The 144,179-nt window shown below is 41.0% G+C and overlaps 2 protein-coding genes and 1 pseudogene across 2 annotated transcripts; 2 read left to right on the top strand and 1 right to left on the bottom strand.

Moving 5' to 3' along the window:
* Positions 1-27,385: 27,385 nt before the first annotated feature.
* LOC122730721 (APAF1 interacting protein) lies at positions 27,386-66,158 on the bottom strand. Its single transcript, XM_043970014.1, has 7 exons — positions 66,033-66,158; positions 44,612-44,712; positions 38,722-38,770; positions 36,170-36,287; positions 34,963-35,098; positions 29,429-29,596; positions 27,386-27,754 (listed from the first exon to the last, which is right to left on the bottom strand). The coding sequence occupies exons 1-7, from the start codon at positions 66,087-66,089 to the stop codon at positions 27,655-27,657; spliced, it is 729 nt and encodes a 242-aa protein (XP_043825949.1). The 5' UTR covers positions 66,090-66,158; the 3' UTR covers positions 27,386-27,654.
* Positions 66,159-66,282: 124 nt separating this feature from the next.
* PDHX (pyruvate dehydrogenase complex component X) lies at positions 66,283-141,679 on the top strand. The gene is made up of 11 exons (XM_043970013.1): positions 66,283-66,432; positions 79,853-79,933; positions 91,216-91,316; positions 110,089-110,288; positions 116,368-116,466; positions 123,673-123,850; positions 124,948-125,095; positions 134,436-134,494; positions 137,553-137,711; positions 139,344-139,408; positions 140,619-141,679. Exons 1-11 carry the CDS (start codon positions 66,285-66,287, stop codon positions 140,875-140,877), a joined length of 1,497 nt encoding a protein of 498 aa, XP_043825948.1. The 5' UTR covers positions 66,283-66,284; the 3' UTR covers positions 140,878-141,679.
* On the top strand, positions 128,058-129,777 carry LOC122730722 (annotated as a pseudogene).
* Positions 141,680-144,179: the final 2,500 nt, after the last annotated feature.

The following is a 144,179-nucleotide window of genomic DNA, read 5'->3' as shown; positions in this document are numbered from 1 at the left end:
GTATGTAGGTGTGTGTGTGTGCGTGTGTGTGTGTGTGTGTAACAAACAAGCAGTATGCTATAAGAGGTCCAAGAATGGCCTTGTACTCAGAAACATTTTTATTTCTAACCTGCCTCTGATACAAACTAGACCCTGAGAATTTCATTCAAACTCTCAATGTTATATTATATTATAGAGACTATAATATAAATGCAGGTTTCCAATTTGCATCTAAAAAATTTCTAATCTAAGAGTTCCCTACATTATGAAATCATAAATCCCAAACAAATACAAACACACACACTAGTTTTAAAGCAAATGCTATGTTAAAGCCACAAATCATGTGAAAATAAGAGGACATATCTACTCTGTTAACAGCATGGCTCTCTGTAACAGCATGAGAGATGAGCTATACTGGTTCCCCCAAAAGATTTCTTCTCCTTTTAAAACCTTCACCCTCAGTGATCTGTGCCATAGAAGTTCTGTATGATCTTTATCCTTTCTAGTTCCAAACCTTCCATCTTCTAGAACTAATACACAGGGGCAGCTAGGTGGCGCAGTGGATAGAGCACCGGCCCTGGAGTCAGGAGTACCTGAGTTCAAATCTGGCCTCAGACACTTAACACTTACTAGCTGTGTGACCCTGGGCAAGTCACTTAACCCCAATTGCCTCACTAAAAAAAAAAAAAAAAAAAAGAACTAATACACACAGAATAGTCCAGCATATTGAAAACATGTAAATGAAAAAAAAAACACAACAACACACATCTAGGCTTGTTAAACTGAAACAATTGCTACTGGATTATAAGGAATTTGGGCACACGCTCAGTTTTGTTTAGTAACATGAAGGTTGAACAAGGACAACTAGGATGGTGAAAGGCCTCAAGATTTTGCTGCATGAGGATCAGTGGGTGGAACTGGGGAGGGTTAGAGCTTAGAAGAGAATTTTTAATTATGTTAACACTGTTGTATGGAAGAAGTTGTGACTGGGTTCCGCTTGCAACCAAAGTTAATAAGAACATTGCACAGGGACACAATACATGCTACACAATAGGTAAGACTCAATTGGAAGTCTCCCAGTTAGGTTCCAAAACCCAAAACAGGATGGGAAATCACGTTAGGAATAGCGGAAGGGTTTTAAGATTATGGCAACTAAAGGAAGTAAGAAGATGTGCATTAACAAGTACATGGTACATGATTACATGGCACAAGATACATGGTACATGCTACACAATACATGGTACATTATACAAGGTATGTGGCACATGCTGCACAATACACATTACATGGTACATGATACAGGGGTACACAATACATGGTACATGGTGCACACTACACAATGCACATTACATGGTATATGAGACATGGGTACACAGTACATGCTGCATGCTACATGCTACATGGTACATGGTACACTGTACATAGTGCAGTGCTACAAGGGTACATGCTACTGTGATAAAAATAATGGGGATTTAGCAAGATACTCAAAGAGACCCACCGGAGATTGATCTAAACTGACTGGATCAAGTGAGAGTGATTGACTGCTGATCAGTCCTACTTCAAAGTTAACTAGATTGTAATCACACCTGGCTAGCCCTTAAGAAGGATGTTCTCAGAAGCTAGACTTTTGAACTTAACTTGATAACACCTTCAAGTTCAGTGATCAATGGATTTAGAGGACACCAACCATTCAGCTTGAAGCATTATGTAAGGACCCAGGACCGCCTTTGTTCCAGACCTGTAAAAAGCTTCCCACAATCAGTTTGCTAGAGAGTTGGTGATTGAAGCAGGCTGGTGACGGAGGACTTGGAGGAAGAACCTGACCAGGCTGGAACTCTAGGCTAGATAGGCCTTTTCTTAACTTTCTGAACTCCATGTGAATACATGTATCCTTTAATAAATGTTTAATGTCCAAAGACTGGTGCTGAAGCTTCTAAGTTAAGGTGACCACAATTTAGATTTTAAACATCACACTATACAATACACATTACATGGGACATGATGCATGGTACATGAGTACATCTACATGGTACATGCTACATGGTAAACGGTGCATGCTACATGATACATAGTACACAGTATTACAGTACATGATACACAGCACAGGGTACATGGGCTCCAGGGAATTGTCCTATGGCATTATTTGGAGGGTTTGTTTTTATTTTGTTGTTGTTGTTTTTTATTTGGTTTTTTTTTTTAGAGAGATCATGTCGAGTTCCGAGATCTTACTGCCTTTCCTTCACCATCTTGCCTCTGCCCCATAGTATGTGTTATTAATAAATATTTTTTGATGTGATATGGATATGATATGAGTAAAGTGAGTTTATGGGCACAAGTACTACAGGATTTCAGAGAAAGGAGACATCCTTGTCAGAATAATGGAAAAGGAGAGATTTGAATTAGAACTTGAATAGTGAGCAGCTTTAAAATATATAGAAAGAGGGGCAGCTAGGTGGCGCAGTGGATAGAGCACCGGCCCTAGAGTCAGGTGTACCTGAGTTCAAATCCGGCCTCAGACACTTAACAATTCTTAGCTGTGTGACCCTGGGCAAGTCACTTAACCCCAATGGCCTCACTAAAAAAAAAAAATATATAGATATATATATATATATATATGGCTTACTGGCTATTTGACCTTGGACAAGTCACTTAACTTTGCCTCAGTTTCCTCACCTGTAAAAGGGGACAATAAGAGCACCTACCTCCCAAGGTAGTGGTGAGGATCAAATGAAACTTATTGTAAAGGCACTTAGCACATAGTTGGCACTTAATAAATATATATAGGTACACAGTGGATAAAACACAAGTCCTGGATTCAGGGGGACCTGAGTTTCAAATCTGGCCTCAGACACTTTGACACTTACTAGCTGTGAGGCCATGGGCAAGTCACTTAACCTTCATTGCCCTGCAAAAAAAAAATAAATAATAACATAAATTTAAAAAAATAAAATATATAGAAAGTCACTCACTGCCTTCTGATAGAAGGGCTTGTTGAATGAAACTGAGCTATGCTATACATATATATGTATATACATATATATTTCCAGCTAGGTGGTACAGTGGATAGAGTGCTGGCTTGGAGTCAGGAAGTCCTGAGTTCAAATCCACCCTGAGACATGCTTACTGGCTATTGACCTGGACAAGTCACTTAACTTTTTGCCTCAGTTTCCTCACCTGTAAAAGGGGACAATAAGAGCACCTACCTCCAAGGTAGTGTGAAGATCGAATGAGAACTTATTTGTAAAGCACTTAGCACATAGTTGGCACTTAATAAATGCTTGGTTTCCTTTCCTTACTCACTGCCACTCCCTATTGTCATATTGACCTTCCCTTCCTTTGTGCTTAAGAATCTCAGATGAATCATAGCTAGCATGTAGGGAACACTAAGGTTTTTTAAATGCTTTACAAATATCATTCATTTGATCCTTACAACAACTCTGGAGGTGGGTGCTCTTATTGTCCCCTTTTACAGTTGAGGGAAACTGAGGCAGACAGAAATGAAATGCTTTGCCCAGGGTTGAGCACCGCTAGTAAATGTCTGAGGCTGGATTTGAACTCAGATCTTCCTGAATTCAGGTCCAGAGCTCTCTTACATCGAGCCACCTAACTTCCTACTAATATAATCTTTGCTAAATTCTCGGATGATCCAAACAAATGTGCAAAGTTGGTATCTCAGTCTCTCCATTTTGGGGTGGGAGTAAAGGGAAGGTATCCACCTTGATCTATTTGAAAATTCCCTTGACCAATGCAATTCATAGTTCTAGAGAATTGCCCAGAGCACTTAGCAGTTGTGACCTGCTCAGGAAAACAAAGCCTGTAAGTGTACATTCAGGGTCTCCTGACTCCAAGGCTGGCTCTCTAAACCCGATTACAACCCCTTGACTTCCCACCTGAAGACCTGGGAACCTGGATAGAGCAATATATAGTCCCAGGAGGGCCACCAGGAATGAAGGCATCGTTATGGGGAGGGCTCGGGACTCAGTCCCTCCTGGCCCCACCCGCACTTGTCCTGCATGAACAACAGGGATCCCACGGAGCCCTTGTGGTCCTCTCTGTTCTCTGTCCCACAGGACCTCCATGACCAAGGCCTCCACAAGTTCACTGGGGGGGGGGGGCTGCAGTGGGGTCCTCCCGGATTTCCCAGCCAGGGCACTTTCTCCAGAGCTCCATCCAAGCCCGGGTTACGCACTTACCACTCCTTTATTTACACATCAGCCTGCTGAAATACACCTCTCAGGGATTGAGAAATGCCATTGTTCTTGGCTAGCAGCTGCTGGGGCGGAGTCCCCAAATTCTTTGTATCAAAGGGTCTGAGAAGTTTCATAAGCAATTTCAAACCTAAGGTGATAGCCCCAAGCTGAAAAATAAATAAATAAAGCAAAATTCAACCCAAGGGGGAAAATCCCGACTAGTAAGGTAATTAATTAACCACCGGGACTGTATTTTATTGGGTACATTGGTTTGCATTTGCTGTAAAGCTGAGTTGTAAAAAAACCCTTCTCAAACCCCCATAAGGAGAGTACCCAGCAGCATTCTGCAGAGTCCCAAGCTCTAGATGAGTGCTCTTGGGAAAGAGAATCGGACTATTTATTTTTAAGTAGCTTTCCTAATCAGCGTTAACCAGAGAACTGAATTGTATTCAAAGGTGGAATCCTGGTTTTTCCCCTAACCCTCCCCAGTCTCAGGTTATGCAAATTACACGTGTGGCAATTCTTGGGCAGAGAATCAATGACATTTCTGACTGCCGGAATAGACCCAAGTGCCTTCCGTCTCGCTCCTCCACTGTCCCCGCCCCCCCCCTTCCCCTTTCTTCCTCTCCCTTCCTCTCCCCTCCCTTCACTTCCCTTCCTCAGAGCCTTGTCCTCTGAGCTCAGTCTTTTCTATATATACTTTCTTCCCTTGGTGGTCAATACTATTCCCCCGGGTTCTATCATTATCCCTACGCAAAAATTCTTTAACCCATTTGGATCTTAATTTGTTACCCTATAATAGCAGGTCACACCAGGCAACTTCTTAGGTCTCTTCCAGCTCTGTAGTGATGATCCTGTGCATAACCAGCTATAATCTTTCCCCTGAGCTCCGGGCCGTTTTGGCAATTGCTCCGTGAATGTCTCCACCCAGATGTCCCATTGACACCCAAAGTTCAAGCAATGGATTTGGAGACAGAAGGACCTGAGTTCAAATTCTGCCTCAGACACTTCCTGGCTGTGTGACCCTGGGCAAGTCACTTAACCTCTGTTTGCCTCAGTTTCCTCAACTATAAAATAGGCATAATAACAGCTCCCACTTCCCAGGATTCTTATAAAGATCAAAGGATAGAGTGTTTGTAACTGCTTAGCACAGTTTCTGGAACATAGTAAGTGCTTAATCAGAAATGCTTGTTTCCTTCCTGCCCTTTAAATCACTCCTACTCCAGACATCTCGATTTTTATTGGAGGCATTAAGCAGAGTCTTTGCAGAATCATCCCTAGCCCTCCCCGCCCCTCCATAACCAATCATTGTCCAGGTCTTGTTGCTTCTACCCCCATATCATCTCCATAGCCCTGAGCTTTCTCTTCTCACATAGGCACCACCCTAGTTCAGCCCCTCATTGCCTCTCCACCTTTTTTTTTTTGGCGGGGCAATGAGGGTTAAGTGACTTGCCCAGGGTCACACAGCTAGTAAATGTCAAGTGTCTGAGGTTAGATTTGAACTCAGGTCCTCCTCCTCCTCCTCTGAGGAGAAGGAGAAGGAGGAGGAGGAGGAGGAGGAGAAGAAGAAGAAGAAGAAGAAGAAGAAGAAGAAGAAGAAGAAGAAGAAGAAGAAGAAGAAGAAGAAGAATTATGCAAATAATCTGGAATTTACAGCCTTTCAAAATCCTGCTTCAGCCCTTCACATTCAACCATACTGTGCTCTGGGTCAGACAGGCTGATTGGCAGTTTCCTAAGGACTTATTAGCCAAGGACAATGTCTTTGGCTGAATGAACAATAAAACTTTCGACCAAGTAAACTTAGATTCATAAGATTTAGGTGTAAATGGGATCTCTGAGGTCATCTAGCCCAACATTTTATTAGTTGTGCCCTAAAGACCAAAGGGCTAGACCAGGCAACCCTTCCAGACCCCAGGGCATTGCCTTGTGCCTTGTAGCTAACCCGTGTCTCTCTGTGCTAAAACGGAAGTTCCTTGAGAGTAGGGACTGTCTTGGCTTATAGATTGGCTAATATTTCTATCCCCAGCACTTGGTACATATCAACTTTGACTTGCCACACCCAGTGGCACAACCATAGGCTTGCAGTTAGAAAGACCTGAGTTCAAATCCAACCTCAGGCACTTACTAGCTATGTGACCCTAGGCAAGTTATTTAACCTCCATTTGTCTCAGTTTTCTTTTCTGTAAAATGAAGATACTAACACTCATCTCCTCGGGTTGTTATAAAGATCAAATGAGATAATATTTGGACAGCACTCAGCATGGTTGTGAGGCAAAATCAATCCTCTTCGCAATAATTCTCAGGAACTCAGCAGCAATGTGACAAAGGCTCTTTATTTTCTTTTCGTGAGAAGGAGGTACCCTAGTGTGCTGCTAGTGGGTGCAAAGAAAGGGGACTCGCAGGCCCTGTTTTATACCCTAGTCCCTAGCTAATGGACTCTCCTTTTTCATCATTGGTCTGATTATTAAAGGGTTACAATCTATGCACAAAAACTAGCTAATCAGAACGTAGTATTCCCACCCCCTCTTCCTTGTATGGACATAACTCAGGTGGACCTTACAATTTCTTATATGGACACAACTCTGGAGCGGACCTTATTGAGACCAGGGCTCCTTGAACCATGTGATTTTGATAGCCTGAGGGGGAGGAGGGGATCTGAGACCTTTGTCCTACAAACAGGTCAGGAGGAGTATGATTGACTGTTATATCCACATTGAGAGGAGACAACTATCCATTTTCTCATAATGGTGCCTGGCACATTGTAGGTATCTAATTAATGCTTGTTCCCTTTTCTTTTCTTTTTCATCTAATTATTCCCTGAGTTTGCATTTCCTGTGCAATGTGCACCTTCCTCACTATCACCTCTTAGAACCCTCTATTCAAGGCTCAGGTGCTGCCCTTCTCGGTTACATAAGAGGCTCTGTCCCTTCCTCAAAGTTCCCAGAGGACTTTGTCCAGTTTTTGCTTTATCCCTATCATTCCCCACCATTTACTTGTACACAGGGTGCATCTTGCCCCTCAGTAGATTAGAAGTTATTTCAGAAGAGGCAGACAGAGAGGAAGAGGAAAAGAGAAAAGAGAAAGAGAAAGAAGAGAAGGTGGAAAAGGAAGAGGAGGAGGAGGAGAAGAAGGAGGGGAGGAAGAGGAGAAGGGAAAAGAAGAGAGGGAAGGGGAGGAGGGAGAAAGGGAGAGAAAGAGAAAGAAAGGGAGAGAGGAGTGGGGAGAGAGACAGGGAGAAGGAAGAGGAGAAAGGGAAGGAGAAGAAGGAGGGGGAGGAACAGGAGAAAGGGAGGCAGGAGGGGGAAAAGGAGAAGGAAGATAAAGGGGAGGAGGGAAAGAGGGAAAAAACAGGAGAAAGGAGTGGGGAAAAAGACAGGGAGGAGGAAGAGAAAGAAGGAAAAGAAGGAGGGAGAAGAACAGGAGAAAGGGGAGAAGGAGAGGGGGGAGGGGGAAAGAGAAGGAGGAGGGGGAGGAACAGGAGAAAGGGAAGGCAGGAGAGGGAGGCGGAAGGGGAGAGAAGAAGGAAGAGAAAGGGAGAGAGGAGTGGGGAATGAGAGACAGGGAGATAGAGACAAAGATAGGCTTCCTTTGGCTGGCAAGCTCCTCGAGGGCAGGCTTTTGTTGTTGTTGTTTCAAATCCCCAGCATTTAGCTCTGCCTCTTTATCAAGCCCACAGTAAGGGTCTAACATATCCAGCCCCGATTGGTTTGCTCACCCAGGTAGTGGAGGGGCGGGGCTGAGATCCAACCCCAGATCCTCTGCCCCCCAATTGGGTGCCCTTTCAGCTCCACCACGCAATCAGTCCTGGGCTCGGGTAAGACCTGCAAGGTTGGAGGAGACACCTAGAGATGGCTGGGCTGTCCAGCACCTGGCGTGGCACCAAACCAACAATTGTCTCCCAGCACGGAAGGCTGTAGAAGGGGAATTGCCAAAGGTGGAGAAACAATGCTGCCGCCAAGGGAGGGTGTGTAGCTGAGGCATGGGGCACCCTGGGTTAGACGGTTTTCCCAGTTGCTACCTTCTGATTATTTTAAGTGGGTGATAAAAGTGATGAAATTCTCATGTGGGTTCTGCTTTGGTCACAGCCCTGGGTGTACTTTAACTGCTACTCTCAGGCCAATAAATAACTAAAATGATATAATAAAACGAGATGATACTTGTAAAGTGCTTCACAAACCTTAAAGCACTCTATAAATGCTAGCTATTATTATTAAATGATCTTCCTGGACCATAACTGGTCCAAAGTTCTGAGTTCTACTGTTTATATTTAAGTCACATATTTGAAATTACCTTTATTTTTTTTGAATCATGAATTTAGAGCAGAAAAGAGACTGGAGTGGGGGATTATCTGGTCCAGACCTCCTCGATTTACAAATGAAACTGAGGCCAATAGGGGTCAAGTGATTTGCCCAAGGTCACACTGGTGGCAAATGTCAGAGGTGGGATTTGAACCCTACTCCTCTGACTCCAGATGGAATGCTCTTTTCGCTGTTCCAGTTTGCTGGTAAATGTAGGCAGACCAAAGAATTGATTTCCCCTGGAGGTAAAAATGAACAAGGAAGACTCACATAATCCCCTGCAAAGGGGCCGTGCTTCAGCCCTCCAAGTTGTAATTAATAAAGACAACCAAGCATCAAGCTACCCAGGTGACTTGCAAGGCTGTCCTTCTCAGAGACAACTCCTAGCCTGATGTTTAAGTGACTTCTGGTTAGGCTGGTTTCTGAGGATTAAGCTCAGGGTAATTTCATCTTCCCCAGGTGTGAGACACTTGCGTGTGCAGTAATGTGATATTGTACTGTTGGGGAGGGAATGAAAAAAAAAAAGTGTGTGTCTGTAAGTACTGCCTGAAAGATTGGAAACATGACTTCACTTCGAGGTGATTCCATCCTTCCATTGCCAATGGCTTTCAGTGGGATCATGGCCATCCGTGTCAGCCTTCCATTGGAAATCAGAATTGGCCATTCTGGAGTCTTATCTCTGCTGCTCACTAACAGGGAGGCCTTGGACAAGTTAACTAACTTTGAGTGCCTGAGCTCCCCCCATCTGTGAATTGACAGGGTTGGACCAAATGAGCACTAAGTTTCCTTCCAACCCTATATCCGTGATCCTAGGATTCTAGGGAGCTTCCATTCCCCTTGGGAATGGGTGGGATCTCCCTACACATCTATAAACACAAAGTTATTTCTGGGTGGATGGAGAAGGAAGACCAGAAAAGACCAAGAGGCAGAGGCAAGGAGGTATAGCTCTGATTCCCACATGTTTTGGCTATCTGAGCCTAGGCAGATGACATTAGCAATTTGAATCTCAGTCTCCTCTTCTATAAAATGGGGCTAATAATAGCATCTAGTGAGGATCAAATGAAATAATGTAATGAAAGGTGCTTAAATTAAGTTTTTACAAAAATGAACTGATATTATTACATGGTTCAGTCCCTTTCTTCTTCAGAATCCTCAAGTACTGCAAGTACATGGGAGGTCAGATCAACCTCCAGTCCCCATGCCCACTCCCACCTCCCTTTTTGTTGATGTTCTGAGAAAAAGTGATTTGTCCAAGGTCCCAGAGGTGAATTCCAAGATCACTTTGCACCTGAGCGGAAGATGAAATGAAGTGAGGAGAGAGAGACTTGAGGTAGGGAGAACAACCAGTAGACTTCATAAATGCTTGGTCAGGATGAGGTGATGAGGTGATGATGGCTGTGTGAATAGAGAGGAGGAGATGTAGATGAGAGATGTGAAGGAAAAGACTTGGTGGTAGGTTGTATGCGAGGGGTGAGTGTGGGTGAGGACTTGAAGCAGAAGTGGGGAGGGTTTTGGAGAAAAGATGAGTTCTGTCTTGAACACATTGGGTTTGAGACATCTACTGGACATTCAGTTTGAGTTGTCTAATGGTTGTTGATGCGAGACTGAAGGTCTTCTTTGCTGCTTCTTCATCTATGCATGCCCACTAACCATGGGCATCCCCCATGACTCTATCCTGGGTCTTTTCCTTGACTTTATGCTAGATAACTTGGTGAGCTCATCATTTCTTTTTTTTTTTTTTTTTAGTGAGGCAATGGGGGTTAAGTGACTTGCCCAGGGTCACACAGCTAAGTAAGTGTTAAGTGTTTGAGGCCAGATTTGAACTCAGGTACTCCTGACTCCAAGGCCAGTGCTCTATCCACTGCGCCATCTAGGTGCCCCCCAAGCTCATCATTTCTCATGGGTTTATCATCTTAACGCAGATGATGACTCCCAGATCTGAATATCCACCTTGAATCTCACTGCTGATTGGGAAAGACAACACAAGGGGAAACTAGAAAGTTGGTGCAAGGCTGCTGGTAAGGACATAGAAAAATCTCTTAGCAAGAGTGGAGCCAGACATGGAGTGAGCATGGTCTGGGTACCTCATGAATTGGAGACTCCCCAGTCAGAAAGGATGAGAAGGCTGCTGACAGGGAGGTAAAGAAATCCAGGGAGTGAGAAGTGGAGTCTAGACATGTTGAATGAAATGACTATGGAATATAAAAGAGGAAATGTACAGCAGAGAATTGGATATGTGAGATCATGACTCAGGAGAGAGATGAGGGCTGGATATGTAGATATGGGAGATGATGGTTGAATCCATGGCAGCTGATGAGATCACAAAGAGAAAGGGTAGAGAGTGATCAGGAGATTCTTTCTGAGACAGAGCCCTGGGTTACATCCTCTCATGATGGTTGGAGAATGGATGATGAATCAATAAAGGACAATGAGAAGTATTATTCTGATAGGTAGATAACCATTCCATACAGTGTCACGAAAACATAGCGGGGAGAGAGCCTCCAGAAACAGTGCATAGTTAATAGCATCAAATGCTTCAGAAAGTTCAAGGAAGATGATGATTGAGAAAAGGTCTTAGGGTTTTGCAATAAAGAGACCTTTGGTGACTTTTCATAGATCTGCTTTCATACAGTCATGGGGATGGAAGCTAGGTTGTAAGGGTTTGAGAAATGAGTTGGGAGGTGAAAAAGAAAAGACTTTAGCTGTGAAAAGTAGAGATATAGTATTACAGCTAGAGGGGCTAGTAGATTAATTGAAGGCTTCTTAAGGATGAAGGGAACTGGCATCTATGTATGTTTAAAGGCAGTACGAAAGGAGCTAGTGAATAAACAGAAGTAAAAAATGAGGAAGAGGGGCAGCTAGGTGGTGCAGTAGATAGAGCAGCGGCCCTGGATTCAGGAGTACCTGAGTTCAAATCCGGCCTCAGACCCTTGACACTTACTAGCTGTGTGATCCTGGGCAAGTCACTTAACCCCAACTGCCTCCCCGCCCCCCCGCAAAAAAAATAAAAATAAATGAGAGAGAGAAAGGGTATGACTAAAAGGATAAACTCTACTGAAAAACAAGAGTGTATGGGGTCAAGGGCACAAGCACTAAAGATGACATTGGCAAAAAGAGCAACTTTTTCCTCTGAGGAGAGGAATTGACAGTTCCCAATACAAGGAGGTCGATTTGACTTCATTGGTTGCACTGAGAGTGGACTGAAACCAATGACAGTCCTTTGGGTCTGAATGGGCAAATCTTAACGAGAAGAAAAAGGGCAGGTACAATGTAAGGTGGGATAGATTACATATGAAAAAGGTATGTGAGAAAATCCAGAAACCAAAAGGAGAAACATGATACTGAGTATTTGGGTGAAAGACAAAGGAGGGAGAAAAGAAGTGATTTTGTCATAGGAGTAAACTATAGACCACTTGTACAGAAAGAGGAAATAGATGAGGATTTCCAGAAACAAATCACAAGCCTGGAACAGAGGCATCATACAATAGTAAGCAGGGACTTGAATTATCAAGAAATTGGTTGATGTTCTCTCTTTGCCCAAAACAGAGCAGCCAGTAACTTCTTGACTTGCCTTAATAATAATTTCATGTTTTAAATGTTGAGTAACCAACAAGGGGAAATTTTATTCTGGATTGTATTCTTATTAACAAGAAGGAATTGGTTGTTGGAGACAAAATAATGGGAACCTTGGGAGGAAGTATGCACTTTATTCTAGGTTTTGTGATAGAGGAGAGAACATTTGAGTATAGACTGACATGCACTATAGATTTTTTTTTTGAGGGGCAATTGGGGTTAAGTGACTTGCCCAGGATCACACAGCTAGTAAGTGTTAAGTGTCTGAAGCCGGATTTGAACTCAGGTACTCCTGAATCCAGGGCTGGTGCTCTATCCACTGCGCCACCTAGCTGCCCCTCATAGAATTTTTTTTTTTTTTTTTTTTTAGTGAGGCAATTGGGGTTAAGTGACTTGCCCAGGGTCACACAGCTAGTAAGTGTCAAGTGCCTGAGGCCAGATTTGAACCCAGGTTCTCCTGACTCCAGGGCCGGTGCTCTATCCACTGCGCCACCTAGCTGCCCCTCCTCATAGATTTTTGAGAAAGCATATTTTGAAGGGTTCTGACAAAGGATATGGAGGATCCCATGGATAAAACTGCTTAATGTTCAAGAGTGAAATTCTGTACACAAAGGGAAACAATTCAAATGAGGAGGGAAAATAGGATTTATCTTAATAGATCATTATGAAAACACATGGAACTCATCAATCAACTTAGATTAAAAAAAAGAGAAATGTACAAAAAATGGAAGCTAATCCAGGTATGAATAAGAGAACATAGAATGTATAAAGATGGTACCAAGAATGTTAAAATTCAGAATGAGTTTTGTTTTTATGGGAAACTGAGAGGACAACAAAAAAGTTAGTGGGTTTTTTGTTTTAAAGCTATATTGGTAGAAAAAGGAGGATCAAAGAAAGGAAAGGACCTTTGCTTGGGCTGGTGGTAGATGGGATGATCACATCTGCCAACAGAGAGAAGATAAGTAGGGCTGTTCAACTCTTACTTTGTTTCAAGGTTCTCCCCCCTGCAAAAGAAGAATGGTTTTTAGCATGGAAAAAAAAGAATGAACATGACTAACAGAGAGATGATACTTAAGATAAGGTATTGAGGAATCAAAATTTACCAGCTATGGGGCAGCTAGGTGGTGCAGGGATAAAGAACTAGCCCTGGATTCAGGAGGACCTGAGTTCAAATGCGGCCTCAGACACTTGACACTTACTAGCTGTGTGACCCTGGGCAAATCACTTAATTCTCCTTGCCCTGCAAAAAAGCAAAACAAACAAACAAAAACAAAACAAAACAAAAAAAGGAGGGGGGGTGGAAGAAGGACAATCTATAAATAATAGGCTAGTGAGCTTGACTTCCATTCATGGGAAAATTTTAAAGTGGATCATTAAAGGAAAATTGCTAAACATCTAGAAAGAGAAGCAGTGATTACAAAGACCTTGAATGTCTTCCAAGAGTACAGGTCATATCAAACTAATCTCATTTATACCCCTCCTCCCCTCTTGCCACCCCCCCCCCACCTTTTCCTACAGGATTTCTAAACTAGTAGATGAAGGGAATGCTTTGGATATATATACCTAGATTCTAGCAAAGTTTTTTTTTTAATAAACATTTTTTATTTAAAGTTTTGAGTTCCAAATTCTATCCCACCTCCTCTCCCTCCCCAACCCCTTCCTTGAAGCAATAAGCAATGAGATATAGGTTATACATGTGCAATTATGTAAAAACTTACCATATTAGTCATTTTTTTATAAGTTATTAGTCATTCATATAAGAAGACTTGAATAAAAGAAAAAAGAAAGAAAGAAAGAAAAAGAAAGAAAGAAAGAAAAAAAGAAAAAAAGTGAAACTAGCATGCTTCAGTCTGTGTTCCATCAATATCAGTTCTTTCTTTGGAGGTAGATAGCTTCATCATTCGTCCTTTGGGATTTTCTTGGATCATTGTGTTGCTGAGAATAGCTAAGTCATTCACAGTTCTCCATCACACAATATTGCTGTCTCTGCTAGCACAGCTTTTGATAAAGGGTCTCAAAATATTGTTGTGGAGAGGATGGAGTGCTTCAGCTTAGAGTTGATGATAAAATCAGATGGATTCAGGACTGACTCTGTCCCATAAGAATGTAAGCTCCATGCGGGCAGCTGGCAGTGGATAAAGCACCGGCCCTGGATTCAGGAGGACCTGAGTTCAAATCCGACCTCAACACACTTGACACACTAGCTGTGTGACCCTGGGCAATTCACTTAACCTCAGTTGCTCTGCCCCCCCCCCCAAATGTAAGCTCCATGAGGGTAAGGACCCTCTTGATTTTGGTCTTTGGGTCCTCAGCACTTAGCACAGTGCCTAGCACATAGTAAGTGTGAACTTGTGTTAGGCCCAGTTAACATAGTTGTGGGACTTTTTCCAAAGGGGGGGAAAAAAAGAAGACCTCTAATATAAGATTTCAACTATTGTGACTTTTTGCCTGATGACTTTTTAAATGGTAATTAATGATTTAAAAATTATCAGCCAGGAGTGGTTAGGGCTTGGAACATGTCTGCTCTGAGTCAGATTCATGCTAAGAGTTAAATGATAATCCTTGCAAAATTCCCCGGGCAAAAGAAGTAAACCTTCAGAAAACCAATTCACACACATACTGCTGAACCACAAAAAAAGTATCAAGCCTGCTTGGGACATAGAAAAAGTAGTATTATCAAGTAACTGTGATGTAGGAAAAGACATTTACTTTTGGGGGAAAAATAAGAGAAAGTTAAAAAAAAATCAGTGATTATCAAAATTTGGGAAGTTGGAGAGAATAAGCACTGAATGCTAACACATTAAAAAGTAGGTAGAGGCGGGGCAGCTAGGCTGCGCAGTGGATAAAGCACCAGCCCTGGATTCAGGAGTACCTGAGTTCAAATCAGGCCTCAGATACTTGACACTTACTAGCTGTGTGACCCTGAGCAAGTCACTTAACCCTCATTGCCCCACAAAACAAAACAAAACAAAAAAAGTAGGTAGAGGGACAGCTAGGTAGTACAGTGGATAAAGCACTGACTCTGGACTCAGGAGGACCTGAGTTCAAATCCGGCCTCAGATACTTGACACTTACTAGCTGTGTGACCCTGGGCAAGTCACTTTACCCTCATTGCCCCACCAAAAAATTAAAAATTAAAAAAAGTAGATAGAAATGTAATATTGGATACTGTTGTGTGTCCAGACCATTAATTGTTGCTACTGTTTTATATTATTAGATTAATTATAAGTAAAAAAAATTCCAGAATTTCACAATGGTGGAATTATGCCTGATATTTGTATGTTAAAATGCCAATAAAAATGGAAAATGTAAGTTATAGAGATGTCAGAGTGAAGAATTCAAAATCGAACCATAAATCTTTTTTAAGGCTATAGGTTGTGTTGTTTAGATGACTTTTTTTGGGGGGGGGCAGGGCAATGGGGGTTAAGTGACTTGCCCAGGGTCACACAGCTAGTAAGTGTTAAGTGTCTGAGGCCAGATTTGAACTCAGGTACTCCTGACTCCAGGGCTGGCACTTTATCCACTGCGCCACCTAGCTGCCCCCTCAGAGTTCTTTTAATTTACATTCTTCTAATCAGTAGTGATTTAGAACTTTTTTCATATGACTAGAGATAGCTTTGATTTCTTCTGAAAACTGCTTGTTCATATCCCTTGGACATTTATCAATTGGGGAATGACTCATATTCTTATAAATTTGACTCTGTTCTTTCCATATATGAGAAATGAGGCCTTTATCAGAGAAATTTTCTGTAATTTATTTCTCAGTTTGTTGCTTTCCTTTTAATCTTGGCAACATTGATTTTGTTTGTGCAAGACCTTTTACATTTAATATAGTCAAAAGTATGCATTTTAGATACCATAATGATCGCTATCTCTTGTTTGGTCATAAGTTCTTCCCTTATCCACAGATCTAACAGGTAAAAATTTCCATGCTCCCCTAATTTGTTTATAACATCATCCTTGATGTCTAAATTGTATAGCTATTTTGACCTTATCTTGGCATATAGTGTGAAATGGTCTATGTTTAGCTTTCCAGTTTTCCCAGCAATTTTTGTCAAATAGTGAATTTTTGTCCCAAAAGCTTGCATCTCTAAGTTTATTAAACACCAAATTACTACAGTAATTTACTACTATGTAATATGTACCTAATCTATTCCACTGATCTACCACTCTACTTCTTGGCCGGTACCATATTGTTTTGATGACCACTGCTTTGTAATACAGTTTGAAATCTAGTACATGTTGGGTCACATTCCTTCACATTTTCCCCTTGAATCCCTTAATATAATTGATCCTTTTGTTCTTCCAGATGAATTTTACTATTATTTTTTTCTAGCTCTATGAAGTAATTTTTGGTAGTTTGGCATAGTACTGAATAAATAAATGAATTTAGGTAAATTGTCCTTTTTATTATAATCATTGGCTTACCCTGCCAATGAGCAATTAATATTTCTCCAATTGTTTAGATCTGACTTTATTTGTGTGAAAAGTGTTTTGTAATTGTGCTCATATAGTTCCTTAGTTTGTCTTGGCAGGTTGACTCCCAAATATTTTATATTGTCTCCAGTTATTTTAAATGGCATTTCTCTATCTCTTCTTGCAGGACTTTGTTGGTAACATATAGAAATGTTGATGATTTATGTGGGTTTATTTTATATCCTATGACTTTGTTAAAGTTATAAATTGTTTCAACTAGTTTTCTTTTTTTTTAATTAATAAAGTATTTTATTTTTTTCTGTTACATGTAAAGATAGTTCTCAACTTTTGTTTATACAAGCTTTACAATTTCAGATTTTTCTCCCTCCCTCCCCCCTCCCCTAGACAGCAGGTAATCTGATATAGGTTTTATATATATATATACATATATATACATATATATATACACATAATAACATTAATCCTATTTCTGCATTAGTCATGTTATAAGAGAAAAAATCAGAGCAATGATGAAAAACCTCGAAATAGAAAAAAACAACAGCATCAAAAACAAAAGTAATAGTATGGTTCATTCAGCATCTATACTCTGCAGTTCTTTTTTTTTTTCCTTGGATTTGGAGATCCTCTTCTATCATGAGTTCTCTGGAACTCTTCTGTACCATTGCATTGGTGAGAAGAATATAGTCCATCACAGCAGATCAACACTCAATGTTGATGATACTGTGTACAATGTTCTTCTGGTTCTGCTCATCTCACTCATCATCAGCCCATGCAAGACCCTCCAGGTTTCTCTGAACTCCTCCTGCTCATCATTTCTTATAGCACAATAGTATTCCATTGTATTCATATACCACAATGTGTCCAGCCATTCCCCAATTGATGGGCACCCCCTCAACTTCCAATTCCTTACCACCACGTAAAGAGCAGCTATAAATATTTTTGTACACGTGGGTCCCTTTCCCCTTTCCATGATTTCTTTGGGAAAAAGACCCAAAAGTGGTATTTCTGGGTCAAAGGGTATGCACAGCTTTATCTCCCTTTGGGCATAATTCCAAATTGCTCTCCAGAATGGTTGGATCAGTTCACAGCTTCACCAACAATGGATTAGTGTTCCAATTTTCCCACAGCTTCTCCAACATTTATTATCTTCCTTTTTTGTAATTTTAGCCAATCTGATAGGTGTCAGGTGGTACCTCAGAGTTGTTTTTATTTGCATCTCTCTAATCATTAGAGATTTAGAGCATTTTTTCATATGGGAATAGATAGCTTTGGTTTCTTCATCAGAAAACTGCCTTCAACTAGTTTTCTAAGTATATTATTATATTTGTCTACAAAGAGTGATGGTTTTGTTTCCTCATTGCCTATTCCATTTCCTTCAATATCTTTTTCTTTCTAATCGCTATAGCTAGTATTCCTAGCATAATATTACATAATATTGGTGATAATGGACATCCTTGCTCCAACCTGGGTCTTATTGAGAAGGTTTTTAGCTTATCCCCATGAAAGATATTTGCTAATGGTTTTAGCTAAATAGCATTTATTATCTTAAGGAAAGCTCCATTTATTTTTATACCTTCCAGGATTTTAAATAGGGATGAGTGTTCAATTTTGTTAAAAGCTCCCCCCCTAAATTGATTAAGATTGATAGAATAATATAATCAACAGGACCGCTAGATGGCACAGAGGATAGAGTGCTGGACCTGGAGTCAGGGAGATCTGAGTTCAAATCTGGCCCCAGATATTTCCTAACAGTGTGGGCTTGGGTGAGTCACTTAATCCTGTTTGCCTCAATTTCTTCATCTGTAAAATGAACTGGAGGAGGAAAAGGCAAGTCAGTCCAGTATTTCTTCCAAGAAAACCTCCAGTGGGGTAACAAAGAGTTGGCTACAACTAAAATGACTGAGATAATGATATTTTAAAAATTATTTTTGTTTTTGATACTTATGCAGATAGTTTTCCTAATATTGAACCAGTCCTGAATTCTTGGCATGGATCCCGCCTGATCATAGTGATGATCTTTGTGATATATTACTATAATCTCCTTGTCAGTATTTTATTTAAACTTTTTGAATATTGATTCATTAGGAAGATTGTCTATAGTTTTCTTTCTCTGTTTTTGATCTTCCTGGTTTGGGTATCAGCACCGTGCTTTTGCCATAAAATAAATTTGGTAGGACTTCTTTGCCTTTTTTCCCAAATAGTTTATATGGCACTTGAATTGTTTTTTAAATGTTTGGTAGAATCCACTTTTGAATCCATCTAGTCCTGGAGATTTTTTCTTAGGGAGTTCATTGATGGCTTGTTCAGTTTATTTTACTAAGATAGGGTGATCTAAATATTCTATTTCCTCTTCTGTTAATCTGGGCAATTTATATTTTTGTAAATATTTATCCATTTCACTTAGATTGTTAGATTAATTGGCATATAATTGGGCAAAATAGTTCCTAATAATTGCTTTAATTTCATCTTCATTGGTGGTGAATTTGCCCTTTTTATTTTTGATACCAGTAATTAGGTTTTCTTCTTTCTTTTTTCTAATCAAATTAATTGATGGTTTATCTATTTAATTTCCTGCTCCCCCCAATAAAACTAGGTATTTATTAGTTCAATGGTTTGTTACCCCCAATGTTTATTAATCTCTCCTTTGATTTTCAGGATTTCCAGTTGTGTGGTGATTTAAAATTTGTTCTTTTTGTAGTGTTTTTTGCTGCATTCCCAAATCATTGATATGCTTTTCCTCTAATTTATTGATGTAAACATTTAGAGATATAATTTTCCCCCTGAGTGCTTCTTTGGCCACATTCCATATATTTTGATATGTTGTCTCATTGTTGTTATTCTCTTTAATTAAATTATTATTTTTTATGATTTGTTCTTTGACCTTCTCATTCTTTAGGATTAGATTCTTTACTTTCCAATTATTTTAATCTATGGTTCCATGGCCCTTTATTAAACATAGTTTTTATTGCATTATAGTCTGAAAATTATGCATTTAATATTTCTGCTTTTCTGCATTTGGTTGTGAGGTTTTTATGCCCTAATATATGGTCAATTTTTGTGAAGGTGTCATATACAGCTAAGAAAAGGCATACTCCTTTCTATTCCCATTCAGTTTCCTGCAGAGGTCTATCATATGTAACTTTTATTATTTTTTTTTTGTTTGTTCCTTTTTGTTTTTGTGGGGGTTTTGTTGGTTTTTGTTTTTGTTTTGCAGGGCAATGAGGGTTAAGTGACTTGCCCAGGGTCACACAGCTAGTGTCAAGTGTCTGAGACTGGATTTGAACTCAGGTCCTCCTGAATCCAAGGAGTATCCAAGGAATCCGCTGTACCACCTAGCTGCCCCCCATATGTAACTTTTCTAAAAATCTATTCATCTCCTTATTTCTTGTTTATTTCATGGCTAGATTTATCTAGTTCTGAGAGGGGAAAGTTGAGGCCCCCCCACTATTCGAGTTTTAGCATCTTTTTCCTCCCATAACTCGTTTAAGTTTTCCTTTAAGAATTTGGATGCTATGCCATTTGGTGCATATATGTTTAGTATTCATATTATTTCATTGTCTATGGTACCTTTTAGCAAAATGTAGTTTCCATGTATGTCTCTTTGAATCAGGTCTCTTTTTACTGTTGTTTTGTCTGAGATCATGATTGCTACCTCTACTGTTTTTTTTTGTTTTTTGTTTTTGAACCCTAGTTAAAGCATAATAGATTTTGCTCCTGCCCTTTATTTTTTACTCTCTCTGTGTGTATCTGCTTAAGGTATGTTTCTTTTATTTTTTTGTGAGGCAATTGGGGTTAAGTGACTTGCCCAGGGTCACACAGCTAGTAAGTGTCAAGTGTCTGAGGTCAGATTTGAACTCAGGTCCTCCTGAATCCAAGGCTGATGCTTTATCCACTGTGCCACCTAGCTGCCCCTAAGGTGTGTTTCTTTTAAACAACATATTGTTGGATTCTGGTTTTTAATCTATTCTGTTATTCTCTTCCATTTTGAGCAAGTTCATTTCACTCATATTCACAGTTAAGATTGTTGTTCTTCAGTTCTTTTGGTTGTGTCTGACTCTTTGTGACCCCATTTGGGGTTTTCTTGGTAGAGATACTGGAGTGGTTGGCCGTTTCCTTCTATGGCTCATTTTACAGGTGAGGAAACTGAGGCAAACAGGGTTAAGTGACTCGCCCAGGATCACACAGATTTGAATTCAGGAAGATAAATCCTCCTGACTCCAGACTCAGTGCTCTATCTGCTACTTAGTGAGGTACAAGGTACTAAAAATTAAGACTGTAAGCCACTTCCCCTTTGAGACTGCAGATTTTCTTTGTTAAATAAGAAGTACCTGACCTAAATTATTTCAAGTCTCTCTTAGCTATGAAGTTTTGTTTCTCAAATAATAATGAGTAATCATAATAAAAGCTAGAATTTATGTAGCACATTAAGGTTTGCAAAGTACTTTACAAATATCATCTCATTTTATTCTCACTACAATCTTGTAAAGTAGGTGCTATTGTTATCCCTATTTTTTATAAAAGTACCTGAGGCAAACAGGGGTAAGTGACTTATTCAGGGTCACATAACTAGTAAGTATCTGAGGTTAGATTTGAACTCCTGCCTATTCTAGCTCTGCCCTCTTGCCTGGGCTATAACAATAGCTTCCTATTTGGCCTCCTTGCCTCAGATCTCTTGGTTCTGCAATCCATCCTCCACTCAGCAACCAAAGTCATTTTCCTGAAGCACAAGTCTGACTTGTAATCTGTCTGCTCTGTTAACTTCAGTGAGCTTCAAATGCAGTGATGCCTCTTTGGCATTTAAAGCCCTTCATAACATGGCCCCAACATACCTTCCTAGTATGCTTTATTACCCTTCCCATACTTACAGTTCATCTAAGCAGACCTTTCTGCTCCTCAGATGCAAAATTTGATCTCCAACTGCCTCCCACTAATGCCTTTGCAATGGCTACCTCCCATGCCTAGAATGTATTTTCTTGCCACATCTGTTTGCCTCTTTGAATCTCTTGATTCTTGCAAAACTCGGGTCAAGGGCCACCTTTTCCATGAAGTCTTTTGAGCTACTAGTGCCTTTGTCATGGCAAATTACCTTTACTTGTGTGTGTGTGTATACACACAAATACACATGCATATATACATATAATAAATATACACATACACAGATATATACATATTACACACACACACACACACACACACACACACACATATACACACATCGGGGTTTGTATGCAGTCACAAAGAGTCAGACACAACCAAAAGAACTGAAGAACAACAATACACACATAGTCTCCTCTGGTAGAACTTAAAAAGCTTCTTATAAGCAGAGACTATTTCATTTTTGTCTTATATCCTTGGTGTTTGGCACACAATAAGTACTTAATAAATGCTAATTGATGGGGGAGAATGGGATATGATAGTTGTACTTGAAAGGCAGTCAAATATATACATATACATATATGTATATTTAATAAGATAGATCTACCATATATAAATATATTATCAGATATATAATATAATTTTAATGTTTTGTTATCATTATTATCACATTACATTATATTATTAATATATTATGTGCAAATATAGAAAGCAAATATTATATATTGAATAGATAGGATAGATAGCTGATAGGTGAAAAAGTCTTCTAAAATATATATGTATAAATATAAATGTAAATGTATGTGTTATATGTGTGTGTATATGTGGAAGAGAGAGAATAAACTTGTTCTACTTGGCTCCAGACTTCAGGATTAAAACAATGGGTGGAAGTTATTGAAGCAGATTTCTGCTGTTAGGAAAAATTTCCTAATGATTAAAAGAATGAAATGAATTATTTTAGAAGAAGCTAAGGGGGCTGAGAGTGGGAATGGGAACTCAAAGGGAGGCTGGATAGTAACTTGTCCGGGATGTTTGGACTGCGACCTTTTATACTTCTCTGTTTTATTATCCCACTCATTCCAGAGGCTTTTTTTCTTCCTTTCCATCCCTCATCAAAATTCTCATCATTCACTTTGCCCTCACGCTCTCAGTTGAGGACTTTGCCTCATATTTTTCTGAAAAATTTGAGGCCATTCCTTGAGAGCTCTCCCCACCTCCTTATCTCACATCACCTACGTGTTGTCTACAAGTATCTTTGACTTCACCCCGTCTCACATGATTGAGGTGGTCCTTCTGGCCAGGGTAAATCCCCCCGCATGCACAAATTATATAATATCATCCCATCTTCTTGAGTCAATTGCTTCCACTATCATACTCACTCTCTCATTTATGTGTACTTTCTCTGCTCATTATCTGTTTCCCTACAGCCTAAAAACATACTCATGTCTCCTCCATCAAAAAAACCCCAAAACACCCCAAAAAACCAAAAAAACCCCACTCCTCATTTGATCCATCCTTTCTTAACCATTAATGGCCCTATACTCCTTCCTTTTGTTGTAAAAGTCTTTGAGAAATCTACTTATAAACAGGTGTCTGATACTTTCTTCTTAACTCTCTACAGTCTGGCTGTTGACCTCATCATGGAACTAAAATTGTTCTCTCCGAAGTTACCCATGATCTCTTAATTGCTAAATCTATGAATCTTTTCTCAGTCAGTCTTCACCCTTCTTGACCTCTCTGCAGCGTCTGACATTGTCACTCACCCTCTTCTTGATACTCTTCTCTCTCTAGCTTACACAACAGAACTGGTTGCCCCTTTGCCTATCTGATTTCTCCTCAGTCTCCTTTGCTGGATCTTTATCCGGGTCACTCCCAATTAGTGCTGAATGTCCCACAGGGCTCAGTTTTGGATCTTCTTTCCTCTATATACTGTTTCATTTAGTGAGCTCATCAGCTCCCATGGACTGATTTATCATCTCCATGCTTATGATTCTCAAAACTACTTATCCAGCCCTAACCTCTCTGCTGACCTCCAGCCTTGCATCTCTAACTGCCTTTTGGATGTATCAAACTGGATGTCCTCTAGACATCTTAAATTCAACATGTTCAAAACTGAACTCATTATTCCCCCATCTCTAACCCCAACACTACCACTAAATTTCCCTACGACTATTGATGGCAACACCATCTTCCCAGTAGGCTTGTGTCATCTTCAATTCCTCTTATTTCCTATATCCAGTATGTTGCTGAAGCCTGTTGATTTTATCTTTATAATATCTTTTGTCTATGCTATCTTCCCTCTTCTGAAACTGCCACCACCCTGGTATAGCCCTCATCACCTCGTGCCTGGTCTCAGCTGGCTGGCTAATCTCCTGCCACAAGTTTACCCCCACTCGAGTCCAATCTCTATTCAGCTTTCAAAGTGATTTTAAAGTATAGGTGTGACCATGTCACCCCCCCCCTTCAATAAACTCTAGTAGTCCCTCCCCCCAGAATTAGAAAAAACAAACCCCCAAACTCTGGTGTTCATAGTCCTTCATAATTTGCATCATCCCTATCTTTTTTATACCTCAATACATACTTTACATTCCAACGACACAAACTTCCTTACTGTTTCTTGAAGAGGATACTCCATTTCCTTGACTTGAGCATTTTCACTGGCTGCCCCCCATAGCTGAGAGCCTCTCCTTTCTGTTTCTTGGCTTCCATCATGTCCCTGCTAAAAATTTCACCTCTTGGGGCAGCTAGGTGGCGCAGTGGTTAGAGCACTGGCCCTGTAGTCAGGAGTACCTGAGTTCAAATCCAGCCTCAGACACTTAACACTTACTAGCTGTGTGACCCTGGGCAAGTCACTTAACTCCAATTGCCTCACTAAAAAAAAAAAAGAAAAAACAAAAATAAAAATTTCACCTCTTATAGGAAGCCTTTCCTAATTCCCCTTAATTCTACAGTCTCCCTTGGTTGGTGATTTCTCCTGTACATATGGCCTGTTTGTACATAGTTATCTGTATCCTGTCTCTTTGATTGGACTTGAGGGCAAGGACTATCTTTTGCCTTTCTCTGTATCTCTGTCACTTAGCACAGTGCTCAGCACATAGCAAGTGACTAATATTTACTAACTGACTAATGAGATCAAAGACTGGAACCTGGGCCTCCTGACTTCTAGGGTAATGGTCTTTGTGTTAGACTATATTATACTCAAAGGTTGTTGCTTTTGGAATACGAAATAAATTTTTATTTATTTTTTATATATTTTTTAGTGAGGCAATGGGGTTAAGTGACTTGTCCAGGGTCACACAGCTAGTAAGTGTAAGTGTCTGAGGTTGGATTTGAACTCAGGTACTCCTGACTCCAAGGGCCGGGTGCTCTATCCATTGTGCCACCTAGCTGCCCCTTATGAAATAAATTTTATGTTGGTTAGATTGATGTAAAGGAAAGACTCATATCAAGGAGGGGAAAACCTCTTTAGGACTAAAAGAACAAGTCTATTTCAATTCAAGAATTATTAGGCTCCTAAATGCTGGGGTTTAAAAAGACAAAAGCAGTCCCTGATCTCGTGGAGCATTCTGGTCTACTGTTCTATTTCCCAACGTAAAAAGTAAAAATAGACTCTTCAGCACCCCAAACATTAACAATAGAAAAAGATCCTTCTGGTGTAGGAATTAAAACTTGTTCCAAGATCAGGGACAGGTAGAGTTTAAATGAAAGAAATGAAATTGTGTTGCCTATGCTCTGGTTTCTGCAAGAGCACTAACCCAAGGAACTTGTAAGACTTCAATCCAGGTGCAATAAATTAATGAGACCTATATTCTTTGAGATCTTTCCTCATAAAAAGGAGGTGGGTAGGGCCCACAGGCTCTAGAATCAATTGCAGTTGAGAAACAATGCATTATCTCACCAAGAAATTGACACACCCTTCAACTAAAATGTTAATCCCTTATCCAATTTGGGGTGTGAATGGAATGTCAAGGGGGAAAAAACGTTTGTCTCTTATTGGACTCTTATCTGTTTAATCCTTCATATATAATCGACCTTCCCCCTACCTCCTCCCCCCTGCCCTCCTCTCCCTTCCTTCCTCCCTTGCTCCTCCCCCCAAAACTAGAGAAGGAAAAAAAAAAATCGCAAACCAAAACACATTTTAAGGATAGGTGAGGATGCTCTGGGTATCTTTCTGGTGTGTTAACACGGGTAAAGGAAGAAAGGACCTTTCCTTCTCATCCTTCTCTCCCACTTCCCCTCCCTCTCTATAGGTATGTATACACACATGTCAGCAAAGGTTCTGCATGATAATATGCACTTAAGGTTATAGAGTACAGTAAAGTTGGGGGTGACCGGCTGCTGATTCATAGCTACCTTGTTGCTGTGAGCCAGACCTGTCTCAGGCTGGTCCAGTGATTCAGGCTCAAGATAATAATGGAATGAGCCACTCGTAAACCATTCAACACTCAACAACAACAGCAAACGACAACAATTTGCTTAATTGGATGGAAAGGACACTTGGAAAGGATACAGCACTACTTCAGATAAGACATAGCATGTGCGTATGCGTGTGTGAGTGCACACACGCATGTGTGTCCAAACTGCCTGGTTAGAGGAGTTGTGTTGGGTCAGAAAAGTGCTTCACTGGGCAATGTCTCACCTCAGCAGCTGGACTGATGACAACCGATCTTTGCTCTCCACTGGATACTCTGCAGCTCTGGAGAAACGCATGCCTTCACCAGGCTTTACTTCATCACCTCTCTCACCGCCCCTCTACCATCTGCCTTGTTGCCATGCTGGGCACTGTCTCCCCACACCCCAGCCTCCCAACTCAAGTCCTGGCCTCCCAACCCAATCCACTTTGTCATTGTTTCCGGATGACGTGTGTCAGTCTGGTCCCACTTACCATGCCAGTATCCATCTGAAAATGCCCCTCCTAGGCTGCCTGCTGGGCACACAGTGTGCATTCAGTAAGTGCCTGCTCCTTTCCCTCCTACTCCACGTGTTGTCTGTGCCATTAGAGTCTCGGGGACTCAGAGGCTCCCGGCTACCCTACTTGCTCTTGCAGAGGCTGCCCTCCATCTGTGGAATGCACTCCAATGTCCGATCTGTGGGTGTGTCTCCCCTTTTTCAAGCTCCAATTCAGGGGGTACCTCCCTGAGCCCCCCCAAGAAGAGAAAGTGTTACCTTCCCCCCATAACATTTCTCACTGCAATTTATCAGTACCTCCCCCTTGCCCTTCCACTCTCCTTTGTGTCACAACTGTTGGGGTCTATTTTTAATTCTAGATTATAATACAACTCGTTAAGAGCAAAGACAATGTTTATTGAATGAATAACTATTCTTCTTAACTGTGGCAGTCTCCACTAGGGACAGGACATTGCTAATAACTCACCAGACTGAGGCTTCTCTGGGTTAGATTAACTAGCATTTATTAAATTCCTAGTGGACAGAAGGCAATATGCTAAAAGCAAAACCAGTGCTCCCTGCCAGCCCCTAGCGGAGCACCAGAAGGCACAAGGGGAGCAGGCAGTATCAGCTGGGAGGATTGGGGAAGACGAGGCAGTTGGGTTTTGCAGGAAACCAGGCGTCCCCAGAGGAGGAGAGCTGGACACATTTCTGGGATAGAGGAAAGGGCCTGGAAGCTGATGTGTGGTCAGCAAGGACCAGGAAGGTGGCTCATTTTACTGGACTCCAGAGTCTCTGGAGGGAAATGATGGTGAAAAGGTATGTTGGGAAGAGATTGGCTAAAAGAATTGGCATTTATACCTAGTCAATTCACTTCCATTTCCGAAAAACCAAGGGGACTTCTGGGCTCCCTATGGCAAAGCAACGATAAGACCAGCAACAGCATCATCATTTTACATTAAAAAAAAAATCCATCCACAATTAAGTGGTAAATAAATAGTAAAAACAAGAAAAAAAAGTACCAGCTTCTGTTGCTATTTTTATGAGAAAAAAAATCCCTATCAATCAATGTGATTAGCATATGCAGCTCTGGCCATGGAGTGTTTACTTGAAGGATGTGAGGGGGAAGAAGAGGCAAGCAAAGGGTACTTTATTTTTATTTTATTATCCTTGTTGGATAATATTTTTGCTCTCATTCTTGCATGTTATAGTAAAACATGACAAAGTCAACATTTGCTGAATTAAGTTAAGAACAAATTCATACTCTGTGAGTAGCATCTGCAGCATATTAATAACAAAATACATCTGCCATGAGCATGTGGTACATTTACAGAAAGGGCACAGGTAGCCTCCTCCTTTTCCAGAATTCATGATCTGGACTACAGCTCAGTCCCTGGATAAAATGAAGCCCTGGCTCAGAGAATTCCATTTTCTCCAGCTGGATGCTGGCTTGGGTCCAGCCCAACTTTCTTCATTGAGACTGCGATGTCAAACAAGTAGTCATAACACTCACACCTGTAAAAGAAGAAAATGGAAAGAGGAGCTTGAGAGCTTTGGAGGACCTGTGTGTGACCAGCCTGCGTGTGTCTCCTCTCCGCCCCATGCTCTGCCTTGGCTCATTTTTGGTGCGTCTTCTTTTCTGCTCATGGGCAGTACTTGTTGCCGACTTGTGAAACAGGAACAGAGGGGCCCATCCCCTTTGCTCAGCAAAGATCAAAAGTGACCTTAGGAGAAAGTGCCAGTGAAGTGTGAGATTTAAAATTGGATACAAAAGGGGCAGCTAGGTGGCGCAGTGGATGGAACACCGGCCCTGGAGTCAGGAGTACCTGAGTTCAAATTCGGCCTCAGACACTTAACACTTACTAGCTGTGTGACCCTGGGCAAGTCACTTAACCCCAACTGCCTCACTAAAAAAAATAAATAAATAAAATAAAAAAGAAATATGCTATTAAAAAAAAATTGGATACAAAAGACCCACCTGGAGATTAATCTATATTGAGTATCTGCTAAAGCCCATTATTTCATCACAGAAGCAATGATGATGACACTATCTTCACCACTGGTATCATCACCCACAGATCAGACTGAATTTTGAGAACATCCTCATGACGTTGGTCATGGGCCTAAGCAGATCTGGGGCCAGAACAACTGACAAAGATCATCCATGAAGATGAAGATGGATTATGGTGAATCAATGGAAGGAAGCCCTGTACACCAATGACATTACAGATCCTTGGAAATACTGAGTGAAATATGGGTTTGTTTGTTTTTATTGGAAAAAGGTGGGGCAGCTAGATAGCATAGTGGATAGATCACTGGCCCTGGATTCAGGAGGACCTGGGTTCAAATCCAGCCTCAGACACTTATACTAGCTGTGTGACCCTGGGCAAGTCACTTAACCCCAATTGCTTCAGCAAAAAAAAAAAAAAAAAAAAGAAAGAAAGGAAAAAGGCACACAAGCCTACATTAGGTGTTTTTCATAAGACAAGTGCTACCTTCAAAATATTTTGTTTTCTCTACTGTCTTCAGAATCAATGTAGCAAATCTGATAATTTGTGATTACCTAAAAAGCAAATTTCTAAGAAATAATGAATTACTTAAAATATGGAAAATTAAATTCATCCTCCATATATGTTGTGATATATTCATTGCTGTTTTAATGTAAGCTCTAATTAATCTTTTCTTGAAGCCTTTTAGGTTAATAAGTTGGAATATGCATATTAAGCCTAAAATCTGGAACTAATGAAAGACACTGCAAAGCTAAATCAGCTGATTAAAACCTAAACACTGGGCAAATGACTAGTGAGGAAAAGATTTATGCCAGAAATGGATGGCTAAGCATAGAGGAATGGCTGGTGTAACTACCCTGGCCTGGACTTAGGCAACCCGATTTAAATGCTTTATAGATGGACTGAGAATTTATCTTAAATGTGAATATCCAACATGTTTTAATTTTTTTTGGGGGGTGGGGTGGGGTGAGACAATTGGGATTAAGTGACTTTCCCAGGGTCACACACCTAGTAAGTGTTAAGTGTCTGAGGCCAGATTTGAACTCAGGTCCTCCTGACTCCAGTGCCAGTGCTCCATCCACTGTGCCACCTAGCGGCCCCCTATTTTCCCTTTTTAGAGTACCCACACACAAGTATTTTACCTGATGAGCTCCCCAAATTGTTTTTCTTTTGTACTCACATGGTTTTGGCTTTCTGCCATGTTTCTCCCCAGACGTATACTCCATGGCGCCGGACTAACACAGCACAGGAATCGGGGTATTCATTCATGGCTCGAGCCATTCGTTCTTTGAGGTCCTTTTCCTCTGGTGTATTCTCAATAATGGGGACCACCAGCATGTCATCGTATCTACAAGAAGAAATAGGTCGCATTTTTTCTCATTTCAAACAAGTTACATTCACCAAGAAAAATTCTACTATTACTTTCCAAGTTGTTTTAGTCAGAGAGACACTGAGTCTTCATCCTGGAAAGTCACTGCCAAGCTCTCTCTAAGCAAGATGTTGCATGTTATCCCACAGATCTTGCACAAGCATCTGTACCAAAATGGGCTTCAGATTTTGGCACCCATCTACTGTGAAGTGTCAGAAAGTTGTAGAGTATACCACCACCCAGCAAAGAAGTCATCAAGATCATACAGGTATTTTCCTTGAAGCACAGATGAGGACAGTATTCTAAAATGAAGAAATGAAGACAGGAAATACTAAATCTGAGGCTCAGAAGCACAGAAAGGATTAGTGATGGAACTACTTATTAAGTAGAAATTTTGAAACAATACACAATTTCCCCCCATCTTGAATGTTGGCAGGATCCAAGGAATCTTGGAGAGATGAATAAGAATGCTTCTACAATCAAGCTTGAACTTGGCAGATACTTAATATACTTTGAATGAAATTTTTAAAAAATGACTGCTTGCAGAAGTAAGTTTTTCCACTTTTGTTGAGTCGTTTTCATTCGTGACCCCATTTGGGGTTTTCTTGGCAAAGATACTGGAGTGGTTTGACATTTGCTTCTCCAGCTCATTTTACAGCTGAGGAAACTGAGGCAAAAGGGTACAGTGACATGCCCAGGGTCACACAGCTAGTAAGTGTCTGAGGTCACATTTGAACTCAGGAAGATGAGTCTTCCTGCCTCCAGGTTTGGCTGTGTCCCCTAGCTGCCCAAGTTTTTCCACAGAAGGGGAAAAATCATCTTCTAGAGGCAATTACAATATTGAGGCTTCCCCAAAGCTCCCCAACAGTTATTTAAGTCTTAATAACATTTTTGAATTATCAAATACCTGTAGAATGTCTCAACTCATTCTCCTTCTCTGAAAGGTGTGTGAAAAGATATCAAAGAAACATTTTCCTATGAAAAATCCAACCCAAAGACCTCTGCTGATTAAAATGCAGTTGGATTTCACAGAGTGAGAAAGAGACCCCAGAAGTCACCTAGTCTAATCTACCTAAAGCATAAATCTCTTCTAAAACTACCTACACGTGGCCATCTAATTTGAAGCCCTGGGTGCCAGGAAGTTCACTCCCTTATAAGACAACTATCTATTTCTGGACAGGTTTGACTGTTGGTAACTTTTATATGATATTGTGTTAAAATCTGCATTCTTGTAACTTCTACGTACTGCTCTGAATTCTGGAGTGCTTACGACTGCCAGAATACTCTCGGGACTCACTATATACCCCATATTAAAACTGTTCCCTCCCTGACGGGTTTCGCTAGTAGACATTAGACATCAATCAATTCCTCCCAACCCAGGATGTTTTCTCTTGTCTGGACTCCTGTGGTGACTTGCCTCAGGTCACAAGGGCACTTAGTTGTGGAGACTGAAGCCCAGCTTTCTACTTCCAAATCTGGTTCCTTTTGAAATCTCTAACCAGACCACATACTTCTTTTTTTGGGGGGGGGGTGGGGCAATGAGGGTTAAGTGACTTGCCCAGGGTCACACAGCTAGTAAGTGTCAAGTGTCTGAGGCCAGATTTGAACTCGGGTCCTCCTGAATCCAGGGCTGGTGCATTATCCACTGCGTCACCTAGCTGCCCCTCACCAGAGCATGTACTTTCTTAACTAAAGGAAGGGTTCAAATTGAGCAGCTGTCACATGACTAAATACAATGTAGGCAGCTTCCCTGCTGAAGGCTGCAGCTGCCCGTCACTTGGCTTGAGCAATGAGCAGCTGGTTACAAAGTGTCATGAAAGACATGGATGCCCAAAGCTTCTGCCTAATTTTGGTCCAAGCCACCCACAAGCTTACTTTAAGAATATACTGGGGGGGGGCAGCTAGATGGCGCAGTAGATAGAGCACTGGCCCTGGATTCAGGAGTACCTGAGTTCAAATCTGGCCTCAGACACTTAACACTTACTAGCTGTGTGACCCTGGGCAAGTCACTTAACCCCAATTGCCCCTCAAAAAACAAAAACAAAAACAAATAATATACTGAGGGGCAGCTAGGTGGCGCAGTGGATAGAGCACCAGCCCTGGACTCAGGAGGACCCGAGTTCAAATCCGGCCTCAGACACAACATTTACTAGCTGTGTGACCCTGGGCAAATCATTTAACCCCAACTGCCTCACTTAAAAAAAAAAAAAAAGAATATGCTGAATACTATTTGATTAACTCCATTCTGTCTTCCACAGAATTAAATCCCTCACCCAGGCACCAAAGTCAAAATCAATCTACTGACTGTGCCCTTTCCTCACTTATGTGTACCCTCTTCTTCCCTGGACTATCATTTTGATCCCCATTCTACATGTGCTGACACCCGTGTTCCCCTGGCCTATCACGAGATCTCTCCATTGCTTCTATGTTTTTCCTGAATTATATTTGCTTCCTTATCAACCATCCTTTTATGTGGAAGCACATGTATCATGGCCCTTTTGAGGTGCCTGAAGGCCAGGGAGGTACCTCACAACATGTGGAAGCAAGCAAGAGTAAAATGCTTAAGTATCTCGGCTAGTTCTAAATCTTATCCTGATGACACTGTAAATAATCATCTCCCATTCCTATAGGGCTTTTAAGGGTTAAAAGTCCTTTCTACATAACCACCCTGTGAAATAAAGACACCCTGAGTCACTCAATATTTATCTTATGAAGATTATACCATAAAGAGAATGTTATCTCTGCAATGTCAACAATGATATTAAAAAATGAAATTAAACTACCCTAAGAAAATAGCTTTGAGCACATCTATCCTATTGAATGAAAAAAATGAAGCTAGTTGTAGAGGGGCACTGTAGAGGCCTGTAGGCCATCCAGATCCTTCTCCAGTTTAACAACTAGATTTTTTTGCTGCTTCACCACACACACACACACACACACACACACACACACACACACACACACACACAGATATCAAAAAAGATCGGGGGCAGGATAGATAGAGCACCGGCCCTGGATTCAGGAGTACCTGAGTTCAAATCCGGCCTCAGACACTCAACACTTACTAGCTGTGTGACCCTGGGCAAGTCACTTAACCCCAATTGCCTCACTAAAAAAAAAAAAAAAAAAGAGGGAGGGAGAGAGATAGAGACAGAGAGAGACTGGAGAGGGGAAGAGAGCATAGTGGGAGAATGGCTGGCCTCATCCAATAACCCGTCTCTCTGTCTCTGCCATTCATAGGAAGGGTCCGACCCTCACCAGTGGCTTATCTGCAAAATGGGGTGTGACTAGAGCTCTGGCTCTGTCTTGCTGGCCTTCAGGAAAGGAGCCAAGATCCCTCACAGCTGTTCTCATGCCAATCTCAGGCATCTTTCACTACAACCAATGTCCTACTCAACTGCAAAGACACTAGAGCTCAACCAGCCAAGTCGGGTAGTTTTGAAGGATATTTGGTATAAAGAAAAGGCATTAGTAATAAAGAATGTCATCTCTTACCGTGCAATGCCCAGCTTTCACTTGAGCACTGGCACTGTGTATGTGTCCTGATGTGAATGATATTCAGTGTCATTAGATGCAACAAGTGTTAAGAATTTTCTGCTGATATCCTGTGCCTAGGTAGGGTTTTTGTTTTGTTTTGTTGTGGTAGTGGTGGTGGGGAATCTAGGGTGGTGGTGGTGGTAGTGTACGCTTCTCTGCAAGGACAACTTAATTGGTATCGTTCTTCTAACAGGTTATACCAAGTGTCAAGTACAAATGTCAAGAGTGTGGCTAAGAATTGGAAATCAAAAGATGCCCATCGATTTTGGAAAGGCTAAACAAGCTGTGATATATGCCTGTAATGGAATATTTTGTGCTATAAGAAATGACAAAACAGGATGATTTCAGAAAGGCCTGGAAAGACTTATATTAACTGATATATAGTGAAGTGAACAGAACCAGAAGAACATTGTACACAGTGACAGCAATACTGTTTGATGAAGAACGGTGAATGACTCAACTATTCTTAGCAAGACAATAATCCAAGACAATCTCAAAGGACTAATGATGAAGTGCACTATCTACCTCCAGAGAAAGAACTGGTATTGATTGAACACAGACTGAAGCACGCTACTTTTCATTTTTTTTTGAGTTTTCTTATACAAAATGACTAATTTTGTAATATTTTACATAATTGCACATGTATAACTTATATCTGATTGCTTCCCACCTCAGGGAGTGGGGAGGGAAGGAGGAACAGAATTTGGGACTCAAAACTTTAATAAAAATGTTTATTAAAATAAAAAAATAACAAAAGAAGATCTAGCAAACAACAAGGACAATAACAGAAAACCCCAAACAAGTGTCAGAGTACAGCAGATCACAACAAAGATGAAAGCTTCTGCTCTGGGTCAGTCACAGGCCATGTGTCTGCCACCCTCAGTCAGAAAGGTTAACCACTAGAAGGCTGGGCACTGAGGGATGATGAATTTTCTATTCACAGAAACCAAGTTATCTAAGGAGGTGTGGGAGCTGCTCTCAGTGTTCATGGAGGGCATTCCCACGCCCGGGATGTTACAGATCTTAGAAGCACTGCGATGGAAACACTGCAATATCCACCTAACTTAAGACAACCTCTCCCGGGGAGATGACTGCATCTGGAAGATGGGGATCTCAGCTGACAGATCTCAGCCTTAGTTTCCTTTCCTTTGAACTTAAAAATCCATGATTTTGTGAACGATTTCATAAATATGAGTCTGCTTATTATAGGGAAAGGAGTCCCCATTTGACTTAGCTCCATTGAGAATTTACCTTCAGGCATTTGATTAATGGCATCTATAACATACACACTAAAATATTTTATCAAATGAAATAGCTATAGTCTAAGTAAAAAATATGCTACACTGGATAACAGGATTTAGGGGTTTGAGATCCAGCTAATCTACAACTTAATGTGTGATGTGATGGAAGACACAGTTTTTCCTAATCTGTAAAAGGAGGGGTTTAGACGAATTCAGAAGTTTTTAACTGAGATTTGTGGTCTGCCCTCCACCCTATCTCACCTCCACCAAGGGGTCTGTGGACAGATTCCAGGGGGGGTCCGTGAACTTGGATGGGATAAAACCAAACATTTGTTTTCACTAACTTTGACCTTTGTGCATTTTCTTCAATTATAAATGCAGGCAACAAATGTTCGTCTGACTTCCCCTGCCTCGTCTTTTGACCAAAAAAAGGTTAACCCCTGAACTACTGGATGATTAAAGCCCCTTCGAGTCCAAAGATTCTATGTGAAACTTACAAATGACAAGTGTTCTGTTTACCAAAGTGAAGAAGAAATCCTCAATCTTCCCAACTGGAAGATGTGATACCTGTAACATCCTCCAGAGGTGCATTTCCTGATTCCTTTGATCATCTCCTGATGTGTGATTTTAAACTCCCGTCCTGGATAGAGAAGGGTGGCCATCACAGCAGCCTTAGAATGAGTGTGGATCACCGCTCCTGCTCCTTAAAGCAAAATAAAAGATTTTGGGTTAAAAATAATTTTTCAAAAGTTATCGTCTAAGTCAATCATCAGTATATATGTATGTCTCTCTCTCTCTCCACACACACACACACACACACACACACACACACACACACACACACACACACACATTCCTCCCTCCCTAGCATAATGTACTAGGCTAATAAATGCTGAGGGCTTGGGTTAGGGCAGAAAATTTTTTTAAAAAAATCAATTTTTATCAAACTGAAAGAAGAATGAAAAATTCTATCTTATTAAATAATTGCTCCAATAAAGTTGTTTGTTGGAAGTGTCACTATACTGAGGCAGAGAGGGGTTAGCTGACATTTCCTGAAGACCTACTGAATGTAGACCATAAATGGAGCTGAGGGAAGAGGTGAAATTTGTGCAGGCCTTAATCAGAAACAATTTACTTCCTTTAACACAATAGTTGTTAATTCAACAGCTGGTGACCACGTCAGTCATGTTGCTGGTGCTGGACTAATTCCTGTTCCTAAGCATAAAAATAATCAATAGGTAATAATGCTGCCTGAAAAGAGCTAACAGAAACATGTCCTTTACATCACACGACTCTTGTACTAATCCAGGTTAGGAACAACTATCATGAGGGTTAGAAAACTGCTCTAATCTGCATTTCTGAATTATCCTCCAGGCTGAGCCTTCTCGGGTCTGTTGTCTACAGAAATTTCTAATAACTAAAATCTGGCAGTTGATTTTAATTACCAAGTCTAAAACCTGCAGTTTCACTGTTCCCTAAGTTTTTAGGTCACAGTGGGCTTAGAGTCCAACTCTTTTTTATGAAGGCTTCCAGGCAGAGCTGGTTAAATGACCTCCTCAAAGGAGGAGCTGGGTCTCAATCATATTTCCAGGTGAAATTAAATTATTGCTCCCTGGAATAACCAGCTAAGAAGAGGATCATTTGGGTCTAAGTTTTTGCACATTAAAGGTAAGAAAATTAAATTCAAAAGACACCTTTTGAAAATGTATGCCATCACACCTAAAGCTCATATTATGGATCAATTAATCTTTGAGTCAAAGCATTTCCTGCATACCTCTCATAGTGTAAGCATTCATAAAGAGAGGCGTACACTGGCTTTTCCTTAGGTTCTTATACGGTGGAGGTCCACTGATATCTTGTTCATTTATGTCACAAACAAACATGTCTTCAGGCTGTTGGTAAGAAAAAAAATACTCAAATTTCTGTCGTTTTGGGGAAATATTTCTGTTGTATGTGGAAGTGGTGAAAATATATTTCAAAGGCATATATAATAAAAATAATCATCTTCTGTTTTCATTAAATTTAACTCCTGAATTTAGTCTACCAACCTCCCAACCACAGTCTATAGATTTAACCTCAAATCTAATCTTCCTGATCCATAAATCTCTATTTCAACTATGATGAACAAAAAAATCAGTATTTTCAAAATTGCAATCTACTCTATACCTCTTAAGTCCTGCTGATTATCTGAAAATAGACAGTGAAGTGACAAATTCTGAAATTTACCTTGGGATCCATCTTCCTAACTATGCAGAGACTTCACAAGGGGAGTCACTAATCTCTGGTGAATGTGCGATGAATTCATATTTTAGAAATCTAAAGCAAGCAAGAAACCATCCTAAAGCTTTGAGCTATGAGGACCATAGATCTTCGGAATATGGTAGGTTTTTCAGTAAGGACTCATCAGAACAATTACGAGTGTCTTCTTATTTTTGTTTTAGGACAGTCAAGAACTGAACCTATGTTGAGGCCGGGGGTGCATTAGTGAACACGTATAGGCATGTGGATTGGGCTATGATTATGTGACAAAGAAAACTTCTGCCTGTTAAATATTAATACTTGTTCTTCCATTTTGCAACCAGATCTCAGGTTTTATTTCTCAGTTCAGTAGGATGGAATAAGCTTTTTTAAAACACCTACAGCAATTCCTCCAATTACAGAAATGTCTTCTATGAAGAAAACAGAAGTAAAGCTTGCAGGATATTTTATTCATTGCTATCTCCAAGTACCAGCCAATTACTGATGGGCTGAATGATTAAGGAGGAGGTATAATGGACTTAAACACTGGGCTTAGATATTTTAGGCCATTTGAGAAGACAATTTAGCAAACTTCCTTGATTGCTAAAAATGGCACTAGCCAGTGCTACATAAATATATACTCACAGATCTATCATTATTCTGATTTCAAAATGAGACGTCCCTTTTTGTACATTAAGGAAGCAATTTCAAAATAGTAATTACATATAAAGCATACTCACCATATAGCACGAAACTAGGCATTGACAAAGTGCTCAATATAGCTACTTTTAAATTTTTACATAAGGACTCAAAGACCTGCAAGGAGTCTTAGAAATCAATTTAGAGCAATCCTCTCATTTTATTATTTTTAGTTTTTTCTCCATAGGTGATTCTCCCCCCCAATTAAAGTTTAATCAGTCATATTTTTTTTTTTTAGTGAGGCAATTGGGGTTAAGTGACTTGCCCAGGGTCACACAGCTAGTAAGTGTTAAGTGTCTGAGGTCAGATTTGAACTCAGGTACTCCTGAATCCAGGGCCAGTGCTCTATCCACTGTGCCACCTAGCTGCCCCCTCAGTTATATTTTTTTAAACATTTTGCAAAACAGAGATTCTGACTTGAGACTTCATATGCAAATAATGCAATTTAATAAATTAAAAGACCCTAGTGTTGTAGATCCTTCCTTCCCCCAATGATTAAGGCAATTACTGCTCTTTCGATTTTATTTTTATTAGTAACAATACCCTCTTCCTCTCCCCTTACCAAGTAAGCCATTCCTTATGACAAAAATTAAAAAGGGGAACAAAAGGCGTTCGCCCTCTCCCTTTCCTGCAAAGAAGGAAGGAAAGTAGATGCTCTCCATTCTTCTCCAAGGCCAAGTTTGGTGATTCTAAGTACACAATATTGAATTCTGTCTTTGTCTTGTTTTCTTTCCATTTACCCTGCGGTAGTCCCTGTGTATGTTTGTTTTCCTCTACTCTGCATCCATTCATGTAAACCTTTCTGTGCTTGTCTGATATATACTGTACTCCATAAACATACTATAATTTGTTTCGCCCCTCCCCAATCAACAACCCTCTACTTTGTGTCTAGCTTTTTCCTAACATAAAAGGGTTACAAGGAATACTTTGCTTTACAAATTCCTCATTCTCAAGAGGAAGAAATGGAAGTGCAGCGGCCAAGTCAGGACTCAGCACCGTGATGAGGCGATGAAGCTTCTTGAAACTAGTTATGTCTGAGAACACAACTGATTGCAGGCCCTGCCTCTAAGAGCCTTTGCCATACTGGTCTGGTGACACCAAGCGGTTTGAAGACCAGGCGAGATTTAGAGAGCCTCATCACCAGACTGGCCGCAGGGAGAAGAAGTTTTTGGCTACAGCAACTCTCAAAGATCATTTACCAAACTATACAGGGATGACTGCCTATGCTGGTTAAAGCGAGTACCCACATTGAGAAATCCACACATCTTTTATATTCCAAGATCGTTTCTTTATTTTAAAATGATACCTCCATTGATTATTTAAAAAAAAAATAACTGATCTTTAGCAAAAAGTAGAAAGACTTTCCTAAGAAATATCCCTTTATCTTACCTGAATCCGCTCTTTTTGCACTCCTGATGGAGCAATGTAGATTTCATTGCTGTAATAAGGAATCAGAAATTTACATGTAACCACAATTTTTTCTTTTGTGTATAGAAAGTTTCTTTTCATAATTTTGACCTTTAGTGTTCTTTGTAGCTCAAAACTCTTTAAACATAAAATACTTAGATATATAATTGCTTGCAATATTAAATAAACTATTTTGAAGAAAAACTGATGTCAATTCATTTTACAATCTCAATATTGTAGTTGAGGCAATCTTGAGTATTTGTGTTTAAACATGTACCAATTGTGAGAAAAGCCCTTTATACTTTCAAATGTTAAATGTGTTCTTATTTTGTGTGTGTGTGTGTGTGTGTGTGTGTGTGTGTGTGTATGACCCCATGTGTGCACATGTATTTTCACTTAGGTCTTTAAAAGATAATCCAAATACCACATTTTAGAAATCCAGTGATCAGTTGTCAAAGCGTGCTCAATAAAAGTGATTCAGATCTGAAACTTAAGCAATGAATGGATTTCACAAAATCTATTGTGCTTCCTTTAATTTTCAGAGGGAGAAGGCCTTACGTGTGAAAACATGAAGTACAGAGACCTCTAGTGAATGGCTTGCCAAACTACAGTGCTACTTCCTGCTTCTTCCAGATGGCAGGACATTTTCTAGGAAAAACATGGTAATGCTTTGAATATGGAAGAACACTTGTTCTCTGTGTCAGGAATACCTGGAAAAAGTTATCAGGGCTGCCTGTGCCAGCCACCTCAATTATTAAGGAAGCTACATCCAAACGTCCCTATGTAGAAATACAGTCGTTCCTAACATCTGGCTTCTTTCAGGACACCTCAAATTCCTCCTCCCAGAGGTTCTCCTGGTGCCACCCGTGTTTAGTGTCTTCCCTCTGAGATTACCACCAGCTGACACTGTAGCTGTCTTATATATACATGCAGTTGTTTGCCTGTTGTCTACTCATTAAAAAGGGAGCTCCTTGAGAATGGGGACTATCTTTCCTTTTTTTTTTTTTTTTTTTTTTTTTTTTTTTTGGCGAATCTCCAGAACTTAGCACTGTCCTGGCCACAAAGTAGATTCTTAAAAAATGCTTGTTGACCAGATGACTGTAGGACAAGGAACAAAGGAGGTTTTTTCCCCAGAAAAATGCAAATCCATAAGCAAACAAGCATACTTGCTATAGAGAAAGTTTCACAAATATGTGGTTTTCAATGAAGGTGCTGTTAAGTAATAAAAATATAAATTTGTTTAAAACATTTAATACTATATAACTACTGGGTTTTTTGGGGGGCGTATGTGTTTTATTTTTTTTAAAGCTAAGAAATCCCCACAATCTGGAACCACTGCCATAACAGAAGGATCACTCGATTTGGCATCGAAAGGCCTGCATTTGAATTTTGGTTTTGCTACTTAGCTGTCTGACTTTGGGCAAAGAACTTCCCTTCTCTGAACCTCCATTTTCTCAACTATAAAAAGAGGAGAGTGATCTCTACCTAGGGTTCCTACCAATACGGCGTCCTCTCTCTAATGCAAAGGGGTGATGCTTTTCTCTTTTGTCATCACTGTTGCCAGTCCCTTCATCCTCCCCCAACCCAAATACTGCCTCTCAATTTAAAAAAGAAGAAGAGAAAAAATAAGCAAAATCAAACAAAGTAAATCCACATAGGGGTCTTGGCTGAAAATCCATCTTTTTCTCTGCCTTGAGGCTATCGCCTCTGTGAGGAAGCAGGCCGCCCAGGAAATCACCAGGGCTCTACAGGTGTGGCTGCCCATGGCTTTCATCAGACGTCTTAGGTTTTTCTAGCTTTTTTTCTCGTTGGAATATTGATGTTTCTACATAATGGGTTCTCTGAGTTCTGACCTATTCATTCTTTATCGGTTCATACAAATCTTCCCCAGAATTCTCTAACATCATCTTTTTTTGCCAATTCCTCAATCTTAATAGCATCCTATTTTTTCCAATTACATGTAAAGATAGTTTTCAACATTTATTTTTATAAGATTTTGAGTTCCAAATTTTTCTCCCTCCCTTCCACCCCTCCCTCCCCAAGAAAGAAAACAATCTGATATAGGTTATATATGTACAATCACATTAAATATATTTCAGCCTAAGTCTTTTTTGGCCAATTCTGAAGGCATAATAATATTTCATTTACACATCATAATTTCTTTAGCCATTCCATAATTAGTGGGCACCCCCTTAGTTTCCTAGTCTATAAGTATTTTTGTACATGTGGATCCTTTTCCTTCAGTCTCTTTGGGGTATAAGCCTAGGAGTGGTTTCTCATACTAGGTCAATGCCTATCAGAAAGGCTTGAATGATGCACAGCTCCACCACGAGTGCATTAGCAGACCTGCCCTTCTACACACTCTTTAACGAAGGTCATTTTCCTTCCTGGTCATCTTTGTCAATCTGATGGAGGTGAGGTATGAGTGTCCTGGAGCCGGCTCATACCAGCTCAGGAGAGATGATTGTTAAATGGTCAGTTTGAGTGTTTACACCTTGAAAATCATCAAAGGCCACAAGTCAGAGTTTGATCTGTTGTTTTGTAGGTTGTTTATTCTCAAGAAAGTGACGAAGAAAAAGTTAATAAAGCAGATTAAACTTAAATGTGTATTGTGGGTACATCTTCTTTCTGGGATAGTCAGTTGTTACATTTACCAGCATATCCCTTGTGTGAGGTGAATCTGAGTTGTGTTTTTTATTTCTATTGTTATTAGTAATTTGGAGCATTTTCCCACATGGCTACAGAGAGTTTGGATTTCATCCTTTCAAAGTGAATTGTTCATACAGAATTCAAATCAATTCAGCTTATACCTTGGATATTTGACGTTTTTCTGAGAAATTTGCTGGAAAGATTCTTTTTTCCAAGTAAAGTATTTCCATTCTAATTTTACCTGCATTAATTTTGTTGGTACAGAAGCCTTTTAATTTTATGTAATCAAGTGTCCATTTTATATCTTGTGACCCTTTCTATCCCTTCTTTGATCAAGAACTCTTCCCCTATCTGTAGCTGTGAAAGTTAACTCCTTTGCTGTTCTTGTAACTTATTTATACTATTGCCTCTCTCCCCCTCATTTTGCCTTATGAGACATGTATGCAATTCTAACATAATATCTATAGCAAAGCTTTATCTCAACCCCATCTAGGCTTGCATAACTAAATGTGGGGGTCATGTAAAATTTGGCAACAGTGAAAGGTTATATATGACTATTTTATATACTTATATACCAAGGGTCACGTAAAAATTTCTTGGGTGAAAAGGAGTCGCGAGTGGAAAAAGTTTAAGAGGTCCTGGTCTATAGGACAATAACCTAATATGCACTAGAACTTTTCGTGCTAAGAGAGATACATGCTGTTCTGGGAATGGACCCAAATAAAGAATGAAGCTGCTTGTGAGTAAATCACTCATAAAGTAATGAAAATCTTTAGTGTTATTCTGTTTATTCAAGTTATACAGTAGATGGAATCTCACATTGCTACTGTTCTCTCTCATGTGGAAAGCTGTCTGTATATTTATAGACTTTATGATATTGAAAGATTAGCTAAATAGCTTTAGAAAAACTTAATTTCACACTGAGAGTACTTCATGTGAAAATACAAAGATGACAGACAGAACTTTAATTTTAGAAGGAACCACTGGCCACGTGTTGGGGTAAACACCAAAACTGAAGTGTAGTTTTCCTTCTGTAATAAGATACTAACAATAACAATAAAAAAGGTTTTGAATTCTTAATTCTCACTTTCTAGTTTATCTTTTAGGGCTAACTCCACAATATGTAACACAACAAGCAGGGTAACAGAAGTCTGAAGCCATAATCTGTTTATAATCAGAAGCTTCTCTTTTCATGTGTTTTCTGAATATTCAATAGCCATTTTTAACCCTTTTATTCCTAAATTAGTTCAGTCCCTGGTTTAGTGCCTGCTAGAATAGGGGCTTGAGAAAATAATTTCAATAAATGCATCTCCAGGCAGCTTTGCATGAATATCAAGAAGGTACAGTGAAAATGTAAAACACTATTTACTTGATGAGGTAAGGCGCTGTAATACAAAGATGATTAGACTTGGAGACAAAAGACCTGGTTCTGAATCCTGGCTCTACTTCTAGGCCGCCTTAGCCACTTTTCTCCCCTGGGCCTGGCTCCTTATTTGTAAAGAGGAGTAAAATGTAAGGGCTCTTCCCCCTCTCAAATTCTATGGTTAACCATGTGCCTAAAGGAGGCAGGCTGCCTGGCTTTTATGTGATCTCTCTCCTGGAACCTCATGTTCAACAGCACCTTTTCTGCTGCTTCTAAAAACAGCACGTGGGGTCATGCTCTTGGGACTTTTTGCTATGAGATGTTTATGAACTGCTTGTGCTCACCATAGGGTAGGCAAGGGCTTGAGCTTTTTCTTAGAAGACATGTATGGAAGGAGGTATCTTGGAAAAAGTATTTTTAAAAAACATTTAAAAAAATACAATGTTTAAAAAAAAAACAATAAATAATACCATAAGCTCAAAGGCTGGCTTAGTCTGTCAGCATGGTGCTACTGGGCTGTTAGGTTAGTTTTAATTTATTTCAAACACACAATTTTAGAAGACTGGCCTAAGAAAATCATACCGATTGGAAATACTGATGAATGTATCAGCAGCTGTGAGGTTCATGGTAAGTTTAATGTGAAACATTGGCAAACGTCTTCATTGTGCCTGCCCCACAAACCTGCATTCTTCTAGCAGGGATACCATGTAGGGAGGTGGCAAAATTAGAGATTCGTTTCCTACAGTGACCTCTAGGGGGAGCGGTACAACCATTAACCAGTGGATTAAGGAAAAGGCCCGGTCTCAAGCACTTGGGTTGACCAGTGATAAAAAGGGGCTCAGATTTCAGAACGTCCGGTAGCAGAAGTTTGTGAGAGCTCAGCAGAGGGCCAGCGACCTGGAAAACTAAGCGAAAGTGAGGCTTCTGTTAACAGAATGCAAATTCCTTTAGGACAGACCAAAAACCCTTTCCTCCTAAGAATTTCACCTGTGCCCCGGGTGTCCCTGGGTGGTTCTTCCAAAGGCAGTTTGAAGAGACAGGTTTCAATGAAGGCCAATGCAAAGCCGACCACACACACAGCAGCTTTCTAGAATTCTATGAAGGCTGTTGCTTAATAATATGACAGTATTGGAGACTCGGCACCTTCGTTACTGCGACATTGTCACAAGTGGCACTATGTGGACCACAGGATGTCGCCTGAGTCGAGTCACGGGGGTGCGTCAGATTCATGGTAAAACAACAGGCTTAATTAATCAGTCATTGAGCATTTAGTAGGCCCTTGTGAGGGAACAGGAAGTAAGGGTGTGGAGGCAAGGGCAGAGTAGACAGAGCGTGGCACCTTGAGGGAAAAACAAGGCCAAGAGAACTTGAGGTGAGGCCTAGTCCAAGTCGTAAACCTGACATATAAAACCCTTCTACAACCGTCTCCAGCCTGTGTTGGTCTCCCTAACATGGGAAACTCACTCCCTTAAATGGCCACCCAAACAACTCTTAAAATGTAAGAACCTCAAATTTTAACCAATGTTTCTTTTATACTGGATGGAAATCTCTCTTCATTTTGTATTCCCTACGGCACTTAGCAGTGACTGGACTACAAGAGGCGTTCTGTGAATATCTGTAGGATACATTAACCGCTTCAGCTCTGGTTCTCCAAGGATTAAAGATTGAGGTGTTCTTCTCAGTGTGAAACTAGAGGACAAAGAGCATCTTTTCTACAGAGCATTCTTCCTTTCTTTTGTGGAGTCACAGGTACATTAACATACAAATAACATGGATTCAGCCGGGTGTGGGGACGAGGTGCGTGCCTTGTGGAACATGCACATGGCTGGATCTCAAAAATGAAGCTGGTCAATAACTTACCCATGCTTCAAGCTAATCCCTCCTCCAGTGCCAGTGACCCAGCCCAAATGGTAAAACTGTTTGCAGAGCTCAGGAATCAGATTTCTTGGATGTTCCTTGTCCTTAAAGGAAGAAGGGAGAGGTGGAAATTATTTTCATCATCATTCCATCATGTTCTGTTATCTAGAAAATAGTAGAATCTTTTACAGTTCCCTTATTGACTCTTACTGATGCATTTTATCTTTTCTAAAATATTCTGCAAGAATCTACTTCCTATCAGTACATACAAAAATGGATTTATGGCTTTATAAAAGACAGGAGCCTACATATTAATGAAAGTAATCTTCAATTTTAGATAGTGAATGATCACCCTCTTTGGCCTTTCCTTGAAAGCCCTCTTTTTTTTTTTTTTTAAAGAATTTAGAATTTTATTTTTCCCTCAAACTACATGTAAGAACAATATTTAACATCGATTTTTAAAACTTTGTGTTCCAAATTCTCTTCCTCCCTCCCTCCCCACCCCCCCTTAAGAACTTAAGCAATTCAATATAACTTATACATGTGTAGTCATGCAAAACATTTCCACATTAGCCAGGTTGCGAAAGAAAAATGACCAAAAAAACCCCAAAACCCAAAACTTAGGGAAAAGGAACTAAAAGAAATTATGCTTCAATTTGTATTCAGACACCATCAATTCTTTCTCTGGAGATGGATAGCATTTTTCATCATAAGTCCTTCAGAGGTGTTTTGGATCCTTATATTGCTGAAAATAGCTAAGTCATGCACAGCTGATCATCTTACAATATTGCTTTACTTTGTACACAGTACATTTCACTTTGCATCAGCTCATGTCAGCCTTTCTAGGTTTTTCTGATAGCATCCTGATCATCATTTCTTATAGCACGAGTGTTCCATCATAATCTCATCCCACAATTTTTCAGCCATTCCCCAATGGATGGGAAAGCCCTCTTTCTCTGCAGCACGCTTGCAGGTCTCCACCCGTTAGGCTTTTTCCTCTTTCACCCCCTTACTGGAGGGCTGCAAGTACAGGCTAGAAGAGACTGTTGTTACACACATGCTGCAGAGACAAGTTTTGTTCAGAAAGGGGTAGAGCCAGATTGCGGCTTCTTAGCCTGGTATCCATTTCCTTTGTAATCTTATGTATTTTATTATGCATTTAAAAACATTCTTTTGAAAAAGGGGTCCGGAGGCCTAAGTAGAAAGACAGAGGGATCCATGGCACAAAACACACGAAGTATACCTGCGCTAGGTGGTTTCTTAGGTCTCTTCCAATGATGAAATGTGATTCTGTGGGACATCCTGTGTGGCAGAAAGCCTCAGTCATCAAGATCAATAGTCCCCAGAGTGGTAGCCTCAAAGGGTGGACAATCAAGGAGTAGGGGGTGCAAAGCTAGTCTGTATCCCACCTTCCCCAAAACAGCCAATGGTAAGGCTTGTTTCCAAAACAACCACACCTACCCTCATCCTCCAGTTCAGCACTGGCCCTTCCGAGCCATTATAACCTAGGAACCCATAGAAAGAGCTGCACTACTACTGGGAAAAAAAATCTCCCCATCTTAGCATGCCAATTATATCTGTGCCCCCCACCCCCTAAACCAAATCACCCCATAGCTCAGCAGACCCCCCCTTAGGAGGGGAGGGCCTTCACTGATGGGGCAGAGTGAGTAGCACATATGGACGGGTAGAGATTTGCTGCTGATCTTATTACAGTATCTATGCCCTTCCACCAAACTCACTCCTATGCCAAATTTTTCTAAAGCAGAGAGAGAGAGAGAGAAAGTGTGTGTGTGTGTGTGTGTGTGTAGGAGGGGAGGCCTGAAGGAGGAAGCGGCCTGAGGCAGTAGGAAAATGTGACTGGGAAATATTTAACAAAATAAATACAAATATCATGCAACAGAGGTAATGCTCATATGTTTTCTCAGTCGATGCGTGGCTGACAGGGATCCTTATGTAGAGTTCAGTGGTCCCTTTTGTAATAGGGTTTGACCCTACAGGTCTAAGGCCATCATCATTCTAGGACCCAGCACAGGTCTCATCTTTGTTTTTTATTTTGTTTTGTTTTTTGCAGGGCAATGAGGGTTAAGTGACTTGCCCAAGGTCACACAGCTAATAGGTGTCAAGTGTCTGAGGCCGAATTTGAACTCAGGTCCTCCTGAATCCAGGTAGCCACCTAGCTGCCCCTCTCATCTTTGTTTCTTCCTCCTTCTTCACCCTACACATTCAATAAAGCTAACTCCTACCTCTACAAGGTCTTTCCATCTGTCCTCTTCTTTTTGCTCCTGCACCATCACCTAGATCCAAGGCATTTCCTAATTAGTTTCCCTGTCCCAAATTTCTCCCTCTCTCTAATCCATCCTCCACACAGCTGTCAGAATGATTTGTATAGAGTACAAGTCTGACCATGCTGTGCCCCTACTCAAATCCTAGTGATTCACTACTAATGCAAAGATCACACATTTTTATCTTATTCTTTTAAAATTTCTACTTTTAAAAAGTTTTACAATATTCATAATTATCAGAATACTATTACTATCGGTATAGAATTTATAAATAGGTAGACACATAGTGGGGGTGAGTGCTAACAGTTTTTTTTACTGATAGGAGTGACTTCTCAAAAATGTCTAGAGACAACTGCTTGAGAATTTAGTTCTAATTCCAGAAATAAACCTCAAAGCCTGAGCAGCCACAGTCCATGGACTGTGGAACTCTTTAGAAGTCCTTACTCATTCTCCAATCAGAAATGTAATTTCCCACACAGTGGTAACAATTTTGGTGAGCAGATCTCCAAACTAAAATAGATATGGCAGATTAAAAGAGGAAGGTGTAGAAGAAGGACACGGAGGGGTCCTGTCTCAAAGTGAGAAATGAATGAAGAGTGAGAAAAATGATAAAAATAGCAGTCTAGAGCGAAACAACCTTATACACCTAAATAGCTCAAGACAGTAAGAGAAGTCTCATTTATACTGACCAAAGGTCATAAAAAAGATCAAATCGTGAGCTCTATAAGAAAAGAATGAAGTATTAATACATTTTAGGATTAAAATTAAATGGTTCAGTAGTGTGGAAAATTAGTTTATCTGCAACACTGAATTCTAGGATGAATAGGAATAAGGATCGGGATTAGACTACATTTCCATGGTCTAAACTCTTGACAGAAATGCCCTCTCTATCAGTATCCTTCTCATCTTCTTTCAGGGGCCAATCAGTCCAGGTGACAGCTTCTCTGTGAAGCCTTCCCAAGGCCTCTCCACACACTGGAACTTTCTCCATCCTAAATTTATCTTGTAATATACTTATTAGTGGACATGTTGTTTCACCTATAACAATAATAACAACAACACCAATAACTAGCATTTATATAGAGCTTTAAGGTTTGAAAAGAGTTTTAAAGGTGGTGGTGGGGGTTATTACACTTTGATTTCTTTATTAGCCAGTGATTTGCCCATAAGAAGCATTTAATATTTATTTGTATAGTTATATTAGAAACTGGAAAAGGAAACTTATTTTTAAGTAATCTAGACAGCTCATTGTCGTTTTAGAAACCGAAGTGCCAGTAATGTGTCAGTAAAAGTAACAACTGACCAAATTCGTATTAAATGTGCTATTTTAAAGTTATGAGTACAAGAATAACCTTTTACTTTTAAGCACGTCTCCCTTCAAAATAATGTCTAAATGTAAGAAATGCTTTAAAATAAGGACAAAAATAATTTATAACGAAAGATCATAATTCTTATGAACATTTTCTTCACACTGTTCTAATTAGATCTCAGACAAGATCTGTTCAGCATGAAAATCATGAGGGTGCCATGCATTCTATTTCAGATCTCCAACTTTTCAGCAAGGAAAACTGAGAGACAACTTGATTTACAATTTAAAACCCCTTTAAGCAAAAGTCACCAACAGTGCCCCCCTCCCCAACCCCATTTTTGGCATAATTGTGTTTATAATAGGCAGATTGCTATTTTAATAGAATAAATGGGTCTTGTTCCTATACTCGGTGATGTCATGTTTTAACTATTTGAAAGAAATCAGAACAAGTGGAAAATCAGAAAAACAGAGACAGAGGGCTCCTTTAATGTATTCTCTTTGAAGAACTTCACAGTCAGTGGCTCTCACTACTGGCACATCCCTTGGCTTCACCCCAATATTAAACGTTTATTTGTATGGGAGCAAATTAGGGTCTCTTGAAGTTTTCAGAACATTTCTGTAAACTAGCATTTTTGCACTCTAAGTATCTAAGTAAGCAAGGTAATCATTCATTAATTCAATAATAATGAGACTATGAACTCATTCAGGTGTTGTGAGGGATAGTTGAGACCATGAATTTAAAAGATTGTTGGGAAATAAAAAGTACACTGTCTTCATTCTAAAAAAAAAATTGTACCTCACATATATACACTGCTTGGAGGTTTGAAAAGTGTCAAGTAACTGTGATGTAACAACCATGTAAGCAGTGCAAATACTATCATTTCAGAGAGGGACAACAACGACTTGGGAGGTTAACACCGATCACATCGCTAGTAACTTTGGAAGGCATGATTTGAACCCTAATCTCCTAACTAAGCTCAGCATGCTACACATTGCTACAAAGTATATGGCACTGTGACTGGCATATTTTGACCAACACTGTGTTATGCCTAATATACCATGTACTGTTCTTAATGTGAATGTATGGATCACTGGATTTGATGGAGCTGCCTTATTATCCAAATGGATTTTATGAGACCCTGGATTAATAGGTGAAAAATGCCCTTTGACTAAAGCTCCAAGATGAACCCAGATAGCTAGCAGATAAGTCCCTATTTACTAACTTCTTTCCCCAAGATAATAAACAAATCAAAATGCCCCTTTAGACCAAACTTCAACTGATAAGTCCCCATTCACCATCTTCTTTCCCCAAGAGAGTAAATAGATTTAATCGGTCTCCTTAGCAAATACTTAGGCATCCTCAGTAAACTCTTCCAGTCTCCACATAATCTAGTCAATAGCATCATAGCTTTTTCCACATAGATTATGTGGAAATATCAATAGATTTAAGCTTGTTAAACTGATTTGGATTATTTAATTAATTTACATTTGCTTTTGGGCTGATTTGTATCATGCTAATGAAACTGCTAACACCCTGTAACCAGTGAACAACAACAAAAAAACCCCTTATATACCCTCCGAAAGAGGGTGTCTTTGAGCTCCCTTCTTAGGAAGGGGTGTCCACATGATTCATACTATTTCTTCTTGGGACAAATAAACTGGTACTATGTTTTTCCTGTTTGTCTCTGATCTGGGTTTTCTTGTAGGACATTATATTCTCTGATTTTTTTTTTTTTTTGGCAGGAGGACAGGTATGGAAACAAACTGGAGGAGACATTAAAAATTAATTTCTTGGGGCAGCCAGTTGGAGCAGTGGATAGAGTGCCGGCCCTGGATTCAGGAGGACCTGAGTTCAAAATCCAGCCTCAGACACTTGACACTTACTAGCTGTGTGACCCTGGACAAGTCACTTAACCCCAATTGCTTTACAAAAAAAAATTTAATTTCTCTGATCTGTTTATTATTTTTTTGGTAGGAGACAGGCAAATAAAAACTACATTTAATTTTCGACACTACATTACATTTAATGTCTAAACCCCAAAGCTCTAACATTACCATTAGCCAAATGAATCTGCTTACTAACTGGGTTTAAAAAGGTTTTATCTGTGTTTTTAATCTGATAATTCAGTGATACTAAACAAAAAAATCTGTGATACAAATCACTAAATTGACACCATTGGGAGTCAAGGGAATCCAACCCACAATAAGTCAGGTCTAGGGAATCAGCTGAGGAAGGCGTGTCTTTCTGGTCTGAACACTTTTTTGGTCTAAAAATATTCAGGACACTCACATCTCCTCCCACTTTTTTTTTTTTTTTTTTTTTGCAGGGCAATGAGGGTTAAGTGACTTGCCCAGGGTCACACAGCTAGTAAGTGTCAAGTGTCTGAGGCCAGATTTGATCTCAGGTCCTCCTGAATCCAGGACTGGTGCGCTATCCACTGTGCCACCTAACTGCCCCTGGGAACATATTTAAGAATACTGTTATAACCATATTTCTTGAATTTTTAAAAAAAATTTTTGTGGGGCAATGAGGGTTAAGTGACTTGCCCAAGGTCACACAGCTGGTACGTGTCAAGTGTCTGAGGCTGGATTTGAACTCAGGTCCTCCTGAATCCAAGGCCAGTGCTTTATTCAAAGTGCCACCTAGCTGCCCCTGTATAACCATATTTCAATGACAAATCTTACGAATTTTATGCATTAAACACAATATTCTGAGGAGACCATAGGGTTCATCAGATTGCCTAAAATGTTCTTGATACCAAAAAAGTTAAGGATCCTTATCACAGGGAAATGCATTTGGTGAAAAGTTATAGATGAAATGGTGGAGGTCCCTTCTGCCACTCCACTCTGTGAAGGTACTTCTCTAGGAGGCCGGTTGTGCCAGAAGAGCCAGTGGACGCTCTGGCTTGGCCATATTTTCACTTGCTATGTGACTTTGGGAAGGGAACCTCCACTCCATGGCCACCGTTTCCTTTATACAAAATACAGGTCCTGGAAGCTTCCTTAATGTTCTAAATCGATGATCCCCCAATCCTGCTGACCTTTAGTTTGATTCTATGGAAAACATGCCTAACACTGGCTTTCATTTTTTATCGTTACTTTTCTCATGAGATAAGTAACGTGAAAATACTTCACAGACGACACAGCCCTGTACAAACAGAGCACGGGATCCCGCCACGATCATCACCTGTTATGAATATTCTTATCTTCCAAGTTCCACTGGCTTGAAACCTTGGCGAATTTTGTCTTTTAAACTCCTTCCTCTCCCCCTTGATTCACGTGCCCAAACACCAAGTTCTGCCAAGGCTCCAGTCCAGCCACACTGGTTTATTTGTCTGTTGCCGGAACATCCCTTGTGTTATCTTTGCTATTGCCATGTCCCTGTCTGGAACACTCTCGTCAAAATCTAAGTCCTGCTCATTCGTCAAAGCGCAGCTCAAACCGTGTGTCCTCCCGTGACCCTTCACCATTGACACCAGCTAGAAATAAAGGTGGCACTTACTGTCCATACGGCTCTCATTGATCAAATATGACCTCATCATTGTGATAATCATCGATAGCACTGATTTAAAAGCTCCTGTAACTGATACTAGTGATGCAAAAAGTAAGACAAGGCCTTCACCCCATGGTTTATATCTTCCCCCCAAATAATACGGAAACTCCCAGAAGAGAAAGAATTATTTCTTATACTACATGGTACCTCTCAGTGGACCTAGCAATACTGTGGGCATGGTATGTACCCAGCAACTAGTAGGCACTCCAAGGCATATCCCTGGACTGTCTCTCTTAGGATAGCATGCTTAACTAGGAATATATACAACATCACAAAGACATCGAGACTGCTGCTTTAGACAATTATCATACTTGGCATGGTTAAGCGTATTGCCAAAGTTCAAGAATGTTCTTTGATAGGTCAACTAGTTCTGGGGCTATGTCGTCTAGAGTTGTCTGTCTGTACTCTCTCTTGAGTGAGGAACAGTTTACAGAAGACTGTCATCAGTAGAATCTAATCCAATGTGATACACATAAGTCCTATGTAGTCTGATGACTTAAGATATCAGGAGTAAAGACTGGGTATATCTTTTATTTATTTTGTTTTTTGTTTTTTGTTTATGGGGCAATGGGGTTAAGTGAGTTGCCCAGGGTCACACAGCTAGTAAGTGTCAAGTGTCTGAGGCTGGATTTGAACTCAGAAACTCCTGAATCCAGGGCCGGTGCTTTATCCACTGTGTCACCTAGCTGTCCCAAGACTAGGTATATTTTGAACTCCATTACCTGCCTCTCCAGTCTTACACCTTACTCTTCAACAAGTCCTCTTTGATCCAGGGACACTGGCCTCCGGGCTGTTCTACTCCTCAGCTCTGGGCATTCTTTCTAGCTGTCTCCCACCATACCTGGAACATTCTCCCTCCTCATCTCCATCTACCACCTTCCCTGGCTTCCTTTAAGTCCCAATACAATCCCACCTTCTATAGAAAGCCTTTCTAAATTTCTCCTAATTCTCTCTACTTCTCATCAGTGGCTTGCTTGGCTAGAATTCCCAAGCTAAGAAGGTCAGCTGAAATCTCATCATCAAGCTTTGGATACGCGTTCCCAACTCCCTCAGCCTCCTCTCCCATTTTGGAGGGCTGGAGGTTTAAGTACTCAACTCCTCCCAAAGATTTCCTGCACAGAGGTCAGGATCTGCTGGGCTTTCCAGCTCCTGCTCTACTCTGCCTCTGCAGTTCTTCATCGTACCTCAGGATCATCGCTCTCAGCTTCCTTGTGTGTTATCTTCCTTCACTTGAGGGCACACACTCACTTCTTCTTATTGCTATCCCCAGTGCTTAGCACAGTGCCTGTAGATGGTTAATAAATATTTACTGAACTGAATTAATTCTAGTGCTTTCCCTCTCCTCATTATTGCCTATTGCTCTATAGCCCATTCGTATACTTTTGTGTGCTTGTCTTCTCTATTACATTGTAATCTCCTTGAAGGTAGGGGCTATCTTTTGCTACTTTTTGTATCCCCAGTGCTTAGCACAGTGCCTGACACATAGTAGGTACTTTTTGTTATTTACTGACTGTCAAGTGTGGAGACATATTATACATATAGCATACCCCAGTAGAGAGACTTGGAGTTAGCAAGATGGAAGATCAGGTCCTATTTCTGGCACTTAACACTGCCGTGGGCAAGTCTCGTAAGGGAATACCATTTGTACCACCCACCTCATGGGGTTTTGTGAGGAATGACAGGATTGGTAGTCACAATGTTAGTCATGACTTTCAATATGCATGACTAATCATGATCTCATTCTTTAGTTTTTAAGAGGACAGATAAAAAAGGCACTGGGTTTAAGTACTTAGAATGGTAGCACAGGAGAGAAGGGCCCCGAAGCTGAAGCTGAGAGACACAGGCACAGCAACATAAATTAGTGGAAAAGGCACTGGATTTGAAATGAGCTCATGTCCTTGTGCTGCCATCTTCCCTTCAACCTGCATTTTCCTTGATGGGCCCAGAGGCTGGCTGGTTTACCCTGAGAAGTTGTGGCTTCTAACACAGCAGCTCCTGAGCCTCCACTCCGGTGTTCTTCCCCCCTCCGCCCCCAATCAGTATCAGTTGAACTCTTACTAGCTTTTAGAATAGCGGCTTACTAAGAAGGTATAGCAAGAACAGTTACAAAAACATCGCCAGCTTCAATGTTTTATAAGTACTTTCACTTCTCTGAATCTGTTTCCTCATCTGAAATGATGATTTTAGTAGTACTTCATTACATACCACACGACGTTGTTACAAAGAACACAATCTGTAAGCTTAAAAGTATATAAATGTGAAGCATTATTATTACTCTCGACTGCTACTAATTTGCTGAGTGGATTTTAGACAGGCAACGATCCTTTGTATCTCAGCTAACTTATCAAATAGGTATTAATATTTGTCCTGTCAAGCTCAAAGAGGTAATGTGAAAATCAAATGAGATTCTATACCATTAATTTTTAAATGTAAGGCATGATTTTTATTCTTAGCTGAAAATTCTTATTTTCTATATTAAAACCACTTTTGGGTAGTTAATGTATTAAATGTCATTTTTCTTTTACTGGCCATAACAGTACCAGGTCTCTACATATCATCAGACTACAGACTGGACAGAATGCATTTTAATGCACTTTTGATAAAAACAAACAAAAGGGAAAAGTAGACTTTTGTGGATGATTTTATATAGAAAAGATAACATCTCGATCACTCCCAAGTCTCTATCAGCCCTCTCCTGATCTCCAGCCCCAAATCTATAACTGCCTGCCGGACACTGCCTGAATCTTCCATGGACATTTCAAATCTGGCCCTCCCCACGTTCTCCCAAAGTGGCTCTTCCTATTTCTGTGGGAGGGATCACAATCCCAAGAGTCATCCAAGTTCTTTACCCCTGAGGTCATCCCTTCTTACTTACCCCTGACATTCCACCAGTTGTCAAGTAAAGCCCGTTCTCCTTGTACCGAGTATCTCTGACACAGGCAGGGGTCCCCAAGCCCCAGCAGCTGACTTTCTTGCATGTCTTCCATCACTCTGTGCTGCCCTGGAGCTGGTGATGGGGCATTAAGGTGGTCCCCAGGAGGAATGCCACAGTGAATTCCTCTCTCTATGTGGTCTTGTACCTTTATCATGGACTGGGCTTTAGGCCCAGCAGGCCAGCCCTACCTCTAGAGGGTGGAGGCCTTCCGGCTGAGCCAGTTAGTGCTGCCTCCTTCCCGCCCAGTTGTGACTATCCATACCCTGTGATGTTTCACCTCATCTGGATGCATGGCACCATCTTCTTTGTGCTCTGTTCCACTTCTGGTATCGCTCTCTCTCTTTTTTTTTTTAATTGTAGTGAAGCAACTGGGGTTAAGTGACTTGCCCAGGGTCACACAGCTAGTAAGTGTTAAGTGTCTGAGGCTGGATTTGAACTCAGGTACTCCTGACTCCAGGGCTGGTGCTCTATCCACTGCACCACCTAGCTGCCCCCCTTCTGGTATCACTCTTACATGAAGGGTAATCAGCGGCCAAAGGCTGGCTGCCCAGCAGAATAGGGTGTCCGAAGTCAAGGGGAACTGAGCTAGGAAGGCCTCGCCCTGGTCTTCACACACCACCTAAGTGCCTCAGGGATGAACTAAGGGCAGCCAAACCATTTGGGCAGGGGGTCTGTGGATCCCATCTTGGTCTCTATTGGTGGGTCACAGGACTTGGCGAGAGCAGAGGGACAGACCCTGACCACTCTCTCCTCCTTTCTTTCTACAAGCCAGCACACAGGGACTACAACCACGCCCCCTCCCTGTACCTTACTCCTAACCACAGGGGCTCCCTTGCCCTCTTCCACAGCACAGCTTTGGGGATGGAGGGGAGCAGCTGGAGCTAGAGATGACCTCCACTCACCACCCCTCGCACGAGGACAGCCTGTCTGGGGAAAAGGGACACTCGGGGCTGGCCCAACCACAGGCCCATGGCCTTTTGGCTTTGCAATAATCCTGTTCTCACCCCACATCTGCCCCAGTGCTGGAGGGACTCAGGGTGAGGAGAATGTGGCCCACAGGGGTTGTTCACTCACATGTCTTAATTAAGGCGACAGGAAACATCAAAAACATTATTTACATTTGTAACTCAAGTTTTATTGAATTTAAAATGTAAAAACCATTCTGAGTTCATAGGCCATACAATAATAAGCAGGTGACCAAAGGAGGCTTAGTTTGCAGATCTTTGCTCTAAGACATGGGGTTTTAATCTTGTGTCACAGCTGCTTTTAGCAGTCCTGGGAAGCCCTGATCCTTCTTCTGAATAATTTTTTAAAAATACATAAGATTAAAAAGAAAATAAATTCTATTGAAATAGTTATCAGAACATGTTAAAATAATTAGTTTATGGAACCTCAGGTTAAGAACCCAGACTCCAAGTCATCCCTTCTGTGCTCATGAAACACTGGCTTTCTATCACCTGGTCTCTGCTTCCAGCTTCTCTTCCTTTTCAATCTATCCTCCACACAGCTGCTAAAATAAGTCTTTCTTTTTTCCATCACAAAGCCTCTCAACGTTATTCCCAATTCTCCCTTCTTTTACTTCATTTTCGTTGTTTTTTTGGGGGGTGGGGTGGGGCAATGAGGGTTAAGTGACTTGCCCAGGGTCTGTAACGATTGGAATGACGCCACCTGCTGGAGACTTACTGTAGAAGAGTACCGCCCATGAAGTGAAGGTCTTTGAGGGCAAGACCAGGAGTCTTTTCTTTGGCGTCAGGAAGTGATGTCTGCTTTTGGGAGGAAGAAGGGAGGAACCTGGCGCTCTGACTGGGTCTCTTTTCCTTTGGACTCTGGTGGAGAGCGGAGCTAGAAATAGATAGGAATCTAAGGCCTTTTCTTCTCTCTTTACCAAATTCTTATTCTCCTTAATAAATGCTTAAAAGTCTAACTCTTGCTAAAGCTTATAATTTATTGGCAACCACTCATTAGATATTTTAGACAGAATAGCTAGAATTTTAGTTTTAACAGGTCACAAAGCTAGTAAGTGTCAAGTGTCTGAGGTTGGATTTGAACTCAGGTCCTCCTGAATCCAGGGTTAGTGCTTTATCCACTACGTCACCTAGCTGCCCCCCTTTCTTTACTTTAAGCTCTGATGAAGGGGGCCCACCCCAAGGGCTACCTGGCCAAAGCCAACTTCTTTACATGTCCCCGAGACCCTGTCTAAGCAACGCTCATCTTCTCCAGCAGACTGCCTTCACTATCCTCCCCCAACCAATCTTCAATCACTCCTTAACTGCTGCTTTACATGCATGTTCAAGTCTCCTTCATCTCTAAAAATAACAACAAAAACCTTCACTAGGGGGCAGCTAGGGGGTGCAGTGGAGGACCGGAATTCAAATGTGACCTCAGACACTTTGACATTTACTGGCTGTGTGACCCTGGACAAGTCACTTAACCCCAATTGCCTCACCAAAAAACCAAACCAAAACAAAAAAAACCAACCTTCACTAGGTCCTGCCATACATGATCTATCCTCCCTTTTCAAAGCTAAACTTCTAGAAAAAACCCCAAAGCAAACTGTATACATGCAGCTGATTTCTCCTCTTTTCTCACTCTTACATTTATGTTCACTACATAATCTGGCTTCCAACCTCATCATTCAAATAAAGCTGCTTTTGAGGCAGTTAGGTGGCACAGTGGATAAAGCACTGGCCCTGGATTCAAGAGGACCCGAGTTCAAATTTTGCCTCAAGATACTTGACACTAGCTGTGTGACCTTGGGTAAGTCACTTAACCCTCACTGCCCCGAAAAAAATCAAACAAATAAAGTGATAAGTGATCTACTACTCAGCAGGGCTGATGGCCTCATCATTCTTGACCTCTCTGAAGCATGTGACACTATTGATCGATTCGTTCCCCCCCCCCCCCATTCTTTCCTTTCTGCATTTTCCTGGTATTCTTTCTTCTGGTCTGTATCTCTCTCCTGCACTCCAGGCCCACATCAGAGACAGCCACGAGGACATTTTCCACTGGATGATCTATACACATCTCATATGGAACACATCTCCAGCTGAAAGCAATGTCTTTTCCCCCAAATCCGGTGTCCACAAGAAGCTCACTTATTTGTTCTTCCTCCTACGCACGCCTGTGTTTGGTTTTTTTTTTTCCTCCTACCCACTCTTATGAAATTCCCTATTTATGTTGAAGGGATCACCATCCTATCAATTTTTCAGGTAAAAAAAAACCCCACGACCTTGGTATTACTGATGAAGCCACACTAACCCTTGCATCCAATGTTAATATGAATATATGGATCACCTGGATTTGATGGAGGTACCTTACTATCCAAATGGATTTTATGAGATCCTGGATTAATAGGAGAAAAATGTCCTTTGCTCAAAGACTTCAAAGTGAACCAGACAGTCCCTATTTACTTTCCCCAACAGAATAAACAAACTCAAATGCCCCTTGGAAATTCCCATTCACTATCTTCTTTCCCCCGGAAGTAGAGACCTCCTTGTCTCTGATAATACAGCTACTGTTTCTACCTATCTAACCATAGCGTGGGCTTTAAATTGAGCGGTTAAACTGATTTCTATTGTTTTAACTGATTTACATTTGTAATGGGTTGATCCGTATCAAGCCAATGAAGTTATTCTGTAACCAGTGAGCCAAGAAACCTTAAAAACCCTTACAAAGAAGAGGAGCTTTGAGTTTCTCTCTTAGGAGGGAAGTCTCCATATCATCATGTGTTATATCTTCCCTCCTGGGACAAAATATTAAATTGATATTATGTTTTTCCTGTCTGTTCTCTGATCTGTTTATTAATTTTGTAGGAGAGATTAAAGATTATTTCTCTGATTTGTTTGTAGAGACAGGCAGATACAAAAGCTATATTTTAATATTCAACACCATCAAGCTACCAAATTTTGTTTGGACCTCTCCAATATTCTTCTAATTCCTCCCTTGTTTTCACTCATACAGTTGCTATCCATAATCAGGCCCTCATTACCTCTTGCCTGGATTACTGCAATAGCCTCTCACTTGGGCTCCCTGCCTCAAGTCTTTATTCTCTCCAATTCATTCTTCACACATACCCCCAAGGCCTTCCCAACCTGCCCCAAACCTACCTTTCCAGTAATCCTCATCACTCCCGTCAACACACAGAGGCTCAGTCAAAATGATCTTTCTGTTCCTTTGACTCCGATCTCAGACATTCTTGAACCAGCTGCCACCACGCCTAGAACACACTCCCTCCTCCACTTCACTTCTGGGAATCCCTTGAGAACCACCTTCCATGTGAGGAGGTTCCCGACCTCTCCCCCCCCCCCCCCCCCCCCCCCCCCCGACATACCGATACTTGGATGTGTTGTCTCCGCAGGCTACACTGTAAGCTCCCTGAGGGCAGGGTCTAGTTACGTTTCAGCTTTTGTCTTTGGATCCTCAGTGTCTACCCTGTGTTTGGCTCCAAAGCTTCAATCCCCTATGGCCTCTAGCACAAGACCCAAGCTCCTGGGGGATGTAAGCGCCTCTACCGTCTGGCTCCTGCCTCCCTTGTGGAGTCATGCTTCTTCAGAGTTTCCACCTCATCTCCTGCCTGGAAGGACAACAACCCCCTCCCTCCCTCTCGTGTCTCATAGTCCTCATCTTCCTTCATGACTCCCTCCAGGCGCCCTCCTTTAAACTAATCATGGTGGTTTCCCTTTTCCTTTTCTGATTGGGAAGATTCCTCTACCGGGCTGTCAGTAAGTCACCAACTATGGTTATTCGTGACTGCCAGCCATGTCACCCACCAATCATGGTCGCTTGTGACGTGTGTTTCCCGCCTGCCTTCATCAAAAAAGAAATGGCCTGTTTCTCTATCACCCCTTTACCTCCAGCAATGGAAGCTGGCAGCTCCCTAAGGGGGTGTCCCGATGTTACAGCACTTCCCTGAAGGGACATTGCCGGAAATAATGTGCGCCTCTTCTGGAAGGGAACCAGGAGCCCTTTAAGAAGAAAACAATTTCCCCAAGGGTCTTTTTTTTTTTAAGTGAGGCAATTGGGGTTAAGTGACTTGCCCAGGGTCACACAGCTAGTCCCCAAGGGTCTTAACCTCTAATTCTGATTTCCAGATTTACTATTTCCACTTATGGCCACAGTCACACTTAAACACAGACAGGAAGACAAACGCAGCTGCAGCTTCCCCAATACATGAGGACCTACCTGGCTTGGAAAGGATGAAACTGGGAGTGGAGTGGGGTGGGGTGGGATGGGGAGTGGGGGTGGTTTCAGGTCTCAGGTGTGATCTTCTTCAGGGCAATTCTGCTGGTGAAAATGTCACCTGAGCAAACCGGGAGGACAGGGGCTCACCCCACCCCCGCCAAGAGATTACTTTGGGGCCCAGCTTTCCCCTCCCAATCTCTTACTGTTTGCCATTCTATAACAGTTAAAATGAAGGCAGAATGTGAATTTACCAATAAACAGGATCTCAGCTTCCTCAGCAAAGCTAAGATGCTTCCCCCCACCCCAGTGAACAAGCATACTCTCTTTTACAGTTTTAGGGAGTAGAGAACAAAGAACAGGGCTCTGTAGGCAGAGAACACATTCTAATTGGTTAAAAGAGCTCATCATGAACGGTGAAATTGATAAAATGAGTTTTAAAGCTGAGGCGTGGGGGAATAATATGACTGATTGGAAATTGAGGAATGAGGGTTAGCAACAACCCCCTCCTTCCCTCATGTGGCTAAGAAATGTTCATTGTTTGAGTCCACCTGTCAGGTTAGAGACAGTGGACCAGACTTCTGTGGAGAGCAAACCAGGCATAATCGCCATTCCTGGTGATGGGAAGATACTAGATCAGAGTCCCTGGTGTCCATCTGCATCCCTCAAGAATGGTAGATTTCAGAGACATAGTTGTAAATGACTTTAGTAATGTACTGTTTGATAAACCCAAAGACTCCGGCTTCTGGGATAGGGATTCAGTATTTGACAAAAACTGCTGGGAAAACTGGCAGAGAGTATGTCAGAAACTAGGCACAGACCAACGTCTTACACCTTATACCAAAATAAGGTCAAAATGGGTACATGATTTAGACATAAGAGGTGATACCATGGGTAAATTAGGAGAAGAAGGAATAGTTTACCTCTCAGCTCTTTGGAAAGGAGAATAGTTTATGACCAAACAAGAGATAGAGAACATTATGAAATGCAAAATGGATGATTTTGATTACATTAAATTAAAAAGGTTTTGTACAAACAGAAGCAATGCATCCAAAATTAGAAGGGAGACAGAAAACTGGAAAACAATTTTTATAGCCAGTACTTCTGATAAAAGTCTCATCTCTAAAATATATTGAGAACTAAATCAAATTTATAAGAATCCAAGTCATTCCCCAATTGAAAAGTGGTCAAAGGATATGAACAGGCAGTTTTTTGATGAAGAAATCAAAGCTATTTATTGCCATATGAAAAAATGCTCTAAATCACTATTGATTAGAGAGATACAAATTAAAAGAACTCTGAGGTACCACCTGACACCTATCAGATTGGCTAATATGACAAAAAAGGAAAATAATAAATGTTGGAGAAACTGTGGAAAAATTGGAACACTAATGCATTGTTGGTGGAGCTGTGAACTGATCCAACCATTCTGGAGAGCAATTTGGAATTATGCCCAAAGGGCTATAAAGCTGTGCATACCTACCCTTTGACCCAGCAATACCACTTTTGGGTCTTTTTCCCAAAGAGATCATGGAAAAGGGAAAAGGACCCACATGTACAAAAATATTTATAGCTGCTCTTTACGTGGTGGCAAGGAATTGGAAGTTGAGGGGTTGCCCATCAATTGGGGAATGGATGAACAAGTTGTGGTATATGAATGTAATGGAATACTATTGTGCTGTAAGAAACGATGAGCAGAACCAGGAGAACATTGTACACAGTATCATGATGTGTGTTCATCAACTGTGACAGACTCGATTCTTCTCAGCAATACAATGGTCCAATATAGTTCCAAAGGACTCATGATGGAAAATGCTCTCCAAATTCAGAAAACAAAAGAACTGTTGAATCTGGATGCAGATCGAACCATACAATTTCTATTGTTTTTGTTGTTGTTTTTCTTTTTTGAAGTTTTTCCTTTTTGCTCTGATTGTTCTTTCACATCATGACTAATGCAGAAATGTTAATGTGATTGTACATATATAATCTATATCAGATTACCTGCTGTCTTGGGGAGGGGAGGGGGGAGAGATGGAGAAAAATTTGAAACTAGAAATCTTATAAAAACAAATGTTGAAAATTATCTCTAAATGTAACTGGAAAACAATACAATATTTATATGGAAAAAATAGCAGATTTCCTTGCTGCAAGACTCGAACCAAGACTAGCAGGAGAACTGATTTCTAAACTTAATTCATCACAGGCCAGCTAAGTAAGTTCAGAGACAAAGAGCCATGACACGGGCGGTTACAGCATAAAATTAACTGTAAAAAGGACCAATTAAAGATGATACAGAATCAGTCTGATTATTTCACCTCCTTCCTTCCTGTTTGCCCCTCCAAGTTATTGTTACTGTTCTCTCCTGTTTCAATTTACCTTACCTTGTATTATCCTCATTTGAGTACATGTTATTGCATGTACTCCCTGAAAGCAAGGGACATTTCATTTTTGGCCTTGGAAGCCTGACAGTTAGCACAGAGTAGTTGGAACTTAATAAATGGACGTTAAGTGCTTTGGTCACATAACTGACAGATGAAGAGAGAATGAGATTCCATTTTGCCCACTGTTCACTTTTTTTTTTGGAAAAAGCATTCAAACTCAGTAGAAGAAAGCACAGATTTAAGTGGTCTATCAACAGGGAATGTTTTCTCATTCTAATAACCAATCTTGCCAGGTGAATGGCAAATATTCTCCTAGAAACCTCTTTTCTCTATTGAATGATTCTCCCTTTTTCTTCCATTCTTTTGCCTAAGAATGTTCCTGTTTGGTTGTGTATTCAAAGTGGGCCTGGAAACTTATATTCCTATTTACAGGTCACAATATCCTAATTTCATTATCCTTGGATTCAATTTCACCACCATAATCCCCTCTACCCCCAGCTCATCATCATGAATACTGTTATCACTGTATCAGAATTGTGACATCAGGGATTGGAGGCTGGGGCAAAAGAACAAAACCTTCTTCCCCAAGCCTCCGTTTAATGAGGCCTCAGAAGCCCAGCCAACTTTCCTTTCCAAAAGCTGAAATCTTTGGATGAAAATCCACCATCATCATGCCCTTGCATGTGTGGTCTTCCCTCACTGGATTATAAACTCTTTAGGGGCAGGGACTGTCTTTATTTAGATCACCGCGGCTTACCACAGGGCCTAACACAGAGTAGGTACTTAAACATTCGTTGTTTTGTATCTTCTTGTCTAAAACAGTATCCCTCCAGCCTTGAAACTTGCCACAAAAAGGCATGTGAATAGAGGATAAAGAATGGTGCCTAGAGGTGCCACCTTTGAAAAGGTGAGCTTTTTAACTCTCTTTTTCCTTCCTTGCACCTGATAATGAAAAAGGGCCCCAGAAGACAAAGGGGCCAGAGCAGTGAAAAGGAAGAAATGTAAGCTGATGTTTCCCTGAAGCAGCTGCAGGCCAGCGAAGGCCTGTGCCCCGACTCTGGGCTCTACAAGGCAGAAGCACAGCTGCAACACACAAGGCATCTGTGGAGATCTTCCCAATCACACAGGGACTTTAGACCATGGCTGAGTGAGCCACCTGAGGCCCCTCCTTGCCACATCAGAATTCTTTGGAGGTCGCTGGAAAGGGGGGAAGGGGAGCAGTTGCAATGAGAACAGGCCAACAAAGGCTCCTCCCCTGGGAGTGACCGGGCTCTCCTCCCAGGGCCCCTACTAGACTGGAAAAAGGCTTGACAGGCCAAAGCTCCCGAGTTCCACTTAAATTCGGCTGTCATTCCTCCTCTTCTCAGTGAAACTTCCCTTTCAGGTCAAAGTCCTAAGGAAGTAAATGATCTACAATTGAGGTCTCCACTGCCTCTCCTCTCAAATTCTCCTCAAATCCTGATGGTCTGGCTTCCTCTTCATCTCTCACCTGAAACCGCCCTCCAAAGTTAGCAATGATCTCTCAAGTGCCCAATTCGATGGGGTTTTCTCATCCTTCTTGACCTCTCTGTAGTATGACCTTGTCCTCGAGTGTTCTGTGACCCAGACTCTGGTCTGCTTGCTGGATCTACAGCAATGGTGGTCTGGGTGTGAAGCTCTGTGCTGGGCCCTCTTCTCTGTCAATTGGTACGATCAGAGAAGCTCTATACAGATAACTCCCATACTTACCTAGGCTTAGTCTCTCTCCTGAGTTCCATTCCAGTGTTTACAGGACATTTCACAATCAACATGCCCATTATCTTTCCTCCTCAAACTCTTCCCCTCTTCCAAAACTTCTCTATTACTGACCCAGGCACCAACATCCTTCTAGTCTTCCAACCTTGGTGTCATCCTTGACTCCTCTCATGTTCACCCACACATCTAATCATTTGCCAAATCTTTTCTCTCTACTAAAAGTATAGACCTGACCATGTCACCCCTCACTCCAGAACCTATATGAAGTCCCTCACTTGGCGTTTAAAGTTCTTCACAGCCTGGCCCCTTCAAAAACTGTACAACCTTCTTCCATTCTACTCTCCAACACAACCAGCTGGTCATTCAAAAAACATTTATTAAGCACCTATTTTTCCCCCCATCTCTTCTTGTGCTTCACCCTCCTAAATCCCATTCTTACCCCAACCTGTAATGGGGGTATAACTCCTGCTGTGGCCTCTGAACCCTAGACTTCAATCAATTCAATTTCATAGTACTGAATGCTGCCTTGGTGTTTCTTGCCCTCTTGTCCACCAACACTCATCCCTTTCTCAAGGCCACCTGGATCACTTACATCATTCCCAGGTTTGCCTCTACATGTGCTGCTGAAACCACTGGAGAAGGCACTATTTCTCTTCCATGTATTCTTTGGCCTAGACAAACCGGCCTGCTAGCTGTTCCATCCCTTGTCTCTCTGGGTCCTGGCACAGTTTCCCCTGCCTGGAATATAGCTCCTCCTCATCCCTACCTTTTATGCTCCCTTGAGTCATTCAATCAAAACTTATTTTCAGTCCCACCTCTTACAGGAAGCCTATCTTGATTGCTAGAGTTGCTCATACTTTTTCTCCTTAAATCATTGTATGCATGTTGATCCTATTAAACAGAATATAAGCTCCCTGAAAGTAGGAACTCTTTCTTTTTTCCTCTTATGGTACCCAGTGCCCAGGTCAGTACGCCTAGCACATAATAAATGCTGTTTAATGCCGAATGGTCCAATGGATAGAGTGCCAGGTCTGGAGTCAGGAAGACCTGAGTTCAAATCCAGTCTCAGATACTTAGTAGCTGTGTGACCCCAAGCAAGTCACTTAACCCACCAAGAAAATTCCATGGATGGTACTGGCATGCTATGGACCACAGAGTCATGAAAAGCGGGACAAGACTAAACAATAACAAAACCTTCCTCTCCATTAAACTGTATCGTTTGTTCTTTCCTTCTCTCCCCCATGAGGAATACAGACCATCATCATTTCGTGGGATTAGGATTAATTCAGTGTCCACTCCCTATACCAGGCACTGGAGATACCAAAACCTAAAAAATCAACTCCCAAACCTCCACAATGATGCTATCTGCCTCCAGGAGCCTTATTTTATTAGTTCCTACAATTATGAGATTTAAAACGGTCAGGGAGGGGCCTTACATGTCATCGGGCCAATTTACCCGCATTTTACATAAGAGGAAACTGAGGCCCAGAAGTAGCTGGTCCCAATTAACACCGGTACTAAGTGGCATCGAGTGCCTCATAAACGCTCTTGCCTCCCTGCAGGATCGGTTAGTCAGTCAATACGCATTAAGCACTTAGACCTGGGCCATGGGACCGCGAACACACACAGAACTGGAAGGGAGCATCGGATGCGCCTAATCCACCCTCCTTTCCAAATCCCCACTTTTCCTTCTTTGGCTCCCCGCTTTCTGAGGTTCAGCCGGCACACCCCCAGACCGCTGCCCTGGGCTCCCACCCGCCCCGCCGTTTGTCCCAAGCCCTGGGAGCTGGGAGAAGGACGGAGGCCGTGCTGCCCATCAGGAGGTGCTGGGGGTGGGGGGCGGAACGGGGTGGCGGGGTCACGGGGTAACTCACAGGCAAACAGAAGGCACGTGGGAAGTGAGCACGCATGCGTAGAGCCTCCGCTTTCGGAGTTCGCTCCTGACGACCCCTCCCCCCACCAGTCACGCCTCGGGATCGTGCACCTCCGCCTCCTCATCCCCCCTGGCCCGTTATTAGAATGATGAGCACGCTCGTCCGCTTCCTCTCCTACCTGCGCTAGGCCGCTATGAGAGCAGCAGCGGTCCTCCGGAGCTCGGCAAGAGGCCATGACTGGGCTGAGCCGCACCACGCCACCTCTTTCAGGAACCTCTCCTGACAGCTCAGCCTTTTCACTCAGGCAGGGTGGAGGTCAGCCCCGGGGGCGGGGCGCCGCGGCGCGCTAGCCAATCCGGCGTGAGCACAGCCGGTAAGGCCGACGGCTCTGAGGACCCCGTAGGACTCGCGTTCCCCCCAGTCCGCAAAGATGGCGGCCTCCTTGCGGCTCGGCTGCGGCCGCCGGGCACTGCGTTCCCTCCTGGGCTTCGCGAGTGGCCGGAGGTCCGAGGCGGTCGTGACCTCGCTAGGCCGAGGCGTGGGCTGCCGGGGGCTGCATGGCACGGCGTGGCTGTGGGGTGAGTGCTGAGGAGGGACGGGGTGGGTCGGCCCGGTTCGGGGGCTGCGCCCCGGGGGAAACCAGAGGGGGACGAACCGGCCAGGCCGCGGCCGCCGGGGGCTGCTGGTGGGACCCAGGGCCGGCTTCCCCTCCCCGTTCTGCGGGCGAAGCAGAACCGAGAGCCGCTGCCCGGCCTCTCAGAGCCGGAGGCGACCGTAGAGGTCACGGAGGCCGGGCCCCGCCCCCTCTCGCTTCTCTTCCCCCTATTAATCTCCGTCCTCATCCCCTCCCCATGGGGCCCGGGGGTCTGGAAGCCGCGAGTTGAAATTCTGCCCCCTACGCTTAGTCTAGGCGTGTGACACCTGGCAAGTCACGCCGAGTCTGTGCCTGTTTCCTCTGTAAAACGGGGTCACTATCGGCACTTGTCAAACAGGGTGGTGGGAGCACGTTTGTCAAAGGCTTTGCAAACCTTCAAGCAGGATATAGATCCCAGCGCCTGCTGGGCGCCCGAGGCTAAGCGCTGGGGATCCTGGTTATAAGAAAGGCAGCCCGGCCCTCAAGCAGCTTACAGTCAGTCCGGAGGGGAGTGACCGCTACCTCCCAGGGCGAGAAGGTATCTGAGGCATGGAGAATGAAAGGAGGCGCCTGGGCACGTCCTCAAAATTGTGTGATGGGTTACCGAGAGTAAAGCTTCTTAAACTGAGGGTCATGACCCCCCATGGGGGTCCAGTAACTGAATTGGGGGGTCGTGAAAAATTTGGCAACGGTAAAAGGGTAAGAAGCTTTGTTACATTCTATATACCCGGGGTTGTATAAAAATTGCTCAATGAAAAGGGGTTGCAAGTGGAAAAAGTTAAAGAAGGCCTGACCAAGAGTCAAAGCTGGTTGCTAGAAGTCCTTTCATGGGATACTGAAGTTCTTATGGGTGGTGTAGCTATTTTTACAACCATTCTTCCATTATCCATCAATATGTTAACATCTTCCCTCCTTCCACCACCCAGTGGCAATGGGTACATCAGGAGCCAAGGGCAGATAGGATGGTTCCACAAGGTGCCTAGCAAAATAGTTACTCCTTTTCACTGAGCAATTTTTATACAAGATACATTGACTATGTAACCCCAAGTTACCTTCTCAGCTTCAGTTTACTCATCAGCGAAATGGAGATATTATACTACTTTCCCAGGGGTTATTCAATTCAACAAGCATTTATTAAATGCCTACAAGATGCCAAGCCCTGGGCTTTGTCCTCAGGTTACAAAGAGAGGCAATAAGAACCCCCTACTCCTAAGGAACTCACACATCCCATAGGAAAACAACAGACAAAAAGACGAGTAAAGACAAAATGTGGTTTAGACCTAGAATTTTTCTGGCATAGGGACTCCCTACAAGTGATCCTCCACTATCAGTGCACATCAGCACCTGTTAACTCTTAGAGCCTCAGGCTCTAAGAGTTTAAATGACCTGCCTGGGGCACCACAGTCACTGTGGGCCAAAAATAAGAATTGAGCTCAGATCTATTTGTCTCAAGGCCAGCTCTGTCCTTTGCCCTAGCTGCCTCCAAAGGACTGTTGAGATGACAGTGCTTTGTGAGACTTAAAATGCTAAAGAAATGAGAGTTATTATCAAAAACTGACTCTTCATTTCTTACAGCACAGTAGTGTTTCCTTATGTTCTAAGTTGACCATTCTCCAATTTATGAGTGCTCCCTTGCTCAGTAAACTCCATTGACTCCCCATTACTCATAGAATCAAATACAGACTCCTATTTTGGGCATTTTAAAGACCTTTACATCTGGTACCAACCTACTTTTTAGCCTTTGTTATAGATTACTCCTTTTGGTCCAGTCAGTTGACCTTGCCCCCCTCCATCAACCCCTCAACATACATACACCCCTCTTATACTCTAGTTACTTTGTATGCCTTTTTCGTGTAGCTCTCCCCCTGCTGGCTCCCCAGCCCCAATTTTTTGAACCATAGGACTTTATCACTTATGTCTTTCTGTCTCCAGCCCCAAGTGTAGCAGGGACTTAATGCTTTTTGATGATAACTCTCATTTCTTTAGCAGTAAAATCCTAGGTCTAGACCACATTTTGTCTTCACTTGTCTTTTTGTCTGTTGTTTTCCTATGGGATGTGTGAACTCCTTGGGAACAGGGGTTCTTATTGGCCCTTTTTGTAACCCGAGGACAAAGTCCAGGATTTGGCATCTTGTAGGTATTTAATAAATGCTTGTTGAATTGAATAACTCTGGGAAGGTAGTATAATATCTCCATTTTGCTGTTGAGTAAACTGAAGCTGAGAAGGGAACTTGGGGTTACATAGTTAATGTGTATCAGAGTCAAGAATCAAATGCTGGCCTCCTAAGTCCCAGGCCTGAAGTCTTAAATGGTAAAATGTAATGGAAAGCTAACTTTGGAGCTAATATTTTGTGAGTAGGTGATGTGTAATAGGAGAAAGGGAGCCTGAAGTTAATGGGTAATTATTAGTGTTTTAAATGTAACCTGCTCTTTTTACTTTGGTGTTTTGAAACAGGGTGATTAGGAAATTTAGGCTCTCGGTCAGATAAGGATAAACACGGGCCCTTTTCATGGAACTGCTGGTTACTCTAAGTTTCTCAGTCTCCATCTCCTTTCTTCACTGCTTCTGTAAAAAGGAGCCCAATTTATCTAACCTGCATCATTTAAAAAAAATAATAATAAACCCTGGTGTTGGGAGACAAGAGCTAATGGAGGTGGGGGTGGATTCTGGATGTTTCTCTCAAAGCATCCAGAGCAGCTGTCCTTGAACTTAGGATTCAGTCAAAGACACACATGCTTCAGGTGTGCTATTTGGTTGATAAATCGCGTGGCCTTATTCTCTTAAAATGTTCTCCAACGACCCTGGATTATTAGGGGCAAGGACCAGGTTTGTGATCTTACTGCCTCTTTCCCAGTGTTGGTCAGCATTTCAGCTACTTATGAATGCATTTTATATAGAGCACCCAGGGTTATCAACTTCCTGAAAGCACTTACCTTTTTTTTTTTAATTATAAAAGTATTTTATTATTTTCCAGGTACATGTAGAGATAGTTTTCAACATTTTTTTCTTAGTGAGGCAATTGGGGTTAAGTGACTTGCCCAGGGTCACACAGCTAGTAAGTGTTAAGTGTCTGAGGCAGGATTTGAACTCAGGTACTCCTGACTCCAGGGCCAGTGCTCTATCCACTGCGCCATCTAGCTGCCCCCTCAACATTTATTTTTATAAGATTTCTAGTTTCAAATTTTTCTCCTTCCCCCTCCCCAAGACAGCAAGTAATCTGATATAGGTTATATATGTACAATCACATTAAACATATTTCTGCATTAGTCATGTTGTGGTCTCTATTGTCTTTTTTTTTTTTTTTTTTTGGTGAGGCAATTGGGGTTAAGTGACTTGCCCAGGGTCACACAGCTAGTAAGTGTTAAGTGTTTGAGGCCAGATTTGAACTGAGGTACTCCTGAATCCAGGGCTGGTGCTCTATCCACTGCACCACCTAGCTGCCCCTATTAGTCATGTTGTGAAAGAACAATCAAAGCAAAAAGGAAAAGCCTCAAAAAAGAAAAACAACAGCACCAAAAACAAAAGAAATGGTATGGTTCAATCTGCATCCATATTCCACAGTTCTTTTTTTTTCTGGTTTTGGAGAGCCTTTTCCATCATGAGTCCTCTGGAACTATCTTGTCCTGTTGTATTGCTGAGAAGAATCAAGTCTATCACAGTTGATCAGCACATACTGTTGATGGTCCATAAGCATAAGTTTTAAGTGCTTGTTGTAGAAAAAGGAAAACACTTTGGATAGAGTTTAGAAAAAAAATCAACCTCAACTTATCTTTTCCTAATTTCCAATGTAGTCACTTCTAACATGAAGTGCTAGAGTTAAATAACCTTACATAGCTAGTATAGCAGTATATAAATTAAAGAATGTGATTCTTCCACTATTCTCTGAGAAGCCCCTGGCCTTCCATTTGTTGTTCCATGAAAATGATACATCCTTTTGCCACATGGAGTTTTAAAGTAGTCTGGCAATAAAATTACCTGCAGAATCTTCCCATGTATTTCCTCCAAGGAAAGAGAAAATCAATGATTGGTATGGATCCCATACCAAGCAGGGAAAACACCTTTTAACGTGCTTGTTTCCCTTTAAAATAGCTTGTAGTAGCCTATTGGGTTGTTTGCTTGCCTTATTTAAGAATTTGAAATTATGAATAATAACAGTAGGTAGCACTGTACAAATTTTATCTCACTTGATCCTCATAAGAACCCTGGAAGATGGGTGCTATTATTAACCCCATTTTAGAGAAGAAGAAACTGAGGTGAGCAGAGGTTTAGTGACTTACCCAGGGTCATACAGCTGGTACTCAACTGGGGCCAAATTTTGAGCTCAGGTCTTCCTGAGCCTTGGCCCGAACTTAGATTGTAAGGTCCCTGAGGTCAGGAACTCTTTGCCTCAGTTTGTATCCCCATCACTTAAGCATAGTGCTTGGCATATTGTAGGCTCTTAAATGTTTTTTTTTGACTGACCGACTGACTGAAGGGACACTTGTTTCATCTGCCTCTTTCAGAATGTAAGCGCTTGATCACCTTCCATTCCAAATATGTGGATTTTCCTCTAGTTTTCTTTTTGGACTTCCATGGTTTTGTTTCAGTACTTCTCCTCAGTTCTGAACTTTTTATGAAGATTGCTTAAACATCCTTATTAAAGCTGCATTTTTTGTGTGGTAGGTAATTCTGGTTTGTCTTTTGCCTTTTTAGAACATCTCCTCTCCTTTACAGTGTGAGTGAGTCCTTGGCAGTTGGACTTTTTAATCCGTAAACTCCAGACTTTAGCAGTGAAATTCTTGGGAGTTTTCATTGCAGGAGGAGACTGTTGGAGTCTTGCTGTTTTCACTTGGTCTTATGGTTCTAATTGATCTGGGTAGTTTTCATTTATGCTTTTTAAAAAATACTATACCTAGGCCTTTTCAGAGTGTCATGGTTTTAGGATACACATTATCTCTCTTCAGATTATTTCACAGTTCAGTTACTTTTAATAATATATGCTTTGTTTTCTTTCTTTTTTAAAAAAATAATTTGTGTTTTTTTTTAATTCTTGTCATCTCATGGAGTCACTACTTTCATTTGACTCATTTTAATGTTCATGAAGTCTATTTCTTGTGCAAAATTTACAACTGTTTGTTTTCAGCTGATAATTTTTCCATTCTCACCTCTAGTTCTTGTGTTATCCAAAATTACATTTTTTTTTTGCTTCATGTCTTGTGTGGGATTGAATTTATAGTATTTCTTCATTGTGTTTAGCATTTTCTTCTGTTTACTACTATCCCCAACCTCAGTTTCTGGATTGGGACTTTTTGTCCTTCTTGGATGGGCTGGCAGTGCCTCATTGGTCCCAGGTGTGGTGACCAAGACTAGGCCCTATTGTCTATAGGAATCGTTGGTTTTTGGCCTCAGTCCTGTCTCTCTTTCCTTGCATAATTCTGGACCCAGAGTGGGCTCCATTTTTTCTTTACCTGATGGAATGATGCCTAGCCTGCTGGTGGCAACCCCTCTGCACCTCCCTACATGCTTTGCTCCCTGGGACTGCTTCCCCCATCCTTGGCTCGCCTCCCCTCAGAGCTTCCCATGTGCTTCTGGCTGTGCTCTTGTCCAGGAGGAGGAGTCGGAGGAGTCTCTGACCTTCTTCGTCTTTGTTCCTGCTGGTGCATATCTAGAGCCTCACCAAAGGAGGAGCAGGGAGTTCAAAGCGCTCTGCCCCAGCTCACATCTGGTCTTGGCCACACCGTTCTGCCTCTGCCCTGGCCTGAGGTTTCATTTTCTCTTTTAGTTGTAGTTTACGTTGTGCTTTCTCTCTTTCGACAAAGCTTCCTCTCACTAAGCACCATTGCTCCTCACAAGGGATCAAAGGAGAGAAATACTTATAAGACACTTGGCCCAGGGCCTGGCACACAGGGGGTGCTTCAGAAGTGTCTGTTGCCTTCCCTCCCTGTCCCTGCCACCTGTCTGCCACCTTTCTCTCCTGCTCTTTCAGGAATGTTGCTCTTTCCATCTCATTTCTTGGTTCTTGGGGAGGGGGCATATTCATAAATATCTCATCCTCACAACAGCACTGGGAGGTGGATACTATTCTTTTTTCCATTTTATGAACAGGGAAACTGAAGCAGAGGTTCAGTGACTTGCTCAGGTACTTGCCCAGCTAGTATTTGTCTCCCTGACTCTAAGACTAACCTTCTAAGCACTGAACTATTTGTAGTATTGGATTATATAGCCTTCTCAGCCATCATTTCCTGTGCTTAATCATAAATGTCGAGTCCTTAGAGGTCCTGAGGGAAAACATCCGTCCCCTCCCTCCCTTCCTTCCACTTCTACAGGTGAGGCAGCTGAGACCTCCCGAGGCTCCCTGAACTGGGCAGCTTTGCCACTGTAGGAGGTTATCCGGACTCCATGGCCAGTGATCTCCCCACACGCACCACTGCAGACACCAAACAGAAGGGCTTTTCTTGTTGGTCCCAGCACCTGCATAATTGCTCAGAAGTGACTGCAGATCCAAGAGAAGGTGAGAAGATCCCCGTCTGTGGGTTAGGATCAGGAAGACCTCTGGGCCTCCCCCAAGTTGCTGCCGTGGTTATCTGCCCCACTCATTGACAGGATGCCAGTGGGTCCACAGGCCTGGCCTTTGAGTCCCAGCTCAGACCCTGGGCCAGCCATGAAAACTCTCTCAGCCTTAGTTTCCTCATCTGTAGAAGGGTCATTATAATAATACCTAATTCACAGGGTGGGGAGGATTAAATCAGATCATATATGTAAAGTGCCTTCCACACATTAAAGCACCATATAAATGCTAGCTTTATGCTGAGGAAATCCAGATCTTTCTCATTTTGATCATCAACCAATATTTATTGACATAATACTAAGCTTGTCAGCTTTTGGAAAACAAAATAGCAATGACTTCCCCCTGGTGTTTCAAGGAATCACCCACTTCTCTCCCCTGCCCCATCTCTTCTTTCCCCTTGTCTTTTCCCCTGCCTAATTACCACCTTCCCTTTCTTCAGTTCCCCTCTCCTCCAGTGGTGTAGAGTGGGAAGGGCCTGGGGGTGGGGGTGGGCATGTCAGAAATAGATGCTCCATTCCAGCTTTGGACACTTGTTGGCAGGATGGTTTTGGCCAGGCCACTTCTCTCTGCTTCAGTTTCCCATCTCTAAAATGGGTTGATTACACTGAGATTTCCAGGTTTTCTTTCAGTTCACAAATGCTATAGATCTATTCTGTAGGATAGATGGGGCATCAGCAACTTGTTAGTAATAACTGTTTCAGGGGCAGCTAGGTGTCGCAGTGGATAAAGCAATGGCCCTGTATTCAGGAGGACCTGAATTCAAATCTGGCCTCAGACACTTGACACTAGCTGTGTGACCCTGGGCAAGTCACTTAACCTTCATTGCCCTGCAAAAATAAATAAACAAACAAACAAATAAATAAATAAATGGCAACAGTTTCAGTTGAGATACATAGTTGATACCATCCTTTATTCAATATTTGAGGCCCTTGAACTTCAGAATAAATCTTTTGTAGTAATGATCTAAGCTAACTATCAGTGGAGTCTTACTTGGTACATGAAAACCCGCAGTGCTACTTGAAAACAATTCTTTGAACAGAGAAGACTTACTTTAAGCAAACAGTTTTCTTAAGAGGGGGTCCCCATTTGCCTTAGTTCCTTTCCTCAAGAGCTCCCTTTTTTCAGTATTAAGAAAGCATTTGATTTACAATTTTCCATTTACTTCTCCTTTGTTTCAGCTAGCCTGTAGATGGCAGGAGTGGTTTATTTTTGCAGTTGTTTGAACAATTCAGTTTCATTTAATGTGTTCTTTTGTTGAAGGCAGGTGACTGAAATGAGCTACACCCTTCCCATAATGATTACAGAAGATGCAAGTAATGGTAAGATAGGGAGCTAAGCTGAAAAGGCTTTGGTGATTTACTTCTGCATCGGTCTGTCTTCATTTCATGGTTCCCGTGTTCTTGGATTGTAGTCGAGAAACTCAAGACTTGAACATGAAACACAAGCAGTACCATATGTCAACGGCTGAACTTCCTTCATTACATTAGTCAGAGTAATGAAGCTTAGCTCTGCTTCCTATTAACTGCAAAGTAGTTTGTTTTGCATGGGTCCTTTAACAGGTTGCTGAGATAGGAACCTTTTTTGGTGTGGAGACTCTTTAGTGTCATTGTGACTGAGTACTAGCTTGGAGATTTGATATAACTGTTAGGCCTGGAGTGTTTTAATTGTCTTCGAGAAAGAAATCCATTCCAGGGAAGATGAAACTTGGATGTTTTATTTGAAACAGACTGGAAACTTTTATTGTAGAATTTCGCAAATAGCTTTTGGAAGGAATGCAGGAAGCATCCCAAAAAGCTGCTGTAAGACCACGGCCATTCAGCCTCTTGACTTAAAGCCTGCACTTTTGTATCCTTGTGGCAGATGAAACAATGGCACAGTCTCAGTAAAGAGACTTCATTTGTTACCTATTGTCCAGGGCCTTCAGTTGAATAGCACAAAGCTTGCTTCAGCATCTCCACTGGCTTTCATCTCTTCACTGTTAAATTAGTGACAATGATGGTTTTCTTTATGCATAAATTAGGTAGGTTACATACAACTTTAAAGGGTATTTTTGAGCATCTTCTTTTGATCGTCTTTAAAGCCATTTGACTCTCTCTTGCTATCTATGTGTAAAAGGAGCCAAACTCTTAATTTTTTATTTTCTTTCTTTCTTTCTTTCTTTTTTTTTTTAGTGAGGCAATTGGGGTTAAGTGACTTGCCCAGGGTCACACAGCTAGTAAGTGTTAAGTGTCTGAGGTCGGATTTGAACTCAGGTACTCCTGACTCCAGGGCCGGTGCTCTCTCCACTGCAGCACCTAGCGGCCCCGAGCCAAACTCTTAAAATGACATTCTGCTTTAGTTCCACCTTTGTATGGATTGCAATTGAAACAATACCCAGCACTACTGGGAAGGAGAAGCCACTTCTTCCCATATCCCCTAAGTTTGAAGAAGACCAGTTAGTAGAGGATTTAATTGGTGCCACAGTTAACAATCACAGGTAAGCAGGAGAGAGCTTAATGGAGCAGAGAAAAGAGACCAACATTTATTTTGAAGAATGAAACCAAATAATGTTGGGTATTATTTAAACTCTAGGGAGGCCTGAAAAGTTCATCTCCTCTGAATATGTTTTACTGTACCGCTAAGGGAGAGAAATTAATAGTGTATGTTGCACTTTGACTGAATGCTAGTACTATGATTACGTAATTTTCATATTAGAAAAAACACATTTTGGTAAAATAATTTTGTATAATGGACCAATTGGAAAAAAAAACTGAGTTCAGACGAGAGACCTACTGTAGTTAACAGATTATTTTTTTACCTGGCACTAGAATTCTGAGATGCAGTTCTCAAGAGGCATTTGTCAGATGTGTTTTCTCTAGGCAATTTTACTAACTATAAAAAAAACTCTTGTAATTTACCAGAAGGCAGCCTTTCCACTTCCTTGCTTTGAATCCTCTCACTCTTCAGTTTTAAAGAGAGAGAGGACAATGATAATCTATTATGGGATTTAAAATTTTCATTGCTGGTGAATTCAGAGAAGCAATTTCAATTCATCCATGAAGGATGGCCACATGAGGAATGGTTATATTCTTTTTTATTAAATAACAAGGAAAATTATTTGGGACTAATGGTTAAATTGAAAGCCATATACTCAACAGTAGTAAATTAAAGGTCTCAGTATAGTTCTCAATGTCAGCAGTAATAGAAATAGGAAAATCTTAGATGAGAAGGAGGGATTGTTGTCATAGCAGGTGAAACAATTATGAAAATATTTGAGAGACTTGGGTGTTGAGGGCATCAGCTCTGACCATATTTGGCATGAATGGGCATGCAGATGTCATAGCTACAGCTTTAGTTGAGAAAAATCTCTCAAATTTGGAATCTTATGACTTGGATTCTAATTCTGATTCTGCCCTTTCTCAAATAGTGTATGTATGTGGCTTGGACTAGGCTGAGGCCTCTCCTTTGTCTCCTTTCAACAGATCATCATCTTTGTCTCACTCCTTGTGCCTTTTTACTACAAGGTCCCAGCCTTTCTTTTCTCTTTGTATCTAACCCCAGTTGTCCTGAATTGTAGGTATCTCAAACTCACCATGTCCAAAACAGAATTGATTTTCTTTTCCCCCAAGCTCTCCTCTCCCTAATTTCCCTGTTTTTGGTAAAGATCCTGCCATGTTCCTCATCTCCTAAGTTTGAAACCTCAGGCTTTTCTTCATCTAGTCCCTCTCCCTCAATCCCCCCATCCAGTCCATTGTGAAACCTTGTCAGTTCTCTCTTCAGCATGTCTCTTGGATTTCTCCTGTCTCTCCATTGATGCCCTCATCATTCAGGCCCTCGGCATTTCTTGTTTGGACAATTATAGTAGCTTCCCGAATGTTCTCTCTGCCTCACACTGCTTTCTTCTTTAATAAACTTTTTTTTTTGGGGGGGGGGTGAGGTAATTGGGGTTAAGTGACTTGCCCAGGGTCACACAGCTACTAAGTGTCAAGTGTCTGAAGCTGGATTTGAACTCAGGTTCTCCTGAATCCAGGGGCGGTGCTTTATCCACTGTGCCACCTAGTTGCCCCTCTAATACACTTTTCTTAAAGCTTGGGGCTGACAATGTCACTGCTTGTTTAAGAAACTCAGCAGCTCCTTTTGACCCAAGGATAAAGTGTCTTTGAATTCCCTGGCTCCAGTTTTTTTTGTGTTTTTTTTTTTAAGGTGTTGAATATGACTTTCCTTTGTTCACTTATAAGTCTTAAGCAGCCTGCCATGCTTGCTGTCTCCCATATGTAGCCTATCATTCCCATCTCTGTGCCCTGGCAGAGGATCTCCTCCATGCCTGGAATGTATCCCTTCCACATCTCTGCCTTATGCCCTCCCCTTCAAAGGTTGGCTCAGATACTGCCTCCCACAGGAAGGGATGTTTCCCCACCCCATTCCCCCATCTGGGTGCTAGTCCTCCCCACCTCTCATATTGCTTTGTGTATATTTTGTGTTCAATTTTCTGTGTGAATGTTGATTTTTCACACACACACACACACACACACACACACACACACACACACACACACGCCCTCCTCCCCACACCTTATTCTACACATGTTCCCCCAATATAATGGAAACCCTTGGGGCAGTGAGGGCAGGCATTGTGGCACAGTGGGAAAGTCACTTGGTTTAGAGTAGAAGACCCAGTTTCTAATCCTTGTGTGACCTTAGACTAGACCCTTATGTTCCCTGATCTGGGGTTTCCTTATCTGTAACTATTATTTGGACCAAATGGAGGAATGACTAAAAATGCAGGTGCTGGGCCTTTTAACTGGGCTGCTAGCCCTTGCTCTCCAGCAGTTCACAGTTTAATAGAGGAAGGCTGCACATCTAAGGAAGGAAACAAGAGTTGGCAGGCAGGTGATAGGGCTGGGAAATATGTGGTGAGCCTGGGAATGCTTACAAGAGGAGATGGGATCTCAGAGTCCTTGAGGCCAGGCTCCTTCCACCTTAGAGCTGTTCCAGCTCTGTGTCAGCTGTATTCTTCATCCATTTTGTTTGGGTCTTTGTGTCCCCAGTGCCCTCATAGGCACCTCCTAAATGATGACTGAATACGTGTTGAGAAGTGACGCTTCTGTGAGAATTGATTCTTCAGAAATGGCCTCATGGTATCCTTAGATTGTTGGCCTGTCCTGCTGCTTGTGGCCTCCTTGTACCATCATTATCTGTGATATTAAAGACAGGAGTGGCTGTGAAGTAGATGCTCCCTCAGGCAGGAATGAAAGAGTTCTGAAATGGGGACAAAGAGATTGTGTCAGAAGGTGGTTAAGTGGGTAACCAGGAGTATTTGCATGCTGCAGAAAAGTGGGTGGACTTCAGGGTGATCCATGTGCAAGGAAACCTAACCAAAGCTTAGGATCATGGCATCACAGAAGGCATGGAGGTCAAGATCAACCCCCCTGGTTTTTTAGATGGGGAAACTGAGGCCCTGAGAAGTTTTAGTGACCTTTACCTTCTAACAGGTAATACCGTGTGGTATGGCCAGCATTTCACTGCAAAATGTTTACCTCATTAAAATCACAACTCACCCTTTTCTAGCACTTAAATGTTGCCAAATGTTTTCTTCATAGCAGCCTCATTACCTAAGCTTTGTGCCCATATTATCTCCATTTTACCGATGATGAAACTGAGCTAACAGAAATTAAGGGATTTACCTAAGGCTAGCCAGCTGGTCTGACTCAGGGCGAGGTCCTTTGAACTCATCACTGTACTGCTTTCTGGTTTTGTACACAGCTATACTGAACATATATATAAACACGGGATGTTGAACTCAGTTTCTAATTGTGTTTTTGTTGAAGACTTTGGTTTATCCAAGTGAGTAATAAAAGAAAACCTTTGTTGTCTGACTGGCTGTCTTTTTAAAAAGTATAGCATGATCAGTACTTCATCATTCTATGAGAAATTTTAAATTTCAGATTAAAATCGGTGAGGGGAAAATTTTCCTTCTCATATAATGATTCAGTCCATAGTTAGTCTATCATATCACTTTGTATGCCTGGGACAGACAGTAGAAACCCACAAGTCAGGCCCAGAATTAAACCAAAGAAGGAGAGCAGGGGATTCTAGGGAATTCAGAGTTCCTAATTCCCTCTTGTTGTTCTTGGGAACAGAAATATAGTTGGTCTGAGCAGAATACAGTGTATAAACACTGAGGAATTTTAAAGCATCATCAGGGAAATTTATGATAGGAAAAGAAGCCCGAGTTGGTCATGTGTCAAGTGTTGAGGGAAAAATATCAGCAGCCCCAGTACTCCTCAGATGTTCCTGTGATTTCAGGAGAAATTGAGAAAGTCAGGGGTCCCCCACCCCACCCCTCTCCCCATGGAGGTGGGTCCCTTTCATCGGTGTAGAGAGCAGCTCCTCCTCTCTGCCCATGCAGATCTTACCTGCTCTTCAGCTTGGAGGTCAGATACCTGGGCAGGTAAGGGTTAAGTGACTTCTCTGCTGTCATTCAGCTGCTCCGAGTCAGGCCGACTTGAGCCCAGACTTTTTTTCCTTTCCAAGCCTCACTCTGTCTGTATCTACTGGACTTCCTGTACACTATTCAGTTCAAAATTAAATGCCTGTTGTGACTATGACGCTGTACTAAAATGGTTTTTTGAAGAATTTTTAGGTATTTGTGCTATTTACTGGCTTCTTGATGTCACTGAGAGTTGTGTTCAAATCCCGTCCCGCCCCCCCCATCATGAGGTTCTCTTTTTCATCTTACCACTTAACTTGAGATGGGGGGGAATTGGATGTGAATTTGAATCTAAATCTTAGGACGTACATATTTAGTTACTAATCTTTCCCATTTTTTTATTTCAGTTGATCCTATTAAAATTTTGATGCCTTCCTTGTCTCCTACTATGGAAGAAGGAAACATTGTGAAATGGTTGAAAAAGGAAGGTAAGTATGTGTTTGTTTTGGATTTTCTTTTGGTTAATTAGTTTTAGTCATGGTTTTGGTGTAAATTAAACTGATGTAAATTGAGTTACTTGGTCAGCTTATAAAAAAAACAAGTGAAAATTAAGCTTTCCCATCTTGTTGGTCTGGTTTTTTTTCCTTGCATAGAAAAAATGGTATCATAAGGCCATGCTTCTATTTTTAGACTTTTGACTTTAAATATTAGTTTCATGATATAAAAGACAACTCCCCCAGTTTCATTTTCAGGTTTTCTTTTGACCATTTCGTTGACACTGTAACATTGATATTCAACAATTAGCATTTATTCTGTACAAGGCACTAGCTAGGTGTCCAAGATACAGACGGAAAGGAAAAACAATTGTTACTCAAGGAATTGACATTCTAAATGCATATTGACTGACTGACTACTGGGAAGGGTACAAAATGTACCCAGATGAGTAACTAGAATAATAAAAATAACTTCTGCATGGAGAGAGAATTAATAGACGAGGAAAAGCTCATCACTGAGGCTGCCTAGTGCTTGGTAGCATGGCAGGTAGAAGGGATGGGGCAGTGGTACCAAGGGCACCGAAGTGGGAGAAGGGAGTATTTTATGTGGGAAACCGATTGTCAGTCCATTTGGAACAGAACATCGGGGGAAGAGAATGGTATAGGAAACGAGACTGGAGAGGTAGGTGGCAGCCACCTTTCATTACTTTCAGCCAGCATTTGTTAAGCACTTTCTGTGTGTGAGGAACTGACAGTACAAAGATAAGTAAGGTCCCTGACCTCAAGGAGGACTTGCAGGGTACTGATGTTCTCAAAAGGGAAAACCAGAGAAATTTGGGAGGACTTTTGTGAATTGGTGGAGAGAGGTGAGCAGAAGCAGGATAATAGTCATATAGCCACCCATTTTTTCCTTTTTGTGAAAATTAAATTGTTAAAAAAAATTATTTTCAGTTGTAATTTCTTTTCCTCCTGCTTGCCTCTCCCCTGTCCATTGAGAAGATCAGGAATATGACACTCATTAAACATATAAAGTCTGTAAAACATTTCTACATTAGCTGTGTTTTGGAGGGAGCGCAAGAAAAATAGAGCAAGCGAAAGAAAATATGCTTTAGTTTGCACTCAGATCATCAGTTCTTTTTCTGGAGGTGGTGAGCAGTTTTCATCTTGACTCCTTCAAAATTGTCTTGGATTGTTGTATTGATCAAAGTAGCTAACTGTTACACAGTTGTTCATCCATACAATATTGCTGTTTCTGTGTACAGTGATCTTCTTGGTTCTGCTCACTTCAGTTCATATAAGTCTTTCCAGTTTTTTTTTCTGAAACCATCCTGCTCATCATTTCTTAGAGCACAATAGAATCTATCACAGTCATACACCACAACTTGATCAGCCATTATTCCCCCAGTTGATGGGCATCACCTCAATTTTCAATTCTTTGCCAGAACAAAAAGAGCTGCTATAAATATTTTCGTATCTATAGGTCCTTTTATTTTTTTCTTCAATCTCTTTGGGATACAGACCTCGTAGTGGTATTGCTGGGTGTTCTGTTTAAAATCTAAATGTGGGTTCTAATCTCTCCCCCCACCCCCAGTCTTGGGGGGAAGCTGGCTAAAAATCACTGATAAATTCAGCAAGAGTTTAGGCTTTTAAAGATTTATTAAAATATATATAAGTTAGTGAAGAGAGAGAGAGAGATTGAGAATAGATTCCTTATGGCATGGAAATCCTGGCTCATATCTAATTCGGTATAGCCAGAGAGAAAGAAAGCAATTTCCTTTCCTAACAGCCCACGTGAAATGTCTTACCACTAAGCCAGTGTCCGAGCCCCACCCACCCCCCCCTTTCTCCTTTTGCTGTCACCAAGCCAGTTCTGGACAAAAAGAGGCCAATCCTCAATGGCTTTTCCCAGAAGCCGTCTGTGAAACAGGAAACAGGGCTGTCCACACACACAGCTCCAAGCTTATTTGGTTGGTAGCTTTGATTGACATGACTACAGGTGATTCTACAGATGAAACTTCCAGATGCCAAGTCACATGCTTTCTCCTCAGCTCTGATTCTCACATGGGTGTTAAGGGCTAAAATTCTAGCTAAACTGTCTAAAATATCTAATGAGTGGTCGCCAATAAATTATAAGCTTTAGCAAGAGTTAGACTTTTAAGCATTTATTAAGGAGAATAAGAATTTGGTAAAGAGAGAGAAAGGCCTAGATTCCTATCTATTAAAGGGAGAGCACATTTCTAGCTCCGCTCTCCACCAGAGTCCAAAGGAAAGAGAGCCCGAGACCGAGCGCCAGTCTCTTCCTTCCTCCTCCCACTAGCCTGCGTCACTTCCTGACGCCAAAGAAAAGACTCCTGGTCTTGCCCTCAAAGACCTTCGCTTCATGGGAGGAACTCTTCTACAGTAAGTCTCCAGTAGGTGGCGTTATTCCAATCGTTACATGGGTCAAAGGGTGTGTACAGCTTTGTAGCCCTTTGTGAATAGTTCCAAATGGTTCTCTAGGATGGTTGGATCAATTCACAACTCCACCAATCATGCATTAGTGTACCTATTTTTTCAGCATTTGTCATCTTTCTTTTCTGCCGTGTTAGCGAGTCTGGTGGGTGTGAGGTTCAGACCTTCATCACCCCTGGCCTAGACTATTGCGATGACCTCATGTTTGGTCTCCTTGCCTCAGCCTCTCTCTGCTTCACTGCATCTTCCACTTGGCTGCCAACATAATTTCCCTTAAGCACAGGTGTGACTATTACTCCTTTTCTCCATAAACTAAGCAGTTACTAATTGACCAAAGGATCAAATATAAACTTCTCTATTTGCTTTTTTTTTTTGGTGAGGCAGTTGGGGTTAAGTGACTTGCTCAGGGTCACACAGCTAGTAAATGTCAAGTGTCTGAGGCCAGATTTGAATTCAGGTCCTCCTGAATCCAGGGCTGGTTTTCTATGTACTGCACCACCTAGCTGCCCCTCTATTTGCTTTTAAAGCCTTTTCTGTCCTCTGGTCTGGCTTTCTCTCTGCTCCATCTCCCTCCCCCCTCCACATCTTGATACATCAGCTGTCCCCTGGGGTCAGGAATGCATTCCCTTCTCACTACCTCACTACTATTGGCACCTAGGGGGCACCGCAGTACCTGGAGTCAGACACTAGCTGGGTGACCCTGGGCAAGTCACTTAACTTCTGTTTGCCTGTTTCCTCATCTGTGAAAAGGAAATGATAGTAGCACCCACCTACTAGGATTGTTGTGAAGAGCAAATAAGATAATAACTGTAAGGTGCTTAGCATAGTGTGGAGCACATAGTAAATGCTATGTAAATGTTAGTTACTATTACTATTATTATTAACTAGTGTTGTTATGACCACCTCACAGAATTGCTACTTAACTCCTTCATCTGCAGCTTAAGCCTCACCTTTGGCATGACGACTTTCCCCATTCTCCATTTTTTCCCAGCTACCAGTGCCTTCCCTCCATAACTAACTACTTTATATCTATTTTGTATTCTTATGCATTTATTTATGCTCTTCAAATACGCACACGGACACATTGCTTCTTTTTTTTCTTTTTTTCTTTTTTTTAGTGAGGCAATTGGGGTAAAGTGACTTGTCCAGGGTCACACAGCTAGTAAGTGTTAAGTGTCTGAGGCCAGATTTGAACTCGGGTATTCCTGACTCTAGGGCCGGTACTCTATCCACTGCGCCACCTAGCTGCCCCTCACATTGCTTCTTAATCGGGGTCTCAGAGTTTGCTTTTTCCTCTCCTGTGTGGATAGCTCTATTTTACAACAGTTGGTTTCCCTTATAATCCTGTGTATTTCATTTTATGCATTTTAAAACCTCATTCTGGGGAGTTGATTGACTCTAGCAGATTGCTTAAGGCTTTCATGACACAAACAAGGTTAAGAACCCTCATTTTAGAATGTAAGTTTCTTGAGGGCAGGGCTTGTTTTGTTTTCATCTTTTTTATCCCTTCACTTAGCAGTTTTCTGTCTTTAGTAGGTGCTTAATAAATCCTTGCTGATTGAATGTGCCCAGCGATCACTGTTGGCAGCTTCAGGAGGGCACTGACAGGTGAGGCAGATGACCTCCCATTCCCATGTCTACGAGACTGCTGCCTGTCATTGAATCTTCTGGAGAGCAGCGGTGCTAGCTAGCTCCCTCCTCGTGGGGCCTCCTGCTGATCTAAGCTGTGAACCTCAGGCAGCTGAGTGACTGGCTCTTGGGAGCAATTAAGTTGTTGCAAGTTTGTCTATGAAAGTTTCACCTTCATAAATAATATAATCTCTCAGAATCTATTTCTAGTTTCTCATTTCTGATGAATTAATGAGCTCTGGTTATTTCTGTATTATATGTGCTGGCCTAGTATTATTCTCAGTTCTCAAGTCATGGTTCAATCACAGAGCAGTCTGTTAGGGATAATTGTAAGAAGATTAATTTCACCAAATTTCCAGGCCTAATTAGACATTGCCAAAGAAGATTCGTGAACTCACATTTGTGTTCCATTCGCCCACTGTCACTTGAAAAGTTATTCATGTATATTAGAACATGGGGAATATTAAAAGGCATTCATAGATTCATCACCTTCTCAGGCAGTGTGGTATAACCAAAAGGCCTGTTGGCTGGATTTTTTGTAGAGATGAAATGGGGCCACCTCCTAACAGCTGCTCATTGCTATTTGTGTGCCCTCACCTGGGAAACGAGACCCAGCTAATCTCCAGGTCCTACAATAGTATAGGAATTCTGGTCCATTTTTACATAGGTGGTATACCGTTTCATCTTAATATCTTTGTAGCCGATACTTTCTTCTAAATGTTGCCCTTAAAAGGCCTCATCTCTTATGAGTCAGTGCCACACGGTAGCATTTTTGCTGATGCTCTTGAGCAATAGTGATCCCTTTTCCCTTCTGGAGGGATCTTTTTAGGCCCACGCCAGGGGTGCTGTTACTGTGCAGCTTTATAATTTGAACAGTATTGGGGGGGATGCTTACACAGATGGGGATTGTAGTCTTTCATATATAAAATATACGGGCATATTTTATAGCAACGCCTATAAATATATAAAATATGCACATATATTTGTGTTACATGCATGTTTATACACATGCATTCATTTTAGTTCAAACATTTATTAAGTAAATGGGCTATGTATTGGAAGTAAATGTTTGCTCATGTTCAGGGTTTTATAAATCTGTAGTAACTGGGAATGTAGAATGGTGGCATTGTTCACTTTCAGTTGTGTCTGACTCATTTGGGTTTTTTTCTTGGTGGATATACTGGAGGGGTGTGCCATTTCCTTCTCCAGCTCATTTTACAGATGAGGAAACTGGGGCAAAAAGGGTTAAGTGACTTGCCCAGGATCACATAGCTAGTCTGAGGCCAGATTTGAACTCAGGAACATGAGTCTTCCTGACTCCAGGCCTGGCACTCTACTGTGCCACCTAGCTGCCCTTAGTAGACTATAATGGACTAAAAGTTAAGATTGATTTCCATTCTGGGCTTGTGACTCATCAACCATATGACAAAAGGTGAGTCACTTCCCCTTTTAGATGACAGAATTTTCTCCTCTCCTTTTTTTTTCTTTTTTTTTTCCCTTTCTTAAAGGAGGCCCAGTTGAACTAAAGTATCTCTGGTCTCTTTTAGCTATGAAATTTTGCGTTTTTAAAATAATAATGAGCAATAATATTAAAAATACAATTTGTGTAGTACTTTAAGGTTTGCAAAGTACTTTACAAATATGACCTTATTTTATTCTCACAACAATCTTGTGTGGTAGGTGCTGTTATTACCTTATTTTACATAAAAGAAACCAAGGCAAATAGAGGCTAAGTGACTTGTCCAGGGTCACACAGCTAATTAAGTGTCTGAGGTAGGATTTGAATTTTCCTTTTCTGACTTCAGATCCAGTGCTTTGTACCCTGCACCACCTGGCTGCTTCTACATAGGGTGATAGCTCTATTTTTTTTTAAATACTAGGCAAATCCTTGAGCAGCAGGTATTATAGTTACTGGCTGATTTTGCTGTTTTTAGATAAACATCCAGAGTAATAATTTAACATGGCACATAAGAATGCTTATTTCATTATTCCACATTTAGCAGAACAAATCAGTGTTGGGCGGTGAGCAAAGAAATACTTTGGAGGTTGTAGATTGTATCTTTTGTCAAGAGAACCCCAAATGGGATTGCAGAATTGGACATACAAACGGCTGAACAACCAAGGATTGTGTCATGATTTTGAATTGTCCTAAGCGTTGATTCACATATTCCACATCTTTGAGATCACATCATTCCTTTATAAAAAGTTTGTTGAGTAGGGTTTCTTTAAGATAACTTTTTACTTTAAAGTGATCAGATTTGTCCCACAGTCTTATTTGACATAGGCCTTTACTACTGATTTATGTGAAGTGCTTTTAGTTTTACAGGAAAAAAAATACATCAAAATGTTAGTTCTTTTATGTGATTTTAACTTTATTTTTCCTCATTTCCAATGACAGACATTTCTTTAAGTTGAAGCATTTGAGACTATATTGTGTGACATATCCTGGGCATCCCTTTGAGAAATCCTTGCTACTGACAGAATCATGTGGACAGTTGTCATTGAAACTCCCCATTGACAATGTTTGTAGTAGTTTGCTAACTGCCTATTGCCTTTCTCTCCTCTATGATGTACTTCATGCTTTGGGGTTTTGTATTTTTAAGAAAGATGTGATCATGTTAGTGATGACAATATCCTCACAGTGGTTAGTATTACAGATATGGCTAATAATTGTGGAAGGCTATGATCTCCAAAGAATTAAGGTTGCAGATGATCCAAAGCAGAGGTTTTGGTTTCATTTTGTTTTTTTCCATAACAGTATTTTATTATTTTCCAGTTACATGTAGCAATAGTTTTCAATATTTGTTTTTATAAGATTTCTAGTATCAAATTTTTCTCCATCCCCCCCCCCCAAGACAGCAAGCAATCCGATATAGGTTATATATGTATAATCACATTAAACGTATTTCTGCATTAGTCATGCTGTGTAAGTGTAAGAAGAATCAGAGCAAAAAGGAAAAACCTCCAAAAAAGAAAAACAAACAAACAAAAGAAATACTCTGGTTCAATCTGCATCTAGATTCCATAGTTCTTTTTTTCTGGATTTGGAGAGCATTTTCCATCATGAGTCCTTTGGAACTATCTTGGACCATTGTATAACTGAGAAGAGTCAAGTGTATTACAGTTGATCAACACACAATATTGTTGATACTGTGTACAATGTTTTCCTGGTTCTGCTCATTTCACTCAGCATCAGTTCATTTAAGTCCTTCCAGGTTTTTCTGATATCTGCCTAAAGCAGAGGTTTTTAGCCTTATTTGTGTTCTGGATCTCTTGGTCAGTCTGGTGAACCCCTACTCAGAATCCTATTTAAAAGTGCATAAAGTGGAAGCGTTTTGTTCTGGCAAAACCTTCCTCCCGGCCGGTTTCTCTTGTACCCCAATAAACCTGTTCTCTTATTCCTGATTAAAAAAAAAAAAAAGTGCATAAAGTAAAATGGATTGTTTATGTATAGTTATCAAAACATTAGGGAACAAAAGCAAGTTCACAGACCTCTGGCTAAGAACCTGTGACCTAAAGGATAGTGAAAAGGTGCGTGGTAGGTTTGTGGGTAGGTAGACTGCACCACGGATAGTTTGACCAGAAGAGGAAGTGGGTCAGTCATGTGACAAGAGTACCAGATGGAGAGCCTGAGGATTGCATTTGTGTTTGTGAAATATTAAAGTAACTAGACAAGACATCACCTCTTTATTGGGGAGATCCTCTTAGGAGGCTGAAAGGGCATCTGTGATAATCAGACTGAGAAAGAAGGCATGAGCTGCTTACCATCTATTCTTGTAAAGAAAGTTCTCCTTTTGATGACACAGGGGATACATTGAAGTATTTATTAGAATGTGAATTAATTCTAATCTATATTAGAAGAGTTTGAGCTTTTTAAAAAGTGACACAAGAGGCAGCAATGTATAGTGAATAGAGAGCTGGACTCTGAGTTCAAGTTTTGCTTCTGATGCATAGTGGTCACAATCCCAAGCAAGTTAATCAACTTCCCAGGATGCCTAGCAACTCTCCTAGACTAGAAAGCCTAGAGTCCTTGTGAATCTGCTGGGTGTAGTGGGTGTTTCCTAACCTGCATTTTTCTAAAGCAGTGAAGTTACAGGTCCCATGGGGGGAAAACAAAGCTCAGTTTTCCTTTAAAACTGTGCTCTGCATTGAATTATTGAGATTTTTTTTATTTTAAAGAATAACCTTTTGGACTAACACTAAGAAATTAAGATTTCTTACATTAGTGTATTTTCTTAATGTGTTTCACTGGTCATTTGTAATAATTGTTTTTCAGAAATCTAGGCATGAAACTGACTAAGGCAGCCCATCAAAGCAGAAAGGCTTTTTATAGGTGAATCTGGAAGCACAAAGAATAGACCAGAAATGGGAAAAAAAAAAAGACGAAACGGGAGAGATTTTTTAGTGTTTCTGTGGTGGTCTATTCATTTCACTTTGATAGTATGGTGACTACAGTTGGGCTCTTTTCATAGCTCGGTTGTGGGTGATCATATGAGGATGCTGAAATGATCATTAGTAAAATGAAGAGTAGCAATTCCAGTCAAATGTACACAGAAGAAATACATGCAGGAAGCAACCTTTAAGGATTGGTTTGATGATTTCTCAAAGATCCAAGTCTTAAAAATGGTAAGTTGTTCTTGAATTTATCCAATAAAAAACCAAAAAAGAGGCCGGTTTTTTTTTTTGTTTGTTTTTGTTTTTGTTTTTTTCTGGGGGAAATATCCATGAAGGTCAGAGTTGAACCTTTTCCATAACAAAGATTTTTGTTGTTGTTGTTGTTTTGTTTTGTTTTGGTGGGGCAGTGAGAATTAAGTGACTTGCCCAGGGTCACATAGCTAGTTAAGTGTCAAGTGTTTGAGTCCTCCTGAATCCAGGGCTGGTGCTTTATCCACTGCGCCACCTAGCTGCCCACGTAACAAGTTTTTGATAAAGCCAACAGTGTTATTCTGATGACTGTAACTACTGTTCTGCAGAAGTATGCTTGCCATGACACTCGTACCTTTATTTTGATAGAATCAAAAGCTAATGGAGGGGCAGCTAGGTGGCACAGTGGGTAGAGCACTGGCCCTGGATCCAGGAGGACCTGAGTTCAAATCCAGCCTCAGACACTTAACACTAGCTGTGTGACCCTGGGCAAATCACTTAACCCCAATTGCCTCACCAAAAAAAAAAAAAGCTAATGAAAATTTAACAAATTCATTCACTGTCCATGAATCCCCAAACCTCTTTCCTTGTGGGAACATTACTTCCCATTTAAAAAAAAATGATAGCTTTGTAGTTTTAAAATTTGTGTATAGGGTTGTAGAATTTGAGATTTGGGGGACAACTTAGTGATCTTTTGGTTCAACACGTTCATTTCGCAGATGAAGAAATTGAGAGTCACCGATGGAAAGTGATGTATGTAATCAGTGTCACAAGATGGTAGAGAAGAGAAGTCTTTCAGGCGTTCTCATATTCTTGTTTGCTGGCCTTCTCCATTATCATATGGCTTTTCATATGAAAAGTTTCCACCCCACATCTCTGGGTAAAATGCTCACAGAAATATTTAAAGAGGGATAAAATCCTTCCTATTTGAAATTTGCATCTGTTACTAAAACAAATCAAGCAGAATAAATGAGATTATGTACTCTGAAACTGTAGTTACCTCAGCTGTTTTGTAGTTTTGAAGATAGTTTGAGGTTAAAACACAAATTTTATTAATTTTAAACATCGTTTGTAGAGAATAAAGCTATGTTTTATACACACACACACACACACACTATAAGTATACACACATGTACAAATTACTCTCCAGCTGCTGGTCATTTTTAGTTGCTTATCTCAGAATCTCTCACTCACTACACTAAAAGTCACTGTGCTTGTGAACTTGAATTCTTTCTGTTGAGGGCCTCCCTGTCATCAGGAACCACAGTTTTGGAGTCATTCTTGACATTGCATTTTCCCTCCTCAGCTTCCCATCCAGTTGTCAGGTCTTGTTGATTCTCCCTTGGTGACTGTACTTCACATCCATCCCCTTTTTCCTGTCCATTCAGCCAGTTGAGACCATCCTCACCTCTAGTCTTGACTGTTAGAATTGCCTGCTGACTGCTTTGCTTATTGCCAGTCTCTCTCCATTCTGGTCTGTCCTCCACACTATGACATGCCCCTACTCTGTTACTCCTAGAGCCTCCCTTGTACCTCCAGCTTTCCATTTTGGGCATTTTAAACCCTTTCGGGGGGATATCACTTCAGCCTCCTTTTCTAAGCCTGGTATGCATTACTCCTTTTCATTCACTTTACAATCCAGCCAAGTTGGCTTTCTTGCTGTTCCCTACATGTGGAATCCCATATCTTGACTCCGCACCATTTCACAGGATGTTCCAGGTGCTGGGAATCCACTCTTTTACCTCTTGAAATCGTTCTTTTCCTTCAAAAGGGAAGTAGCATTTACTCTTCCCCAACTCAATGGGCCCTTGAACAGCTTGGGGAGGCCTAGAAACCTTTTCTCTGAAAAATGTTTTAAAATGCATAAATGTATATTTTATTTATTTATATATATATATATATGATGGGGGGGGCGGGGCAGTAAAGGTTAAGTGACTTGCCCGGGTCGCACAGCTATTAAGTATCAAGTGTCTGAGGCCAGATTTGAACTCAGGTCGTCCTGAATCCAGAGCCAGTGCTTTATCCACTGTACCACCTAGCTGTCCCCACATTAATATATGATTACAGAGGAAACCAATTTTATTGAAATAGTTATCAAAGTATTTTAAAGAAAAAGAAGTTTATGGATGCCACATTAAGAAACTTGGTTGTGCCTGAGTTTTTCTTGCCTCTCCCTAGCTACCAGTATATACTTCTCCCTTGATAGATTGTCAGCTCCTTCCCAGCAGGTGCCCTTTTATTTTCTGTCTTTGTAGCCACAGTGCCAGACATCTTTTGTAAATGGTGGTTGATCAAGCCAGTGTCTTTAAAACTATCCTTATAAAATGCCTCTCTTCAATTGTTATTTTCTAAATTTCTCTTTCCACTGACACTTCCTGTGAATTTTGGGGCATTTCTGTTTGTGAATGAATTCTTACGGCTGGAAGAAAAATGGAGCCCAGGGTTTCTCTTGTTCTAAGGATATAGCCATTTGCCATTCATTCTCATATGCAAAAAGATACATCTTAAGACCTCAGAAAAAACCCTAAACAGATCCTGCACTTGTTTTCTAGGTGAAACAGTGAGTGCTGGAGATGCCTTATGTGAAATCGAAACAGACAAGGCTGTGGTCACATTGGATTCAGGGGACGATGGCATTTTGGCTAAAATAGTGGTAAGTTGCCGTTTGTAGATATAGAAGTGTTATAATTCTATTGCTTAATTAATCATTTAAAATACTTTGAAAATTTATAGTGTAAATATATATTCACGTTTGCCTTCGCTGTATTTATGTTATGCAGAGATTTAGTTTCTCATCATTAGGAAGTTTATTGTACTTTATTGACAAGAGAATAACCTCATTCAAGCTTTTATTTTAGTCTGATTTTTTTCATTACATTGGAATGAAGTCCAGTATTTATCTGAAAATCAAAGGCATACAGCTACTGTGTCTTATTAAAATCTTTAAAATGAAGGTACTGACACATTAAATGTGAATGACAATAACTGACTTTCTTGGTAGTAGGCTGGCGCTAGTGTTTTCTGTTGGGCATTCTGAGCAAGCAGATTCTGGGCAGACCGAGGGTATTGAATCTCTCGAACCCAGGAGCCCCAAGCTACATTGTGCTAAGCTGATCTGATATCTGCACTAAATTTAGTACCAGGGTCACCAGTCTACAAATTGGACCTGGTCATAAGAGGAGCAGGTCAAGGCCCCTGTGCCAGTTAACAGGAAATTGGGCCTTTAAGTGACCCCTGAACTCCCAACCTTAGTGAGAAGTTAGGGAGGCACAGGCTCTGCATTTCTTCCCTGCCCTCTCCCTCCCCTCCCTCCCCCTGCCCCTCCAAAAAGATTTCCTATTCCTGTTTTTGTTTGTTTGTTTTTTGAAATTATAATCATCTTTGCAATATCCATAGTATTCAGGGGCTTGTATTTGGGTAGAGATTGTAGCTCTGTCTTGTTACTTCTATACAATTATCTATTTATTTTATTCCAATGTGAGTTGTCTGCTTTTGTAAAGAGTTATGTGGCAAAATTAAAACCACAAACTGACTTCCTTTGTCACTTGGTATATTCTTGGGATCTACTTGCCATCATTGGTGTGTTGGCAGCAAGTACAATTTTATTTTAATGCCTGTCCCCAAGAAGCTGGCATAGAGGAGAAAATCCACTTTGAACATTTTCTGTGCCTGGCTCATAATAAGCACTTAATGAATGCTTGTTGACTTCACCTTATTTGAAAGATGTACACATAGAAATATACACATATGGGGGCAGCTAAGTGGCGCAGTAGATAAAGCAACAGCCCTGTATTCAGGAGGACCTGAGTTCAAATCCAGCCTCAGATGCTTGACACTTACTAGCTGTGTGACCCTGGGCAAATCACTTAACCCTCATTGTCCTGCCCAAAAAAAGAAAGAAAGAAAGATACACATACGTACATATATTTATGCATCTATCATCTGCCTTTTCACAAAAATATGACTAATGTAATGAGACTTTAAAAATTGCAAACATATGAAGATGTGTATGTTCAAGTGAGCATAATGCCCTTAAAACCAATTATCTTTAAAGGGCTAGACATGATTTTCCTTTGAGGGAGTACTTTAATGAGATGACAGCTTCATGTATCTGCATGTGTGTGTTTAAAGTGATACGTTACTTTGGGTTTGTGTGTCACATGGCCTCGCATTAACTTGTTATACATAAAGCAGACATTTTCAGCATCGAATTCGTGTCCCTGTTGTATTGCATGGAAATGGCATTATTGTTATTTCTCTTGTTCGGAATGATCCTGATGGAATTGGAAGGTTCTCCATTTATGTCTCACTTGGCTGTTGATGCTTTTAAAGATGCTTAGATGGCAGCAATGGCTCCTTTGCTAATCCGGATGTGATTGGGAAAGTCATCTATAGAAGAGCTGCAGGTTTTAGAGGGTCATGCCATTGTATGCCACTAGTAAGGGATTAAGAGGCTGTTTATGTGCCCAGCGGCTTCTATAGACGTGCTGCTCAGAAGAGACTCTTTCAAATTGTTTGGTTGATTGTCTTTTGTGCTAGAAGAGGACTGAAATGACATCACTGTGTCGGGATCCAGGTACAGTGTGTCTGACTGGCTGATCAGACCACTCCAAGCCCCAAAGGCTCTACCACATGTCGGGCACAAATCGTCCAAATGAATATTTGGAGTGCAGATGTGTCTAAATGTGCACATTTCATGTTTCTTTTGTGCTACTGCAATTCTGTTTTACTCATAGAGCACACCACCTTCTCTGAGGCAGGCATGCCAAGCTGGGCAGACCTGTGCCAGTGTCTTACAGTCGATCCCATAGTTCTGCAGAGAGACCTTGAGAGTGTCCTTGTATCACTTCTTCGGACCTCCATGCGATCACTTGCCTTGTGTGAGTTCTCTGTAAAATAGTCCCTTTGGGCAAAAGTGTGTTTGGTATTTGAAAAAAATGGCTAGCCAATTGGAGTTGCACTCTGAAATAAGATTAGAAGAAACACTTGATGAGGAAAATGTGATGCAAGTATCAGAGAAGGGAAGTTCTTTTACTCTTAAATTCCCAGGATTTATGGGAATTGATATTTAACTCTCATTACATGAGGGAAAAAAATAAAACGAATTCTGTATTTATTTAGAAGAATCCTAGGTTAGAAAATATTGGAAAAGTCTTATATCTTCTAGTACAGTTCTTGCCTCTAGGTTAAATTATTTTTTAAAAATCCAAATTAGTTGCTAGAAGGTTTGCCCACCTCAGTAACTGGGCTCAGTGTTTTAACCATCTTTCCCATTGAGATTTCTGTCCAAAATCTCTTCCTTCATTTTGTGCCCATTTCTTTTTGTCCTATCCTCGTAGGAGACAGAGAATAACAAAATTAGTGTCTTTATTTAAGAATTCAAACAATAGAGAACAATTAATTTGCTCCTTTTTTCTAACACATTTCTTGACACAGAGTTGGTGTTTTTTAATAAATGCTTCTTAATTGATTTTCTTCAGGTTATATAGCCATCACTTCCAGTGATTTTTTTTGAGAAGCCAAGAAACTTTATAAATCCTATCACTATATAACCATTTCTCATAGGTCCCAGATTTTATCCCTACAATTATTTTGATTATGTCTGCTGCCTAAGCACCAATTCAGCTGGGTTATATATTCTTGGACCATAACTCCTCAGGATGAACTTGCAAGTTCTAAAATAACCATTTGTTTGAAAAGAAGACTAAGATTGCTAAGAAGCAACCCATTTTAGATAGATTCTAAACATCACTTTAATTAGTGAGACAGAAATGTTACATAATCAAGTAGAAGAAACCTGGCCTGTTCTCCTTTGGGAAGTGACTCAAGAAATTGGTTTCACCTTGCATCCAAATGCAGTGCATCGCCCCTCATGGCTGCTTCCTCTCACCCGCAGTACTCATGATGACGGTGGCTGAGGGGAAAAACACTTTGCAGTTTATGTTCCAATATCTGTTATAAGGGATGAAGAAATGGAAAAATGTTATTAAGGATTTGAAGAAATCCTCTAAACTAAGTTAGCATTTACCTTGTTGCCTTTGATATAGAGATGAACACAAAGGATTGAAAACAAAACATGATGGAAAATATTGCTTGAGATCAATAAATGAAAAAATAGAAGCCTCATACCTCTTTATCATGAATATTATCTTTAAGATGAGAACAAGAAGATACCTGAAAGGATGAGGATTAAGTATCCGTAATAATAGCTGTAAAGAGCATTTATATAGTGCTTTGAGGTTTGCAGAGTGCTTTACAAATGTCATTTGACTCTCCTAGCAACCTTGTGAGGTAGATGCTGGTATTTTACAGATGAGGAAACTGAGGCAAACAGGTTAAATAATTTACAGTAGGAGTCATTTAAAATTACCTATCTGTGTGTGCCCAACATTGATAAAGTAGAATGAAGATGAAATGTACACAGAAAGGGCAGCTAGGTGGCGCAGTTGATAAAGCACTGGCCCTGGATTCAGGAGGGGAGGACCTGAGTTCAAATCCGGCCCCAGACACTTGACACTTACTAGCTGTGTGACCCTGGGCAAGTCGCTTAACCCTCATTGTCCCACAAAAAAAAAAAAAAAAGAAGAAAAGAAAAGAAATGTACACACAATACCAACATGTTAGCTCCAATCTGACTTACATCGTTTGTCACCAGACAAAAAATTGTTCACTTTCACTGAGCATTCCAGCCTGCTGATGTTTGGGCCCTTGCCTTCTTCAGGACATATTCAGGTCAGGTTTCATTGTAATAAATCCCCATATATGAGAGTCTTTTAATGTACCCCAACGACTACCACACATTATAAATTCCTTTTTCAAAGCCACCAACTCCAACCAGCTGCCCCTTCCAGGGCATGTCAGCCAGCTCAGCTGAAGCAGTGGGGCAGCCCTGGTTGGTGCCCATACTAGTTGAGTCTCTGCCACTGCCTTGACCATTCAGGGTTCTGTCCTGGGCCTCTCTTCTTATATACTCTTTCAGTAATCTCATTAGTTCCCATAAATTTAATTCTCCTTTTTATGCACTTGAATCTCAGATTGAGCTTTAATCTCTCTTCTCAGCTTCAGTCCCTGATCACCACTGTAACGATTGGAATGATGCCACCTGCTGGAATGTTACTGTAGGAAAGCTCCGCCATGAGGAGAAGGTGTCTGAGGGCAAGCCATGTGGCTTTCCTTGGCATCAAGAAGTGATGTTTGCTCGTGGGTACTGTCAATCAAGGCTACCAGCCAAGTAGCTTGGAGATGCGTGCGAGTAGATGGGATGTTCCCAGTTTCACAGGAGGCTTGTGGTATGAAGGAGGTGTGGCTCACTCTCGGGAGGACTCTGGTGGAGAGTGGAGCTAAAATGCACGTTTCCTGAGATAGATAGATGTAGGCATCTAGGCCTCTTTCTCTCTCTCCACCAAATTCTTATTCTCCTTAATAAATGCTTAAAAGTCTAAACTCTTGTTAAAGCTTATAATTTATTGGCGATCACTCATTAGATATTTTAGACAGACTAGCTAGAATTTTAGCCCCTTACAGATGGTGACCATGAGGGGACACGAACCTTCAATCTTCGAGGAACATGTAGTGTTTCCTTGATGAAACATCAGTTGTCTATTGGGTATTTCAAACTGGTTATCATGGAGACATTTTAAATGCAATAGCTCCTGAAGTAAGTTCATCTTTCTTCCTAAATCCTCCCCTCTTCCAAATTTCCCTATTTCTGTAAAAGGCACCACCAGTAGAAGGATCATTCTAGGTTTGTAACCTCTGCATTATCCTGGACTCCTCACTTGTCCTCAGCCCACATAGCTAATCAGCTGCCACATCTTGCTGTCTCTGTCTTCACAGCATCTCCAGCATCTGACCTTTTCTTTACTCCCAGAGCTACCACCTTAGTTCAGGCCCTCACTTAGATTATTGCAATAGCCTGCTAATTAGTCTCCCTTTCTCAAGTCTGTCCCCACTTCATCCTACGCACTGCTGCCAAAGCAATTTTCTTTAAATGCATCTCTGAGCATTTGACTCATATATTCATCCAACTTTTACTTTTCTATTGCTTATAGGAAAAATATAAAACTCCTCTGTTTAGCTTTTAAAATCCTTCACAACCTTGCCTCAATCCACCTTTCCAGTCTTATTGGACATTATTCTTCGCACATTTTGCAGACATGGATGGAATGCAGTCTGTACCTGAAGAGTGAATATGGATATCACTGAGTTAACAAATCACTGTGTTATGGTGGGGTGGTTTTTTAAAAAATGCTCTCCAGTATTGGTTTCCAGCCAATGAACTGTGGATCCTCTGCTGCTATGGAGTTATTCCAGGGTATCCATGATTCCATCTGGGCTTCACGCATTGTCATTTTGGTTTTTATTGAGCTCTTAAGAAAATATTCAGAGTGACCACATAATAAATGCACTGGAAATTGAACTAAATCTCACATTTGTGAGATTCTAAAATATATGTGTAGCCTTTATGAACATATTCACATATCTTTTCAAATATATGTATAGACTTGCCATTAAAAAGAGGTCCTTGTACTTGAAAAGGTTTGAAACTACTGATGTTTTCTTTTTCTAAATCTTTTTTAAAATACAGAGATCCAAGTGGCACCCACATATGGTAGAAAGATGAAGTTTAGGGTTTGTGTTTTATTACCATTGTTGAATCCAGCCAGCATGTCAGCATTTTCAATAACCACACTATATCACGAACATCAGTTTGTGGTATGCTGTTGTCCTCAGATCACCCAAACTCGTGGCTGCCTGCTAAGTCTCCATTTTGTGCCTTTGTATGTCGAGTTGGGGCCCTTTGCAACTAAGCTGTCATTTATCATACTTGCCCTCAGTCTTTATATGACTGCCCAGTGGTAATTACCTTTTAGGTGAAGGCACTTCTTCCTCCATCCACGTTTGTTCCACTGACCACACTTTACAGCTCTGTGTGTGTTATTCTAGAAAATGAAAGGTTTAAATATTAAGGTTTCTTCAAGCTCCAGAATCCTGTGATTCTTGAAATATATACCCGAGACATTGTCTTCCACCTGAATGTTTGTCCTCATTATGGTTTTTGGTTTTTGGCTTATCTTTCACACTTATACTAATTTCCCGTCTTCCAAAGTGCTCACAGCCACTCTTGGCTTCATGTGACCTTCAGTTTCACATAGCAGTGGTTCAGGAGTGTAATGATTGGAATGACGCCACCTACTGGAGACTTACTATAGGAAAGCTCCACCGTGAGGAGAATGCCTGAGAAGGCAAGGCCATGTGGCTTTTTCTTGGTGTCAGGAAGTGACATTTGCTCATGGGTACTGTCTATCAAGCCTACCAGCCAGTCAACTTGAGGAGCCTCCTATTTTCTGGGAGGGGACAGGAAGGAGGAAGGAGGGCCTGCGCAGAGAGCTCTGTCTTTTGGGTTCCTGACTTGGTGATGACGGCAGGAAAAGAGAGAGAGGAGCTGAGGAAAGATAGGATTGCGAGGTTGTAAGAATTCTGTTCTCAATCTTTCTCTTTCTATATTTCAATAAACCCTTAAAAATCTAAACTTGTTTTATCAGTGATTTTAGTCAGTTTCCCCCAAAACTGGGGGAACAGATTAGAACCCACCTTTAGAATTTGAAATTTCACAGGAGCAAATAGATTTTATTAATGTGAAGAAACCTCTCCAACTAATAATCAAGTTGACATGGGTTCTCCCTCCATGGCTTCAGTGTGCTCTACCTCTAGTGCTCGCAGTGTGCTGGAGACATTGGTTTTTTTCCTCCTGACAGCATGTGGATACCAGAGCACCACAAAGTTTATTCCTCTCTTGAGACAAGGCCAGCCCATCTTTCTTGGTCCTGAGTTATTGCTTTTCCTTTGTAACTTTATTTTGTAACAGATTGTAGTTAGCTCATGATTCTTTGTTGCTCTTTAGGTGATCCTTAATTTCAAGTACTCTGAGATGCTTTTGTTTCATAGAAGTATACCAGAGAAATATTGGCATTATCCTCTGGGCTTTTCCTGTTTGTATAGTTTAGCTACATTCCTTAGAGTCATTGTCAATTTCTAGAGGCTTTCAGTGTTTCAGGCCTTGTTGCAGTCAACACGCTTTCTTCTGAAAATAGGAGCATCAGGAGGACCTCACTGTACATAAGGCCTGTTTTATTCTGGGCTGAATCTCCTCCATTGTGTTGAAGACCACTGTTACATTGTTTGAACATTGCTACCAAAATGAGATACTCTTTGACTTTGGTTTTCCTAATGTACAGTGGAAACCTCAGGGGATTTGAATTACCCGCCCTGGCTAGTCTGAAGTCTTACCTCACTTACACATAGAAGTCTTTCAGAATTGATAGCATTTTTCCAGCTGCTTGGTATTGTATTTTCAATGTCTGCAGGTAGATGTTGCCTATTCATCTTGTTTCCTAATGCTGTAAAAAGAGTGAAACAATTGATAAGCCAGTTTTTAACTATTTTTAGCAGTCTCTGCAGCTACTTCCTTGCCATGGTGAAAATGGCATATGTAAACAGGACTTTGCATTATTCTTCTGTATGCTTTGTTCAAAACCACATGCTTTTATGAAAATGAAATCTAAATTCTACGTAATTTTAATAGAAAAGGGAGAAAAAAAGGCTATTTTCAGAGGCATAATTTTTTTTAACCATCAACTTTTAAATAAAAAAGTCACTTTGTTGTTGTTGTTGTTGTTGTTGTAGACTTTTGGGTTTTCCCCCTTATGTATTCTTGTAATTTCTGGTTTTAACTACAAATCTAAGTATAAAAAGGTTATGTTTACCCTATTTTACTAAGAACCAGAAAAATGTAATTAGAAGCTACCTTGTTAGCAAAATAGCCAGAAGAAGTAGTTTCTGTTAGGTAGGCAGTCTTATGATTTGTTTTAATTAAAGGAGTAATTTAGAGTGTAAGTTATTCTTTAGGAATTTCATTATTCTGTGTATCATATGCTCAGTGTTCAGTGCCGGTGTACAAGATCCAGAGCAGCATCTTCAGAGTCAACACAGGCTCCTGTCAAAGAGCCATGCCATGGCTTCTTCCGGCAAGTAGGTAAGAGCCAGATTGTAGAAGTCTTTAAATGCTAGGTGAAAATGGCAGTTAACTGTCTAGTACTATACTGAAATGTTAAGGGAGGGATGCTGCCTATCTTTTGCTATATTTGGTAGACAGTGGGAAAGCACTCAAGGTCTTCCAAGAATGACGTGATGAGAAAAGTTCATTAGTGAGATTTCTCATACAGGAGTACAGAGATTGAATTAGAGAGGAGATTGACGGTGAGTCTAGGTGATAAGAGGTGGAAGCTTAAGTGAGGGAGTTTGTGGCAGAGAAAGAAAGGGACACATAGAAGAGATTGTTGGTGTCGAATTAACAGGACTTGGCCAGTGATTGATGAAGGAAAGGGAAGAATCAGACAGCTCTGAAGTTAGGGCATGGTGGCTGGCAGCTTGATGGTATCATCACCAGAAATACACAGGTTAGAAGATGGGCATGTTGGGCAGGGTTTTGGGGTGGAGTTTGTAAGTTCACTTGTGGAGTTGTTGATGTATGAGGTAAAGGCAAAGATAGTAGGGCATGGGATAAGAGGTGGAAAGGTTAGCTTTGGAAGGGAGGAGAGCCCTTCCTTCCTCTGGGGTGGTTACATAAGTGGAGCTAATGGGTGAGGACATTAAGAGATGAGAGTCTCTGAGGGTTGTTTTCCAGGTGGTCTCCATCTTCTCATTCAAGGTGGTGTGGGGATCGTCACTGGAGACCCATTGGATTGGGGACCCATAAGGGGAAGGCTTTCAGCGTCCATTGGTAATAGAATCGAGGGCCAGCCGGGGGTAGGTAGAAGAGCTGCAGGATAGCGGTACTTCAGGGATCTGTGATCTTCTTAATGTGGGGTCTTCAATGAAATGGATTGGAACTCTTCTCCAGCTTAAGTCTTAAAGAATTGCACCATCTGAAAGCATGATGATCCTAAACAAATCAGATTGTGAACCCCTCTGATCTTAACGAGACTGGTCCCCGGCAATGCTTAGAAGCTGGCACTTGCCTTAACATTTCTAAAGCATCTTGCACACTCTGTCAGGTGAGGTTCGCAAAATCCCTTCATAGCAGGGACTACAGGTATTAACCCCATTGTGCTGATTAGGAAACTGAGGCTCAAAGGTGAGGGGCTCATAGGCACAGGGTCACAGTTTGGAAATTAGGATTGAGCCTAAGTTTCTAACAAAAAGACTAACACTTTGCTTCACCAGGCATAGGGTTACAAGAGGAATGGTGTGTCTTGATATCATTAACACACTTGATCATGGTTTGCCTTATCCCAGATGGAGCAATATGGGTTAGATGTTAATCTAGTTAGATTGATTAACAGCTGTTTGAACCACCTTAAGAGATGAGTTACTTTCAAGTCTGGAGGAGAGGTCTCTGGTAATGAGTCATTAGATCCAGGTTTGTTAAATGATTCTTAAAGTCAGTGACTAGGGTGATGAAATAGAAGGCCTCTTTTTCAGATGTGCCATTAATCCAAAGTGGAGAGAATGCCCTAGTGACTTAGGATCAGTAGACTGGATTCTGTATCCCAGATCAGATACTTGCCCTCTCTGTTACCTTGGGCAAGACATGTAATTACTAAGCCTCAGTTTCTTCCTATGTAAAATGAGGATTCCATTGCTTTTACCTACTTTACAGTGTTGAAGTGTGGAAAGTGCCCTATAAATTTTAAAAGTGCTCTATATTGATGAATTAACATGTGTTTGATGAGACCAGGATTCAAGTGGAAATATTTGTACTGTGTAAAATAAGATACAGGGAGGGCCTTGGAACTGTCTTCTCTGTCTGAAGAGCTATCTTGTAGAAGAAGGAGATGCAGTATTTCTTGTTCTCCCTATGGTAGAAGGTTCAGGAAAGCTGTGTTTAGAGAGGCAGGGAGAGAACAGGAAGAAGAGTAGTTTGGGAATCAAGGGACCTGCGTTCAGGTTGTGGCTCTGCATTTGTCTGCTTGTGTGATCTTGGGCAGGGCATTTGCACTCTCTGGGCCTCAGTTTCCCCTTCTGTAAAATGAGGAGTTAATCTAAGGGATTTCTAAGCATGTTTCCAGTTCTAAATCCTTTAAGGCATAAGCTGTATAACCGTGGCTTTGTCACAGAGTTAGTCATTCCCTTACCTGGAAATGTTCAGATGGAGGCTGATTGAACAAGTGTCAGATGTTGGGGACTAATTGACTTCTGAGGGCTTTTTTAAACTCTTATTCTGTGATTCTTGGACTTCTTTATTTTTTCATGGTGTTACTTTTCTTCTCTGAGAGAGAGAGAGAGAGAGAGAGAGAGAGAGAGAGAGAGAGAGAGAGAGAGAGAGAGAGAATTCTTGATAAAGGATCCCGAAAGAATTTTGAAAACTTCATTTATTCAGATTGGGATGAGAAAGGGAGTGAGATGGTATAATAAAAATGTCCCGGAGATGTGGTCATTTGAAAAGGAACAAATATTTCATGTTCTTGAAATTCCTTGAATCCCATATCTGTTGAGTTATAAACTATGGTTCTGTTAATCAAGCATTTATTAAACGTTTCCCAAGTACCAAGCACTATGCCCAGGGCTGGGGATACAAGGATGGGCAAAAACAGCCTCTTCCCTTGTAGAGCTCAAATTTGAGTGAGGAAGATGATGTGTAAGGAAGTAGCTACATGCAAGATACATACAGGGTAGATGGAAGGTAATTTCAGAGGGGAAGTCACTAGCCCCTGGGGGAAGTGGGAGCGACCTCAGGCACAGTGTAGGATTGGAGCTGAGTTTTGAAGGAAGTCAGGGAAATTAGAGTTGGAGGTGAGGTGGGGCATTTCGTACCTTCTGGAGAGGGATCTCAAGGCATCAAGATGAGCAGTGGAGTGTGGTGTCTGAGGAACTGCTTGTAAGTCAGTGTAGCCCGAATGTGGAATGTAAGGGAGAGAGTCCTGGTGCAGGCAGGAAGAGGCCACCATTTGAAGAGCTCTGAATGCCAGAGAATGTGATCATTGATCCTGGAGGAAGGAGCTAGAGTATTACAAGGTCAGGGCTGCACTTCAGAAAATCCTGTTGGCTGTTGAGTGGAGGGTAGATTGGGAGAGGACAGACTCAAGGCGGGGAAACAGACGATTGCAGTAGTTTAGGGGAGAGAGGCAGGACTGTAGGAGGGGAGAAAAGGGGATAATATAGACGAGAGATGTTGGGATATGGAAATAACAGGGTTTGACAGTGGATTGGGGGGGTGGGGCAAGTGAGGGTGAGCAGGGAAGGATGACACCAAAGCTCTGTAGGCCTGAGTGAATGTGGGGGAATGGGGGGAGAGGAGGGGGGAGAGTAGGGGGGAAAGGCAGTTCACTCTGCAGCATTTGAGACATCCAGTTTACAGTGTCCAAGAAGAAGGTGGAAATGTGTGACTAGCTCAGCAAGAGATGAGGGTTGGCTGTGCAGACCAGGAAATTGTCTAGAGGGGAGAGCTGATAGTTACAAGTGAAGCCTGTGTAGGGGATAAAAGAAGGGCAGCCAGGCCAGTACCTTGGAGAACATCTGTGCTCCGAGTACATGACACAGATGAGCACTGGGAAAGGACACTGAGAAAGGTCAGTTGGGCAAACGAGGGACAGCTAGGAGAGAGCAGCAGTCAGCCCCTTGAAAACTTGGAGGAGAGTTATCACAATGTCAGATGCTCTAGAGAGGGGCAGCTAGGTGCACAATGGATGGAGCTTCGACCCTGGAGTCAAGAGGACCTGAGTTCAAATCTGGTCTCGAGAGTGCCCTCCCCCTTCTCCCCCCACTACCACCAGATGCTCTAGAGAGATTAGAAAAGATGAGGACAATTAGATTTAGCAATTAAAAGATCATCAGTCACTTTGGAGAGTGCAGTTTCAGCTGAGTGATGTGGTTGGAAGCCATTTTGCAGAAGGTTTAAAAGTGAGTGAAAGGGGGCAGCTAGATGGCGCAGTGGTAAAGCACCGGCCCTGGATTCAGGAGGACCCAAGTTCAAATCCGGCCTCAGACACTTGACACTTACTAGCTGTGTGACCCTGGGCAAGTCACTTAACCCTCATTGCCCTGCAAAAAAAAAAAGTGAGTGAAAGGAAAACTTGAAGCATGGATTCTAGATGGCTTTCTCAAAGAGTTATGCCATGAAAGGAACAAAAACCAAAGGACAGTAGCTAGTGGGGATAGTAGGATCAAGTGAGGATTTTGAAGGATGGAAGAAACATGGGCAAGTTTATAGGCATTAGGGAAGGAGCTAGTAGATAGGGTGAGACTGAAGTTGAGAGAGAGATTGGGGCTGACGGTGGGATGAGATCAAGGGTGCGTGGAGAGAGGTTTGCCTTGGCAAGGAGAGGGCCCTCTCTTCATTTGAGACTGGAGTTAAGGGCGAGATGGCAGAGGAGCATGTCTAAATGAGGTGAGATGAGGCAGGGAGAAAAGGGAGCTCTCTCAGCTCATGGTCTGAATTCAGTGGGATAAGATCCTCTGCTCAGAGGGTGGTGGGAGGAAAGTGCCAAGGGCAGCCGGAGAAGAAGAAGGAGAGTGAATGATTTAGGCAGTGGTGGAAGACTGGCCTGACTTCACTGAGGGCGTGCTGGAGATTAGGTTTCCTCAGCCATTGAAGTCCATGATTTACTCCAGCATCAGTTTACTAGGAGTGAAGGAGGCAGATAATGATTATGTGAGAGATTATAAAAATAATAACAATACTGTTAAGACAGTGACAACACAGGTGCTACATATCACCATCTCTGGCAGAGGCAAATCTACAGCCCTGAATGTTTGTGTCAATAAAGGAGAAAATGAATGAAATGTTTGCACTTAGTAGTAAGGGGCAAAACACCAAACCATCAGAAAGAAGATAAGAAATAACAAAAGACAAGAGGAGAAATCAATAAAGTTGAAAATAAGAAAACAATTGAAAAGATAAATGCAGGAGTTAATTTTCTGAAAAGATTTAAAAATTGACAAACTATTAACAAGTCTAATCAAAGAAAAACAAGAGCAAACCTAACTCAGAAATGAAAAAAGAAAACAATGAGAAGAAAAGCTGTTTGCAGATTTAGTGATAAGAGCCAATAATGCAGCAATGATTCCCTCATTGGCATTTTCTTTATGGGCCCAATAGTAGTTGGTTTTTTTTTCCTAGTGACAAATAACTTGATATTTATAGTTACACTGACTTTACTATGTTTTGAAAATGGGACTCTGTGGTGGTACTTTGGATAATTCTGTAAATTGTGTTTTCTAGTGGGATTAGGGATGAAGCTCTATATTTGGATTTATTGTTATTTGCATTCTTTGTGGACTATATAAGCATTTGGGTATGAATTTTATTTGACTTTTAGATTTTTTGGAAACTGAAATTTAAAATGCTTTAATTAATGCCTGATCTCTATAGGGCATCATCGCCATTTAGGAGAAAATTGGGAAAAATTGTGTTTGAGAGACAAATGTATCTGTTCTTATTTGAGTAGTAAGAGAGAAATTGGTATGGACATTTAGTCTCATATTTTATTTAGTTTGACCCAGATTTCAGAGAACTTTTATATTCAGAGAATATTATATACCATAGAGAATATATGTATATTCAGAGAACTGAATATATTGGCCCATTGAATGTTTAAAAAGAATTTTTGTTTTTGTTCTTGTGTGGGGCAGTGAGGGTTAAGTGACTTGCTCAGGGTTACACAGCTCTGGGGCTCGATTTTGAACTCGGGTCCTCCTGAATCCAGGGCTGGTGCTTTATCCACTGCACCACCTAGCTGCCCCCTAAAAAGAAGATACTTTTGATCCAGTTGGATGTTTATTTTTAATTGACCTCATTCCTAGTTCAGACTTGAAAAGAGTTACCTTTCTTTGGACTTCCTATTGTTTAATGAGTTTTTTGGTTGAAATTTAACTTTATTAGGTGATGGCTTACTTTTTTGACTTTTAAAAATATTTTATAATTCATGAACAAGTAATTATTCATTTTAACAAGAAAAGAATCTTAAAAAAACAATAATAGACTTGAACTTGCCACAATTTAAGTCACAATAAAGAAAACTTAGCAGGATTTGTACAAGTAGGAATGTTAGAACAATTTTATAGTGTTAGATGCAATTAAGGAAGTATGATTGCCAGGAGGAATTATTAGGTCTGAAATTATTAGCATCATGTAATGCTAATTAACCCTATTTGAATTTTTAATTACTTAGTTAAAAATAGGTCCTAACTTTTAAAAATCAATAACTTTCTTTTCCAGTTTTGCTTTGTATAAAGCATCAATTCACTCAACTTTACCAACCATCAGAAATCTTTCAGAGTTTCTTGATTCAAGAGCTAATGCTTGATCATTTTAATGTTACTCCATATATTTCATGGATTTAGGTTGACTCTTAAAATTAAGTGACATTCTTCTCTAAACAACGTTTGCTTAATTTCCCATAATAAGCAAAAACTCTATAGCCAGTTAACATACCCAAATACTCAAAGGTGATTGTGCTGATAAGCTGTAGCAGTTTTGCTGATTGTGGGGAAATAGAAGCAAAAATTGGGTTGGGTAGACCAGGTTTGAAATTTATTGCATGATATTATTGTCTACTAAATGAAATGTGTATGCAAAACATTATTTGGCCTAATTAAAAGGTAAGAACAATTTATATTGGTGAAAAGTCTGAAGAGAAAATATTTTTCTTTTCTTCCCCATCTCCCTTGTGCCTGTAATAACTCAGTAGGGTTTTTTTTTTTTTGCTTTTTTTTTGGTTTTTGTTTTTGTTTTTGTTTTTTTGCAATTAAGAGATCACACCATCCCAAAATGTCAAGATGGAAGAGTCCCTAGGGGACCATCTGGCTCAAGCTTCTCATTACAGATTAGAAAACTGAGTCCCTGAAGGATTATATATACCTAGCTCTTAGGTGACAGACCAAGATTTCAATGCAGGTCTTCCTTCTTCAATCCCAGGCATGGTCTTTCCATGCTCTCTAATTACGGTTGTTAGGTATGGATGCTTCTGATTAACTGAAAAAGATTTTGTCCTCATAAGCATCTTCAGTCTTATCTGTGGTAGGCTGTATTCTCTTTGAAGAGAAAGGGTTTGCTTAGGAAAGATAAACTTTGATCTAGTCGTTGAGTGTTGTTATTAACTCTACTTCCACTCAATCAGGAATTGGTTGTCTTGCTTTATTTCTTAAGATATGATACAGAAGTTGTTACTCTGCTCACTAGAATACTAATAATGTCATTGAATTGTTGTTTTAGCTAGTAGTTCAGCCAATTTCCTCTTTGGGAAAAGAATAAGTAACCTCCTATCTATAAACTGGATCACTTTGACTTTGTTTCAGTAAGTAGGTCAGATTTCATTATGCATTGCCTTAGACACAGTTCAAATTAATGTTAGTAGCTGTGTGCCCATTAACAGGTGTCCTAGCTGATTATAGGTAGATAGCATAAGAAGAGAGCAAAGACACACTGGGAGTCTTCAAATATCTGACAACCTGTCACGAGGAAGAGAGATTAGACCTCCCCTGGGTTGGACCAGAATGTGATGGGAAGCTTCTCACGATACAGCCTTTTGGATCAGTATGGGATGGCAACTTTTTAAAACAATTACCGATACTCAACTAGTAGAAGGGTTACTCCGTAAACAGTGATCTGCTTTTCATTGGAGATAGTCAAGGAGTTTTTTTTTTTCTCCCTATGTGGGCTTAACTGTGGGGCCTAAAATTGTCCAATCTGGACAGTCTACAAGAAAAGAAGCCGAGGCAGAGCTCCAAGCCAATAACCATTTATTAAACGGACTGGATCCCCTTCAAGGAATGGGACCTCAGAGTTTCCTCACCGTCTGAGATATCCCCTGTCTTCAGGGCTTGATACCAGGATGCAGATGGAGCAGAAGAAAATACAGAATCTCATTGGTTGATAAATCTATATCTCGACTCTCCAGGGGGCCGGAGATGACGCATCTCCGTGGGTGGCCACAGGAGGGGCAAGGCAAGGGTCATCTAGGCTAAGTAGTCATAGGATGGGCATCTCCTCATGTTGGGCAGTAGAGGGTGGTCTGGAGGTACAAAAATAAGTGGGGGGACTTTCCATTATTAGTAAGTCATCTCTGCCACACAGGGCTTGGTTACTATGATTAGGCAAAAAAAGGGTGGATGTCCTCAACAAGCCAGGAACTTCTAGGTTGCCATTTATAAGAAAGAACTTATCACTGACTAAATGTGTATTGATAGGCAAGTATAATACTATCATTGCTAACAGTCACTGCCCCTAAGGAATAGCACTAAGCTGATTATTGTTGATTGGAATAAAATAGGGGTCCGCTTAAAGTCATCTAGCTCATAACTAAGTGCCACTGAGGTCTCTTCTGTCTCTGGAATTCTTTGTTACTCAGGACTTAGCAGCTTCCTTGTAATGTTGTGTATTATAGTTATTGACACCGATCTCCTCTCCCAGACTAACAGTTCTTTGAGGGCAGGAACCTCATTTATCTAAACTTTGTTTCCTCCAGCATTCGCTGCAAGGATCTTTAGTGAATATTTAAATATGTTCAATGATGGAGCATTCTGGAGTAGTGGGAAAAGCTGTGGGCTTGGATTCTAAAGACTTGTACCTGAATGTTAGCTCTGGAATGTCATCTCTGTATGATCTAAGGGGTTAGTTCATTTCCTGAATCTTTCTTCATCTATACCACGAGGAGGTTGGGCTAGATAGCCTTTAAAAGTGTAATTGTTTTTTATTTTCAAATAATCAATGGATTATTTTCTCTGCCTTCCCTCCGCTTACCACTCCTCCTATAGGGGATGGGTTCAGAAACCTCATTGTGGAGAGCAAAGTCAGGCAAAACAAATTCCCACACTGCTTGCATCCTGCATCTTGAATCCATCCACCTGTCTGTCAGGAGCTTCCATATTCATCATTACTCCTCTGGAATCGTTGGGGGGGGGGGATATCGTCCTCAGAATTCTCAGGTCTTTCAAAGCTGTTTGCCATTTCAGTGTTTTTACTGGGGGCATTGTCCTCCTGGCTTTGCTCATATCCTTGTGCATCAGGTCACACTTACTAGGCTTCTCCAAAATCATCCCTTTTGTCATTTCTTAGAGCACAATCATGTTCTCTTGCATCGTAGAACAGAATCGTTTCAGCTGTTTCCCCAGATGATGAACATTCCCTTAGGTTCCAGTTCTTTGAAACTACAAAAAGCCCTGCTGTAAATACTTTTGTAATGTTTTATGAGTTGCCTAAAAAAGGACGAGGATTGAGTGGCAGGGACCCAGGAAACAGCTCCAGCTGTGTCACTGCAGACAAGCAGCTGGGGAGGGACCTGATTGATATCCTGGCAGTCAAGTATGTGTTCATCCTGAGGGCTCAGTCTGGTTTCGTTTCTTTGATCTCTTTAATCTATAGTGGTCTCACTGGGTCAAAGGGATGCACAGTAGGAGCCTTTGAAAACTTACTTCACTAGCTCATCTCTGGTCCCCAAAGTTGCTTTAATTTCTATTTCTCCAATTATTTATTCTGTGGAACATTTTTTTTCACATGCCTATTGGCAGCTTGGATTTCTTCCTTTGAAAATTGCTTATTCATATGTGCTTTGGCCATTTCACCAGATGTCTTTCCATTTTGAATCTGTGAACCTATAACCCTTTTGTTGAAGTTGTTGTATAAGCTTTTGTTGGGGGTGGGGGGACAGTGAGGTTTAAGTGACTTGTCCAGGGCTGCACAGCTAGAAAGTGTCAAGTGTCTGAGGCTAGATTTGAACTCAGGTCCTTCTGAATCCAGGTGCTTTATCCACTGGGCCACCTAGCTGCTCCTGTATAACCATTCTTGTAGTTTGTGGGAGATTGGACTAGAAGGCCTCCAAGATTGATTGATTTAAAAAGCATTTATTAGGCACCTTCTGTTTCTTAGGCTTTGTGCTAACACCGTGGATGCAGGTTCAAAAGAGAGACAGTATGGATGATCTCAAGGAGATTGCACTGGAACAGGGGAGGCAGCCCATAGAAAGGAATGCTGGCCAGGGAGTGGAAGTCGCTGCTGTCTCTGCTATGACCAGCAGCAGCTCCAGAGAAGGAGTGATGAATACCCACTTGTGACAGAGAGGCGGAGGGATTCAAGAAGCAGGACATGGTCAGTGTGGGAAATTGTTTTGCTGGACTTTGCTCTCTGTGATGAGGTTTCTGCCTCCATCCCCTGTAGGAGGAGGGGGAAGGGAAGGTGAGAGGCTGAGAAAATAGTCCTACGTTACTTGAAAGGGAAAAACAAGCTTTTAAAGGCTATTTCGTCCAGCCTTCTTGTTTTATAGATGAGGAAACAGAGCCGAGCGGAGCCGTGGGAGAGTGGGATGATTTTAGAGTAAAGGGTGTCCTTGTGGCTTGATGCTGATTTAAGTGTAGCGGCTATCATGGCACACTTTTCATCTTTCATAATTACTTAGCTTACGCTTATGTTTTTGCCTTTCAAAATGCAGGTTGAAGAAGGAAGTAAAGGTATTCGGTTAGGCTCACTAATTGGGTTGATGGTGGAAGAAGGAGCAGATTGGAAGCAGGTTGAAATTCCCAAAGATGTGAGTCCTCAGCCACCCCCAGCTTCACCTGTGTCTGCACCTCCTGTAGCTGAACCCGCGGTTCCTGCGTCTGCTAGAAAGGCCCACCCAGCTGAGAAACTGCTGTGAGTATATGCCATTCTTAGATATGGGGCCTTTTCTTCCCTTCTTTTCCTAAGAATTTGAGGCATAGAAAAAAGTGATGAACTCACCTTGTTCAAGTGCACTTGGAGTTAGCTGCGGAACCAGGCACGGAAGCTATCTGGATGTTTGGATTGCGAGGCTGGCGTTTGATCTCTCAGAGCCATCCCGAGCCATTCTAGGATTTAGAGTGCCTAAAGACCTTGGGTCGGACATCACCTCTCATAACTGTCATTCTATAGATGAAGTAATGGCCCGGGGAAGACCAGGATGCCCCTCAGTCCTCTCTCCTGGCAGCAAAGACAGCATTCTTGTAACTGATTTCCCTGCCAGGACCCCTCTCCCTCATGTTCCCTTCCCTCACTCTCCCCATTTCCCCAAGGGAGGGTCCCAGTGAGCCAGTTGGGAAGGCGGGTTTTGTAATTGTAATTTTCACTTTGTAATAAGAGCCACAGCGACCGTGTTTGCGGAGCACTTTCCTTGCTTATCTCGTCTGACCCGGACACGGACTCTAGAACACGTGGGTGTCTGGGTCTTGTCCCACTTCCAGAATGTAGCCCTTGAGAGGCAGAAGGAGCCTCAGAGTCCCTCTGGGTCAGCTGCCATTTCACAGATGAAGAGATTGAGGCCCAGAGACCCAGTGCCAACGGCACTCAGTGCCATGACTCCCCCTAGGCGGGCTTTGAACCCAGATCTTACAGCTCCAGACTTCGCCCTTGTTCCACTGTGTCCTGAGAAGCTCCAGACCATGACTTCAGGCTCCCATTGTCACAAGCCTGGCCACCTTACACAAGATGAAAACAAGCTAGCTGGGTTTGACTCCTTGTTTTAATTGAATTTCTGGCCCAGAGGAAAGTGCTTGTTCTAGCTAGTTGTTCTATGGAGTTTCAAAATCCCAGGCTTCTAGCATGGCACCATAGTAAGGGACCATAGGAATCATGCAGAGGAAGAAGTAGGGGCTCACAGCCGGCAGCAACTCCTCCACCGTCCCTCAGGTAAATAAGTGGCAGGCTTAAGTTTGAAATCTGAGTCTTTTCACTCTGATTTACTGCCCACTCTTCAGCTGGACTCCTTCATAAAGATGCTTTCAGGGAAGCTCCTTGCACAACCTCATATGCTTGTTTTCTTTTAACAAAACTTCATGAGTTGCTAATTTAATCATCAAATGGAGGATTAACAAAATATTTGTATCAGTCTTATCTTACTTGGCTAGGTTTATCTCTGCTACTGGTGTTTTTTATTTTGTTTTTCCTTCTTGCCAATGATCCCTTTAGACCTGCACCAAATGTTTTTCCCTTTTATTTATTATGAGAGTTTGGGTAAATATGTGGTACCTGAGGGATACTGCTGCTCTCTTCACCCCAACAATCGCATGCACTTGATCTTTGAAGGCTCTGCCAGCAGTGTACACTATTTGGCAGGTTCTGTCATGCTGGAGAGACTTCAGGTAAGGCCCCAGCAACAGATGAGATCTACTTTCTAAGGCTTGGCCTTGTTAAATGTGGAGAGGCTCATCCCCAGGAGGGAGGCTGGCACTTTGGTAATGAATTCTTTGTTCGTGGCAACCCACAAGACAAAGAAATGTGGAAAACGGTCTTCCATCTTGTTTGGCCCCCTCTGCCCTGGCAGTGATGGTGGTACACAGGGCAGAAGAAAGGCTGCAGGGTACCAAGAATCACCAAGTTAGTTTATAGAACTAGAAATGTGAGATCCCTTTCTGCTGACTAAGTAGACGTTCTGAGAGCAGAACTGAGTCATATCCTGTGATATTCTCATTGTAAGTGAAACAAAAAGAATTTAGAAGTTGCAGACAAATTGAAGGATGACCCATAAATTCTCCTTGAATAGGTGGAGAAATGAGTTGGTTTTATTGTGTGTCCAAAGGCAACAAGAAACATCACTTCGTGGGTCACTCGGTCATCTTGTCTTCTAGTGCTTGATCAGCCGTTACCAAAAGTTGGCCATGATGATGATTGCAGCTTATGCACCAACATCTGTTTTAGAGGGTGAAAAGGTAGATAAGATCCTTTAAACAAAATCAGCACATGACTTAATAGTCAGGGATCTCAGTGCCAAAGTGGATGTAGGGGAGGACAGCCTAGCATACATCGGTGAGCAGGAAGAGGGCCCGCTGCCACACAGATTTCCTGAACACTCTTGCCTCTTTTTCAAGAAAATCGTTGGGAGATGCTTCAACTCAAATTTTCCGTGTGTCATTTAATTTCACAGATAGGAAATGGTAGCCATGTGTGCATTAACTTACTTAATAAAGCAAAAATAAAAATTGGTATCAAATTAGAAGCACTAATGCAAATGAAAAAGTAGAGTGTGCAGCTGAGGGAGCTGTAGCCTGATGAGTTTATACCAGCTGCCAACAGCAATAGCAAAAGCAGGCCATGGATAAATGAGCAGCCAGCAGCAGACTGTCACTGTCAGTCAGTCAGCCAGCACTTATTAAGTGCCTGCTGCATACCAGGCACTGTGCTGTGACCTCCCCCTGTGGGGAAGCGAACTAGGACAACAGCTTCACAGTTTAGGTATTAAACATTTATTAAACTATATTAGAGGTTAACAGAGAGAGAACGTGTCTCTGAAAGAATAGGAAAACCCTCACGACCTCAAACACTCCTGGTCCAGTTGCCAACCCTACGAGGTTCCAGCCACCAGCTCACAATACCAACTACCTCACACGCTGCTTCAAGCTGATTGGTTGAAAATGGTCTCATGTTGATGTGAGGTAACTTTGGGACACTGAACTTTAGAAAGGTCAACTCATGCTCTCACAGCAGGGGGCTCTGGTAATAATAATATTCTGACACTCCCTCCTGTGCTTCATTAAGAAACAGTTTCCTTAAATGAAGCAATAACAGTACATAAACTTAGAACTAACAATGTAAAGGGGGAAAAAAGAAATTGAGCGACGCATTGACAAAAACTAAAGGGGGCATTCCCCTTTAGTAGGTGGACATTACAAATAGTGTATACAGTGGGAAAAGGAAAACAGGAAAATATCCGTTGGAGAGTTAGGGTCACAAGGTGACCTTTTACCTTTGTAAAAGACACCTGTTCCTAAGGACGTTGTTAACTGATGTTACTATTATCAATAAAAGTAACTTTTAAGTGTATCCTTTAAATTGCTGTGGTGAGGTCAACTAGGTGGTGCAGTGGATAGAGCACCAGCCCTGGATTCAGGAGGACCTGAGTTCAAATCTGGTCTTAGATACTTGACACTTACTATGTGACCCTGGGCAAGTCACTTAACCCCAATTGTCTCACTAAAAAAAAAAAGAAAAATAAATAAATTGCTGTGGTGAAGAGTCCAAACATTCCTAGAAACTACCTTAGCCAGCACAAAGTAGAGCAATACACGGCAGCTAAGGACAAAATAGGTTAGACGCAGAACAGGGTGGACGGAAACTTGGGCACCGATAGACCCATTTCAGCCATGTCCCCTTAAGGATGAGGAAGGGTGAAACTGACAGCATTGACAGCATTGGAGAAGGCCTGCCAAGGTTTCTGTGCCTCTTTCCTCCACACTGATGACTGAGGAGCCTCAGCTGGGCCCTGCACGACAAGAAATGGCAGAACCTGGTGATGGAGGCTGAAGGAAGCAGGGCCAGGAAAATGGCCTATGTAGGGATAGAACAGTATCAGAGGAAAGCACCGTAAAGGAAAACAGATGTTGGTCATGAGAATTGTCCCTTGGGCCCAAGAGATGTGTTGGGGAAAGGGAGCTCTCCTTCCATTGCAGATGTCGAGGGATGGAAATGTGGCATGTGCTGGCACATGCAGCCAATTTCTGGGTTAGTTTTGCTCAGCTTTGAAAGAAAATTCTAAAGAGGAGAAGCTAGTTAGGTGGATGAAGTGGAGAGGAAATATTTAACGATAAATATGATGTAAGAGCAAAAGGCAGCAATATATATTATTTTTTAAAGAAAAATTAAAGAATGCAAAGATGGGAGGAAAACCTAAATTAACTCAAGGATACATAGAAGTCTTTGCTGGAGGCAAAACAGTTTCGAGGATATTGAAGGATGTCTGATAAAGGAGAATGCCAGATTTAGGGAGAAAAGCTTTGGTCTTAGGAGTCTCCCTCAATAAGCATTCAGGAATATATTGACTAACAACCCATTTTTCTACTTCATCATGGCTACAAAATAGAATAATCTACACACACATATAAACCTTTTTTATTTTTTGGTTGTTTTTGTTTTTGCATTGCAATGAGGGTTAAGTGACTTGCCCAGGGTCACACAGCTAGTAAGTGTCAAGTGTCTGAGGGAAGATTTGAACTCAGGTCCTCCTGAATCCCGGGCTGGTGCTTTATCTACTACACCACCTAGCTGCCCCTACACATATAAACCTTGATGAAGGTTTGAGGAAGGATTAGGTCAGCTTTCCTAAATAATCTTTAGCAAATCACATCTGAATAAGTATAGAGAATGCAAAAGCCCAGTAAGCTTATTGTTTGAGCATAGAAATGCATTTGATTCTGTAAAGCAATAGGCTCTCTTCCAACAAGGCATCTCCTCTGCTCACGAGATCATAAGAAGTTTTGTACAGAATCTTAACAATACAGGTGACTTTGTTCTATCTTCTGATTTCTGGTGAATAAAGTGCTGGACTTTGTCAGGAGACTTAGATGATTGGTTTGATTTGAATCTTACCTTAGACAGTTCCAGGCTGTGTGACCAAATGGAAAGTCATTTTATCTTCTCGGTGTTAGTTTCCTTACCTGTAAAAATGAGGACAGTATATGAAGCATTAGCCTTATAGGGTTATTTTGAGTAACAAATGAGATAATACATGTAAAGTGCTTTGTTAATCTATCAATAAACTTATGTTTAACTGTTGTTTTCTAAGTCCTGTATCAGGCATTGGGATTACAAAGAAAAGGTGAAAACAATCCCTGTCCCCAAAGAGCATCCATTTTGTTAGGGGAAAACACACACACACACACACACACACACACACACACACACACACACACACACACAGAGTAATTTGCCGGGAGGGAGATCACTAGAAGTTGGAGAAAGATCTGCAAAGGTCTCATTTAGGAAATTATGCTTGAACTGAACTTTGAAGACAGGGATTCTAAGAGGCGCTGATAAGAGGGAAGAGTATTCCAGATGTGGGAGAACTTTTAGGCGTAAATGTCAAGTATTAATGGTCTTACATGGATGGAAAAGTGCTGCTGGCTGGGGCTCAAGAGAACTGAGTTCCGCCATCGATGAGCTCTGACCTATTTTTACCTATTTCCTTTTCTGTAAATGAGGATGATGGTCTCAGCTCCCACTTTGGGAGGTGATTGTAAAGTGAAAAGCTTTGTTTATTGTTAGGCAGTAAGTAGTGAGCACTTATCCCCCTTACAAATAATTAAATCGTTTGAATGAGAACTGAAGGAAAAAACTTTGAGTTTTATTCATTGATTTATTTACCTTTATTTAAAGAATATTTTGAACCAGTGATTACTTCAATGTTTTATAAAGAAAGTTTGTAAAATAAATCAGAGTAGTAGAGATCATTTTTAATTGAGCGACGCATTGACAAAAACTAAAGGGGGCATTCCCCTTTAGTAGGTGGACATTACAAATAGTGTATACAGTGTATACAGTGGGAAAAGGAAAACAGGAAAATATCCGTTGGAGAGTTAGGGTCACAAGGTGACCTTTTACCTTTGTAAAAGACACCTGTTCCTAAGGACGTTGTTAACTGATGTTACTATTATCAATAAAAGTAACTTTTAAGTGTATCCTTTAAATTGCTGTGGTGAGGTCAACTAGGTGGTGCAGTGGGACATTTTGAAATTTAACTTTACGTATGGTTACAAATTGGTTTTGTGAGTCGTTTAAACTATAATTATCTTGATGATAGGTGTCAAACTCTGCAAAATAAATAAAAATATAATACAAAACAGATAATGCTGATTTGTGGTTTTCTAAGTCAGTCTGCAGCCTTCAGGGAACTGGATCTGTTTAAATTTGACACCCCTGATCTAGATAATTTTATTTGAAATAACGGTGAATTTTTTCATCATCTTACCTGCATTTTCTCATTCAGGTTCCGACTAAGTCCTGCTGCTCGTAACATTTTGGAGACGTATGACCTTGATGCCAGCCAGGGTACTCCTACAGGACCTCGGGGCATATTTACTAAAGAGTACGTATGTGTTTTATGTAATTCTAGAGTATATATTGATCGTGATCCTTTGTATTAAAGACAAAACTTCATTGATGATATTAATACAGTTGGAAGTTATCAGCAGAATCTCCTTCAAACTTACCTTTTATATTTTAATTATATTTGTTATAGTTCAGGCGGTCTTAGAACACGGGCTCGCGCACACACAATTATACCTATTTACATAATTGCCTAATAACCCACAAAACTCTGGCTTTGGTTTTAGTGAAATATTACAGATGGTGATATTGAATAGTGAAACTAGTGATTTAAATATATTCAGTTTACATCAAAAGTTGTGAAGTAACTATGTGAAGCCATTTGTTTTCTGCATCATCTTGATTCCTTTTTTCTCTTCAATCATGATTGTGTATTTCATCATAATGAATGTGCCTAATTACCTATTCAGGGATATGTAATCTTCAAAAGGTGAAGAGAAAATAACAAAATAGTTTTAATTGAAGAAAGTCTGCTTAGGGAGTTATACAGCCAGCCTGTTGATATTGTGATATTTAGGAATAAAGAGAAAAAGATAAGGTATACAGTGAAGCGACCAATCAGAAATGGACAACAGAAAGGACATTGCCACCACCCATAATAATTTTATCCAGAACTTTAATCCGTGCTAAACTTATCCTTGCAACAAGAACAATAGAGCCTAGAAACCATTTTAAGCAGCAAGCATCTGACTTAGTTTTTCAATAGAGGGAATTGCCAAGGTTAAAATATGAACTCATTTGTAAAGTCTAGTGAAGAAGAGGGATGGATGATTATGAGTGGTATTATCTCTTGAAGCAAAGAGAACCAGTAAAGGCTAAAATCAGTTTAAAGTAAGGAGACTTGGACCAACCATATTCAACAATGGACCAAATCTTTACTATTTCACAATTAAGTAAAAAATGTAGTGGATGCAATTCTATTTATTGTGTTTATTGTATTATTTTATTGAGTGTATTTGTTGGGTAGAACAAAATGCTACCTTACTGTGTTGTTGTTTTTCCCCACTACATGTCTCCCATTCATATATCACAATCATTCAAGACTCCTTAGAAAATATAACAGATAATCATATTCAGCAGCCTCCTGACAATAAGCATTCACAGCTGTGATAGAGGAGATCTGGTGGAGAATCTAGAGAAGGCCCAGAAACCCCAAGTAGAAAGAGACTGCTGTTCACTCCTATTTCAACATACATTTGAACGGATGCCTTCTGGAGCTTTTTAGCCATGGGAGTTCTGGGGACAGATGGTGTCGATGGATGATGGAGTAGGCCAGAGGTGAACAGTAGAAGCACAGGCTCTTTACTTTGGCCAAGCTTTCCTTAAATGTAAAGGCCCACCTTTTCAATACTAACGTTCCTCTAATACTGGTTTATTTCTACAAAAAAAACCAAATTCATGTAAAGATTTGATATGTCTTTCAAGGAAAAGAAATCGGATATTAATTCAATCTTCTGTTTTCTTCAAACATGACTAAGAGATTAGTGTGTTGTAATACCTGCATTTTTAAAACAACTGCCTCAAAATAATTTTATAGAATGATTGTACTCCCTAAATGTGTGATATTTCAAAACATGCCAACACTGAAATGACCACCTGACGTGTAGGCTTTGCAAGAAGAACAAGAAGACTACAAATAAAGCTCGTGGTCCACACTGACAGCTACTGTCTTCAGTACCAGCCTTGATTGGTGTCCACTACCCTGCTCCCGCAAAAATCCATTAATGCAAAACTGTTTTCAGGGCTGAGAAATGGGACTGACTCCATGTGTCCTTTGACCTTCTTCTCCACCGTGCACTTTGTATTTTGTGACTTTCTGGGGTAGATTATGCCCATGCTTTAGAGTCTGTTACGCTATAGATACATGCATACTATGGCAGCAGTGGTGGGGATGGGACAGGACATTTCAGGTGGATAAGAGGCACCTTCCGAGTCTTGTTGGATTTCCTCCTTAGACGGTGATGTAGAATATGCTATCCTCAGTTTTATGGGGCAGGAAGATGTCAGCGTATGGCAGATAGCATCAGAAGACAGAGGGAGTAGAATAGCTCTTGCAGACTCAAGTTATTAGAGAGGAGTATTTGGTAGATTTCAGACATTGAGCCTGTTATTGTCCGATAGTGATCATTGTCTATATACGGGTTCAGCTGGAAAAAAAGAGTGGCCAAGGGGCAGCTAGGTGGTGCAGTGGATAAAGCACCAGCCCTGGAGTCAGGAGTACCTGAGTTCAAATCAGACCTCAGACACTTAACACTTACTAGCTGTGTGACCATGGGCAAGTCACTTAACCCTAATTGCCTCACTTTAAAAAAGAAAAAACAATGGCCAAATGTTAGTACTTTCCACATTGCATGCATAAGGGCAGTCCCTTGGTTTATAGTCGCAGCCCCCTGCTTGTAAGAGCCATCCCACTGTCATTTGCAGTCTTGCCAAGTAACATTTAAATAGCCATTAGAATTTGCTCAGTAAAATGACCCACTCCAGAAATTTGTCTCTTTCAAGCTGGCCTGTCTGGTTGCTATTTGCTTGCCAGACGTGGCTACACAATGTACTTCAGTGTGTTAGTGAAGGTATTTCTTCACTCTAAGCAGTTATTTATCCATTCTTTGCTTAATAAATCTGCATTGGAGTCTGATGCTAAATCTTCTGAGCAGGTCATGTGCAGAGAGGGTGGCAGTAGCACACCTCTGTGGCTTTGATTGCATTTCTAGCATGTCCCTTGCGATTGTAACTTTTGATTTTATTTCACTGGACATTTATTTCTCTGTACTCTACCTTCTCTCCCCCTTATTTAAAAGAAACTATCTTTAAAAATATCTATCAGAGGGCAGCTAGATGGTGCAGTGGATGGAGCACTGGCCCTGGATTCAGGAGGACCTGAGTTCAAATCCAGCCTCAGAAACTTGACACTTACTAGCTGTGTGACCCTGGGCAAGTCACTTAACCCTCATTGCCCCGCAATTAAAAAAAAAAATCTATCAGAGGTCTTCTTCAGTTTGCTCATTTCCTCTTTGAGGTTCAGTTCTTATTTCAAAAAGCAAAGGAGACCTTTTTGTTTATTTTCCAAATTTCTGTCATTTTTGAGGGGCAGTTTGAGGATACAGAGTCTAACTATGCTGTTTGTGCCCTAGAGGTTTCAAAAGTGTTAGACACCTCTTAGGAAAGTCTCCCAGTGTGGAATGCAGCATTTTAGGCCCTGAGTTCCTTTTTACTTAGAGGGCTTTAATAGAAGTCTTGCTGTTCTATTTATAAGTCATGTTGTGAAGGGAATTGATGCATGCTTCAAGTATAAGTTGGACTAGAGGACTGATCTCTACTGCCCCCTTCTTTGGTTCTAATTGTACAGTTCCCCTTGAATGAGTAGAATTAGTGTTTGGTAATGGTTTTTATCATCTCTTTCCCTAACATTCTTTTTCTGAGTGAATTGTAAAGCAGAGCATCCTTCAGAGTTATGTAATGTCACTAAGAAAAGATTTTATAAATTGTTTCATTGTGATTCAGTTATAACATTTAAGATGAAATATTTAAAACATTCTTATGCCTGTAATTCATGCAAAGTCCAACATTAAGCATATGGCCTGATGTCCCATCTGTAGTAGCCATTTTCTTATACTGATGGTGATGGATTTTCAGGCTTTGGAAGAAAGCCCTCCCAGAATATCCTAGGGCACATTTTTTAGAAGGTGAAGCTGTTCTATATGCTCAACAAACTTTGTGCCAGTGACATAGAAGCAGGATGCAGGCCTGTTGGTGGAGTTGTGCATTGGTTTGCCTTTCTGGAAAGCTATTGGGCACAGTGCTGGAAAGCTCACTATATTGTTGATGCTCTTTGTTTGGGCAGTACCTCTAGAGGGCATATAATCCTGAGAGATCAAAGATGAGCCAGAGTCGCCCGTGTTAAATAAGTGTTTTGCTTTGGTATTAAAATTTTCAAAAACTGGGAATGGAACCGGTGACCATAAATCGAAGAATAGTTGAACAAATTGTGGTGTGTGAATGTTACGGAATAGTATTGTGCCAGAAAAGTCAGCCCATTTGAACAAAGATGCCAAGGAAAGTAAGCCAAACTGGACATCTGCCCAGTGATTCTCACCCTGTAAAGGAAGAGGAATATTGAGAGACCCCAGAATATGGGCCTTTTGCAACGACTAGTCTTGGTTTAGAGAACTGAGGGGGCAGTTCACCTATCATCCTCCTTAGGGAGGGATAGGCCTGAAAGAAGGCGTCCGTATATCCTCCAGTATGGCTGAGGTGGAGCTGGGGGCTGGGTTGGGTATTTTAACCTCTTTCTTTGTTATGAGGGAGAATTTGCCGGGGGAAGGGGATGGGAAAGCAGTGGTGAAAAGAATCAAAACCACAGTGCAAATAACACCTGGGCCTGTTCTTGAACACATTAAAAATGTGTGTTCGTGGGGCACCAGAGTCCATAGATAATGTTTGTGTGGATGGTGTTTTAGAGATTACAGAGTATATTTCTCCAGTAACCTTGTGAGTATTATCCTCACTTTAAGGATGAGGGAACTCTAGTTCTAGAGGTAAAATGACACGTGCACATTGGTGCGATTGTATGTCACCATGATGGGGCAGCATGTACCTTCAAAGGACATTACTGATAGCAGTGAAGGAGCTGAGAAGGACACCTGCGTTTGTAGTCAGAAGACACATATTTGGGTCAGTCCACCACTAAGCATTTAGTTAGCCCCTCCTATGTCCTGTCACTGGGCGTATGAATACAAAGAATGAGCAGCTGAAATCAGGCTGTGTTAAATTTTGTGATTTACTTCTTTTCACTTTGCAGAAAGGCAGCAGTCGACTTTTCGTTGCCCTATAAGTCCTGTAGCTAGTAGCTGCTCATAGCGTCCCTTTTTTGAGGAGCCATCTGTCATCAGGAAATAGCTTTCTTCTTGTATCCATTCTCTGCCCCCGTCTTAGGGAGTCGTTCCTTCTGACAAGAAACTTGAAAAAGAGTAAAACAAACTCATCGATGCATCAAAAGAAAAAATGGTATGAGAATCAGTAAACAAAGCACTATGTCCATTCGAGGCCTTCACCAGAGCCATGGGAAACAACGGATAAACAGGCCAAGGACTGTGCCTTCAGGTCCTGAAAAGCCCCAGCTTGTTTCGTGGGTCTCTGATGAGAATTTCAGAGAGACCTTGACTACTCTTTTCTCCTGAAAATCCTTTCTGCTCATGCTTCTAAAATTCATTCCCTTCACTGTTTCCTCTTACATGTTTTACTGTTTTGTTTTGTTTTGTTTTGTTTTTTAGTGAGGCAATTGGGGTTAAGTGACTTGCCCAGGGTCACACAGCTAGTGTCAAGTGTCTGAGGCCGGATTTGAACTCAGGTACTCCTGAATCCAGGGCCGGTGCTTTAACCACTGCGCCATCTAGCTGCCCCTTTTACTGTTTTCTTATTCTTGTCATCAGTTAGCTTTTATTCCTATTTACCTTGTAGAACTACAAACATTGTTTTACTGCTGTTATTTTATTAACATTTTATATAATTTTGTAGCAAAATCCTTGTTCTCTCCTTTAGTCATAACATAATGGAGTCAGTCAAAACCCAAACTACTTCCTCATCTTTCCCCCCAAACCTGCATCTCATCCAGACTTTTCCATTTCTATGACAGGTATCATAATCCTTTCAGTCACCTGTTTAAAGCCATCTGTTCTTGGTGTTTATACCCCATTAGGCTCCAGGCTATGTCACTTTGACACTCCTGGGTATCTCTCATGTTAGTCTCTTCCTTATAACATTCATTCTGCCGTAAGTCTGTTTCAGGTCTTTATTACCTCTCAACTTCAGACTCTTTACCCATAGTCAAGTCAAGGTCTCCCGTGTTAAATAAGTGTTTTGCTTCAGTATTAAAATTTTCAAAAACTGGAAATTAAATGGGTGACCATAAATTTGAGAATAGTTGAACAAATTGTGGTATGTGAATGTTATAGAATAGTATTTTGCCAGGAAAGTCAGCACATTTGAAAAAAGTTGAATGTTGGCATTAACTTAAAACTATTAGCTTAATCAGTGCTGTTGCATTTCTTGTTTATTTGTAATATAGAATAACTTTGTCAGGAACTACATTTCTTTAATTTAGCTTGGCTTGACTAGGCTTTAAATTTTTTTTTGAGATCTTTTTGTGCCTGACATATTTGCTTAACTAACCTATTCTACTCAAATCAAATTTATCCCCCCTCTTCTACCTTAGACAATGCTATTTTGCATATTGCGGGGCATAATATATTGCTTTCAGTCCTTTGGCATTTAGGAACCCATGAACTCCTCTTAAACTATGATAGTTTCATTTTTCATGCAGTTCCATGTGATTCATTTCTGATTTTGAAACAATAGAAAAGATAAAAGCACTAAGTAAACACTCACTGAATTTCTTAAACTTAGTTGTGTGGCCATACTCTCCATAAAGCATCTGAAACTCAGAATAATTATACGTCTTTCTTCTCCCCATCCCACACCTTACTAGAAAGAACATCAGTAGACTACCTAAAAAATACAATTTCTTTTGTATTATATATTGAATTTCTTGAGTTCATGAGAAATCATTTTGATGTCATCGAAAAATCAAGATTTACGATAAAGCTACTTCAGACTTAAAATGTCTTTGAAACTTAAATATCTGGTTAAACCATATAGATCATAAATGTAATAACCTTTCCATGTACTGTAGGTTATCATGCTTAATCTAAGTATTCATTCTCTATAACTTTATATTGGATGCAGACACATGTGGCAGGTGGAAGATGAAATGACTGAGGAAACAAAGGTTTGAGTTTCTAAGCCTATCGACTTAATAAGCAATACATGGCAATTGCATTACAAATCACACATGAACAGACCTTCTCAGCATAAGACTGGACCATAAACATAGGGAGAGACAGGCTTTTCTATATTAAAAACAATTCATCAAACAACATCAATTAAGTAAAAGAAAAAAATTAACCAGGATACAAAATTAGGTAACCTGATTTCTAATTGGAGGAAAGATTAGGCCCTTTCCAAGCTGGAGGAGAGAGAATGAACAGGTGTACAATTCCTTGAAAGCAGAAAAAGAAAAAGGTGTTTTGATAATTACTTTTAGCTGTTTCTTTAATCAGAATTTTTCCCTCTGAAATTTTATCCATGTGTTGGTGCTAATAAGGGTCCTTGAATTCTGTCTTATCTCTAGAGATGCCCTCAAACTTGTGCAGCTAAAAAAAGCAGGCAAACATGCTGAATCAAGACCTTCTCCAGCACCTCCTACTACAACTGCAGTGCCTTTGCCTCCACAAGCAGCTACTGGGCCATCGTCTTATCCAAGGCCAATGATTCCACCAGTTTCTACTCCAGGGCAGCCTAATGCAGTGGTAATACCTTCGTCCAGATTTTGCTTTTTCAGGAATGATGTACCGTGGAGAACTAAAAACAAAAACAGATTGCACTATTACAAAATGAAAAGCCATACTGGACATTAACTGTGTTGCCATGTTTCTTAAGCATTAATTATGAAGAAAACTTTTTTTTTTAAATCCTAAGCTATTTTCTGCATAGAAATCAGCATACTGAGTAGTGATCCTGTTTAACAGAGAAATTCCACATGTTTAGTACAAAATAATTATTCTCAGTATATGATACCTTCAGGGCTCTCCTTTGTTAATTTCCCTGGTCTAGTTAGGTTATAGCAGAATGCTTACTCCCGCCCCACGAAGTTCCGAACCAACACATTATATCAAGTTATATCTTCCCTTTTGGATGGATTGGAATGTATGTCAAAAAAGAATAGGAGTCAGTTTATGTTGAGGGATGGGAATGAGGAAGCTGGGGGGCCAAATCTCTATATTATTATTCTGTTATTTTGTTAGCGTTTTTGCGAGTCTCAGAAAAATCAGATCTCCCTTTTAAAAAAAACAAATTTTATAGAACTTTCCCAGCTAAACAAATTATTTGAAAATTACCTGATACTTTGGATTATTCATGCCCTTCACCTCTATTATAGCAGGTGGGTAAGAGTTGACTATATTTGGCTTATTTTATTTATTGTCTGTTGTGTAATCTTAGAAAAAAATTGTTTTGTTCTCAGCTGATTAACTCAGTATAGTGCTACCAAAGGGAAAATAGTACAGATTTGAGTGTGATTTCTTTGTCATTTTAAGCCCAAGAACACAAGACTAACTTGCAAGTTTGGTTTTTCCCATTGGCTATCCCGGTCATGCTAATATATATATAGTTAAAATACAAGTCATTTTCTTTTGTTTTTCCTTAATTTGTTTTATTAACCCACTGTATATCTTTCTACTCTTTCTCATAGAAACAAGAGGTTCCCTCATCCCTTTCAAATGGTCTACTTTCTATTAACTGTCAGTTGATGTTATATGTTATGGTTATTGGGACAGGATTCCAGATGGGTAGGTTTTCATTCTTCTGCCCCCCATGGTTTAATGGATAGATTGCTGTTTCTTCTTAGGGTACCTTCACTGAAATCCCTGCCAGCAATGTTAGAAGAGTAATTGCCAAGAGGCTAACTGAATCTAAGACGACGGTGCCTCATGCCTATGCTACTGCTGACTGTGACCTTGGAGCTGTCCTAAAAGTAAGACAGAATCTCGTCAAAGGTGAGTAAAGTGACTGGGGGACTTCCATGAGCATATCCCATTTGTCTCTTACAAAGTGGCCCATTATCTGTGTAATTCATATTCTCCATCTTGTACGCATATGTAGCACTAACGGTTAAAGGATGATTGGAAGTTATAAGGCTGTAGGTCTAGAGTGAGAAGGAATGATAAACCAACCCCTTGTGTACTGTTGCAGAAATGGCAACCCATGAAGGTTCAGCAACTTGGCCCAAGACACGGGGATGAGATAATAAATGTCAAGAGTGGGATTTGAATTCATGTCTTCTGACTCCCAAGCCAGTGCAGTTTCCATTGTTTCAAGTGATAGAATTATATTTATTTTAAATTTCAGAAATAAGTGAAGTTACAAGACATTTCATCTCACTTAAAAGAAGAAATCCATCAAATCTTTGCCTTCTAGAGAAAGGAACTTATCCTGGTTATGTGTAGTCTCTAAATCACCTGACAATTTCTCCTCTCTTATTTATCCTCTTTCTTCCTCTGCCATAATCTAATAGTGATAATATTTAAAAATCAGTTCAACATACATTAAGCTCCTAATTCATAGATAATTAAAACTAAAACCAGACTGAACAAAATTTAACCCTTTTAGATTCAGAAGATGATTCAGTGTCATAATTAAGGAGCTTCAATTTTTGAATATGTTGTTTGAGTCTTTCAGTGAGGCTTTCTATAACTTTATATCCACCCCACTTCTCTCCCTCCCCCTGCCCCATTATGTATTTATCATGCTCCATTTTGCCAAGTTATTTGAAACTTTTTTTTTTTTAGCAAAAAGCAAGGCAGAGGGTGCAAAAATTCTCTGAATTTTAGATTATCTGGAAGCATAAATTATCTCTTGGTACTCTAAACGAGAGATTCCTTGTCCAGTGACAATAGGAGAACAGAATGTAGAAATTGAATCTTACCAAGCCTTAACAGTCTTAACACTAAATGAAACAAAAAGGAATTGCAGCAGAATGGAAAGGTGTCAAGATAGCTCCTAAGTTCTTAGAGAACCAGCTAAAAAATTTAATTTTACTGTATATTCAGAGAAAACCTGAAACCATAATTGCTTAGGACAAAGGAAGAAAGGAAGGAATTTTATAAATATCTCATTTTATCCTCACAACCACCTAGGAGACAGTTGCTATAATTCTCTCTGTTTTACAGTTGAGTTTACTGAGGCAGACAGTGGTTAAGTGACTTTCCCACAGTCGTACAACTAGGATCTGGGATCAGTTTTGAACTCAGATCTTCCTGAATTCAAAAATGGTCTTCCATCTACTTTAATACTTGACGACTTCAATGCAAATGTCATGTGGGTAAGAATTAGAAAAAGCATATTACAAAATCTGGCTTAAGAATAAAGTAATGAAGGACTAAAGGTTTTTTAGACTCTGTAAAACCTTCATGTCTGTATATCATGAAACTTTTCCTTGAGAAAGTATATGAGACCCAGGTTGTGGTGATCACAGAATAGTCACACATGCGCGATTTTATTTAACAGGCACTCAGTAGCTCATTACTGATATGGGAATTATTCCTGAATCAGCTGTTTGGTAACAGTCAGATCACTGACTTGTTAACTTTAAATAAAAAATAAAAATGAAGAAACTATGGCCTGTTAAAATAAGTAAATGAAATTGAAAAATGGGAAATGGGTGGAAGGAGGGATGACAGTGATTATGATAATTTCATAAGGAAATTTAACCAATGTAAATTAGTTGCCAAAACGAGACTCGAGTGACCAAAGCCTTCCTGAGTCAATGGATGTTTGACTTACTTGCCTAGTGAAGAGATACAGGTAGCCAAGGGATACTGCAGTTTAAAATACTAATTATGAAACATTGCTAAAAATTATCTCCAGGAAAGCATAGCGAAAGAAGATACTGTATCAGCTCATGAGACCACACACAGTAAGTAGAGGCCAGGAGCCTTGAGCTTAAAGAAATCTCAGCAGGCCCCAAGTGAATTTGTCCTAAGCTGCCCGTGTCTGTCCCTGCCTTCCGTAAGTTTGCCAGGGAGACCACCGAATGTGCTAGAGGTCTTGGTGTGTTTCTCACTATGTTGCAGAGGTACAAGTGGAGCTCACAGAGCTCACCAGTTCTTTTCCAATCTCACATTTCCTTGGTGACATCCTATGTGCCACTTCCCCTCCACAACTCTGCTTATAAATTTTCTTTTTGGGAATGAAATGGAATAGTGATAAGAAGCTCTGAATGGATGATTTTGCAAGCCATCATCCACCTTACAAAGAAAGGGTGCTGTAAATCACTAATAATAGAAATGCAGATTAAAATAGCTAGTTTTCATCTTACAGTCTGTCAGACTGATAAAGGTGTGATAGAGGAGGAAAATAAATGTTGGGGAGACTCTGAGAGGACAGACTCCCTAATAGGCTGTTGACAGAACTGTGAGTTGGTCTAACAATTCAAAAAATTCAGTAAAGTGTACTGATCATTTGACCTAGTGATAACACTACTGGGCATATACCCTACAAATGTCACAGACAGAAAGGTCACATAAGAAGCAAAATACGGCAATACTTTTTGTAATAGTGGAGAGACAGGGAGGAAAGCAAGATCCCATTAATTCTGGAATGGTTAAACAAATCATGGTCTAAGAACATAACTTCTCACTGTGCAAGTAATATTCCATCGCAAATATGTAGAATTCATAGAAACTTGGAAAATCTGTTTGAACTGTTAGGGAGCAAATTGAGCAGAACTAGGTAATTGAATTGATGACCTCAATTAAGGCCTCAAAAAGCATCATTAAAAGACATTGGAGGCCTACGTACTGTAGGTTATTGGAGTCACAGGCCACCCTCCTGCCCTTCACCACACCCATGCCCTCTGTCCCACAATGCTGTGGTCCTTCACCTGTTTAGCTGGTGCTGCCCCTCCACCGTGGCTTCAGCACCTCTCTGCACAGAATAATGCAAATGTACTTATGCTAGGTACTTGAACAGCCCTTTCTCTGTTTCTGAAAAATAGCCCTTTGGGGAAACATCTAACACTCTGTGACATGACTCACACCCCTTGTGTTGCAGCTGACCTGAGCTGTATTGAGGCTAGAGCTATCATGAAAGGTTTCATGGGACCTCAAAAGCTGTGACGCTGTCATGATTTCCTGCAAGAGCCCCCAGGAATCCAGGAATGACTTGTGATGACCTGTTTAACACCAGCACTGCAGTTGTTGGTACACTGACCGCTTCCTGTGCCAAGCATTGCCTAGAAGCCATGATCTGGTCAGCTCTACTATCCCGATCACATCTGAAGTTTTAAAGAAACAGGCTGTGTATAACCCCACCAACATTGGATATCTTCAGAACAAAGACTTTTGTTAAAGAATCAAAGGGTACAGATCCAGCTTGAGCCATAGTCAGCGTCCCTGTCGCTGGTGGCTGTGCAGGGAAGACTGTCATCTCCCACCTTCTCAGTGCCCTCCTGCAGTGGAACTTCCAGAACACCAGCTGAAAACCCTGACAGAAAAGGATCCGAGAGGTAGGAATAGAGGTTGTCAAAGCGAGAGCTGGATCAGGTTCTGCTCCCCTGTCAGTGGCCTGTGCCTGTGCCAGGGCCAGGTTTGTCTTCTCTTTTGTGGGTGCGGTGAACAGAAAGGAGGCTGTCATGGAATGCTCCTTTGTCAGAGCAGAAGAAACTCAGTGCTCCTGTTTTTCCACACTCTTGCTGCTTGGGAAAAAGGCATCAAGAATAACCTGGCTGTTGGCATGATCTCCTCTTTTGAAGATGACCTGATGGCTATGGAGGCCATTTTCTGACCTGAAGCTTCCATCAAGAAAGGAGAGGCTTTTGTGACAAACATGAAATGGAAAAAAACTGTAATGTGAAAAGAGGAATCCATTTCCTTAATTTATTCAGGCATCATGTCATGCAAAAGATGGTTCATATGCACTGCATCCTCTTTGAGAAGATGGGTGATATTAGTATGTCGTCACCCCTTCAAATTGTCAGTTGGCCCATTGTCTCATCAATAAAACGGTCATCTCTTTAAAAAAAAAAAAAAGAAAGCCCTCAAGATGATCCACACTGACTCATATTTTAGCAATGTGTCCTTTCCTGTCTGAATGGACGCCCTGTATAGCTTGGCCATCCCAGTGTTGGTGTGGCACAGATACCCAGCAGTCTAGGCACAGAACCAAAGAGGAACAGGAGAGTGGGCTGGATTGCGTTCAGGAAATGGCAGAGATCTTTTAATGCCCCCAAACTTCTCTCAGAAGCATAAGTCCAGCTGCTTCATAATTGTTCCATGGATATGGGACACCTTCAGGAGAACTGAAAAATGAATAACACAGAGGGGGCAGTTGAAGAAAGGCACATGGATATATATGAAATGGCCACCACACGGCATGGGTAAAGTATGACAGGTGGACAGCCTGAGGGCCCTTTTGCTGTCTTGAATTTGTCAGGAAGACCCGTAGCCCAGAAGGGGTGAGCACGGGTGGGCTCTGTGCCAAGTCATTGGAGGGGAACATGCAGATGGAGGAGATCTCAGACCCAGGGGAGTGTTCCAGTTGGGTGTTTCCACGAATGCTGGAACATGAGCCCAAGAAGTTGCTTTGAACAGATGTTCATAATTTGTTGATTATAAGACTGCATTTGAGCTAATATTATCTTAGGATATTATTAATGTGCCTCAGTTTCATTTGCATTCGCCCAGGCTGAGTAAGAGGTTTACTCTGACCTTTTTTAAAAAACAGCATTACAGGGGCAGCTAGGTGGCGCAGTGGATAAGGCACCGGCCCTGGATTCAGGAGTACCTGAGTTCAAATCCGGCTTCAGACACTTAACACTTACTAGCTGTGTGACCCTGGGCAAGTCACTTAACCCCAATTGCCTCACTAAAAAAACAAAACAAAACAGCATTACTATATCCTTACTTCCCATGTAAAGAATGAATCCCAGTCAAGTCCTGCCATGTAGCAATTGGTTTAGTAATTTGTCTTAATTTGATAAGTCTTTTCTTAATGAAAGTCTGGTCACTTTGCTTTGTGTTGGAAAGGCTGTTCTTCGTTTTTCAAGTACCATTGCCAATGTTCCCTTAAACATTTTTCATGCAGTGTCTGTCCCTGCCATCTCAGAAAGGCACTTTGAAAGTTCATAGGCTCCATTTTTTTATTTAGTGGCTCGGTGAATTTACTTTTGTTGTTGTAAAGTAAAAACAGACACTTCAGAAATGTATTTTTGTTCTTCACTTCCCATAAGTAAAAGGTTATATCAATAAATGGGAACAACTGAGCTCTGGCTGAAGAGGCTTTATGACTTGGTGAATGTCTTTTGTGTAATAACCAAACAAAGGCCGCCTCAGTGTCTCAGTGTTTTGGCTGCGTTATTGACTCCAGGAGTGTTGGAGGACTGAGAGGGGAGCTTTGAGTGGTATAGACAGAAGCGGCTCCCTTTTTTCTACAAGATTTGAATTCATTTTGACCAAAGCAGGTCCCTTCAAAAAAATCCTTTTTAAAAAAAACAAAAAAACCCAACTCTTCTTGGACTTGTGATTTAATATAAGAGGAAGAAGTTGGGCTACGAAACAGAAGCTTTCACACCTTACTGGAAAGACTGAGTCAAAGAACACCCAAAACATAACCTTGAAAGAGGGAGAAAATGAGAGCCAAGGTTGATCCTGTCAAGTACCTCCCTGCCCCCTCCCCTTGGATCCCATGGGCACCAGCCACAGTGGCAGTGGGAGCCAGCCTTAGGGGCTAGCTGTCTGCTAAAACCTGCTGAAGGGAGTGCCTGACAATTAGTAATACTCACACCTTTTTAGAGCATGTGAAGTTTACAGAGCACAACAACCCTGTGCAAATAAGTGCTGGTGTCATTTTCTTCCTATTGATGATGAGTGGCATAAAGCTCCTGGGGGCTCAGTGACTACCTCTGGGCACACCATTCATTCTTTCAAGAGCTGGATCCCAGGGCCTGAAGAAAAGTCCTCTGTACCACACAGGCTGATGATAGATACCCTGTCTATTTGACTGAAGGCCATCTAACGGTCCATCTGTCAGCCTGTCCATTGGGCCGATGGGGTTGATCATTTTGGCCAAGGGGGCCTCTGCCCCTCAAGTGCAGTAAACTGCATCAGAGACAAGTTTCCTTGGTAGAGGATAGAGAGGTAATCTGGAAATAGATGTATAACTTTCATTCCTGATGTTGTTTCCTTTTAGGTGACTTTATATAAATATTTAATGTTTATATTCTACAGTGAAGATGTGCACTTCTTGCATATTTTAAATACAAAGCATCCTATTATTCACCTAACTTAATTCACCTAACTTTATGTAAATAGAGAAAGCCGTGTATTTTTAGGATACAATAGATCTCTATATTTTGCAAAAGTGACAACCAGAAGGAAGGATTTAAAGAGAATTATAGGTGTAATAGCAAGAAGCAGAGTTTGGTTTGAAGCATTCACATTCCAATTTGTAAACAATCTGTGTAGTAATGCCAACTTGAATAAAAAGTGTACTTGTCTCTAGGAGAAGATTCCTTGTCTAGTTTGCTTGTTCTGTAGTCATAAGGCATTGTGCAGAGCGGTCTTTGTTGTAAGCTTTCATCGTGTGTCAAGCATCGTCTAATTTAGAGTCTCACAAAGGCCCGTGTTTAACCATATTTCACATAGCAGCTGTTAGTACCTAGCGGAGGGCTTTCCAACAGATGTGGTGTTGAGTTCCAGGAATATCACCCCATTCTCACCAGTAGCTTAGATAATCAAGAGCTGGGTTAAACTTTGTATAAGTAGGTTTTGGAGCAAGGCCCTTCAAAGTGACTGGTGAGGTCAGCCTGACAGCTGCTAAAGGTTCAGAGAACCAGGCAGAAAACTGCTCTGGGGGAAATTGGAATCAGGGCAGAAATGGATCCCGTGAACGTGACAAGAGCAGAGGCTTGTCCAGCCTGGCTAGGGAAATCTCGCTAAGAGTCCTCAGGTATCCAGTTTCTAAAAATCGTCATTCATGTTTTGAAGAGGTCGAGTCATGGATTAGGTGACTTTTGAGATCCCTTCTAGCTCTGAAGCTGTGCTCTTTAGAATGAAGGGCAGGCCCGCTCATCCTATGAATGTTTAATTTTTTTCCATATGCCTTTGAAGTATTATTAGAAATTATTTTGGAATTTCAAAGGACTCATGATAGAAAATGTTCTCCACATCCAGAAAAAAGAACTGTAGATTCAGAATGCAGATTTATACTTTTTGGCTGTTTTTTTTTTCTTTCTTTTTTGAGGTTTTTCGCTTGTGTTCTGATTCTTTCACAACATGACTAATGCAGAAATATGTTTAATGTGATCGTATATACGTAACCTCTATCAGACTGCTTTCTGTCTTGGGGAGGGAGGGAGAAAAATTTGGAACTAAAAATCTTATGAAAATGTAGTTGAAAACTATCATGTAACTGGAAAATAATAAAAATATTTTTATGACTGCAAAAAAATCATTTTGGAAATTCTCATATTTTCCAGGCATTAGGAATCTTCTAAAAACAACTGTGCACTGAAGCTTAGGGTTTTGTAAAAATTGGAAAATGTTAGTGATATAACTTCATTTCATATGGCAATTTCCTGTGGGGTTGATGGGGGCTATTTATTCTCCACTGTTAGAACATTACAATCTCTGTGCTCATCTCTAATAGTCTGTGTTCCCTCAGTATTTCTTAGGTTCTATAAAATATGAATATCAATTTTTTAAAAGTTAGTGAATCTTTGTCTGATTCAGAAATATTTTCTTAGACTTGTGGTAGAATCTTTGGATTGCTAGTTTAGGGAAACTGGAAAAAGGAACTTAGTGTTAGGAAATTTGTCTGGAAAGTCTTTACTTTTTCTCTGCATATATACCAAGAAGTTAATAATAGGATGAGCCTTTGAATAAGTAGCCTGGCCACAGATGCAGTTTTGTGATAGAAATAAAGACTTGGCTCCAATAGACATAGTGGTGGTGTTTTTTTGGGTTTTTGTTTTTTTTAACTTTTATCATCAATTCCAAATTCTCCCTCTGTCTATTTCTTCCCCAACCCACTGAGAAGGCAAGATATATGATAGCCATTATACATATGAAGTCATACAGAACATTTCCCCATTAGTCATATTCCGGAAGAAAAATAAAGAAAAAAAAAGAACATGTTTCATTCAGCACTCTTGAGTTTATCACTTTTCTCTCTGGAGGTACATAGCATTTTTCATCATAATAGCTAAGTCTTTTCACAGTTGATTAAAGCTTATCAGCACTGAGGTATTTCTATTTGCCTTTTTTAAGCCAAAAGATACCAGTTATGGTCTATTGGGGCCTATAACTTCCTGGTCTAGGAAGTTCTGGGCGTGTCTTCTCCCAGTGCAGATCAGCACCTTCTCTGCAGCTCCTAATCTTAGAGGGTTGTTTGATCAGACACTAGAAGGGTAAATGACCTGCCCAGGGCCACACAGCCATCCTGTGTCAGAGAGGGAATTTGAAGCCAGGTTTTCCTGATCCAGGAGCCATACCTGTTTACTGTGCCCCATTACAGTTAGCAGTTACTGCAACCGTTGTGGTGCAGTGTAGCTTCCTAAGAATTCATCTCATCGAAGTTAAAAATCTGCACCCCTTTGGTAGGATGATCCTCTTGTCATTGTGAAGTTATGTGGCTCTCTAGGAGCCGCTGATGGAAACAGCCATAGAAACGGGAGGATCCAGGGGGCCACAGAGGTGGCACTAAGCTGCACTCTGGTTGTGGCTTCAATGGCAACCTTTCCCCAGTCTTGTTTGCCGTCCTCTTTCCCTTTGGGAGAAGGGAAAACAAAACCTGCACAGGTGAGCAGGAACCTGTTTTTATGATTGTTTTTACATGGGACCAAACAAAAAAAGCCTTGTCAGAAGACGCTGTTCACCGGAAGGATCTAAATGTTTCATCATAAAGTTAGAAAAGCACCAGGACCTACGTCCATGTAGTTTCATCTCTTCAGACACTGTTCTGTGCCCTGGTCTCATTCATAGTTAGTCTTGGAGTGCTTTCAGAGCTTGGTGGTCAGTGATAGTGCTTCCATGAGCCTGCTTGGGGGACGCAGGAGTTCTGGTTGGCTTCTAGGAGAATATACTTAGCCACGGAATTCCCGAGCACTTAATTTTTCCCCCTAAATAGAAGTCAGGATATAGCTTAATGTTAATTTGCCTCCTGGGAAGTAGCATTCTGTTCATTCGGTGTCACACTTTATGGAATTTCTGTTTCTATAAAGTGCAGGTCACCAAGGTACAGAAAAACAGTTCATTATCCATTGTCGAATTGATGTAGCTGTAGTCATTCTTAAGATTATGTGAGCAGTCATCTTGATCATAATATTCTTTTTTCTTTCAGATGATATTAAAGTATCAGTAAATGATTTTATTATCAAGGCGATAGCTGTAACCCTTAAGGTAAGTAACAAAGCCCAGACACCTGGGATTGATCTATTGGCTTTATTTCTTGGGCTTGTCTTTTGTGTAGCCTGGGTATAGTTGTTCATCCTTTGCTCTCCAAGAGGACCAATGGCATCAGGAGGGGGGTGTCTTGACTTGCGAGTGAATTGACTTTAAATGAGGCAGGGCTGGGCAGAGTCACCAGCCTCACTCTCTCCTGCAGTCATTCTAGTCCAGTGGCAAGGCATAGGTCCTGGTGATTGGCACTGGCCCAGGATGCAGTGGGAGACCTTGGCCTGTTTAAGCTAAGGCCTTTCCAGGTCTCAGTTTGTCTGAGGCAGCGCCCATTCAGTGAATAAAGGCTAGGTAAGAATGGATGCTAAAAATGGCCTTCTGCCTTTGATACAAGATGGGGAGGTCCTGGACCAGGACCAGAAGCCTCCACCCAGTGCTTTTGAGACCATTTCAAACTCTTTCCCCGTTGTATTGTGTAGTTTTCTATAATGATGCATATTTGTAGTAAATGTAAAGTACCTTTGGGACTTACATATTCTAGTAGATGTTTCTTTCAGTTTGGGTACTTGATGATGCTATTTCTATGTTGTTAAGAGGACATATTTTCCCTGGAGCGGTTTGAAAAGTTGTTTAAAGGCTAGGGATATCTCCTTCTAGCACCTGTAGATGGACCCTTTTTTTTTTTTTTAAACTTTAGCGTATCCCTAAAGGCTTTTAACCAATATGGAAAAAATTACCTACTCAAATGATCTAACAGAGTTCACTTATAAATTAACTTCCTAGCATTGGAATATAATCCTTAGCTAGTTCTGATGGGTGCTTAAAAAAACAATACTAACCCTATTCTATTTGCCTTTTTGGTTTTCTGGGAATTATTTTGTTAAACAGTAGACCAGAGATAGGTCTTGAGAGTATTTTAAAAAAACAACTTGTTATTAATAACTATTTAAAACCCAATATGGAAAAATCTTATTCTTATACCTATACTTTCCTTACTATCAACCAGCAGTTTTTTTTTTTTTTTATCACAGATCTAATTATGAACCTTAAAAATCCAGTCCATATTTTTAAGGAACATCTGTCATAACTGTCTTACAAATTTAAGTTAACTGTGCTTTTTTGGGGAGGCGGGCAGTGAGGCAGTGACTTGCCCCGTGACACACAGCTAGTGTTAAGTGTCTGAGGCTGGATTTGAACTCGGGTCCTCCTCTTTATCCACTGCACCACCTAGCTGCCCCCAGTTAACTATATTATTAATAGAATAATGTGTAGAATAATGTCTTTTGGATATTTGTGCTTTAGAAGGAACTACTTACATTGACACATGTAGTCTAATTTGCTTGATTTTAAGCAGTTTTAACATCTTAAGGTTTCCAATCATGTAATATATTGAGTTCTCAAAGTAACCCTAAACATAAGATGGTACAATTCTTCCATGACCCTTCCCCTTGGAAAAAGAAGTGAAGGTTTATACTTAAGGAATGTTTCTACAAAAACTTAACTACATAGTTCTTCTTCCTTATGTGTGGGCTTTAAACATGTAATTATGCCCTCTGCTTGTGCTATAAATGATGAGACTATAATAAATAGTTGTGCCATGTGATTCTTTTTCTACTTTCTTGCTTGATATTTTTAGGTACAGTTGTGATATAAAAGTGATTGCAAATTGATTTCTTTTTTGCTTTTTCAATGACTTTAGATTTTGAATTCCTTTGATCTTTGTACCTAGGGCAGAAATAAGATAATATAGTAACTTTGGTTTAAATAGTTTTTTACTAAACTATTATGTATTGGGGATTATTATAATCCTAAATAAAAGGTTATTTAGTGAGTCACTGGTATAGCTAGGGGCAAAATTCAGGAGTCATAATTTTAAACCATTATATTACTTGCTCTATTTAAGGTGTTCAAGTTTATGATTATTTTCTAATTAAATTGTTTTCTAAAACTTGGGTTTATGAATTATATTCTAGAATTCTGTAGGGGATATCTGTGTATAATGACTTAAGGGAATCTGGCTTTCCCTTTTCACACCTTTTTGTGTCTGCCCTAAGTAGGGGTCCTCTTCCTTTTTCAAAATGTGTATGCCTGTGAAATCTGGTAACAACAGACATCACTGACAGCCTTGAAGCTGAAAAGTCCCAAAGGACACCTAAAGGAGGGGTGGGAGCCATCTGCCCTAGTGAAGAGCATCGGGCTTCCTGTCTTTGTTAGCGTAAGCTGCTAGGAGTTCTTCATTTACCCATGTTTACCCTAAACAGAACCCTAAGATTTAAAACTGGTGTTGTCCAGTTCCCTCCTTTTACATGTGACCTCTAGAACAGTGAACTGACTTGCCCGAGTCAGCCAGAGCTTAGACTCAGAGCTAGAACCCCTGACTCTCCACACTCATTGCTCTAGATGTGTATATGTGATGTGGGGTGATTTTGTACATGATTCCAAGGGTTAACAGGTGGGGGGAGCCAACCTTTTAAAAATACACTCCTTGGGGCAGCTAGGAGGCACAGTGGAAAGAACACTGACCCTGCAGTCAGGAGGACCTGAGTTCAAATGTAGCCTCAAACATTTACTAGCTATATGACCCTGGGCAAGTCACTTAACCCTCATTGCCCCGTTTTCCTCTCTTCTCCCCCCCCCCCAATTTACCCACATTATTTCATTTTCACAGACCAGGGAGGCATATTTTGCTTCTGTACTGTGAGTATAAGTTCTACTTCATGAACATAAAATTCATTTTTATAGCATAACTTTACCATTTTATTCCAGTATTCTCCATCTTCAATTTAAAATGTGTTTTTTTTTTATTCTTACATATCAATCTTGTTGTAGAAAGAGATTAGTAAAAGTGTTATCCTCATTATAAAGGGAGTTTGAGTCTCAAAGATGACGTGACTCACCCCCCTCAGTCCCAGTTATACAGTGAAGGTGTCTTTAAGTCAAGAGCCTCCACCTGGCCAGGTTAATTACCATGGAGAATGTATTTGTGCATTTTGCGTCTTTCTAGTCATTCGCTGCTGTCAGACTCTACTCTGTTTAATATTTTTCCACTTCTGTCTTCCAGCAAATGCCAAATGTGAATGTGAGCTGGGATGGAGAGGGCCCCAAGCAGCTGTCCTCCATTGATATCTCTGTTGCAGTGGCAACAGACAGAGGTCTCATTACCCCCATCATAAAAGATGCTGCTGGCAAAGGAATACAGGAAATCGCTCTGTCCGTAAAGGTGAGTCTGAAGCCTTATCGCTGCTTGCTGTGTATTCAGCGCCCGCCGCCTTGGGTGTAAGTCAGTGCTGCTAGATACTTCCTGTCGGTCAGGGCTTTCTGGAACTCCAGGTCCTTGACTACAGAGTTGGAAGGGCAGGGGCATGACCTGGACCAAGGACGTCATTGATAGAGGAGCTTCCAGGGGTGGATGCCCCCTCTGCCCATGCTGCCCAGTTACCTTCACAGGTCTGGAAACCTGAGAAGGGTGGTACAAGCCAGGTTGTGACGGGATGCCACAGCCCCAAGGCCACATGCCCGGGCTGCCTCCACCAAAGTCTTGGAAAAGTCCTAGTGTTTTCATTCAGACTCTTCAGTCCCTCTGCTCCCCTCAGTCTCTTTTCATGGAGTCAGGAAACATGAGATCATTTACCTTTAAAGGCATTCCTGGTTAAGTCCATTTGATAGACCTGATCAAATCATGTGACTTAGTGCTATTGCCCAAGGTGGGAAAACGTGTTTCTCGTTTGTTCTTTCTCTGTCCTGACGTTCAAGGGCTATTTCAAGTCTAAACCCATCTCTTTTCATCTGAGGTTTTAGATCCAAATACTTTTGTTAAGCAACAAGTTTGTGATTGTTTTGTTTGGCAGCAATTCATGATGACATGTTGATAGTGGGAAGAGGAGATTAAGTTTAAAAAAATAGCCTGTGGTTTCTTTTAGTTAATTAGTGAATATCAGTGCTGTCCTGTTAATTCTGTTTATGATAAATTAAAGTAAATTAAACTCTAGACCTTTTAAACTGCAATTGGTAATTTTGCACTTTAACACACCTCCCAGAATTTGGCTACCAGGTTATGGGATGTCTGTCAGGTCTAGTTGTAGACCAGCCTCTCTGACCTTGTGTCTGAGATACTGGGAAGCACGGAGCCCAAGAATGCTGCTGATTGTTAGGGCCCAGGAAAGTGTGAGCCTCTAGCACATGGAGCCAGTGTCCTTCTAAAGGTGGTGCAAAAACTGAACTTCAAATCATGACTGGGATTTTGTAGACTTCAGTCTAATTTAGAGCCACAAGGTACTTTAGAGGTTGTTTGGCTCAGCCTCCTCCCTTGACAGACTAGGAAACAGAGGCCCAGAAAGATGAGCAACCAAGATCCTGGCGACTGAATAACAAAGGCGGAGTCCAGAGTCTCTAAGGTGGCCACTGGTTTTGTCAAGAACACATTTACATTCAAAACAGGAAATTGCTTTGCTTATAAACAACACTGAGACATCATGGGAAATAATATGCAGAACACTGCAACAGTGAGGCAGTTTGGCATAATTAAAGTAACATTGGACTGAAAATTAAAAAATGTGAATTGGCATCATACCTCTGCTAGAAACAAAAAGGAGGAAAAAACCATCAGAAGGTGATGTTGCCCATAGGCTTTTTAAATTCACTTTTTTAGACTGGGAAATCTGTTGTGCCCTACTCGTTTTTTTTGTTTTGTTTTTTCCTAATTGTGTTTAAATAAAGAGCACATCACGAAAAATTAACAACTTGATATAATTAGCAGAATTACATAAATTTTGTGAACTGACTCTTCCAGTTGGCAGTTATAGCCATCCAGCATATTTTTGGTGCTTATATTTTGTTTATTTTTTTTTTTTAGGCTCTGGCAAAGAAAGCAAGAGATGGAAAATTATTACCAGAAGAATATCAAGGAGGGTCTTTTAGGTAAAGTAGAAACATTAATTAGAATCACTGTCAGACCTAAGATTAGTGTAAATTTGTTCTGTTGATTTGCCTAAAACATCCTTGTTCCTCCATATTGAGGAAACAGACGTTTACAAAGAAAACTTCTTACTAGTCAGAATGTATCTTTCAAAGCCCTTAGTCACAAGAGAAGGGCAGCTAGGGGGTGCCATAGTGCACAGAGCATCTGACCTGGAGTCAGGGAAGACTCATCTTCCTGAGTTTAAATATGGCTTCGGACACTTACTTTTTGTGAGACCCTGGCCAAGTCACTTCACCCTGTTTGCCTCAGTTTCCGCATCTGTAAAATGAGCTGGAGAAAGGAAATGGCAAAACTCATGATTGCCACAAACCTTCAGTTTATAAACGGGGTCATGAAGAGTTGGATACGACTGAAATGCCTAAACAGCAACAAGAACCACAAGAAAGCTAATCATAGCCTTAGTGTTTATCAGTGAATGTATTCTTTAATGGAAGCTGATCACTGTGAAGTAGCGTTTGTTACAAAATATCTGTGTGAGTTTTTAAAATTCCAATTTACAGCATTCTGATTATATAAGAAATTAAGACATACACTCTAGGAGCCATTTGATCAAGCATTTGTCCTTCATTCTGTGTGTGTGTGTGTGTGTGAGAGAGAGAGGGGGGGGGGGCTATTGGGGTTAAGTGACTTGCCCAGGGTCACACAGCTAGTAAGTGTCAAGGGTCTGAGGCCAGATTTGAACTCAGGTCCTCCTGACTCCAGGGCCGGTGCTCTATCCACTGCGCCACCTAGCTGCCCCTGATCAAGCATTTGATGACTTAGATAAGACACCTAACCCTGTTGGGGGAAACAAAAAGTTGAGCTAAAACATGATCTTTCCTGCTTGTAGCTGAAAGACTATTAGGGAGTTATGTCTGATGTACAAATAACCTTGAAAGATGTACGAACAATGCTGATGTACAAACAGTGCTATATGCTAATTTCTAATTGTGGCCCTTTCGTTAAAGTGCTTTGGAGAAAAGTGTTAACACCTAAGTTTTTAAGATGTTATTTTTGGCATTATCATTGAATTCACAAAAACCATTATGTTTATTTCAATGTCTGAAAGTAATGTTTACTTGAGGGATCAATAGCACATTCCTGCGGTGTGGTCAGAAAGATTGTTTTCATGAGGATTTTCCCACTCAAAGCCTTTTATTTTTCTCATAGTGTTTCTAACTTGGGGATGTTTGGTATCGACGAGTTTCGCGCTGTGATCAATCCTCCTCAGTCCTGCATTTTGGCCGTGGGTCGGTCTCGCCCTCAGCTCAAACTCTCTGAAGATGAAGAAGGAAACACCACACTGCAGCAGCGCGAGCTCATGACTGTCTCCATGTCCAGTGATAGCCGAGTAGTGGACGATGAGCTGGCTACCAAGTTCCTTGAATGTTTTAAAGCAAACCTAGAGAATCCTGCTCGACTCTACTAGTCTCAAAACGACCAACTAACTGTGCAGGCTGTTACTAAAAAGAAAGGTTACAATCTATAGGAAAGTAGTTTGAATGTTTAGTATGAAATGGACAAAGTATTTCATTTATTTGGGCTGATAGAACCTGGACCGATCATCTTCATTTCTGTTTTCAAGATAACCTATTTTAAAGACTAATCAAAGGAAGAACACATCTAGTTATTTGGCTTCTTTTAAAACTACTTTGGTGCTGCACAAAAGGGTTCTACTTAACTAGATGTAACTGAAATTCTGTATTTAGAAGAGCATCAGGAGCGTGTCGGAGAGCCTGAATTAAAAGAAAACCATAGACAACAAGGCCAGCTTTCTCATGGTGAAAGCAGAGCTGGTTTTGATTGAAAAGCCCAGCGATTTGACAGCTCAGTTTCAGTTTTACAAGGGCTGCTCTGACAATATTCCTAAATGATTTAACACAGAGATGAAGCATTCCTGCTAAGGACAGATCTCTAGGTAATTGGGATTACATTTCTTGATGGGTTGTGGCAACATTGTCGAGTTGTCCCTGTATATAAAGCCATACCTTTCCCAAGGTGATTTCTACCAATCCTGTTGTTCTGTTCTTGACATTGATACACTGTGAGCTTCTAGAGAAGGGGAAAAAAAGATACATTTCTGCTAAACAAAGACCAAAAGGGAGAACCGGAGCCAGAACACCTTTACCTTCTGGTAGAAACTCAGAAAACAGTGAATGAGTTTTAAAATATGCTTACTCTGATGCTGAGTCGCCATATGTTAAAAAATAAATGATAATCTCCCACTAAAAGTTTTTTAAAGATTCTTTATTTTAAACATAAAGTATTACTTTGTTTGAGTTGTTCCTGACTTAATAAGCAATATATTTTTGGAAAATAAATGCCCATAGAAAATGGAGGTCAGGAGTTGTTGACATCGTGAAATGGATGAGGTGTTCTTGTTAAGTGTACCAGGACAGCACTCCTGGGCAGGAGACAATGAAGAGTGCTCTCAGACATTGTTTTTAAGATGAGTGTAACATCTGATCAAAATCATAAAATTGGAGGATTGTAACAAAACAGGACAGATTGGAAGAGTGAGAACTAGGAATCTTTATTAAGTTACAAATATTACATCCTTCACCATTTACGGCCAAGTTTCAAATGCATAGCAGTACTTGGCCAAAATTGCTCTCCTTTAGAAGATGCATATATTTTGAATGAGTTGCTTCTAAATTGTAGCAAAATAAAAAACCTCCAAATATCTTATTGCATTATCTTGGTAGGGATAGCTGAAGGAAACAGTTTGTAGTATACCTCTTATAATGTTATACAATACAATAAAAGAGTTGTAAAAAATATCTCCTATTTAATAAGCATCTTAATAAAATCCTGCCACGTACCCAGATTCTAAGATTGATAAGGCAGGGTCTCTGGTCTTCAGCACACAGATGACCTTTTTTGTAAAAAGAATGTATCAAGACATTGTAGAATATAAAGGGCGCACCAGTGAAAGGGAAGAGCAAGATGTTTGGAAGCATTGTGCTTTAGGCATTTTTAATTTGTCAGAAATTGAACCACATAACTTTTGTAAAAACAGCAAAAGGGGGCGGCTAGGTGGTGCAGTAGTGCTCTTCTGTCGTAGATACTTTTTGCAAGACAATGAGAATGAGCTCTTTTTTTGACATCAGATTTGATTCTGTCTTGAAAACAAACCTTTTCCAACCCTTCCTTTGAAAGATAGGTGGTGCTATGGATTAATATTCTGAAGAGCCTTGCAGAAGCTACAATGGAAAACATACCAGGCTTTCAAATTCTCAATTCAGATAGATTGTCTTCATCACGCTTTGCAGTGCAGTGGACTTAAGCTTAGGTGAGGTGAAGAAATGCAAGAGCAAGGCTTTTACAGGTGAGAATTAACTACTTAAACATAGAACTGCCTGAGTAGAAAAGAATTCTCAAAAAAACTACAATTTGATTTGGAAATCTTTAAACTTGTAAAAAAAGAAAACCCAACCTTTAAAGTTATTTTACACAAACAAATATTTAGTCTTCTAAAGTTGCTAAATTTATGATACAGGGGAGTTTAAATATGACTAGGTTTTCAGTGTCAAAAAAATTACATTCAATTAGAGATAAACATGCAAGAGTAATTATTAATAATCAATATCTTGGGAGACCCAGTGTTCTCCCCTTCTTAGTCCTTATTCCACCCTTCCCCCCTGTCGTCGTCCCCCCCCCCCCCACACACACACACACATACACTCCAAAGGCAATTTCTTGAAAGAAAGTTTCATTTGGGTCAAAGGAGTCCGGGGTGGACACAGATCCCTTTGTCTAAATAGCTAAAGGACTTTACTGTTGAGGTTTGGCTTATACAGCCACACCTAGATGGAAACTATTTTGTGGAGATCAGCTTGGGTGGGGGTCTCAGCAAAAAAATAAAATATCTCAGCAATAAAAAAGCCAATTCGTAACAAGGCCATAATTCATTTAACCTCACCTCAAATCATTTAATTTAGTAGCAGGGGCTGCCCCAGACCCCAAAACATGTCACTTTGACACTGTACTACTTTAACATTTTTGTCAGTGGCTTGAATGAAGACATTGCTTGAATGAAGTCCTGCTTGCCACATTCGCAAATGACATAATGCTTAGTTGAATATCTAACGTGGCTGACAGCCTCCAAACAGAGATTGCTGGATTAGAAGGGTGGACTAAATCCAAAGGCCTTTTCTCTTGACCTCTCCATAGCTTTTTTTTTTTTTTAGTTAGGCAATTAGGGTTAAGTGACTTGCCCAGGGTCACACAGCTAGTAAGTGTCAAGTGTTTGAGGCCATATTTGAACTCGGGTCCTCTTGACTGCAGGACCAGTGTGCTCCGTCCACTGAACCATTTGGTTGCCCTCTCCTGAGCTCATCTTGCATCACTGTTTCTTGGACATCTGAAACTTCATGTTCTGTAGGCATCTGTTTTAATATGTCCCAAACAGCTTATCTTTTACCCTAGACCTTCCCTTCATAACAAATTTCCTTATTACCATTGAGGGCAATCAATCAAAACATTGATTAAGCCGTAGTATGTGCTAAGTGCTAGAGATACAAAAAAGCAAAATACAATTCTTACCCTCGAGGACCATACAAAATAATAGGGGAAACAACATGCAAACACATACAGACCACCACAATAAGTTGAATATCACAAGAGACATCTTTTTTGCTCTCCCAACTAGGTGGTGCAGTTAATAGAGTGCTGGGTCTGAAGTCAGGAAGATGGATCTTCCTGAGTTTAAATCTGTCCTTATATACTAAC

Source organism: Dromiciops gliroides, chromosome 6 (assembly GCF_019393635.1).
Source record: "Dromiciops gliroides isolate mDroGli1 chromosome 6, mDroGli1.pri, whole genome shotgun sequence".
Lineage (NCBI taxonomy): Eukaryota > Metazoa > Chordata > Mammalia > Microbiotheria > Microbiotheriidae > Dromiciops > Dromiciops gliroides.
Note: the sequence above shows the minus strand (reverse complement) of the source record. Positions and strands in the feature narration are given on the sequence as shown.

Excerpts from the sequence above, each read along its gene's own strand:
- LOC122730721 (XM_043970014.1), bottom strand. The coding sequence starts at position 66,089 with ATGGCCTCTTGCCGAGCTCCGGAGGACCGCTGCTGCTCTCATAGCGGC. Across the intron at positions 44,713-66,032 it reads CTCATAGCGGCCTAGCGCAG|GACAAGGAACATCCAAGAAA; the intron begins GTAGGAGAGGAA and ends TCTTCCTTTAAG. Across the intron at positions 38,771-44,611 it reads GGGATTAGCTTGAAGCATGG|CAATGAAATCTACATTGCTC; the intron begins GTAAGTTATTGA and ends TCCTTATTACAG.
- PDHX (XM_043970013.1), top strand. The coding sequence starts at position 66,285 with ATGGCGGCCTCCTTGCGGCTCGGCTGCGGCCGCCGGGCACTGCGTTCC. Across the intron at positions 116,467-123,672 it reads CGGGGCATATTTACTAAAGA|AGATGCCCTCAAACTTGTGC; the intron begins GTACGTATGTGT and ends TCTTATCTCTAG. Across the intron at positions 134,495-137,552 it reads CGATAGCTGTAACCCTTAAG|CAAATGCCAAATGTGAATGT; the intron begins GTAAGTAACAAA and ends TCTGTCTTCCAG.